This window comes from Rhinatrema bivittatum, chromosome 1 (genome assembly GCF_901001135.1).
Source record: "Rhinatrema bivittatum chromosome 1, aRhiBiv1.1, whole genome shotgun sequence".
Taxonomy (NCBI): Eukaryota; Metazoa; Chordata; class Amphibia; order Gymnophiona; family Rhinatrematidae; genus Rhinatrema; species Rhinatrema bivittatum.
In genome coordinates, this window is record NC_042615.1 from 583,232,503 (window position 1) to 583,376,681 (window position 144,179).

The 144,179-nt window shown below is 45.1% G+C and overlaps 1 protein-coding gene and 1 long non-coding RNA gene across 4 annotated transcripts; one reads left to right on the forward strand and one right to left on the reverse strand.

Annotated features, from left to right (window-relative positions):
- The first annotated feature begins 3,028 nt into the window (after positions 1 to 3,028).
- Positions 3,029 to 37,630, forward strand: LOC115100253. The gene is made up of 3 exons (XR_003859011.1): positions 3,029 to 3,146; positions 7,575 to 7,741; positions 37,520 to 37,630. It is a non-coding gene; the product is annotated as an uncharacterized LOC115100253 (long non-coding RNA).
- LOC115100241 (gastrula zinc finger protein XlCGF57.1-like) lies at positions 35,990 to 84,565 on the reverse strand. Of its 3 annotated transcripts, none has more exons than XR_003859005.1 (7): positions 84,457 to 84,565; positions 69,465 to 69,531; positions 68,527 to 68,640; positions 67,733 to 67,831; positions 52,950 to 53,025; positions 52,372 to 52,493; positions 51,761 to 51,909 (listed from the first exon to the last, which is right to left on the reverse strand). XR_003859005.1 is itself a non-coding variant. In XM_029618606.1 (5 exons), the coding sequence occupies exons 1-5, from the start codon at positions 84,457 to 84,459 to the stop codon at positions 36,270 to 36,272; spliced, it is 1,653 nt and encodes a 550-aa protein (XP_029474466.1). In that variant the 5' UTR covers positions 84,460 to 84,565; the 3' UTR covers positions 35,990 to 36,269. The 3 variants fall into 3 exon arrangements, 1 of the variants encoding a protein (XP_029474466.1); XR_003859008.1 differs by having other exon boundaries at positions 52,950 to 53,028; XM_029618606.1 differs by lacking the exons at positions 51,761 to 51,909; positions 52,372 to 52,493; positions 52,950 to 53,025 and adding an exon at positions 35,990 to 37,639.
- Between the last annotated feature and the right edge of the window lie 59,614 nt (positions 84,566 to 144,179).

A 144,179-nucleotide genomic window follows, 5' to 3' on the forward strand; every position in this document is an offset into this window, starting at 1 on the left:
AATTAAGAAAAATAGGGAGGCATGGGACAGATCCCCAGCAGCATTCACTTGACAATGGAGACAGGTGTGTTTGCTGGGTACCACCTTCATATGACAAGGCTGTTGCAGGAGGATGATGCGCGATGCTTCATTGATGCCATGCTTTGGGCAAATATGTGACATCTAAGAAGGAGGGGGAGTTGTGGGCGGGGAGGGGAGATACCTTTGGGTGATGCAACTGAGAGGTTAGCTTAATAAGACAAGGCCCGGCTTTTAAATATCAGGGTTTTCTATGAGGATACCCCTCTTTTCAGTCAGCCAGCCAGCATTCAGCAAAGTTACCTTCCCCCCCCCCCCCCCCCCCCCCCCCCGATGTACGTTACCAGAAGATCTTGGTGAGCGTGGCAGTCGAACTTGCTCTTTAGGGAGCGTCGAATGCTATCAGCATGGAATGGAAGCAGGCAAGTTGGGGAGACCTGAAAGACGTCGAGAGCACACAATTAGAGTCGGTGCCCTTGGGTCATAGAATGACAACCACCGCAGCCAGTAAGCGCGCAGAGAACATGGAGAAGTCGGCCCCATCACACAGCCTGTGATCAGGTGCCAAATACATCAAGTGGGCATAGGGCGAAGGAGATGCGAGAGCCGGAACGCACAAAAAGAAAGACAAGAGGGCCCAGGTGCAACTGCCCACATTACAACTGACCAGAGGGAGTGAGAACATGATGTTCGGGGGGGGGGGGGGGAAGCAGAAGTATCATGGGGATCCAGGGATTGCACAGCAGTTGCAGAAGGGGGTCAAAAACTCTGTGCACACCGAACATTGACACATACAGGTCACCCAGGACACAGTGACTGATTTAGGGGCCTACACATGTGCACACAAAATATGATCGCACGAATATCCCGCTGGCTGATTCTGGGGCTTTCCCACCGAATTACACTGAACCCCAGCAAATGCACCTTTCCCGGCCAAGGGGGCTGACTCAGCTGGTTACTCTGAGAACTATGGGCATTACCACTGTGGGTGGGGAAGGAAGCCAGTATGCCATTCCAGGGAGTCTAGTGAGCTCCCAGCCTTGGATGGTCACTGAGCATGCCCATACACACAATGAAGTTCCACACAGGCAGCTGGGGCCTGAGCGCAAGTATTCAGAGCAGTGGCATACCAGTGGTGTCGGTGGCAAACCCACTACAATGGAGCCCTACACCACACTCTAGCTACTGTGTAGTATATATCCATATCCTCCACAGCACTGGTAGGGGCAATGGTCTCTGACAGCACTGGGATCACGCACCAGTAGCACATAAGGTACCTCTCAAGGGACCGGGATGACAGCACGATCTTGTCTGGAAGACCCAGACCTTCAGTTGGCTCAACAGCACGATTCAAGGATTCCGGAGCTGTCACAGACCAGCGGGTCTACTGCATGTTTCTGGGGAAACAGTGCAGCCAAGTGCCGAAGCGGAACCAATTATAGCCCCTTGTGAAGCACCAAGGCTAAAGGGGGATGAAAGATCGGAGTACCAGAGTGCTAAGCAGCGTATAGACCAACAGCGATGAACAGGGGAGTGGCACAGCCTCAAGGGGTGAGTTATCAACTAGCAATTGTAACAATGCCAATTCTTTCAAGGCAATCCACAGGCATGAAGGTGGAAAAAAAAAAGAGAAAGGCGACATGTAAGCCTTGGTCAGACTCAAGCTTCAAAAGCTCTTCCAATTCATCTGATTCGGAGAGCTCTTCAAATGCTAGCCCAAGAAGGCCTTCAAAGGATACAGCAGAGGTGTCCCGGGGACCGCCAATGCCGACTACTCTATCACAACTGTGGGAAAGTGTTCCTAAAGCCCTTCGAAAAAAGATTAAGAAAAGAACTTGCTTAGACAAATTCAGAATTATGGAAGTGAGGAGAAAAAGAGGTGAGAAAAAGAAGAGGAAAGGTGAGGAAGTACTAGGCTTCGATAAAAAGTTCCATAGAAATGTAACTAATTGGACAAGATCATTTATGGGAATGATATGCGTTACCGGACGGGCCAAGTCCACACAATATAGCCCTATATTGTGCTATGCTGAGAACATTCTCAAAGCATACCAGGAATATGAGGGATGGGCATGTTTAACTATGATAAGTGCTTTCAGGACAAAATGGAAGAAAATTGTTTTATGTTCTAGGGTACTCAAGATATAGGGCTGTGGCTAAACAGATGATGAGCAGGTTAGCAGGCGCATGTGCTAGGACCTGTTCTTTGCAAAGACCTGTGTATCAGCGAGCACAAGCCACTACGGCATTTGTCAATAACACATGCTGGCAATACAACAAATCATCTTGTAGCTTTCAGGCAGGTCAACTAGCTGGACAAGTCTTTTTCTCAAAGGCACAGGATGGGGCGATTCGCCCAAGTAATTTATTATTAAAAAGATGCTGAGTGGATGGGCAAAAAACTTAGGCCCATTAAAGACTCAAGACATCCCATCACACACAAGCTTGTGGCATGTTCTACCTTTAATATGTGGCTCTGAGTTCGAGACCAGCTTATTTTGCTTAGCATGTTCCTTGACCTTTTCGGAGCATTGTGGGTGAGCAAAAGCAGACCACAATGGCCTGCTCAAGGAAAATGTTGAGATGAAAGGGGAGGTAGCATGGTTGCTAATCCATAGGTCTAAAACAGACCAGTTAGGGAAGGGGCAAAGCTTTCTTTTAGAGCTATTGATTCTCTGATGACCTGCCCCCATTAAGAATTTATTTGTCAAAGAGACCTGTAGGGGGTACACATTTGTTAGTGCATGAGGATAGGGTACCCCTTACCAGATATCAGTTCACTGTGATCTTCAAAGTTAGTCCAGGCAAGCTGTGGCTTGACAGGTCTAAATTCGGAACTCATTCCATTAGGATAGGGGCAACTGCTAGTGAGCTCAAGCAGGGTTAATCACCAATACCATCCAACAGATAGAGAGATGGAGATCATCAGCAGTGAGATCAGAGTTAACCAGTTCTTTTAGCTGCTAAAATTTTGTGCTTTCCTTTAGGTCTGCTCCATGGACGAAAGATGGTCTGGATTGTGGGGCACTCCATTCATTGGACAGGCAGGAGGGCGCAAGAGCAACCTTATGAACAGCATCTAGGACTGGCTGCAAGAGGGATACAAGTGACATGGATCGGAAAGAGAGGTTTGTGTTGGAAGAAGCTTCTTCCCATGCTACGACACAGAGCAGCTATAGTGGCCAAGCCCAATGCATAGATCATTCACCATGGAAGCAATGACTTAGGGAAGCTTTCAGCCAGGTAGCTGATTCAGATGTTGAAAAGTGTCCTTATTTGGCAGCATCCGCATATTTTGGTTAGATTATACCATGCATCGAATGGGGTGATTCGAAATTGGGGTCCAGAGGGTGTAAAAAAGTTAATCACCAGCTGGGAATATGGGTGACAAGATTAGGATGGAGCCACATTAGACACAGCTGGGCGGATGCCGGGTGCGAGGGTTTCTATAGGCATGCACTTATTTGAAAACGGGTAGGTCATATTTAACAATGCTTTTTAGGAGGCATTGGAGAATATATTTTGTGAGTAGAAGTCATGGCTATAACAAGATTCATTGGGTTGGTGGGGGGGAGGGGTTATGAAGCAAGTGTTTTTACTGATCAATACTAATGGTGGGATACCTGGGCCGATGGTAAGAGTTATGATGGGTTGACAGGGGCTGTAGGGGCATCCTGTCAGCTTGTGGTCCTTTATGGCCAGTGGAAAACTGGTCACATTGTATAAATGACCAGGGGCCGGAGAGCCAAACTAAACCTAGGCTGAGGCACCCTTGCTTGGAAATATGCCGGGGGACTGAGAATCATGTCTGGCTGGTCCAAGGCAGACAGGGATTGGGGCAGTCATGATATCCATGACTGGGGTTGAATGGCTCAGGCATAGGAAGGAATATGCAATAATGTTTAGTATAATAAAGCTGTGGCCATGTTTATCCAAAAAAGGCATTTTATATTCTTATTTAGTGTGGTGTTTGCTTGGGATGGGCTGCATGGATGGCGTCTTCATGGCTGCCTGTTAGTGTCAGGGTCTGGGCTGAGTGCATGAAAGCTGTAAATAATCCAATGCTGTGCGCCTGTCCCCCCATCCTTCTTCTGGTACATGCAAGAGCCACTTGGGGAGATGGATGTACTTTCCTTTTGGGCAGGCCCCCTCCCACAGGACAGGGCTTTTGGCCAGGCCCCGGGCTCACCTAGGAAAAGAGTAGGGGACAGGATGGATGAGATGTCAATGCAGGACAAAGAAAAGGCTGGGAATTGCTGCAGCTTCCGAAGTCCCTCCTCTCCTCTTGAGTAACAGTAACTTGCAGGATTTTCAAATGAATGGCAAAAGCAAATAAATGAATCATAGAGATTTAGCAGCAGTTTATAGGGCCAAGGGATATCCTGGGCAACATACCATATGGATTATTGTGCTACTCATAGAGCCGAATGTTAGTTAATATTATTTCTACTATTTGTAACATTGTTAGACCTGTTGAATGTCAGTTTATGTTATTATGCAATATGTATGCTCATTATACCTTCATTTATCGCAGATTTAAAGATTGGAATGGGATACCTAAGCCGATGGTAATAGTTATGATGGGTCAATGGGGCTGCAGGGGCATTTTGTCAACTTGTGGTCCTTTATGGGTGGTGGAAGACCGGTCGCATTTGTAACAACGTGCAGGAGCCAGAGGGCCAAAATTAGCCTAGGCTGAGGTATCCTTGTTTGGAAACATGGCGAGGGCTGGAGGATCATTGTCTTGCTGGTCCAAGATGGACAGGGATTTGGGCGATCACGATGGCCACAAATGGGGTTGAATGGCTTAGGTATAGGAGGTAATATGCAATGTTTAGTATAATAAAGCTGCAGCCATGTTTATCCAAAAAAGGCATTCTGTATTCTTATTTGGCATGGTGTTTGCTGGAGTTTGTTTGTTTGTTTGTTTATTTATTTATTTATTTAACAGCTTTTAATATACTGGTGTTCGTGCAAGCACATCACGCCGGTTTACAATAAACTTGAGAAAGGAGGAAATTACAAAAAACAGGGAGTGGGGGAGTGGAGCAGGAGCGAAAAAGGGGGGGGGAGAGAGGTAAAGGAGGAAATACAGCAGCTGAGAAAGGTACAAGGAACGTATCAGTATTTACAAGAGAGGTTGCTTAACGAGGTTAGAACATGGTTGATTATTACAGCAGTTAATGAAGGATAAATAGATTATATAATGATATATATGAAAGCTTAATTACTGCAGTTATGGTGGATTATATTGATAACTTATTAAACAATTAAACACATATATATAAAATATTAGCTTATTTACAGCAGTTACAGCAGGTAATAACGGTATCTTGATTTAGACATAAAGGTTGTGAGTTTTAACTGGAGATACAGTGGAGCACGGTAGATAGGTGGCGATGAGGTGAGAGGTGGGCGGTGGGTATAGGGAAGGGTGAGGGGAGGGAGGGTGTGGGGGGTGAGAGGGGGGTATGGGTGGGTTGAGGGGTGAGACTCGGGTGGTTTCAGGGTGGTGAGACTGGGGAGAGACAGGGGGGAGCGACTAGGGGGGTTTCAGGGGGGTAGACTACGAGGGGCTGGAATAGTGGTAAGCCTGTCTGAAGAGCCAGGTCTTAATGCCTTTTTTGAAGATGGTTAGGGAGGGTTCAAGACGGAGGTGTGTGGGGAGGGAGTTCCAGAGGGTGGGGCCTACGATGGTGAAGGCTCTTTCTCTGGTGGTGGATAGGCGGGCAGTTTTGAGGGGGGGGGTGTGAAGGGTGCCTGTGGAGGTGGATCTAGTCTGGCGGGTTGAGAGGTGGAAGTGGGGCATTTCTTTAAGCCAGGGGGAGTTGTTTTTGTAGAGGGTGTTGTGAAGAATAGTAAGGGTTTTGTATTGGGAGCGGAACTGGATGGGCAGCCAATGTAGGTCTACTAGGATGGGTGTGATATGCTCTCTTTTACGTGTGTTAGTAAGGATTCGAGCCATGGCGTTTTGAAGAGTTTGAAGGGGTTTGATGGTGGAGAATGGGAGGCCTAGTAGGAGGGTGTTGCGGTAGTCTACTTTGGAGAAAATGGTGGACTGTAGGACTAATCTGAAGTCTTGAGTGTGGAGTAAGGGCTTGAGTTTTTTGAGGATCTGGAGTTTGTAGAAACCTGCTTTGAGGAGGGACTTGATGTGTGGCTTGAAATTCAGGTGTTGGTCAAGGGTGACTCCCAGGTCTCTTACGGAGGGGGGTAGTGTGGGGGAGATGTAGGGGTGCGGTGGTGTGGTGGAGGAATCGTGTTCAGGTTGCTTGGATATAAAGAGTAGTTCGGTTTTGGTTGTGTTGAGAGCAAGGTGCAGGTCGGTTAGTAGGGAGTTGATGGAGACTAGGCAAGATTCCCAGAAAAGGATGGTTTCATCCTTTTGTTGGCCTGAATGAATAGTGTCATCATGGCTGCCTATGTTATGGGGCCTTGAGGGGATGGAGTTAGATTTTAAACCTTAAATAGACTCTGCAGAACAGACTAATCAAACCTACTGTTGCATCAGGAGTCTATCTGAACAGTAATGGATGTGAGTACATGGACTGACTTCCACCCTGCAGGTTTGCAAATCTCCTCCATGGAGGCTGATCTCAGGTCCACCACTGACACTGCTATGGTCCTAACACTTTGAGCCTTAACATGCCCATTCAGCGTCAGACCTTTCTGGGCATAACGAAAAAAGATGCAATCTGTTAGCCCGTTAAGAGTGTGCTTGCCAAAGCAATCACAGGTTTCTTGGAGGTCAAAAGAAACAAAAAGCTTTTGGTCTGCTCCAGCTAGAAGGCTAAGGCTCTCCTGCAATACAGACTGTACAAGGCTTTGCGCTCATGTGGCTTAGGGAAAAATATTGGCGAAATGACTGACTGGATAAGGTGGAAGCCCACTACCTTAAGCAGGAATTTCAGATGTGTGCATAGAATCAGCCTACTGCTAAAAAGCATGCAAACAAGAAAGCATAACGATTAGGCATAAAGAAAAACGATTAGGCTCCATGGAAAAACTAGAACTGAAGGGCCCCTGCATGATATCTGTGAGAGAGGACAAAATGCACATGTTCAGCAGAGCATGCCAAAAGCTTCTCGAAGTTTTGTAGTAACCTTCGCTGGCCAGGTTCCATCAGAAGATGTCACCCAACTGTGAGGACTTAACATCCTATTTAGAAACATACTTTACCAATGCCCACTCCACTTGCAAAAAAATCAAAGGACCCTTGGGAAAAGAATCATCACAACTCTATTGTGTTCAGATCAGATTTACACAACCCTCCCAATGGAAATGCCCCCTCAATCCCACAGAGTCCAATTGTCACAAATGTGAACTCAGTTAAACTCACTTGAGAGAAAGGGGGGGGGGGGGGACCCTCCAGGAGCCCATGGTGGTTTCAGAAGCCTCAAGCAACCTTCTAGATCTTAATTTCAACAAACAAAAATAGAGAACATTGGATCTTCACTCATTTTGGGGCCAGTTATGCTTGAGACAGATTGGTAGATAATGAGTGCCTATCAAGATACCAGGAAGTTGAATTTAATCCAAGCCCCATTTCTCAATAGTTTGGAGATTGATATGGCTAAAGCAGGATGATCCTTGGATTATCTGGAAGGAACAGATCAATTATTTCTCAAGAAAACCATCTACCAAACTGAACAGTCAGAGACCTGGGCATGAGAACTGCACCATTACAGGAGATGGTCAGAGAAAAGTACCAGACATGAATAAGGTAATTCAAGATTTATTTTTTTTTAATGTAGCAGATGAACTCGCTGTTTAAGTCATAGGATTGCGACCAGGTGATGAAGGTCCATTTGGAAGAATTTACACCTTGTCAGAACCAGAAATATAAATACTGTTTGAACACCTTAAGAAAAATATGGGAAAGGGGTTCATCACATCAACATCACCAGAAGGTGTGTCTATTCTTTTTGTGCCAAAAAGAATAGACACACCTGCTGGTGCCAAAAAGAATGGATCATTCCACCCGTGTGTAGATTATCATGCATGGAATTTGGTGACTATTCAAAACTGTTTCCCCTTAACCAACTAATTAGTTGAGTGTTTAAGCACAGCTAAAATCTTCACAAAGTTTGATTCATGATGGGCACATAATTTGCTACAAATTAGGGAAGGAGACAATTGAAAAACATCATTTCAAATCCATTATGGATACTCGAAAATATAGTAATGCCCCAGCTACTTTCCAAAATGTCCTTAATAACATATCAGACAGGTGTTTGTCATCATCTACCTCGATGATAATTTTTCTGGAGAACTATCAAACATGAGGACAATGTAAGAGAAGTATTGAAGAGACTTAAGGAACACAAATTGTTTACCAATCCTGAAAAAAAACCAATTCCGACTGTGAAAAAAATTTGAATTTTTTGGGTTATGTTATTTCACTGAAGGGGGTTGGAGATGGATCCCAGAAAGATATTGGCAGTCTCTGAATGGCCAATCCCTTGAAATATTAATGTTCCCTAGGCTTCAAAAATATTTAAAGGAGGTTTATAAAAGGCTTTTCAAAGGCTGCAACACCAATGACTACCCTGCTAAAGAAGAACGTGCTTTTCATTTGGACAAGGGAGCCCTAGGAAGCATCTACTACTTACAATTTTAGAGGTGAAGCTTCAAAACATGCATGTGCAAAAAATAACGCATAGTTGTGTAAAATTGCATATACGTGAATATATGGTATCAGAGAAGCCATTATTTCCAGTCGGGACAGACGGACATAATTTCCACAAAATGATCTTGTGACATTGTGTCAAGCTTCTAGCTGCAGATATTCAAGCTTTTAGCTGCAGAAGCCACAAATGATTAATAGACCGGACGGTTCTTTAGTGGGAAGAACACGTCGACAGGCTTTCTGATGCGGCATTTTCAAATATAGATTTTGTTTCTGGACACCAGTTCAATATATTTATGGTTTATGGTTCACTAGTTCAATATATTTATAATTTAATGGTAGAGCTATTGTTGAATAATTGAGTAGAGGTTTCCTTTTTGCTTTTTTTCATTATAAAAACTGCAACATACGCATGCACGTCAGGGATTGTGAGTAAATTTGCAGCTGTAAAAAAAAAAAGAAAAGAAAAGAAAAAGGGGGCAGGCTAGGGCTGTTCCGGAGAAGGACCAACATTTACAGGCATAAATTGCTATTTTACAGCCTGCCAAAGTGACACGTAAATCTTTTATTTGTGCATATTTACCCCTGCTCAATATCTGGTGTAAGTGATCGTAAATATCTTAAAAGTGAAACAATGATTGGGTGGGAGATGTGGGTGAAACGGGGGGACTTCAGGCTGAAGAGCCAGGAGGTTCTTCATGAGATGCAGATGGACTGGGTGAACTGGTAGACTAAATTGGTAAACTGGTTAGTTCACTGCCGCATTCATGTTATAAAATCCCCAACTTACACATGTAAAATCTAACTTAGGTGGCGTAAATGTATCTAAATAATGCAAACAAAATCTATGTAAGTATCCCTTTAAAGTTCAAGTACAAATATGCAGGTTTAATATTTACGCATTCTTATCCAGCTTAAATTTCAAATTTCTAACTAAGTAGCACATTTGCCACTTCTTAGACGGACTAATTTGAAGTTCTCCGGATAAATAGTGCATTTTTCAGACTTATCGGGCTATCTTACCTACCCGAATAAGTCACATGCTAATTAGATAGACAAATAGTGCTGTTCAGACTTCTCCAGTTAAGTGCCACTACTTAGCCGTATAAATCGGAACTTATCCAGATAAGTGCTACTACTTTTCCTGACAAGTTCGAACTCGCATGCTTATAGTTTTTACATATATAAGCATGTATGTGCAATTATGTACTCATATTTTATAATCTGCGTGTATCATTTACATGCAGGTTATAAAACACAGTAGTAAATATAGTGCACCTGAGCAGTTTTGAAAGTTATCCTCCCTGATTATATTTTTATGTCTGCCTAGTTTCCGATTGGTCTTGTTCATGTTTTATTTTAAGAATGATTATTGTGGTGTAGTTATTAGCTGGGAATTGATATGTGATACTCCAGCCCTGATTCACATCCAGATTCAAGGTAGAAGGCCATCATAGAGACAGATGTGTGCAGTGCTATCCCAGCCAAAACCTCTAGAAGAGCAGAAGAATCGCTGCTTTTTTCTCTGAAAAATTTACTGTAGTCAAAAGAAATAACTGGGATAAGGATTTCCTGGCAGCAAAAGGAAGGATCTGAGAAGTAGCATCACATATCGGAAGGCGTTCACATACCAGTCTTGGTTGTGACCAATTAAAAAAAAAAACAGGAATATTTGAAAAAGGCCAGACATTTGAATGTGAAGCAGTCCCTGTTCCCCTCCTGATTCCACCAGGTAAACAATGCAAAAGTGGACGCTTTATCAAGAAGAAATGACAAAAATGTGAAAAACAGGAAGAGCCAGCCTATATACTATGGCCAGAAAATTTTGCAATGCCTATGTAGCATAAGACCTGATCATTTTGTTCAAGTGGGAGTCCTGAGAGGAGAGAATCACCTTGCTGGTGGCTGAAGAGAATAAGTACTACTTTGGGAAAGTTTTAGAACTTAAAAGTTTGGGGGAGAACTAATAATTGGGGTTTAGTTTTTTACTGTGTTAGTCAGACTTTTGTGTGTTTGTTTTTCCCTCCCTCCCACTCCTAGCTCATCCTTAGATTTATAGGCAGGAGACATTTTCAATTTAAAAAAATAATAATCAGTCTTTTAATTTAAACTCAGGATTGCCCCAGGCCTTACCAAGAGTTTAATCATCCAATTTCAGATCAATACCAGATAAATAGTGAATACACCAGGAACTAAACAAAATTAAGATGAAGGCAGCAGTCCAGCAGCAAGAGGCAGGGCCTTCCAGTCTTTTCAGTTTTTTGCATCGAGTGTCACATGTATGATTTTTTACCCGCCGGTGAGAGGTTGTACGTGTGCACCTGGTGCAAAGAACTCCTGGCTCTCAAACGAATCCGATCTCTGGAAGCTAGAGTGGCAGACCTGGAGGAGCTGAGGCATACAGAGAGGTATATAGATGAGTCCTTCAGGGATATAGTAGCCAAATCCCAATTCCAGTCTGGCAGCCCTGGTGCTGTCTTGGAGGAAGAAGGTCTCCTGGTCAGAAAGCATCAACCTGGTGCAGCAAAAAATGATCCTATAGCAAGGACCTGCTTTCCAAGTGTTGTATTGTCCTCTCAAACAGTGGATGTGTCTCCCAGGGCTACTGTCCAGGAGGGAAGGGTTAGGTCGGCCATCATAGCTGGTGATTCAATTATTAGGAATGTAGATAGTTGGGTGGCTGGTGGGCTTGAGGATCGCCTGGTAACATGCCTACCTGGTGCGAAGGTGGCGGACCTCAGGCGGCACCCAGATAAGATTTTAGACAGTGCTAGGGAGGAGCCAGCTGTCATGGTACGTGGGAACCAATGACATAGGAAAATGTGGGAGGGAGGTTCTGGAAGCCAAATTTAGGTTCTTAGGTAGAAAGCTGAAATCCAGAATCTCTAGTGTAGCATTCTCTGAAATGCTCCCTGTTCCACGCGCAGGTCACCAGAGGCAGGGAGAACTCCAGAGTCTCAATGCGTGGATGAGACGATGGTGCAAGGAAGAGGGATTCAGTTTTGTAAGGAACTGGGGAACCTTTTGGGGAAGGGGGAATCTTTTCCGAAGGGATGGGCTCCACCTTAACCAGGGTGGAACCAGGCTGCTGATGCTAATCTTCAAAAAGGAGATAGAGCAGCTTTTAAACTAAAACAAAGGGGGAAACCAACAGTCGCTCAGCAATGCATGGTTCGGAGGGAAATATCTTCGAAGGATATTAATGAAGCACTTGAATTAGGGCATCCTAACAGAGAGGTTCCAATAATAATAAATGTAGTACATGTGCCTATAAGTAAAGAATCACCTGAGCTAAAAGATTCAAAATTATCCCTAACAGAAAAGCAGAATGTTAATACAAACAAAAATACACTTTGAAATGTCTGTATGCTAATGCCAGAAGTCTAAGAAGTAAGATGGGAGAGTTAGAGTGTATAGCAGTGAATGATGACATAGACTTAATTGGCATCTCGGAGACATGTGGAAGGAGGATAACCAATGGGACAGTGCTATACCTGGGTACAAATTATATCGCAATGATAGAGAGGAGTAACTTGTTGGCGGGGGTGGACATTTATTTCTGGGAAGACATAGATTCCAACAGGATGAAAATCCTGCAAGAGACTAAATGTCCAATTGAATCTCCATAGGTAGAAATCCCTTGTGTGTTGGGGAAGAGTATAGCGATAAGTGTATACTACCATCCACCTGGCCAAAATGACGAGACAGACAGTGAAATGGTAAGAGAAATTAGGAAAGCTAATCAAATTGGTAGTGCAGTAATAATGGGAGATTTCAATTACCCCAATATTGACTGGGTAAATGTAACATCAGGAAATACTAGAGAGATAAAGTTCCTGGAAGGAATAAATGACAATTTTATGGAGCAACTGGTTCAGGAACCGAAAAGAAAGTGCTATGACCATCTGTCGCAGACGGCTGCGACCGCTATTACTCACTTCGTGCCTCACTGCCCTCTCTCCTATGGGAAGACTTGTGGCTGTGGCTAGCTGCCTCTGACCTTCTGGGCTCCATTTCAGGACTCTCCAGGGTGGCGAGGATGCCGCTGAGCTCCATGTTTCTCCCGGGCCGTCATGGAGCACGCAAGGAGCCAGGGCAGGAACCTCAGGGGCACCCCCCTTGATGACATCACTAGCCCTGGACTCTTAAGCACCATCGGGGCCTGACTCTAATCAACTTGGCAACAAGTTTCCTCCTTGCTGAATCCTGCTGCTCTCACTACGGACGTTGGTTCCTGCTTCCTGCGGCGTGAGACACTCTCGGGTACCCGCTCATCGGGGGCCCTGCTCCAGTCTCTGGCTATCCGCTCCTCGGGGGCAGCTTCAGGAACTACTCTGCTCGTGAGCCTCCACTTCGGTGTACCCTGCTCCGCAGACTATTGCAGAACTACTCTACTCATGAGCCTCTACTTCAGTGTACCCTGCTTCGCGGACCATTACCAAACTACGCTGCCTGTGAGTCTCCACTACGGTGTACCCCGCTCTCCAGACCATTGCCATGCTACTCTACTTCATGGAAAACCAGTGCTGGTGTACCCTGCTCCGTGGGACACTGCCATCACTAGGGACCAGCCACGCCTCCCGTTCCTCGGGTCTGCGCTTATGAACTGTGACTGCTTGGCGCTCTCTCACTCCTCGGGCTGACACCTTGTTTCTGCTACTACATCTTGCTCCCTGCTCCTCAGGGTAGCATTCTGCCTACACTCCGAGACTGTGCCACACTTCCCCGCTCCTCGGGGTAGTGTTCCCTTGTATTGCCAGAGACCCCGGGGTTCCCCGTGTCTCGGGTAACCTATGTCATTCCTCCTGTGCAGACTCTCACTCTGTGGCTCTGCCCCCGGGGTTACCCTCTCTGCACTCCCCACTCCTCGGGGCTTGTTCAGCACTCCACCACCAGGGGGATCTCTTCTGGCTCCTTTCTCCTACTCTCTTCCTACTCGCTGGGTTGTGCAACCTATAGCTCTGACCTCGCCTCCCAACGGTGATGTTCTACGGGGCTCCTCCCCATGGGCGGTACCACCTCTCACTTCAGGCCAAGGGCCCACTAACTTACGAAACCGAACAGAAAGGAATTTTAGATCTAATTCCCAGTGAAGCGCAGGATTTAGTGAGAGAGGTAATGGTAGTGGGACCACTTGGCAATAATGATCATAATATGATCAAATTTGAATTATTGACTGGCAGGGAAACAGTAAATAAATTCATGGCTCTAGCACTAAACTTTCAAAAGGGAAACTTTGATAAAATGAGAAAAAAACCTGAAAGGTGCAACTAAAAAGGTTAAGAGTGTGCAACAGGCAAGGACATTGTTAAAAAATACCATCTTAGAAGCACAGTCCAAATGTATTCCATGCATTGAGAAAGGTGGAAGGAAGGCCAACCAATTGCCAGCATGGTTAAAAAGTGAGTGTCAGAGGATATTTTATCCTAAAGATCTTCATTCAAAAATTGGAAGAAGGATCCATCAAAGAAAATAAGATAAAGCATAAGCATTGGCAAGTTAAATGATGTCATAAAACAGGCTAAGAGAGAATTTGAAAAGAAGTTGGCTGTAAAGGCAAAAACTCATAATAAAATTTTTTTAAAATATATCCAAAGCAGAAAGCCTGCAAGGGAGTCGGCTGGACTGTTAGATGACAGAGGGGTTAAAGGGACACTTAGGGAAGATAAGGCCATCACAGAAAGACTAAACATTCTTTGCTTGTGTATTTACTGAAGAGGATGTTGGGGAGAAACCTGTTCCAGAGACAGTTTTCAAGGGTGACGATTCAGATGAACTGAATCAAATCACGGTGAGCCTGGAATATATAGTAGGCCAGATTGACAAACTAAACAGTAGTAAATCACCTGGACTGAATGGTATATACCCCAGGGTTCTGAAAGAACTGAAAAATGAAATTTCAGACCAATTACAATTAATCAGTAACCTATCATTAAAATCATCCATTGTACCTGAAGACTGCAAGGTGGCCAATGTAACCCTGATATTTAAAAATGACTTCAGGGGTGATCTGGGAAACTATAGACCAGTGAGCCTGACTTCAGTGCCAGGAAAAATCATGGAAATTGTTATAAAGAATAAAATCACAGAACATTTAGATAGAGATGTTTTAATGGGACAGAGCCAGCATGGATTTACCCAAGGGAAGTCTTGCCTCACAAATCTCCTACATTTCTTTGAAGGGATGAACCAGGAGATGTGCTGTATTTGGATTTTCAGAATGCGTTTGACAAAGTCCCTTATGAGAGGCTTCTAATAAAACTAAAAAGTGATGAGATAGGAGGCAATGTCTTTTGTGGATTACAAACTGGTTAAAAAGACTGAAAACAGAGTAGGATTAAATGGTCCGTTTTCACAGTGGAAAAAGGTTAACAGTGGAGTGTCTCATGGATCTGTACTTTGAACTTTTTAATATATTTATAAATGTGTTATGCCTGTCAGTTGCAGATCTGCAAGCGAGAGTGCTCACCTCCTACACTGCCTTCCTGTCCTCCCCGGGGCTGCTCGCTGCAAGGGCTTTCTGCAACGCCACGTTCCGCGGGACTCTCCTCGGCGGCATGGACGCTGCTGCTCCCTGTGCCGACGCTGGGACCTCCTAGGTGCGCGTGTCACAGGCCCCGCCTATGAAGCCTCTTCGGCGGGAACCTCGGGGGCATCCTATTGTGATGACATCATCGGCCTTCCCTTTTTAAGTGCCGCCGTCACCCCATGACATATTATTGATCCCACAAGGGTCATTCTGTCTGCCACCTTTCCTGTGCCTCCGGGTAAGACAGTGGTTCCTTGCCCGCTGCGGCCGAAGGTTCTACGATGGGCCCACGACTCATTGACCTCAGGGCATCCAGGTCAGTCCAGGACTCTCTCCAGCTTGCAGCGCTACTACTGGTGGCCCACCATGCGATAGGACCAAGAGTCCATCAACCCACAGATCATAGCAGATTGCCATGGACCTGGCAGAGGTATCAGCTCTCCAGGCCATTCCTGACCTGGTACAATGGATCAGTGAACAACAGAAATTCTTGGAATCCCTGGCCACTGCCACAGACAACCTGAGCTCTCATTTAGACGCCACCATGAACGCCACTACCACGTCTATTAATGTCTCTACCTCTTCACCGGCTCCTCGGCTGACTGTGCCGTTGCCGGCACCTCCACGCTTCTCAGGAAATCCTCTCATGTGTCGAGGCTTCCTGAATCTCTGCCACATGCATTTCTGCTTGCAGCCTGCATACATTCTGACCCTCCTGGATGGCAAGGCTCTGGCATGGGCTTCACCTCTCTGGGAACAAGCAGATCCTATTCTTCGGGATTTCCAGGGTTCCTCGCCCTGTTTCGGTCCATCTTTGAAGACCCCGACCAGCGTGCCATCTCTGGGGCAACACTGCTCCACCTTCAACAGGGCTCCTGCCCTTTTATTGACTATGTCACAGAATTTCAAACTCTCGCATCGGAGTTGCATTTGGACTCCGACTGTCTGCACTCCATCTTCTTGGAAGGGTTAAGCCCTCGCATAAAGGACGAATTGGCTGCTCGAGAGCTGCCCACCTCCTTGGACTCCCTCATCGACCTTACTGGGTGCATCGACCGTTGATTACAAGAACATTCTCATGAGTCCAGAGCATCCTGGAAACCAGCTCCCGGACCACCTCGAGCTCATCGTTCCTCCTCCCTGAGACCGACCAGTCTACCTATCTCCACAAAGGAGGAACCCATGCAAATGGGTAGGAGTAGGTTCTCTCCCAAGGAACATGATCGTCAACAGTAGTCTGGCCTTTGCTTGTACTGTGGCCAGTCCTGGCATGCCATTGCCTCGTGTCCCGTCTGTCCAGGAAACTGCCGGGCCTAGGTTCTGTTGGAGGACTTCTCCTAGGCTTGACTTCACCGTCTCCTCCGCTGACTGTTCCCGTGTCCATCCGGATGAACAATCAGGAATTTCACACCTTAGCCCTGGTAGACTCCAGGGCTGGAGGGAATTTCATCCTGAAACAACCCACCGAGCATTTGCGTATCCCCACTATCTGCTCTCCGGTTCCTCTATCACTCTCGTCCATCCACGGGGAACCTCTGCCTGGTGAGGTCACCCATACTACTGCACCCATTCAGCTACGCACTGGAAACCTACATGTGGAAACCATCTCATTCCACATCTTGGATAAGGCCATCCACCCGGTTGTTCTGGGGTTACTCTGGCTTCAGCAGCACACCCCACAGTTTGACTGGACTACCCTACAGCTTTCCCAGTGGGGCCTGGCCTGTCACCAGAACTGTTTGGAGCTCGTCACGCCTTTGCCCTGCATGACAACTGTACCCGCTCTGCCCAACCTACCACTGCAGTGCGCATCCTTTGCTAACGTTTTCTCAAAGAAAGCTGCAGATACCTTACCACCTCATCATTCCTACTACCGTGCAATTAACCTACTGCCCAATACTGATCCTCCACGGGGTAGGACCTATCCTCTCTCTCAGACAGAGATCCAAGCCACGTCAGAATACATTCAGGAAAATCTGGCTAAGGGCTTCATCCGGCCCTCCAAGTCTCTGGCTGGGGCAGGGTTCTTCTTTGTAGGAAAGAAAGAAGGCTCACTGCGCCCCTGCATAGACTACCAAGGACTAAATGAGATTACTGTCAAGGATCACTACCCGCTGCCACTCATCTCGGAACTTTTTGATAGGTTTCAAGGGGCCAAGATCTTTTCTAAATTGGACCTCCGTGGTGCGTATAATTTTGTCCGGATCCGGAAGGGCGACGAGTGGAAAACTGCCTTTAACACACGTGACGGCCACATTGAATATTTGGTAATGCCGTTCGGCTTGTGCAACGTACCCGCGGTGTTTCAAAACCTGATGAAAAAAGTGTTCAGAGACATGTTGTACCGGTGTGTAGTCATATACCTTGACGACATCTTAGTCTCTCAAGACGTCCACAGTCATCGTCAAGATGTCTCCCAAGTTCTACATAGCCTACGAGACCATCAACTCTTCGCCAAGCTCGAGAAGTGCTTTTTCGAGCAAGAGTCTGTTTGTTTTTTGAGATACGTGGTGTCCAGTCAGGGTTTTAGGATGGATCCCCAGAAACTGCATCCGTGATTGGCCACAGCCCACAGGCCTCAAAGCCCTCCAGAGATTCCTTGGCTTGGCCAATTACTACTGCTTATTTATCCACCATTATTCCATCCTGACTGCCCCACTCACAGCTATGACTCGCAAGGGTACCAACCCCTCTCAATGGTCACCGGAAGCCATGACCACCTTCAAGGATCTTAAGTCGGCCTTCTTGAAAGAACCATGTCTCCGACAGCCGGACCCCACATGTCCGTTCGTGGTGGAAGTCGATGCCTCCAACATCGGAGTTGGGGCTGTGCTGAGTCAGTTCTCCACCAACCAGAAGCTCCACCCCTGCTCATTCTTTTCTCAATGCTTTATACCTGCCGAGCGAAACTACGGCATCGGGGATAAAGAACTGTTGGCCATCAAATTGGCGTTTGAAGAATGGCGGTCTTGGCTTGAGGGGGCACACCATCAGATTACGGTATACACAGACCATAAGAATCTCCAATATCTGCACCAGGCCCAGCGTCTGAACAGCCGCCAGGCTAACTGGTCTCTCTTCTTTACGAGGTTCAACTTTGTTCTACAATACCACCCTGGTGATAAGAATGGTCGCGCTGATGCCCTCTCTCAATCGTTTGTAACTGAGGATCTGCCGGATACCCCATGACAATTTAGTGATCCCGCAAGGGTCATTCTGTCTGCCACCTTTCCTGTGCCTCCGGGTAAGACAGTGGTTCCTTTCCCGCTGCGGCCAAAGGTTCTACGATGGGCCCACGACTCATTGACCTCAGGGCATCCAGGTCAGTCCAGGACTCTCTCCACCTTGCAGCGCTACTACTAGTGGCCCACCATGCGAAAGGACACCCAAGCATATGTTGAGGCCTGCCCTACGTGCGCCCAGCAACTCCCAGTTCCCAGTGAACCCTGGACCCATGTAGCCACCAATTTTTTCGTGGATCTGCCCATCTCCAACGGAAATAATACCATTTGGGTCATGACCGCTTCTCTAAGATGGCACGTTTCGTGGCTCTACCTGGCCTTCCTACGGCACCACAATTGGCCAAATTGTTTTTTAAACACGTGTTTCAGCTCCATGGCCTACCCAGACATAATATCTCGGCCCGTGGGGTTCAATTTACTGCTCGCTTTTGGAAATTACTGTGTAAAAGGTTTGACATCTCATTGGATTTTACCTCGGCTTATCCCCCTCAAGCCAACGGGCAAACCGAGAGGACTAACAGAATCCTTAAGCAGTTCTTGCGAGCCCACGTGAGCCTGCGGCAAGATAATTGGGTCAGTCTGTTGCCCTGGGTGGAGTTCGCGCTGAATTCCCACATATCCTCCTCCACGGGATCGTTGCTTTCCAAATAGTCTCTGGACGCCAACCTTTGCCACCACTTCCACTCCCACTGTCCATTGCTTCTCCGGCAGCGCAGGCAACTGCCTAGGAACTACATCAACTATGGCAAAGTACTCAACGATTGCTTGAGAAGACTGCCCAAAGATCAAAGAAGGCTTTTGATGCTCATCACCGTGCTGCACCCCAGTTTCAACCTGGAGATAAGGTATGGTTCAGCACTAAGTTCATCTGCCTCAAGCTGCCTTCAGCTCGGTTTGCCCCCAGATACATTGGACCATTTCCAGTGTTACGTTGCCTGGGTTCTGTTACATATCGGTTCCAACTGCCTCCATCACTCAGGATTCACAACTCATTCCACGTCTCTCTACTCAAGCCGCTAATTCTCTCAGGGTTCTCCAAAAAGCCATCTGACCCAGTTCCGCTGTCTTTGGAAGCTGACATCACCTACCATATCCGGGAGGTCTTGGATATCTGGAAGCATGGGAGAAAATGGGAATACCTCCTGTCATGGGAAGGGTTTGGTCCTGAGGAGAACAGCTGGGAACCCATGGCTAACATCTTGGACAAGGACCTTCTGCGACAGTTCCATGTTGACCATCCTCATAAGCCCAGACCCCCAAGGAGGGTACTGTTACGCCTGTCTGTCGCAGATGGCTGCGACCGTGAGTGCTCACCTCCTACACTGCCTTCCTGCCCTCCCCAGGGCTGCTCGCTGCAAGGGCTTGTCTGCAACGCCGCGTTCCACGGGACTCTCCTCAGTGGTATGGATGCTGCTGCTCCCTGCTCCGACACTGGGCCTTCCTAGGTGCGTGTGCGTCACAGGCCCCACCTTTGAAGCCTCTTTAACAGGAACCTTGGGGGTGTCCCGCTGTGATGATGTCATCGGCCTTCCCTTTTTAAGCGCCGCCGTTGCTCCCAGGAAACTGACTTGGCAACAAGTTCCATCCTTGGACTCAACTACTGCGGATACTCCAGTCGTTGTCTGCTGCCTTCCTTGGACCCTGTCTGGCACCCGCTCCTCAGGGGTCAGTGTGCGCTACCTGTGAACTTGCTCCCCTGGCCTATCCCCCTCCTCGGGCTGGCCCCGCGCCTCTTGGGCTCCATCCTGCCTGGCTCCAGCTACTTGAGTCTCCTCTGGATTTGCAGTTCCATGAGTCCCGCATCGGGCCTCCTCGCTCCTCGGGGCTGTGCCCGCATCCATGTTATAGACTGGCAGTGCTTGCCCGCTCTTCAGGTTGTGCTCAACCTAGTCCTGCCCCGCTTTTCAGGGTTGGATCCCTGTTTGTACCAGCTTGTCTCCTGTCCCGATCCTCGGGTCAGCTCCAGCTTTCTCTCTGGCTACACCTCCGCTCTCCGGAGTTCTACCATCTTCAGCTGCCTGGGCCAGGACTGGACTACCTCACCCCGTGGGTGGCCTACGTTCCTAGTCTCTTCCTCCACGCTGCAGCTGCGCCCCCTTGGGGCCAACCTTCCAGAACCTCCTACAGCATACCACCATGCGGGGGTTAGCAAAGGGACTTTGGGACCTCTCCATCACTTGCCAAGAGCTTCCTGTTGTGCCAGTATCCCGCCTCCTGACGGCGCGGACCTGTGGGGCTCCTCCCCACAACTCATGCCTCGGGCCAAGGGTCCACCAACCCACAGATCATAACAAAATGATCTGGAAAGGGGTACAAGTGAAGTGATCAAATTTGCAGATGACACACTATTATGCAGGTGTTATGTTTTAACTTGGTTTGTGGGTCCTTGGGTCGTGGAGAGAACTGACTCCACCCACAGGGAGGAGCCCTGTGGGGACTCTCCACGACAGGTGAGGTCTCAGTAGTGATGGACACAGGAGTCAGAGAATATTTATTATACAGCAAAGAGAAACCCCGAGGAGCAGGTTGTAAACTCAGTTCTAGAATTAGAAGACCTGGGATGGATTCTCCGGTAGTGGTCCGCACAGCGGGGTAACCTGGGGAATCCTTGCTTCTTGAGAATCTTGTGCATGGTAGCTCCAGTAGTGTGGAGTAGGCCGGAGGCAGATGTGAGTAACTGATACAAGACAGCATAAATCCGATAATGATCCGCAAGGCGGTGTATCCTGGAAAGTACTTGCTTTAGATATAGCTTGTGCGTTGTGGCTCTAGTAGTGGTCCGCAGCACGGGGTAAGCCAGAGGTAGGTGTTGACAATTGGCACAAGACAGCATGGATCTGGTAGTGGTCTGCAGAGCAGGGTAACCTGAGGATCCCACACAGCACGATAGATGAGGTAACGAAGAGTAGGTCTTGTACTCACAATGCAGTAGAGAATACGTAGTAGCAGCAGCGGAGATCCAATGGAGGAGAACTCACTTAGCTGAAGAAGGTGAGACAGGGAGGACAGGCTCTCCGAGGAGCGGATAGCCCTGCATGCAGCAAGGCCCCAGAGGAGCGGGTACCTGAGTCACTCAGCCAGAAACGCCGGTACAGCGATGCGAAGCGTCTCAGAGAATTTGTAGGTAGGAAAGTCCAGTTAGCTTAAATACACGTAGGCAGTGATGTTATGCGGAGGGGACGCCCCCGAGGTTCCCGCCATGACGTGCACAAGAAGGAGGCAGGCACACGTTCCCTAGGTCACGCTGGGTTCAAGATGGTGACTGGGATCACCCTCACCATCCAACCAAGGAGGTCAGCATGCAGAGGCAGAGACGGCCATCTTGCCCAGAATCGAGGCTTCCGGGCAAAATGAGGCAAGCAGCAAAGGTCGCAGCTGTCTGCGACCGACGGGCGCCAGAGCAGGTTAGTTAAATCTCAAGTGGATTGTGATAAACTGCAGGAGGACCTTGTGAGGCTGGTTCTTTTTATCCAATTATTGTTCTTTTTATCCAATTATTATCCAATATCTCCCAGTTAAACCCCCCTGTTCAATGTAATTTCCTTTCCTTTCTCAGTTAATTGTGAACCGACATGATGTGTCCTACGAATGCCGGTATATAAAAATGTTAAATAAATAAATAAATAAATAAATAAATAAATAAGATTGGGCATTCAAATGGCAGATGAAATTTAATGTGGACAAGTGCAAGGTGATGCATATAGGGAATAATAACCCTTACTATAGTTACACGATGTTAGGCTCCATACTAGGAAAGATTATACATTCCTGAAGGATTACTGAGGGTACAAGTTGTAAATGCACACCATGATAATCAATGGGCTGGACATTTTAGGATTAAAAAAATAATAGAATTAATCAAAAGATACTTCTGGTGGCCCAGAATGCTCAGGAATATGTTAAGTCCTGTGAAGCAAATGCAAAAGTAAAAACATCTATACTGATGCCAGAGGGTCCATGGGAAATACTATCAATGTATTTCACAGTGGAGGTACTGCCATTTCAAGGGAAATCTATTATTTATTTATTTATTTATTTATTTATTTATTTAACATTTTTCTATACCGAACTTCATGACAAGCGTCATATCAGGCCGGTTTACATCAAACTTAGGGGTTAACTTAGCAAAAAAACCATATAACAAGAAGGCTGAAGCGCAGGTACAAATAACAGGGAAAAAAAACTTGGAGGCTAGAATAGCCAGGAAATAAAGGACAGAAAAAACTGGAGAATGAACAAGGATGAATATGCAGTTACTGGTACTACTATAATATTAGTAGTGGTGGGCAACTTCTTGTAGATGGCAAGTGTTATTCCCACCAATGGTCTCCCCATTGCAAAAATGGGGAGACCATTGGGAATTGTTTATGGATGAATTTGTCAGACTGAATGGGCTCCTGCTGCAGATAATCTCAGATAATTGTAATTAAATCTGTATCAAAAATGTGGATGAAGATAATGCAAAGATTAGACATCCAGATTCACTTATCCTCAGCATACCCCATACTAGACAAAGAGTCATACTGAAAGAGTAAATCAAATCATATTACAGCATCTGTAATCTACGCTATTATACAGAAAACCCCTTTCTTTGTAACTATGGATTCAATTCTTGGTTGCAGACTTTAGATTTGAGAGACCAAAGATTGGGGAAAAAAAACATTGATGATGATTAGCTCCAACAAGCATTAACAGAATAAAATGAAACAAACTACTGCGCAGATAAAGCTTAGACTAGTGATTACTCCTATTTATTTGTTTATAGACCGCACTATCAAAATTCCTAGGCAGTTTACAATAAAAACATCCATAATTAAATATAAAAACAAAATTATACAAATACAATAATACAAATTCATAAGTTGCAATAAAACATTAAAACATTGCAAACCACAAAACAAATAAATACATAATGTAGCCACCTAAAAACAAAGGTTATAGATCAGGTGTAGGTAACCAAACACTTAAAGACTTTGAGGCCCTCAGCCAAAGTGGAAGAAAAAGGTTTATTGGACCCTTTTCAATCATGAAACAAATTAAGCCAGTAGCATTTAAAATAGTTACCTCCAGCATACCAGATATAACCAGTATTTCATACTTCATTGTTCACACAAGCATTGCTTGTCACTTTGTCTCTCGTGCTTGCTGAGCTTCCTAACTCTTGTTGTTTCCTGCAATATCAGGATGTTATCGACGGTGAATTCTGCCTAACTGACCCACCCCTTGATGATATTTCCAGCTGATCTCAGATAAGCAGACTCGACGACAGACCTATTTCACGCTACTCTATTTTTAAGTTTTCACCAATATCGTGCTTTGTTGCTCTGGTTTGTTTTAATAGCGTCATTAAGTGATGTTTCAGTATTGGAGTGATAAATATTTATGTGTTTTTAGATACTAGTGAACATGCCCTCATCCCAGTGATTCTGGGTCAAGGCTGCCATGCTCATAGAAACATAGAAATATGATGACAGAAAGAGACTATACAATCTGTCTAGTCTGCCCATCCACACAACTGCTCATTTTTAAACAATTTCACATAAACCTATGGAGGTCAGGTTCTCTGAGCTAGCTATCTGTGAAAGGATCTCTTTTGATAAGTTCTCCAAGATATTCTGCATTCATTCTTACTAATCTGATTTTGTGTTTTGCCTTATAAATGCTCACCCCATTCATAACAAAATACCTATTGTCTATAACTTACTTATTGATCTGTCTATTGATATTACAAAGCCAAAGATTAAGGATACTGATGTAATTTTAAATTGGATATGCCCCTTGCACTGAGAGCTGAATATTAAGCAAGGAAGGGTTTGAATAAATGGAGGCATGTTAATTATTTTAAATTATTTTATTCCCCTATGTCATTATGAATTAGCTGAAGTTAGTGGTTGCAAAAAGATATCTTAACTCTCAGAAGTGGGGATTTATTTTAGTGTACCATCTTCCTCTCTCAACTAATATAAATTCTTTAGAACTGGTTGACATTTTTTCTCTTTTACCCATTGATTTTGAGAAGACTTTAATTTACATTTTAATAGCCCTCTCTCTTCTCAGATGGAGATAATTTATATCATTATATCTGCTTTGGGCTACCACCAGATAGTTAATTTGCAACCCATGACGCAAATCATACACTTGGCAATCTTTATAAGTGAACATTTTTTTAAGAATGGATATATTGATAATCCTACTGCTACAATTGCTCCTTTTTCAGATCTTTTGTTAATCTCCTGTAATTGTCACTGTCACAAATTTCAATTTGAATTACCTTTCCCTCTTTGAGGCCAAATTGTTAATTTATTGAGAAATTAAATTTTGTTAAAGATGACCAGACTTCAACTACAGTAGAGAATTTAGTACTGATTGGGAACTCAGAAATTATAATTAAGGATACTGATGTAATTTTAAACTGGATATGCCCCTTGCACTGAGAGCTGAATTATAAATTGCAAAATTATAAAGCAGACTACACTGCCCTTGATGACATCATACATATCCATTGTTCTCTTCGCACAACAAGAACAACTAGTAAACTTCAACTAGTGATTCCATCACTTCCACATGCCAAACTGTCTTCCACCAGAAACAAAGCCATCTCCATCATTGGCCCAAAGTTATGGAATTCATTACCTCAGTACCTAACCGTTCAAGAAAACCTAAAATCTTTTAAAAAAGACTTAAAAGCCTGGCTACTCAGCCAATCTCTTAATGACAGCACGCACAATGATCTTAAAACATAATACCATAGCCTTCTAACATTCATTCTCCCCCTATGACAATCTCTCCTGCTTCCAAACTACACATGTCTCCTTTTTATGTTTTGAATCAGATATTTCAGTGTACCTATCCTTTGGTATATCTTGTTTTGTTTATACTAATATTATATGCCAGTTCTCAGTTTATTGTTAAAATTTAAATTTTAAATTTTTTAATGTAACAGGTTGTTATAAATGTAAACCGGAGTGAAGGCAACTCTGCTATACCTCGGTATATTAAAAAAAAAAAAAAAAAAAAAAAAACTAAATAAATAAATAAATAAATAAAATGTAAAAATCCTTGGACATAGTTGTTCCTTTGAGGTTTATGGGACATAAGGCCAACTGGTTGCCACCAGTGGTCTTCCACAGAAATCCAGAACATAAAAACAAAAACTGCATGCCACTGAATGTAAACGGCGGAAGACCATCCTTCCCAAGTGAAAAATTTCTATTTCAATATGATAACATAATATAGGATTGCCATTGCCAAAACATAAAAGCAGTATGATACTAAAATTCAAACTGCTCTTAATCTCAGGTCCTATTTGTCACAGTAAAAGACTTGCTATCTTCTTTAAAATCCACCTCTTCCACTGAGGTGGTAAGAACATAAGAACATAAGAAAATGCCATACTGGGTCAGACCAAGGGTCCATCAAGCCCAGCATCCTGTTTCCAACAGTGGCCAATCCAGGCCATAAGAACCTGGCAAGTACCCAAAAACAAAGTCTATTCCATGTAACCATTGCTAATGGCAGTGGCTATTCTCTAAGTGAACTTATTAGCAGGTAATGGACTTCTTCTCCAAGAACTTATCCAATCCTTTTTTAAACACAGCTATACTAACTGCACTAACCACATTCTCTGGCAACAAATTCCAGAGTTTAATTGTGCGTTGTGTAAAAAAGAACTTTCTCCGATTAGTTTTAAATGTGCCCCATGCTAACTTCATGGAGTGCCCCCTAGTCTTTCTACTATCTGAAAGAGTAAATAACCGATTCACATCTACCCGTTCTAGATCTCTCATGATTTTAAACACCTCTATCATATCCCCCCTCAGTCGTCTCTTCTCCAAGCTGAAAAGTCCTAACCTCTTTAGTCTTTCCTCATAGGGGAGTTGTTCCATTCCCCTTATTATTTTGGTAGCCCTTCTCTGTACCTTCTCCATCGCAATTATATCTTTTTTGAGATGCGGCGACCAGAATTGTACACAGTATTCAAGGTCGGTCTCACCATGGAGCGATACAGAGGCATTATGACATTTTCCATTTTATTCACCATTCCTTTTCTACTAATTCCCAACATTCTGTTTGCTTTTTTGACTGCCGCAGCACACTGTACCGACGATTTCAATGTGTTATCCACTATGGCACCTAGATCTCTTTCTTGGGTTGTAGCACCTAATATGGAACCCAACATTGTGTAATTATAGCATGGGTTATTTTTCCCTATATGCATCACCTTGCACTTATCCACATTAAATTTCATCTGCCATTTGGATGCCCAATTTTCCAGTCTCACAAGGTCTTCCTGCAATTTATCACAATCTGCTTGTGATTTAACCACTCTGAACAATTTTGTGTCATCTGCAAATTTGATTATCTCACTCGTCATATTTCTTTCCAGATCATTTATAAATATATTGAACAGTAAGGGTCCCAATACAGATCCCTGAGGCACTCCACTGTAAGGAGTGTAAGGAAATGGTTAATTTCTTTGTCTCTAATGTAGTTAAACTGCATGCTGTGCTGAATCAATAAGTGTCATCTGAGTTATCTTCCTCTGTTAATCCCGTGATGACACTTTAGGAAAAAATTTGATACCATCACTAAGAGAGAAACCCCTCAGTGTATTATCCTCAATGAAAAACTCATTATCCTATCTTGATCCAACATTTAGCTATATAGTGAAAATAGCTAAAGATGTGCTGGGTGATTTTTTGAATGATATTGTTAATGCCTTGCTTCAAGGTCATTTTCCATCAGCTTTAAAAGGAGTAATTGTATGCCCAGTTTGAGAATCTGTGAGTAGTGCTCTCCTCCTGCTGGCATGGGCACTTGCTGGGCCATGTTCCCTGCTGCTCAGTACTCTAGGCCCCATGGCCTGGAGGTCTTGCTGGCAGCCATATTCCTGCACTACCACAGTTTAAAAAACCTGCCTCACACAGATTACTGAGGCTCAGCTTAGAGTACTTCCATGTTCCTTGTCATGTCCTCTATTACTCTAGGCAAACCTTTATGTGTTCCTAGCCTGATACTAGTCCATGTTTGTGGCCTTCTTATGCTTGTCTGTTCCTGCTCTTTTCTTGTACTTTGTTCTTGTTTAGTCTTGTATTGGCCTTACATTTTGGCTTTCTGGTTCTGTTTCTTTGTTTTGTCTTGCTTGATCTTGTGCCTTGTCGAGGCCCTAGTCTGTGGTCCTCTGGTTTCAGTTCGTGTATACTGTTCTTATGTCTGGTCTGCCCTATGACTTGTGGTGCATTCCCTGTCCTGTGTTTGCTTTGTGGGCACCCTTCTGTTCCCTGTTTTGTTCCTGCAGTCCAATCCTGCGGTTGTGGGTGTCCCCCACTACCTGTCCGAGTGCACCTCCTATTTAAGTCCTACCAGCCACCAGAACCTGAGGGCTCAACACAAGGGGGAGGTGGCCAGATCAGGCAGAAGATCCTTGTCCAGTCCAGTTTTTGCTCTGCTCCACATAGCTGCACTGGAGTTCAGCCTACTCTAGTTCCAGGAGTATACCTACTGGCAGTTGCCGCCATGACATCAAGCTGAGGCACAATACTCTGTGTGAGACAGGTTTTTAGACTGTGCAGGAACACAACTGTGTGGAGGACTGAGCAGCAGAGAACAAGGCCCAATGAGTGCCCCTGCTGGCAAGAGAGGAGCACTCAATCCTCACACCTAGTACTGAAAAAAAGGCAAATATGAACGTTAGGAACTTTGCCAATTATCATCCATTTTCTAATTTAAAATTTTTATGTAAAATTATTGAATAAGTTATGCAGATTCAGCTCCATGACTTCTTAGACAAACACGACCTTAATGAAATCTAATATGGACTCAGAAAAAAAATCATAATTCAAAAACATTGTTTGTTACTGATTTTCTTTATGCCTAAATACAGGAAATGTGTTTATGATGTTTTTTAATATTTCCTCATTTTTCAACACCTTTTTCCATTCAATTTTGCTTAGGCATAAGTCTTGGTGTAACTATCCTTGACTGGTTTGATCTTTTCTGGTAGGACAGATGATGCAAGTTAGATCAAGTATGTTCTTTTCTTCCTGGAACTCTTACTATCAGGAATACCTCAGCGTGCTGCCATCTTGTTCAATATATATTCACAGCCTATTGGGAAAGTAACTGATAACTACGATATTTGACATTGTATCTAAGGGGATGACAAACTGTTCTAATGTTGGTCTAATACCAATTTATCCTAATTTACAGTTGGTAGGGAAGCAGTTAAGAGATGTCTGCAAATGGTTTAATTTTAAGTCAGTCAGCTCCAAATTCTGCTTTTGCTGATACAATCTAAACAGGTCCTATTTCAATCTGAGTTTTGACTGACACAAAGTTATCTATCAAATCTCAGTATCCTCCTTCTTTAAACTGAGGATAATTAAAAAACTCAATCCATTATTGCCTGAGAATGATTTTCAATCAGTTGTACAGATGATTGTACTGACTCGTGTAGATTATATTCTGTCTTGTAACTCTTTATCTTGGTCTTCCATCTTATTTACTGCTTATGCTGCAACTTATTCATAATGCAATTTATTGATGGCTGCCAGCAATGCAAGCATATCACTCCCATCTTGAAGAACTTACATTGGCTGCCTGTGCAATGGCAGATTAAGTTTAAAATGTTAAAATGTTAAAATGTAATAGAAAGTAATGTTTTACTTTCTATTACAATGTAACCTCTCTAAGTTTTGTTATATGTAAACCGATGTGATGACTTTAGTTGAATGTCGGTATATAAAAAAACAAATAAATAAATATGCCACTCTGGTTTAAGACAGCAATATGTTCCTCAATGAGCTCTGTGCTCTGCTAACTAGACCTTATTGACAGTAAATTTGGAGAAGACTGTGCATCTTTTTCAAGACCTGTTCAATAATTTTTTTACGATGGAACTATTTTATGGAATGAAATCCACTTGGAATTACGTTTTGAAGAATGTTATTTGACCTGTTGCGGGTCCCGCGACTGGGCTCTTACCTTCCTCGGGCCTCTCGGCATGCCGCAGCATTCCCCGACGCTCCCCGGGCCTTGGCAGACCTTCTCTGTGGCGGCGTCCCTACGAGGGAGACGCCACCGTGATCTCTCTCTGACTCCGCCATTTAGGCGCACGCGCAAAGGGCTCAGATTTAAAGGGACAATGGTGGGAAACTTCGGCTGGCCCCCTGGATGATATCAGACGCCGGCAGGGTATTTTAACCCAGCTGCTGCTTCAGATCTTTGCCTTGGAACAAGATTCACTCCCTGGAGTCGTCAAGTTGCAGTTCCTGATCCAGCCTTGTTCCTGATCCTCTCGGCTTGTCTTCCTGGTTCCTGACTTCGGTACGTCTTTTGGAGTTCCTGTCTGCTGCCAGCCCCAACCCTCAGACCGTCCTTACGTTCTGCTTCTCATCCTCCGCTGTGACTTCCGGATTTCACCTTGGATTTTCCTCTCCGGGAGACTGCACCTAAGTCCAATGGCTCGGGTCCCCAAGGGCTCCTCCCGGGGGGACCTCGGGCTTCCAGTGGTGAAGCTCCTGGTTGGTCTCCTGACTCCGTTCCACCTCCCGGCCAAGACATCTTCTGTGGACTTCTTCTCAGCGTTCCTTCAACATCTGCTGGCCGGCCCAAGGGTCCATTAACCATAACAGTTTGCAAGGCCATGGACCCGGCAGATATTTCCGGACTACAGGCCATTCCTGGAATGGCACAACGGCTACAGCAGCAGCAGCACTGTCTGGATGTTCTGGCAGCCACCGTCGAGCAACTTGCTAATCGCTGGGACTCTAATCCACCGGAGGAACCCCCGGTTCCTGTTCCTGGTCTGGCTGCTTCCACGCAATTGCCGGCTCCACCCTGATTCTCTGGTGATGCCAAGCACTGCCGAGGTTTCCTAAACCAATGTTATTTAAGGTTCTCCCTTCTTCCGACTCAGTTCCCGTCTGACTCAGTGAAAATTGCTTACATCCTGTCGCTACTGGATGGGAAAGCTCTGACCTGGGCTTCGCCCTTGTGGAAGCATAATGATCCCATGCTGAGTAATCTCCAGCAATTTGTGCACAACTTCAAGCAAGTGTTTGACGAGCCAGCACACCACTCCACTGCACCACGGAACTCCTACAGCTGCGCCAGGGCTCTCGGTCACTAGCAGATTATGCCATCAAGTTCTGCACTCCAGCTACAGAGTTGGGATGGCGAGAGGACAGTTTACACGGCATTTTCCTGGAGGGATTGTCCGCTCGCATAAAGGATGAACTGGCAGCCAGAGATCTTCCAGATGATCTCAACAACCTGATTGATCTAGCAGGTAGAATTGATCGCCGGCTTCAACAGAGGGCTCGTGAGGTTTGACCGCCCCGGAGGCATGTCTCTCTGGCCCCGCTTTCTCCAGGCCTCTGATGTCTCCACAACCTCAATCAAACCCTCATACTGATTCTCCTACAGATGAACCCATACAGCTGGGACGTAGCTCCTTGACTCTGGAGGAAAGGAGACAACGTCGAACACTGGGCCTCTGCCTGTACTGTGGCGGCACGGGCCACTTCTTGGCCCAGTGTAGAGAGCATTCGGAAAACTCAAAAGCCTAGGTATCATAGGGGAGCTGTCCCTAGGCTGCATCAACCCTGCTCCTCAATGTACGGTCCCAGTAACCCTTGAGTATCCCGGAGGGACTTTCTCCGCTCTCGCATTTATTGACTCAGGAGTGGGAGGGAACTTTATCCTGTCCGACTTGGTACAACAGCTACAGATTCCGGTTCTTCCTCGTAACCCACCATTGCAGATTACTTTCATTCATGGCACACTGCTTCCGGGGTGTGTTTCTGCCTCAACCACACCAGTGACCCTCCGAACAGGAGTCCTTCATATGGAGAAGATCTCCTTCCTAGTCTTGGAAAAAGCCGTCCACCCCATCGTGTTGGGGTTACTTTGGCTCCAGAAACACTCTCCTGTTATCTATTGGGGCACCCTACAAGTGGCAGCCTGGAGTTTGAATTGTTTCTCGTCCTGCTTGCCGACGTTGCCTTGGCCCTGTGTGGCATTAATGACCACCTCGCTTGCACTACCTTCCCAGTATGCAGAATTTGCAGACGTGTTTTCCAGAGAAAAGGCTGAACTTCTACCACAGCACCGACCGTTCGAGAGTGTTATTGATTTATTGCCTGGTACAACACCGCCCAGGGGGCAGGTTTATCCTCTATCTCTTCCTGAGACACAAGCCATATTGAAATACATCAAGGAAAACCTAGCCATGGATTCATCCATCCCTCCAAGTCTCCAGCTGGAGCAGGCTTCTTCTTTGTAGGGAAGAAGGACGGGTCCCTCAGGCCCTGCACCTGACTATAGAAGACTTAATGCTATCACACAACGGGATCGATACCCGTTACCACTCATTCCTGAACTACTCGACAGGCTACAGGGGGCTAAGGTTTTCACTAAGCTTGATCTTTGTGGAGCTTATAATCGTGTGTGAATCCGCCCCGGGGACGAATGGAAGACCGCCTTCAACACCCAGGACGGACACTACGAATACCTTGTTATGCCCTTCGGTCTAATGCCCCAGCGGTCTTCCAAAACTTGATGAATGAGGTACTCTGGGAAATGCTACACTCATCTGTCATTGTTTACCTACATGATGTCTTGATTTACTCTAAAGATGTGACTACTCATCGTCAGCAAGTGAGACGGGTCTTACAGATCTTGAGAGACAACCGTCTCTTTGTGAAATTGGAGAAATGCTTGTTTGAGCAGGAATCCCTTCCATTCCTGGGCTATATTGTGTCATCTACTGGATTCCATATGGACCCAGACAAAGTGTCCGCCATTAAGGAATGGCCTCGGCCCATTGGAATTAAAGCTCTCCGTTTTCTTGGGTTTGTGAACTTTTATAGGCAGTTTATACCTCACTACTCTCAAAACGTTGTACCCCTCTCAGCTCTCACTAAGAAAGGAACTGACGCCAAAGAATGGTCCTTGGCTGCTTGCCTTGCTTTTGAAGACTTGAAGAAGGCCTTTGTGTTGGACACTTGTTTACATCACCCAGACCCTCGATAACCTTTCGTGGTGGAGGTGGATGCATCTGATATTGCCATAGGCGTAGTTCTCAGCCAAGTTTCCAGCAAAGGGAAGTTACTTCTCTCGAAGATTTTCTGCAGCAGAAAGGAACTATGGTATTGGGGACAAGTATCTTCTAACTATCAAGTTGGCCTTTGAAGAATGGTGGCAGTGGTTGGAGGGAGCTCAACACCCCATTGTAGTATATACTGATCACAAAAATTTGGAATTCTTATGCCGAGCTCAACGTCTGAACCCTAGGCAAGCCCGCTGGTCACTATTCTTCAGCCATTTCCACTTCTCACTGCGCTATACACCAGCAACTAAGAATATACCTGCCGACGCATTATCACGTACCACAGAGCCTGAAGAGTTGGGTAATCCACATCGGTACATCCTAGACCCAGTAAAGGTTAGTGTGGCGAACAGTCATAGCCCCAGTAGGCAAAACTGTGGTTCCAAAGCGTCTAAGGAGGGAAGTTTTTTCATGGGCACATGACTCTCTCACAGCCGGACATCCTGGTAGAGTAAGAACTTTAGAACTCCTTTCCCGGTACTACTGGTGGCCTCGCATGGGACAAGACGTCCGGATATATGTAAGCTCCTGTCCGACTTGTGCCAAACAGAAGCCACTACCAGGTCGTCCCTGGGGACTTCTGTAACCGCTGCCAATTCCCGTGGAACCATGGACACATTTATCCATGGATTTTGTAGTCGACCTTTCACTATCTGAAGGGAAAATGGTCATTTGGGTCACTGTGGATAGATTTTCCAAAATCACTCATTTTGTCCCGCTATCCAAGCTTCCTTCTGTGCCGGAGTTGGCCCAACTCTTTACGCAACATATCTTTCGAGCTCATGGACTTCCCCTTCATATCATTTCTGACAGAGGTCCATAGTTTACAGCAAGATACTGGAAGGCTCTGTGCAAGAAATTTGGGTTCCGCTTGGATTTCACCTCCACGTTCCACCCTCAGAGTAATGGACAAGCAGAGCGTACCAATCGCTCCTTAAAAACATTCCTTCGAGCTTTTGTAGCAGAGAGACAAGACAATTGGGTGTCTTTGTTACCGTGGTCCGAATTTTCATACAATAATCACACCCATTCTGCCACAGGGAGATCCCCCTTCCAGCTTGTTTATGGGAGACAACCCAAGTCACCTCTGCCACTTCCATTAGTTGTACCATCTCCGGTAGCCCAGATGTCGGCCCAACAGCTCCATGCCCTCTGGAACACAATTCAAGTGAGAATACAGCACACGGCTGCTACAGCTAAAAGATTTGCCGACCAACATCGATGCCTGACCCCGGTGTTTCTGCCAGGAGACAAGGTTTGGCTCAGCACAAAGAATATTCACCTTTGCCTACCTTCAAAGTGCCTGGCACCTAAGTTCTTTGGGCCATTCAGAGTTGCTGAGAGAGTGGGTACAGTGTCCTATCACGTCTCCCAAATACATTGAGAATTCATAACGTATTCCACGTCTCTCTGCTCAAACCTGTGATCCTCTCCAGGTTCCATTGGAAGCCACCTGAGTCACTTGACATAGCTGCAGCAGCGGATACCATTTACCAAGTACGCGAGGTACTGGATTGTCTGCTTCCATCACCGCAGGTGGGAGTATTTACTGTCTTGGGAAGGATGTGGTCCTGAGGATAATATGTGGGAACCAGCCAGCCACATATTGGACAAATCTCTCCTGCACCAGTTTCATCTGGATCATCCTGGTAAACCCGGAGGTGATGTAAGAGGGGGGGATACTGTTGCGATCCCGGTCACGGGTCCCAGGACCAGGCTCTTACCTTCCTTGGGCCTCTCGGCATGCCGCAGCATTCCCTGATGCTCCCAGGGCCTTGGCAGGCCTTCTCTGCGGCGGCGGCCCCACGAGGGAGACGCCGCCAAGCTCTCTCTCTGACCCTGCCCCTTAGGCGCGTGCACAAGGGGCTCAGAATTAAAGGGACAATGGCGGGAAACTTCAGCTGGCCCACTGGATGACATCAGACGCCGGCAGGGTATTTAAACCCAGCTGCTGCTTCAGATCTTTGCCTTGCAACGAGGTTCACTCCCTGGAATCGTCAAGTTGCAGTTCCTGATCCAGCCTTGTTCCTGATCCTCTCGGCTTGTCTTCCTGGTTCCTGACTTTGGTACATCTTTTGGAGTTCCTGTCTGCTGCCAGCCCTGACCCTCAGACTGTCCTTACGTTCTGCTTCTCGGCCTCCACTGTGACTTCCGGATTTCACATTGGACTGGGTTTTCGTAAAGATATTAGTATCGAAACAGGCTCTATTGGCCTTAGTCTAAGTTGGGTTGAACATTGATAAAGGTAGAGGTGTAATTTTGGTTTCAATTGACTTGAGTTCAGTGTTTGACACTGCTAACCATGATTTGCTTTTATCCCGCTTAAAGGAATTGGGAAGTACTGGTTCTGTTTTGAAATGGTTTAGATAATTTTTGAAAAACCATTCTTTTCAAGGGATTGGGAGAATAACTAACATCTTGTCACAAAAAAATATAAGTTGTGGAGTTCCTCAGGGGTCTATTCTCTCTCCATCGCTTTTTAATCTTATTTTAGTACCTTTACTTAATTCAAGTTTTAGCAACTTTCAACTCAGATTCTGGTTCAGATATGATGGGATTGGCTATTTTATCACGGCATCCTATTGGTTGTCTGATCACATTCTGGTTAATCCACACAAATTAGAAGCCACTTGGTTTGGGAGGTAGAAATCTAATATTAAATTGACTTCCTGTATGAAAGATGCTAACATTCCTTTAGTAGAGGTGATTACACTTTTGGATATGAATTTAGATAATGCTCTCTCCATGTCGAAGCAAGGGTCCTCCAAGGCGCCACTTATGTAAATCTGATTTAGAAATGTTTTCTTGTGTTCTGTTTTGTCACAGATTGATTACTGTAACTGGTTATATATGGATATCACAGAAGTAAATTTGAGACTAATTCAGTTACTTCAAAACACAGTGGCATGAATTATTTTTAGAATATCCAAATTTGATCATGTCTCTCCATTATTGCAAAAACTTCATTGACTGCTGATTCAACACAGGATTGTTTTAAAACTACTTTACGTATAAGATTTCATCTAAGGGAAAATCAGATTATTTGGCCAACCTTTTTCTGCCCTATAAACGTATATGAATTTTGAGATCTTCTCAACAGGAAATCTTAAATACTAAACAAACTACTTATCAATATCGGGCTCCTTTGATTTAGAATTTGCTACCATTAAACATTCAGAGTTATTTTATGAAATATTGAAAACTGGTGAAATCCTGGCTATTTTCACAGGTTTTTGACTGATTTTAGTATTCTCTTGAGATTTTAAAGTGCATTTGCTGTTTTCAGAAACATTTATATTAAAAATGATGGTTTTTATTTTAAATATGTATTTCAAAAATTCATTTGTATTTGTGTTTCATAAATTTTATTGTACACCGTTTTGAAAATTGATAGAGAAAAATAAAAAATAAAATAAAAAATAAAATTACCAAATCCATAGCCCAAGAGTACTCAGGGGATTTGTTGCCAAGCAAAAAAAAAAAAAAAGCAGTGTTGAAAGGGAATCTCCCTGAAATATTCCTTCCTGGATTTTGATATTGAGAATAATATATTGTCCATCTTCATAATTTACATGGAATATAGTGTGCTACATTTTCACGGTAAATTTGATTTACTCAATCATCCAGGATTCACTCAAGGCAATTTATTATCCAAGAGTCTGGGATACTATCAAAAGCTTTTTTATATTCTATTCATTTATACTGAACTTTTGACCTGTCTTACAGCCGGTCATGGCAGGTTTATTTAGCATCAGCTTGTCCTTGGCTCTCACCTGAGTGACTTCTCTGGTGTCTTAAAAGATGTGAACTAGAAACAAAGGTTATCCCACATGCAAGACAGAAATATGGTTTGTCTCCCTTATGTAATCTCTGATGTGTCGACAGAGCTGATAAGTCAATATAGCTTTTCTGACACTCGCTACACTTGTATGGCCGCTCGCCAGTATGGATTCTCTTATGAACATTAAGAACTGACTTTATAGCAAAGCTTTTCTCACATTCAGTACAACTATATGGTTTCTCTCCTGTGTGGATTCTCTTATGCACTCGAATATCTGTTTTATCACTGTAGCTTTTCTCACATTCAGTACACTTATACGGCTTTTCCCCAGTGTGGGTTCTTGTATGATCAATAAGACTTCTCTTCATGTGGAAGCTCTTCTCACATTCAGTGCATTTATATGGTCTCTCTCCTGTGTGGGTTCTTAGATGACACTTGAGCTTGTAATTTGAATAATAGCACTTTTCACATTCAGTACACCTAAAAAGTTTCTCTTTCAAGCGGAGACTGTGGCTACCCATGTGACTTATCATACGTGAGTGATTTCTAAAACCTTTCCCACATTCAGTGCATTTAAATTGTTTTGATAAGTGACATTTCTTATGAACTGAAAGATGCGAATTAGATTTGAAGCTTTTGTCACAGTCTGTACATTTGTATGGCCTCTCTCCTGTGTGACACCTTTTATGGACTTTAAGGTGTTCACTTTTTATGAAGCTTTTCTCACATTCAGTGCATTTAAAAGGTCTCTGCCCGGTATGGATTCTTATATGTGTTTGCAGAGCCCTGTTTACACGGAAGGTTCTCTCACATTCTGTACATTTAAATGGCTTCTCTCCTGTGTGAATTCTCTTATGAGCTTCAAAAGCTGATCTGAGATAGAAGCCTGTCCCACACTCAGAACATTTATATCGGCTCTCTCCTTCATGAGCCTTCATATGATGTTCCAGATTTGTCTTCCTATGAAAGCTTTTCTTATTTTCAGGATCTGTACATGGTTTTTCTTTTATGTGACTGTTCTTATGTTTTGTAAGTTGTGCTTTCACACTGAAGCTCATTTTACATTCAGCACATGAGTATGGTCTTTTCTTTGCCTGAGCTCTGGTTTGGACGATAGTATTCATTGGTTTACTGAAGCTCTTTTCAGGATCTGTAGATTTGTAGAATCTGGTCTTCACAGAGTTTCTCTGACTTCTTCTCTTTGTCTTAGACTGGATTTGTCTGGCATTCTTCTGGTTAGAAGACAGAACATCATTCTCCTGCAGTTCCAGTGTTTCATGAGATGATATGGATTGTACCTCTCCCCCTTCTCTGTTGTGTGGCCCACCAACTGCCAAATTAAAGCAAGAATTCAATGAATGTGTTTGAAAACATACTTAAGATGCAAAACAAGATATTTAGTGTGAATGTTTAGTTGCTGTGGCAATAGCAACCTACTATATTTTGTAGTTGATTTAGTCCAATATCTTGCTTCACACAGTGGTACATAGTTACTCAACTGAATAAAGAAGATAAACTTTAGTCTTCTTCCTAGTGTCCCAAATAGCCACTGTGACCAAAATCCTACTCACAAATTTCTCAAGAGATGATGCCTCCCTACCTTCCCTGCTTTTCAAACACCCCAGATCCCTTACCAGCTCCTTCCTTTCTCCACATATTGTAGAAGTATTTTTCCACCTTGCATTCTTAAAATTTTCTTATTCCGATGCCCCTTGGAAAAATCAGTATGTTACCAATTTTCTTTCCACATAAATCCCAAATAAACATTGTGCAAAGCAGGCATCCCAATACTAAACTATGCTTCTGATCAAATACATCTAAAAGGGAACATCCCCTTCTGACAGTCTCTCCCACAGAAAATCTTTTTCCCTACTCTATGATCCTTTACCACCCTTCTTATAGTTTTCTTAATATCTCCCTCATGCAGATGCCACTTGGAAACATTTCCTTTCCCCTAAAGTCATGAAGTTGTGCAGTGGAATCATTTTGGGGAAGGAGGGTGTGGCTCTAGCTTCTGGCTCTTATACTTTGAGCTCACTGTGGTCCATTTGCTCTTTACCCTGGGTATCCTCTGTTGCAGTATGGACTTGATGGCCCCTTGTGGAGAGTAGGTTATTTGAATCCTAATTGCTTCAGCTTTGCACTGTGGGCCAGAAAGGCAGCAAGTACAGAGAGAATAATATGGCAGACTTCAGAAGGTCTCCCTGGAGACTGCTGACCCACAACCCTTGCATTATAACACTACTGGCATGCCTGTTATTCATTACCCTGCTCTGCCATGAATAAATGCAGCTGCTTTCCAACTTAAATTTTATTATCTATGTGAATACTTTTGTAATTCATCTCAAACTGTTAATTTGTGATGAGTGTGAATAAGGAAGGCCAATACATGCTTAATAAATGCTAAATGCTGAGTATTAACTGTTAATCTCTAAATGCTGAGTATTAACTGTTAATCTCTAAAAAGCAAAGATGAATGCATTCACTGATCCCTAAGATTTGAGCAGCCTGCTTAGAAATGCACATCTATCACATTGGTTACTGACTTCCTCCCAGGTGTATAACATCACAATTGCATCACCCACACCACCAACTGGAGAGGCAGAGACTAAAGGGCCTTGTATTCTTTATTTGCCATTATAGCCTCCATTTCTATCAGTTAGTTAATCACTTCAACCACACCCTCTAATGCAGCGGTTCTCAACTTGTGGGTCGCGACCCCGGCGGGGGTCGAACGACCAAAACGCAGGGGTCGCCTAAAGCAGGTCCCCAACCACCGGTCCGCGGACCAGTACCAGGCCGTGGGGTTTTTTGCCGGGCCGCGGCTGCTGCGGGGGAGGCGGGGCGAAGCTGGCGACCTGCCTTCTCCAACCCCAAAAGGGAAGAGACATGACCCAAAAAGCTAGCGCGTTGCAGTGACGTATGTTGCTGGAGCCGCGCAGGCAGGAAGGAGGTGTATCAGCCACTGCAGGTGCTCCTCCTACTTCCTTCCTGCCCGCCCTGCCCCGGAAGACAAATGTTGCCGGAGTCGCACGGGGAGGAAGGAGGAGGCGCGTCAGCCGCGTGGGTAGAAGAGGCGCTTCAGCCGCGTGCAGAAGAGGAGCAGCGGGGCCGGGAAGACTAGGGCCACTGCAGAGCCCATCCTGTGGCAACCCGTAAAGAAGAGGCCCAGAGGTGAGAGAGAGCTGTGTGCGAGTATGAGATGAGTTGAGAGACTGTGTGTGTTTGCAGAGACAGCATGTGAGAGCCTCTGTGTGTGTGAAAGAGACAGCATGTAAGAGTGAGAGCCTGTGCTTGAGCAAGGCAGCATGTGGGGGTGTGAGAGAGCCTGTGTGTGAGACTCAGACAGCCTGTGCCAGTGAGAGCCTGTGTATATGTGTGTGTGAGAGAGAAATGCATGTGAGAATGAGAACCTGACTGTGTGTTTGAGGGAAGAAGACAGGTGGAGAGAAAAGAAATAGAAAAAAAGGCAATATAAAAGGAAATGGCAAAAAATTAGAAAGGGAAGCAGATGTAAAAAAAAAAAAATTTACTTTTTACTGATTGGCACATGTAATCTTTGGGAATGTGCAAGAGTAGCACTTTCTCTATGGCGGATCTCACAATGTACGAGATCAACATGGAGGAAGTGGAAACCCACGGGGCCTGCACAGAGGAGGCAGCAGAATGGGCTTCAGTGCCAATAGCAGCAATCAGTGCCTCCCCAATAGCCACGTGGCAGCAGTGGCAGTAATTAGATTAATTGTTTGACTCAGCTGGAGGTGACAAAGTATGAAGTGGGATGTGAAATCAGCTTGATCTGGTGGAGAATTAGGATTGCTGTTACACATGAACTGTATTTGGCAAACATTAAATTAAAGGGAGCCAGGATAATCAATTGAAGCCTGCAGCTGAGGACTGATTCATTATGACTCATGTAGAAATTAGTGCATTTTCCAGATTAGTCTGCATAACACAATTCTCAACATTCAGCATTATTTCTGCTGCATAGAGTTTTATCTGAGAGGCTCTGAGGTTGTGAGGGAGCCAGTAAGAGTGAGAGCATGAGTGTGTATGAGAAAATCCAGGGGAGTAAGAGTGTGTGTGAGTGGGGCTGGGGGGGGGGGGGGGGAGAGAGTGTCTTACACCCTGAGAGTGTATCAGTGTCTGTGAGAGTGAGAGGTTATGGTGGGTATAAGAGCATGAATGTGTATGTATGTGACAGTGTATGTGTGAGAGAGAATGGACATGTGAGTGTATGTGTGAGAGAGAGAGGATAACCTCCTAATCCTCGACAATATCAGGGTGACTGGAAATCAAGAGCTCCCATGTATGGACAGCAGGGGCTTTTTAAAATCCTTATTAGTTTTAATTATTGTGTGTTATTTGATATATGTGCTGTTTTGAAATATTATTGGTGTTTGGGAAATTATAAAAATGTATATGATTTTAATTAATAGAAATTCTATTTATCAGTAATTTTAAAATATTCTTTTATTAGTATGGTTTTAATATTATAACTGATGCTTTATGTTTCTTAATTTTATTGTTTTATGAGGAATGGTGGTTCTGTTTATAAATGTCATAATAAATAAGTATGCACTAAAATCCAACCCCATCCATAACCCCGCCCCCATATGACCAAAGCCCCACCCTCACCCCAACATGAGGAACTGTATTTCGGGGTCACGGCATTAGAAAGGTTGAGAACCACTGCTCTAATGAATCCTGACTGAACCTTTGACTCTGTGACCTTGGTATTGATCCCTTAATCCACTTTCACAAAAAAAAAAAAAAATCAACAAAAACTTTATTGATAATTCGATCAGACCCCGGTAGGCCACTACCAGACACATAGTGAATTCACTAATACATTTAACGGACGTTAGACACATTCCTACTCCCATAGCAACCTAAAACCTAATTAGGAACTGATCAAAATTGAGATGAAGGCAGCAGTCCAGCAGCAAGAGGGGGGCTTCCCAGTCTTTTGCATCGAGTGACACATGTATGATTTTTTACCCACCGGTGAGTAGTTGTACATGTGCATGCGATGCACCAGCCAGATCCGGCCAATCAGACAGCAGCAGAGGGAAGTTTAAAAAATCATCTCCCTCCGGCGCTGCGTCTGACTGCCTGCCTGCTGCCCATACTCACCTGAGGCTCTTCGGAGGGGAGGCCTGCGCGATCGGCGCCCAGACCCGTCGGGGTAAGGCCTGTTAAATTCCCTTCCCCCGGCGGGCCCGATCGCCGACCATGCTGTAAGAGCAGCGAACCCACGGCGCTAAGACCCGCCCACCAGCCAGATCCGGCCAATCAGACAGCAGCAGAGGGAAGTTTAAAAAATCATCTCACTCCGGCGTCTCACGCCGGCGTCTCGCGCCGAAGGAGCGCGACAAAGGGGCCTGCCCCTTTGTCTCGCCCCTTCGTATAGCCCTGAGGAAGCCCCACGCCATTACCAAAGAAAATTGAAGGATATCTCCACTCCAGCTCAAAACGCTGACACTACCGCGTCTACTACCGTTTGTGCATCAAGGAAGGGAGGCCTGCGCGATCGGCGCCCGGACCTGTAGGGGTAAGGCCTCAAGGTTTCATCCCTTCCCCTCGGCAGGCCTTAGTTCCGATCCCACAAGCAGCGGCACAATAGACCCGCCCACCAGCTCAAGCAATCAATCAGCGAGGGAGAGGGACATTTAAACAAACCTGAGCTCGGGCGCCGCTCCTCGTCAAAAGGGCGCAAAAAAGTGGTTTGCTCCTCAGTGGGCCCCTTTGTGCAGTCCCTGAGCAGCCCCCTTCCGACTCCACACGCCCGCGACTCAAACAACCATTTTCAATCAAGTAATTCATCGGAAAGCGAGGCCTGAAACAACAACCACCCAGGACCCTTAACCAAGTCTCATCTCATCTCTGCTCTCACAACAAGTCCTGAGTAACACAAATATGTTGACCCAGCATATTCCCATCAGATATCACCGCCACCTCTTCAACATGCTTCCAGCTCAATCCCCTCCAGCAAGAACTCCTAAATCTCTCATCCCTATCTTGATCACTCCCCTGACTCAGCTCCTAGGTCTAACACTTCTCTTAGTGACCCTATTCAATTCTCAATCCCTGACAAAAAAAACTCATATCCTCAACGACTATCTCTTAGACTGTAACCCTGACGTCTGCGCCATTACAGAAACCTGGCTAAAAAACTCGGATATAGCGCTAATCAATCAATTACCTACCCACAAATACGATTTTTTCTCTATACACAGACACAAAAAACGAGGGGGCGGCCTATTACTAGCCTCCAAGAAAGAACTCAGACTAACATCTCATACAATCAAGACAGAATCCAAACTAGAACTAGGTTTATTCAAATCTAATCATCTGCAAGTCTTACTAGTTTATGCCCCCCCCAGGAGTATTGGAAGGAGACGCCTCCCCCCTTATTGAATCCATCGTTAAACATATCAATACTGACTCTCCTACCATAATCTTGGGAGACTTTAACATACACTTTGAAGCCTCTCACCATGCACCCAATTGTGAAGCCCTACTCACCGCCCTCAATGCAATGGGATTCACCCAGATCGTGAACGGACCCACACATAAAGCAGGTCATACCTTGGACCTTATCTTTATCAACTCTAATTTCTCCATCACCAAGGATCCGGCTTGTACCCCCATCCCCTGGTCAGACCACTATCTGATAACAACCACCCTCACTTCAAATAAACAGACACCCACCACCCAACACCTCTCCTCCATTCACTTCAGGAAATCATGTGCTTCCGAGACACTCAATGAACAGCTCACTAAGGATCTCAAAAATATAGATCTATCCAACCCCAACACAGCGGTGCTCTCCTGGCACAAGATCACAGAAGATGTAGCAAATAAGCTCTGCCCATCTATCTCAAAAAGAATTAACCCCTCAAAAAAAGGAAATCAACCTTGGTTCACCTATGAACTCAAACAGATAAAACAAGAACTAAGTCACAAAGAAAACAAATGGCGTAAAGCCCCTTCCCCCTCCACGCTTTCATCATACAGAGGAACCTTACATTATTACAGGTCATCAATTTTAAAATCAAAAAAAGTTTTTTACGCCAATAAAATCCATGATCTCCAATATGATGCGAAGGCTCTCTTCTCATATGTGTCTCAAATCACAAAGTCTCTTCCACCACCGATCCCAGACGAACAAGCTCAATCCAAGGCAAACGAACTAGCCATATTCTTTCAGCAGAAGATATCAAACACAATCTCCCTCCTCCCACCCAATACCAACACCCCAGCTTCATTTACCAATACCCACATGCTTAAGGGAGCCAAATTAGAAAACTTCGAATTAACTTCATCTAAAGAGATCGAATCCATTCTAAAGAAACAGAAACCATCCAGCCATCCAACAGACAACCTACCAACCAAGCTACTCCTACTCATACCAAACACTATCTCCGGACCACTGGCCAACATTATAAACTGCTGCTTAACCCAAGGACTGTACCCAAACCACCTAAAAAACGCCTCTCTCAAACCCCTTCTTAAGAAACACAACTTAGACCCTAGTGAACCAGCAAATTTCCGCCCTATATCGAATCTTCCATTCTTAGCCAAACTCACAGAAAAGGTGGTTAACACCCAGCTATCAGAATATTTAAAGATTACAATATACTATATCCTTCACAGTATGGTTTCCGCAAATCACGCAGCACAGAAACCTTGCTCATCTCCCTAACTGACCATATTATTATGGGACTAGACAAAGGACATTCTTTTCTTCTAATCCTTTTAGACATATCAGCGGCGTTCGATACCGTCAACCACGCCATCCTCCTGAATCGTCTATTAGACATAGGGATCTCAGGACAAATCTACAACTGGTTCAAGTCTTTCCTTAGCGATAGAAGCTTCAAGGTCAGAATAAATAATAAAGAATCACCACCAACAAATTCATCACTAGGAGTCCCTCAAGGATCCTCCCTGTCCCCCACCCTTTTTAATATCTACCTCCTCCCCCTGTGCCAACTGTTAACAAGTCTCAACCTTATTCACTACATTTATGCAGATGATGTGCAGATCTTGATCCCCATAACGGAATCCATTGCCAAATCACTCTCGATCTGGAACAACTGCCTACATTCTATCACTAATCTCCTCAACAGTTTAAATTTGGTCCTCAATGCTAAAAAGACCGAACTTCTCCTCATTTCCGCCACCCAAGACAACTACCAGTCACAGGCCCAACATAACCACGCCCTCTCTCATACTCAAGTTAGAGACCTTGGGGTTATACTTGATAACCGTCTTAACCTAAAGAGTATGATTAACACTATAACCAAAGACTGCTTCTTCAGATTACAGGTATTAAAAAGACTCAAACCTCTTTTATATTTCCACGACTTTAGGACAGTACTTCAATCATTAATTTTTGCCAAAATAGACTACTGCAGCGCGCTCTTCACAGGATTACCCAGCTCATCCATCAGGCCACTCCAGATGATACAGAATGCTGCAGCTAGAATCCTGACAAGCACCAACCGGAGTGATCATATTACACCCATCCTCCGTAATCTACACTGGTTACCAGTCAACTATAGAGTCCTTCATAAATCTTTAACATTAATACACAAATTCATCTATAATCTCCTTTATCTCGACCTTGAAATTCCATTAAAACTCCATACTTCTAACAGACCAATGAGAGAAATATCCAAAGGAACGCTACAAGCCCCTCCAAACAAAGCCACGCGACTCATCACATCTAGGGACCGAGCATTTTCGACAGCAGGCCCAGCCATCTGGAACAACCTCCCTGCAGAACTTAGGCTGGAACCTTGCCTGCTAACTTTTAAGAAAAAACTCAAAACGTGGCTGTTCCGCCAAGCCTTCCCAGAACCCTGGGATACACATTAGGCGTGATCTACTCATGATTAATGGATCCTCCCCTCCTCTGAATACCTGGATAGCATGGATACCGTCTCTAACATACGAACTATCTCTAGTCTGGACTACCTCTAGTCCGGAATTTGTTTCTCTCCCTTCAACTTAACTTTATATTTTTCTTCTAGCTTCCAAGTTCACAGTCCTCGTTTTAATGTAACTTTGTTTTTTTCCTTTATCTAGTTATTTTACCCCTGTTCGATGTAAACCGTCCTGATATGGTTTTTAACCATGAAGGTCGGTATAGAAAAATGTTAAATAAATAAATAAATAGCAACCTAAAACTTAATTAGGAACTGATCAAAATTGAGATGAAGGCAGCAGTCCAGCAGCAAGAGGGGGGCTTCCCAGTCTTTTGCATCGAGTGTCACATGTATGATTTTTTACCCACCGGTGAGTAGTTGTACATGTGCATGCGATGCAAAGAGCTCCTGGCTCTCAGAGAATGAGTCCGATCTCTGGAGGCTAGAGTGGCAGACCTGGAGGAGCTGAGGCAGACAGAGAGGTATATAGATGAGACCTTCAGGGACATAGTAGTCAAGTCCAACTTCAGACTGGCAGCCTTGGTGCTGCCTTGGAGGAAGAAGGTCTCATGATGGGAGAGCACCAACCAGGTGCAGCAGGAAAGGATCCTGTAGCAAGGACCTGCTCTCCAGGTGATGCATTGTCCTTTCGCACTGAGGATATCTCCCCAAGGCCTACTGCCCAGGAGGGAAGGGTTAGGTCGGCCGTCATAGTTGGTGATTCGATTATTAGGAATGTAGATAGCTGAGTGGCTGGTGGGCGTGAGGATCGCCTGGTAACATGCCTACCTGGTGCGAAGGTGGCGGACCTCACGCGTCACCTAGATAGGATTTTAGACAGTGCCTGGGAGGAGCCGGCTGTCGTGGTACATGTGGGCACCAACGACATAGGAAAATGTGGGAGGGAGGTTCTGGAAACCAAATTTAGGCTCTTAGGTAGAAAGCTTAAATCCAGAACCTCCAGGGTAGCATTCTCTGAAATGCTCCCTGTTCCACGCGCAGGTCACCAGAGGCAGGCAGAGCTCCGGCGTCTCAATGCGAGGATGAGACGGTGGTGCAAGGAAGAGGGATTCAGTTTTGTTAGGAACTGGGGAACCTTTTGGGGAAGGGGGAGTCTCTTCCAAAGGGATGGGCTCCACCTTAACCAGGGTGGAACCAGACTGCTGGCGCTAACCTTTAAAAAGGAGATAGAGCAGCTTTTAAACTAGAACAAAGGGGAAAGCCGACAGTCGCTCAGCAGCGCATGGTTCGGAGAGACGCATCTTTAAAGGATACTAATGATGCATTAGAATTAGGGCATCCCGACAGTGAGGTTCCAATAATTAGAAAAGTAGTCCAAGTGCTTGTAAATAAAAACTCACCTGAGCTAAAATATTCTAACTTATCCCTATCAATTAAAAAGCAGAATGAAAATACAAACAAAAAACAAACTTTGAAATGTTTGTATGCTAATGCCAGAAGTCTAAGAATTAAGATGGGAGAATTAGAATGTATAGCAGTGAATGATGACATAGACTTAATTGGCATCTCAGAGACATGGTGGAAAGAGGATAACCAATGGGACAGTGCTATACCGGGGTACAAATTATATTGCACAGAGAGGAGCACTCGGGAGGAGGTGTGGCGCTTTATGTCTGGGATGGCATAGAGTCCAACAGGATAAACATCCTGCATGAGACTAAATACAAAATTGAATCTTTATGGGTAGAAATCCCTTGTGTGTCGGGGAAAACTATAGTGATAGGGGTATACTACCGTCCACCTGGTCAAGATGGTGAGACGGACAGTGAAATGCTAAGAGAAACTAGCCCTATTCATCCAAAGTAAAATCACCAATCTCTTAACCCTCTTGCCACCCAGTCCCACCCCTCTGACTAGCTCCTACCAACTACTCAACAAAAGAATCTCACTGGATGCGTTTGAACCTACCTCCGCCTTAGAGATCCAATCCCTGTTAAAGAAAATGAAACCGTCCTCCCATCCCTTCGACCTAATACCGTCAAAACTACTTCTACTAATACCAGAAACTATCTCCAAACCACTAGCGGACATTGTAAATTGTTCCTTAACACAAGGAATCTTCCCTAACGCCCTAAAAACTGCCTCTCTGAAACCACTACTAAAGCAGCCAGACTTGGATCCCAAGAATCCAAACAACTTCCGCCCAATCTCCAACCTGCCTTTTGTAGCAAAGATTTTGGAAAAACTGGTCAATTCACAACTCTCTAACTACCTCGAAGATCACGAAACCACACAATACGGGTTTCGCAAGGCTTTAAGCACTGAAACCCTACTCCTATCGCTAACAGACCACCTCATCATGGGCTTGGACAAAGGACAATCTTTCCTAACTAATTCTACTGGACCTGTCGGCAGCTTTCGATACTGTCAACCATGCCACCCTCCTCAACCGTCTCTCGGACATTGGAATAACAAGCTCGGCTCACACATGGTTCAAAACATTCCTTAGTAACAGAGGTTACAAAGTTAAAATCAATAATAATGAATCCCCCCGCTACAATTCCTCACAAGGAGTCCCTCAAGGCTCCTCACTATCCCCAACGCTATTCAACATATACCTTCTTCCCCTATGCCAACTGTTAACTAACCTACAACTAAAACATTTCTTATACGCTGACGACGTTCAAATTCTGATACGCATCAAAGAATCTATCACAAAAACTCTTAAACACTGGGAATACTGCCTCCAAGAGATCAACAGACTCCTCGCAAACCTAAATCTGATTCTAAACTCGGCGAAAATGGAATTCCTCCTCATCACACCCAAAAACAGCAACTCCCCACAAACTGCTCCAATGACACCATTGTTACACAAGCAAGAGACCTAGGGGTAGTAATGGACAAACATTTGAATCTAAAAACATTTATCAACAATACAACCAAGAACTGCTTCTACAAGCTGCAGGTAATCAAAAGAATGAAACCACTCCTACACTTTCAGGACTTCAGAACAGTCCTACAATCCGTAATATTCTCCAAGATAGATTATTGCAACTCTATCTTACTAGGCCTCCCATCCTCTTCCATTAAACCACTTCAGATGCTCCAGAATGTGGCAGCCAGAATCCTGACAAATTCCAGAAGAAGAGACCACATCTCTCCCATTCTAATAAATCTACACTGGCTGCCAATACACTACAGAATCCTACACAAGTCCTTCACCATCATCCATAAATCCATCCACTCCCTAGCCCCTCTCAACCTCCAAATCCCCCTCAGACTACACACATCATCCAGACCCATCAGAGAAGCCTACAAAGGATCACTGACTGTTCCCCCAATTAAATCTACTCACCATATTACACTCAGAGACCGGGCCTTCTCTACAGCGGGCCCCGCTCTTTGGAATACCTTACCACCTGATCTCAGACTTGAACCTTGCCTATTAACATTCAGAAAAAGGCTTAAGACTTGGCTATTTAAACAAGCCTTTCCCGACACTAATATCCAAGGAGAGATCCTACAGCAATCAAGCACTCCAGAGTCTATTATCCATTGAGAGACCTTACTGCACAATGTAAATAATATCCATAAAGAGACATTACTGCACAATGTAAATAATCTACCTCTGTAAAGATTTATATTTATTCTTGTCTATTCTTTTCTTCCTCCCCCAGTTTCAACAACCTTGTTATATTGTAACTTTTTGCTTCCTCTGCACTGGTTAAAAAGAACAAAGTTATTGCACCCCCCTGTTATTTGTAAACCGGCATGATATGATTGTATCATGAATGCCGGTATAGAAAAGCTTTAAATAAATAAATAATAAAATAAATAAATTAGGGAAGCTAACCAAATTGGTAGTGCGGAAATAATGGGAGACTTCAATTACCCCAATATTGACTGGGTAAACAGTGTGCAAATCCAAGGCTCTCATGCTAAACTTTCAAAAGGGAAACTTTGATAAAATGAGAAAAATTGTTAGAAAAAAACTGAAAGGAGCAGCTACAAAAGTAAAAAATGCCCAAGAGGCGTGGTCATTGTTAAAAAATCCCATTCTAGAAGCACAGTCCAGATGTATTTCACACATTAAGAAAGGTGGAAAGAAGGCAAAACGATTACCGGCATGGTTAAAAGGGGAGGTGAAAGAAGCTATTTTAGCCAAAAGATCTTCATTCAAAAATTGGAAGAAGGATCCAACAGAAGAAAATAGGATAAAGCATAAACGTTGGCAAGTTAAATGTAAGACATTGATAAGACAGGCTAAGAGAGAATTTGAAAAGAAGTTGGCTGTAGAGGCAAAAACTCACAGTAAAAACTTTTTAAAATATATCCGAAGCAGAAAACCTGTGAGGGAGTCAGTTGGACCGTTAGATGATCGAGGGGTTAAAGGGGCACTTACAGAAGATAAGGCCATCGCGGAAAGATTAAATGATTTCTTTGCTTCGGTGTTTACTGAAGAGGATGTTGGAGAGGTACCTGTAATGGAGAAGGTTTTCATGGGTAATGATTCAGATGGACTGAATCAAATCACGGTGAATCTAGAAGATGTGGTAGGCCTGATTGACAAACTGAAGAGTAGTAAATCACCCGGACTGGATGGTATACACCCCAGAGTTCTGAAGGAACTAAAAAATGAAATTTCAGACCTATTAGTAAAAATTTGTAACTTATCATTAAAATCATCCATTGTACCTGAAGACTGGAGGATAGCAAATGTAACCCCAATATTTAAAAAGGGCTCCAGGGGCGATCCAGGAAACTACAGACCGGTTAGCCTGACTTCAGTGCCAGGAAAAATAGTGGAAAGTGTTCTAAACATCAAAATCACAGAACATATAGAAAGACATGGTTTAATGGAACAAAGTCAGCATGGCTTTACCCAGGGCAAGTCTTGCCTCACAAATCTGCTTCACTTTTTTGAAGGAGTTAATAAACATGTGGATAAAGGTGAACCGGTAGATATAGTATACTTGGATTTTCAGAAGGCGTTTGACAAAGTTCCTCATGAGAGGCTTCTAGGAAAAGTAAAATGTCATGGGAGAGGTGGCGATGTCCTTTCGTGGATTGCAAACTGGTTAAAAGACAGGAAACAAAGAGTAGGATTAAATGGACAATTTTCTCAGTGGAAGGGAGTGGACAGTGGAGTGCCTCAGGGATCTGTATTGGGACCCTTACTTTTCAATATATTTATAAATGATCTGGAAAGAAATACGACGAGTGAGATAATCAAATTTGCAGATGACACAAAATTGTTCAGAGTAGTTAAATCACAAGCAGATTGTGATAAATTGCAGGAAGACCTTGTGAGACTGGAAAATTGGGCATCCAAATGGCAGATGAAATTTAATGTGGATAAGTGCAAGGTGATGCATATAGGCACCACACATTTCAGCTGAATAATATTATTAGTTTTAGCATTCCTTTGTATCATGTCTTTCTTGCTTTCTGTTTTAAACACTTTTTCCTACTCACACAGATGCTTAGCACCTTCTGCTAGTCATATAAATCAATACTCCCACTATACACAGAAAACTGAGGAATGGACTAAAAAAAAAAAAACAGGGACCCTTGGCTTGGCTAACTAGGGGTTCTTTTGATCCCATTATAATTACGGAAGTTATGTATAATTTATCTCTTTATGATGAAAAAGGCAAATATTCTATAACTAAGGGTATATTACAGATATTTTTGGATAAAACTATGAAATGTCAGTATAAAATCCAGTTGAAATCACTGCAACGAAAAATACAGAAAATCCATGCAGAGGAATCCTGTCCCTGCTGGAACTATCACCCCCTCCACCTTCTCCTACTTCCTCATCACCACCTGAGCAAGAGCTCTTTCCTATCCCTCCTCCCTTGCCCTTAGAGCCGTTTAGAGAACCTAACCACCCAACAGAAGCTAACATAGAATTGTTTCATTACAGTTGTTTTTTTTTTTTTTTTAAACTTTTTATTGTTTTATACCTTGACTGCTAATGTGTAATCAATCTCTGCCATAAGTCCACCTCTAAATTAATTGCTCCCGCAGTGATCACTACCCACTGCCTGAGGTAACCCTGGATATTCCCCTGCAGATATCTATCCCACTGATTTAAACTGCCCTCCCACTTCCCCCTTAAAACAGATAGGATATGCTACAAATAGGCCTCAAATAGACAAAAGGCCTCAAATTATACCCAGCTGCCTCCCCTCCCTAGGATGGGTAAGACCCCCAGCCTACCTATAGCTCCGTGAGTCAGGCACGTCTGGGACCAAACTAAGCCATGGGCAGAACGCCAGAGATTTTGGAGCTTATTATGATATGTTGTCATACAATATGATGAAAAGGGGGCCCTCAGGAGATCAGGTCTATGAAGGGTATGCTAGAGAGCGGTGAGGAAGCAATGAAACACCTTCAGGCATGCCACAGATAAGTCATTATGCTTGTTTTTCTAAGTTTTTTGATCATTTATAATTAGTTTTATAATTACTCATAAGTATCCTTTTTTTCTGTTTAGTATTATGCATAACGGAAAGGATGTGTGGGAAACAATGTACAGTGGTCAATACTTCTTAGCAGCAAGACTTTTAATTATGAATACAGTCACAAAAGTGATAAGGTTTATAACTGAACAATCAAATATAGTGTGAGAACAAGGACCACGACACGGCTGTGTTTCGCATCAGGGCTGCTCAGGGGGACCAGGCCTTCCATATATCTATAAATCAAAAAAGTAAACAAGATATTGAGGAGATAGGCGAACACATAAATGCAAAAAGATTACTTGACAACTGAACAAGGAGGATAACCAGGAAAGAACATGCATATAAAATTGAAACAACAAAACAGGTAAACCCTTAAGGACTGGAGCATCTCAGTGCAGGGTACTGTGGACTGACTGTATGCAATCTAAACAGATCAAACAAAGAAAGGAGGTAAGGATAAAGTTCAAAACTGCAAAAATAAACAAATTGGTTATAAACCAATATAGGCAGAAATCAGTAAAAAAAAAAAAAACTTACTGGAGTGATCAACAGGAATTTATGGCGTGGGGGCCAAAATATACTGAAAAGGGACATGCACAGGGCTGTTAAAGTCAAAAAAAACCAAAACAATGAAAAAAACAAAAATAGAAGTTAAAGAAATAAAGATATACTAATAAATGGTTTCAAAAGGATACCTGAGATCCGATTCGCATAGCAGGGAGAGCTTCTACATTGGGTAGACCGTGGCGCGATTAAAGATCCTTTGCCACGCGTCGGTGAGGGAAGGCCACCCGCGGTATGGTACAAGTAACTAAACCTAGAAAAATTAACAAAAGAATGGATTTTAATTCAAAATAAAGGTGGAACTAAATATAGGGGTTAACAATGGTAAAATCCTGTAAATAATGTTTATAAAAACTGTAATGCGTCGGCTTGAACGCCAGTCCCAGAGAAGATATTCAGAAGATTCTGCAAGAGACTGAAAAGCCTCCGTGTATATTAGCGTAAAGAGACAGCGGTAAGAGACCTGTAAATGGAAACTGTAGTACGTCGACTCAAACGCCAACCCCAGACAAGGATTCAGAAAATTGTACAAGCAATAAAATAATATATATTCACGGTAGCGTGAAGAAAGGGGAGGGGAGGGGGGGAAAAAGAAGAAGGGAAGGCAGACCTTGACAAGAGCAAAAATGTGGAAAGTGCATGGAATCCCGTTCGATACGGGGAAAATGGGAGCGTAACAAGGAGAAAGGCTCAGGGATCCAAAAATTACCTTTAAAACATCTGGCAGTTGTATATTGAAAATGTTGATCCAGACCCGAGCAAAAGCGAGCTCTTGGTAATCTTATCTGCTGGACAGAAAAATGGAAAACAGACAAGAATCAAGAAAGTGATCACGAGAACCAAAAAAGCCAGAAAACTAACCGTTCAAAGAGAAAAACCTTTCGGGACTCAGTACAGAAAATGCTGAATGGCGGTGTAGCAAACAAGGCTGTACAGTTCGACCCTAAAGTAAGCAGAGAAACTCATGCCAAAAAGTGATCATGTGACTGTGACTCTACCAATGGAAGGCCATGTACGGAGGAGAATAACAGGGGAGCCGGGAAAGAAACCAGGGGAGGGAGGGGGCAAAAAAGAGGAAGGGGGGAGCCCAAACCGTCAGGGAGGAGATGGGGGGAATGGCAAAAAAAAAATAGACAAAAATGTATATATTGGGGTGAGGAGAATTAAGCTAGAGAAAAGCTAGAAAAAAAGATGATCACGCAATCTCACGGTTAAGGCCCAAGGGCGTCAGAGAGTTGAACTCAAAGATCCAGCGTTGTTCCATGCGTGTGAGCGCTAGTGACACATTGCCACCACGTGTGGCTACAAGGGGTTGTTCAAGAGCAAAAAATGTAAGGTCTGCAATGACATGATTGTGGGATTGCCAATGGTCAACCAATGGCGCTTCCGAGCGGCCTGGCTTTAGGCATGATCGGTGTTCGATAATTCTTGCCCTTAACTGGCGAGTAGTTTTGCCCATGTAAATCAGAGGGCATGGGCACAAAATGGCGTAGATCACATCACTTGAAGCACATGTGGTGAGGTGTTTAAGGATGTATTGCTTCGAGGAGACAGGGTGTGAAAACCCTGCGCTGAGACACTCCAGTCCTTAAGGTTGACTACCCCTCTGGCTTTGTCTGTTTTGTTTTTCCTTTTCTCTCTTTTCCCCCCCTTTGCAATGTAACCACCCACCTGTCCTTAATTAACTGAATTATTTGTTTACCTACTTTATTGTTTCAATTTTATATGCATGTTCTTTCCTGGTCATCCTCCTCGTTCCGTTGTCAAGTAATCTTTTTGCATTTATGTGTTCGCCTACCTGCTCAATATCTTGTTCACTTTTTTGATTTATAGATATATGGAAGGCCTGGTCCCCCTGACGCAAAACACGGCCGTGTCGGGGTCCTTGTTCTCACACTATGTTTGATTGTTCAGTTATAAACGTGTACCACTTTTTTTCACTGTATTCACAATTAAAAATCTTGCTGCTAATAAGTACTGACCAGTGTACATTGTTTGCCACACATCTTTCTGTTGTGCTTCCTCTATTTGTGTTAGCTGTTTACTCCGCCCTCGTGTGCTTTCGCCTAGTATTATGCATAGACATAATGCTAGACAGACACTGCATGAAAATAATGAGCTAGAAAACTGCTAGTATAAAATGGGAAATTATTGTGCTATACTGAAAGTATACCAAGGCCAATGCTAACATTCCAGCCTAGCTGCAAACTCATCTTACACACTGATAGTATTTGCATAGTAAATAATGAATTTACATATAGTCACTTAGAATAATTCTTTTCTCATTATAGCCAGTCATAGAATTATTTTGCCAATTGTGTATCTAAATTATTGGTGCTACCCTTATATAAATCCTGGTATCAGTGAATGATCTTTGAGAGAACCAATCCTGCTCCACTGCATGGTAATCTGCTGTACTCTCCATAATGAATAGGTTATTACATTTTTGGTTTTCATTAAAAAGGATTTTTCTCCTCAAGCTGCTGGGTCTAAGCATTTATTCAGTCCACAACAGTTGTGTCCAAGTTTTCTGGAAGCAGATATGGCTCCTTCATTGTTACACAGTTGGAGCTGGCTCAAAATTTCAGTGAAGAGAAATACGACAAAAGCTGGTTGCTTGGTAAGTCAAACCAGAGCACGAGCTAAAATGGCAAAGTGTAAGCTCTTTGGGGTGGGTACCAAGAGCGGAATAGTACAGGCTTTCTGGAACAATATATGGTACCAAAGAGAATACTATTCTGCTACATGTGTAAGCTCTCTGGGATGGGGGCCAAAAGCATTCGCAGAAAATTTCAAATGTAAGTTCTCTGGGTGGGTACTTTAAAGCAGAATAGTGCACACTTTCTGGTGCATGGTGCCAAAAGCATGAACTATTCCGCTACACAATCAAATATTAGCTGTCTGGAGTGGATGCATGAAAGCACTCTGAGATGAGTACCAAAAATGTTGGCTAAACTTATGGAACAGGTATTAACAGGTCAACAGCATGATTTATTTGATGCCTTGCACACAGCAATTTAAGGATTGTTCTACTTTCAAATTCTTGCAGGAGATGCTGGTTATGGCTGTAAGGCATGGCTGATGGCTGCTCATAACCCTGTTTGCATCGTGTACAGTGGCAGAAATCCACTATAATGAGGCACATACGAGAACCAAGGCGGTCATAGAACTTACATTTGGCCTTTTGAAAAGCCAGTTCCGCAGCCTTGTCTGCTCTGGAGAAGCACTGCAAAGAAAGTGGCAGACATTGTCATGGTGTGCAGTATCTACTAGATAAACGAAGCTTGACCGACGTGCCGCAAATGCGCGGCAGAGTGCAACTCTACCGCACATGCGCAGGCAGCACGTTGGTCAGAGCTTGCCTGTAACAAAAATGGCGCGGCAAGGAACAGTAGCAGTAGCGGCAGCGGTGAGGAGCAGTAGCGGCGGCGCACGCGAGGGAGGGACCTCCCCCGGAGATCTTCCATCTCCGCCATCCGAAGGGGTTGTGAATGAGCTGAGAGAGGGGGAGTGACTGAGGGGAGGGAGGAGGGAGGAGAGAGTGAGGGGAGGGAGGGAAGAATGAGGGGTAAGGAAATGGACTGAAAATAAAAAGTTAATGTAGCCCGTTGTTACGGGCTTAACGGCTAGTGCTCCATAACATCACCCTCTGGGATGGCATTCCTCTGGACATGGATCAGGACCCTGGGGCCACAGGCGAATATGTTCGCACCTGCCATGGACAGAGATAGCATGGCAAGAGGGAATGAGCTCTGCTGCAAGATCATAGCGGACTATTTTGAAGGTACATTTTTACACAAGTTTTCAGGGGGGGGGGGGCGGGTAGGGGCAAGTTGACAGGGGTGAGGCTGATTGTATGGAAGAAATTCTAACTCCAACATTTGTCTCTTCTCAGAGCAGTGCAAACCCCAAGGAAGATGAATGCCAGGAGAGATACACACTTGGCCATCTACCATTTTTTTTCAATATGTTATGGTGCAACTCCATTTTTGGATAGGCTCTGAATCATTGGGCCTGTGTGGAAATCCCTGACCCAAGAAGGCATGGCCTATGATGCCCCTGGCATGCCCTGCATCATTGGACCAGAGTTTTCCACACCATAGATTTTGTTTCAGAGCTGCTAATGTTGTCCTGCTATAGCATCCCCAGGACCAGCTCCTTCACCAGCATCGGCTGCACATCACATGGTGGGCCACCTCCTGTCTGGCACTTGAACCTCTCGATGGCCTTGACAGCACCTCTGATGTCCCGCCATCAATGCTTCAGTGCGTCCACTGTCCTGGTTGTCACTGACTGGCTGCTACCATGTTTGGTGATGCTCTCCCAAATCTTCTTGAGTTTCAAGGATGTATTCTGCCCAAACAGCGTACTGTACCTCTCGCAGACCCACCACACCAGAAGATCCTTCTCTTCCTTTGTGAAGCACACATCATGCTGACACTGCTTCTCCTCCCGCTGCTGGTTGCTGATTCTTACCTGCTTGTCACTCCTTGATAATCTCAGGGGTGGGTACTACCTCCTTGAGCACTATTCCCACTACCTACTCCCCTTCCCTTCCCCCTTACCCCTTCACTCACTTTCTTCTCCTCCTTCAACTGCCCTTGCTAGCTCATGCATGCTACTCCCCTTCCCTCTCCCCTTCCTGGTTATACTCCACTGACTCATGCACTACATTCCTCCTGGCCTCTCTGTCATCACTTGTCTGCCTGTCACGCTCATCCGTTTCCCTACTGTCACACCCTCTGTCACCCTATTTTCTCTACAGCCAAGAACAACCACTCTGCTCTTTCAGGAACCTAAACACAAAAGTGGACAGACAGTCACAGACCAACAAGCAGATGTACTCAGAAGATTCATTCAAGAACACAGAAAAAAGACTAAAGGATAGGAACATAAGAACATGCCATACTGGGACAGACCAAGGGTCCATCAAGCCCAGCATCCTGTTTACAACAGTGGCCAATCCAGGCCATAAGAACCTGGCAAGTACCCAAAAACTAAGTTTATTCCACATTACTGTTGCTAGTAATAGCAGTGGCTATTTTCTAAGTCAACTTAATTAATAACAGGTAATGGACTTCTCATCCAAGAACTTATCCAATCCTTTTTTAAACACAGCTACACTAACTGCACTAACCACATCCTCTGGCAACAAATTCCAAAATTTAATTGTGCGTTGAGTGAAAAATAACTTTCTCCGATTAGTTTTAAATGTGCCACATGCTAACTTCAAGGAGTGCCCCCTAGTCTTTCTATTTTCTGAAAGAGTAAATAACCGATTCACATCTACCTGTTCTAGACCTTTCATGATTTTAAACACCTCTATCATATCACCCCTCAGCTGTCTCTTCTCTAAGCAAGGGAAAAGCAAGCAGCACAAAAGATACCACTCAACAATCACAAAGCACCAAGAACAACCACCAACTCCAACACCAAGATAACCTCCAGCACCTAGTCCAGAACTCACCTAACACCACCCAACACTGACAAAATGGCCTTGGAAAAGGCTGCCGTTTATTTCGATGCAAGGAGGACTGTCCCAGAAAAGACTGACATCTGTACACCACTAATCACACCACAGGTCAGCCCAGGTTACTTCTCTCAACCAATAGGGGACACTGCAACATTTATCCAACTAATGCCGATTTTTACCACAGGTATGTGCATGTCAGTTTTAATGTCATTTTTGGCAGAATCTTTGGGCTTATTGTGGATTTTTAATGCCAGTTTGATTTGCATATTAATTCGTTTATAGCATCAAGTGGGGCCACAGTTTTTTAATGCATGCGTTATTAAAAATCAGTGCTAAGGTTCTTTGGGATCTTGTGATATGGTGAACCGAGGAGGACGTGTCTCTCTTGGCTCGGGGTGCCACGGTTCCTGTAATCACCCGCAATCCAGCTGAAATAGGGCTTTTCTGCTGCCTGACATTTCTCTCTTCAATCTCGCTTATGTTGATCATACCTTTCATGCAGAAATTGCCTACTGTGATGCTGCCTAGGCAAGTAAGAAGGAAAGAGATAAGCCGTGGGGAACGGAAAGTAAGATGGCGTTTGGATAAGATCTCATTGAGAGCCGACCACACATAGAAATGACGGTGTTCATTGCGGCTCTCAATGACAAACTCAGTGGCATTTCGGCACAGATTTCAGACTTAAAATCTGCCCTATCGGAATTCCACCTACAGATAGAACAGGTCGAAGGCCGCACCTCCAATGTTGGAGGCATTCTGTCAATTACAGCTCTAGAAAGAACTGTTAAGAACACAGAAAAACACGACCTTGAAAACCGTAGTTCAGAAGGTCTAGCTTGCATTTTATTGGCCTTCCTGAATCCCTTGAGGAGAAAGGTCTGCAAGCTTTATTTTTGGATTGGATTCCAGAGGCCTTAGACTAACCGGACTTGAAAGGTTTTCTGGAGATCGAACGCATGCACCAGCTGGGTGCAAAGAAAGCAACGGATTCGAGACTCAGAGTGGCAATTGCAAAAGTTATGAACTTTGTGTATAAGCTGCGCATTTTACAGGCCTATCAATGACACCCGGATCTTATGTTCCAAGAGAAGAAGATATGGATAGCCCAAGACTACTTGGTCCGAGTATCGGCAATGCAACAGGAGTTTTTCCCTATCTGCGCTACCTTGATCCAAAAACAGATATGCTTCAGCCTGCAATTCCCGGCTAGGTTACGAGTTTGGCACGAGGGGAAATCTATGGTTTACGAGTCAGAGTCAGCGAAAAAGTTCCTGGAAGACCTGGCTAAATGACTGTCTCCGTTTTGGCCGCAGGTCCTTTGTTACTTTCATTTATTTATTTATTTGTTTTGAACTGTGAGAGCCAGCAATAGCAGCAAGAGCTTACTTGTGCGCCTTACATGGTTACTTTCTAACGGGGAAGTCCTCTTGTTTTCACCTCATGTTAGTGCCATCGACTTTGCCCGAGCGATGTGCCGGTCTGAGTTTCTAAACATAGTCTGAAGCCTTCTCAGTTTCTAAGATGGTCTTCTGCTCTAAACATTTTTGTTCTATGGGTTTTGATAGTTCACAGATACCTATATATTTTGCACTCTGTCCAGTACGGTAACTGGGTGTGCTTATGAAACCTACGAACCTAATTTTTATATATGTATTACTTTCTACTACTGGCCCCGATTGTTCATTTCTCCGTATCGATAGGGATACAGTCTTTGCCCTATGGCACAATTTGACTTTTTCTACAACTGTGGGGGTTGTGGGAATGTGGCCCCTGTTCACACATATAGTGATCCTGTTTGCTGTTGTTTCCAGAAGTTTATGGGGTTGCATAGGTATGGGGAGGGGGAGCAAGACATTAGGGGGTTGGAGATCCAGGGTGCCAGTTTGGGGAGCTGGGGAGACATTTTGCTACAATTCTCAGGACTCTTTTTTTTCTCATTTGGAATCCTATCTGGGGCATTTGGTGTTTAGGCAGATTTTGGTCCCTGCATGTTATTGCCTTACACAAGCACCTTTTTTTACTGGTGGTGGGAGCATACTGTTTTGTTTTCAATGGAGGGGTTGGCTGGCAGCCTTCCACTATTTTCGAGGTAGTCTCTCTACTGTTTAATTACTTTTCCTGCTCTAAATGGGGGTAAAGTATGAATAGTCTCATGGAATGGAAACAGATTAGGTTCCCCTATTAAAAGAAAAAAAGCCTTCCAATCTTTGAAGAGAGCTCAAGTCTGCCTTCAGGAAATGCACCTTAATGATGTGAAGAGTTAAAAACTTAGAAGGGAATGGGCAATAGCTTGCTACTACGCTCCAGCAAAAGGGGAAAAAAAAAGGTGGAGTAGCAATTTTGGTAAATAAAAATACTACATTCCAAATATTGAAAAAAGTTCAGGACCCAGATGGTTGCTATCTTTTTGTCATTTGTAAACCTGGAAGGCAATCTCATCACCATCTGCAATGTGTATGCGCCCAATGCATATGATCACTTGTGTTTTTATTAATTTGATAATCCAAGTGATGACTCACTTTACTACTAGTGGGTGATTATAATTGTATACATAATGCTAAGTTGGATAAATGTATTACTCCTCAGGGTTTCAGGGTGAGTGCGGATAGGGGCATGGCTTTTTTTATGTCACCATTTGCAATTGCTCGATGTCTGGCGGACAGTAAACCCGGAAGTCAAAGAATACACACGTGTATCTCGTGTTCACATGATGCTATCCAGAACTGATTATATTTTGATTTCACAAGATTTATTTGCTAAGGTAGATGTGGCAGCAATAGGCCCTATTGCAGTAACTGATCACGCCCTGATTTGGGCAGATTTTTGGTTCTCTAGTGACAGAAATACCTTCAGACCGTGGCGCTTCCCGGGTCACTTAGTAGATGATAGGGAATTTAAATTATTTTTGGTTCAAAAGTGGAAGGAGTTTCAGATAAATGATTCAGAACACAGACATATCCCCTACATTGTTTAGGGAGACATGTAAGGTGGTACTTCATGGGAAAATCACTGCCTATAGGATTAAGAAAAATAGGCAACTAATGGCACGATCCTTTCTTTGGAAAACCAACTTTGACAGGCAAAGCAGAAGTTGGATACCCACCTCACCAGTCGAATAAGGACCTCTATCAAATAACCAACAATAGTTTACATTCTTATTTGCATCTTAGAGCCCAAACATCTTTGAGGTGCTCTGAGCCAACAACTTAACTTGGTTAAGTTGTTGGCTAGATTGTTAAAAATTTGGAAGGGGAAAACAATCGAGGGTCTTCGTCGGGATAACGATCAAATGGCTAAGGGGGGGGTTAAGGAAATCACTGAGGTTTTGCGGAAATTCTGAGATGTTATACTCAGAGGATAGAGAAGGGGGTGCAAGAGATGAAGATAGCTTTTTCCAAGGCTTTCATCTCCCTCAACTATTGGAATCACAACTTGACTATATCAATAGCTCTAATTCTAGCTCTGAAGTAATGAAAGTGACACGGGTCAGTAAGCCTTATAAGACTCCAGGCCCAGATGGGTACATGGCAAACCTTTACAAGTTTTGGTTAAAAGACAGGTAACAGAGAGTAGGATTCAATGGTCTGTTTTCACAGTGGAAAAAGGTAAACAGTGGAGTGCTATCGTCATTGCATTGTCGAGAATACTTGCACCGACTTGTCCCAAACGAGCGGAAGAAACACCAAGGCCTTGCGCACCGCCCTGGTTCCCATTCGCTTGCCTCAAATCACAGCCGCAGCGAAGTTTGCCACACTGCACAGGAGCCAGCATGTCAGGGCGGTCGGGCCTGTACACGTGGTCAGACCTAAAAATAAACAGAGACTCCGCGATCGCTCCTCAGCCCTACACAGAGCCTCCACTGATGCCAATCTCCCTGCTTCAAGCCTCTCTTCTTTTTTTTTTTAAACTAAATTAAAAGACAGGCCACAACTAAAAGAGGGAAAGAACTACTCCCCTGCTTCTGGAGACAGAAGGCTGAGGAGACAGGCCCACAGAGGGAGAGAGGGCCCAGAGGGGGAGAGGGATCCAGGACCCCAAGCAATCTACCCCTCCCTGTCAAGAAGGGCAGAGTCCAGACAGGGATTAACAAACACTCCCCCCCCCCCCCTCCACCTGAGGGATGGCCCACAAAGGAACCTAACACCTCAGGGGAGCCAAACTCTCTTCTTATTTTATCTTTTTTCTTCAAACTCCAGGCAGCAGATTTGCACCTCTACCATCTGCTGGAGACAGAGAAATACTGAGGGACTGCAGGTGGCACTCTTGGTTATGTAGTAGTGCCTCAATGTTTTGTTCTCTGCCTCCCATCTGCTGGTAGGGATGCATAAACCCACTCATCTGGACTGATCCGGGGTACGAACAGGAATCATTATTAAGGCACAAATGATTAGAAACACCTGAAGGTCAAGGGAGAACAGGCCACTGTCCTCATGGGAACAAGGATAATGGTCCTGTCACATCTACTTCACCAGTTTCTTTCAATGTGTGCAGACCTTCAGGCACAGAAACAAAGGGCTTTATAGGTCCTAGTGAGTAGTAGCAGTGGATGGCCTGGAATAGTGCAGGTTATACCAGGCCAATGGCTAATACATTGATGACATCATCAATGTAGCCATTACATTGATGATGTCATCTGGTGGCACTGAATGGACCTCTTTCTCTAAGTAGAGCTCTTGCTCTACTGAGCATGTGCAGGAATTCCCGCTCAGGTGTTGCCCCGTGAACCCCCTCAAGTCTTTTTTTCATTCGAGCAACAGAGCAACGTGAAACTCAGTCTAGAGGGTGACTACTAAAATGGTCAGTAGTCTTCGTTCTAAAGCATATGGGGATAGACAAAGATCTGTACACCGTGGAGGAAAGGAGAGATATGATACAATCAAATATGTCAAATGTTTCCATTCACAGGAGGTGAGCCTCTTTCAATGGAAAGGTAAAACAAGGTGTCATGTGATGAGGCTGAAAGGGGGGTAGACTCAGGAGTAATCTATCTTAGGAAATATTTCTTTACAGAGAGGTTAGTGGATGTGTGCAACAGCCTCTCCATGGAAGTGGTGAAGACAAAAACAGTATCTGAATGCAAGAAAGCATAGGATAAATACAGGGGATCTCTAAGGAAGTGATGGGAATTATACTGCTAAATTAATTGGATGGATGGGCAAACTAGATGGGCCATACAATCTTTTTCTGCAGTCATGTTTCTGTTTCTTAACTGTGACCCTGATATTTAAAAGCTACTTAGCCGGATCAGTAGGACTTAGTAGTGGCTGCTGAATATCAGACTATGTTCAGCGGTCACCACTTATCCGGCTAAGCAGATAGCCGGATAACTTGGGGATAGGGAATGAGCAGATGGGGGTGGCACTACTTATCCGGCTAACTTAACCAGATATTGCCAATATTCAGACTTATCCGGTTAAATTAAGGTTAAGTTAACCGGATAAGTTAGACCTGCCACAGTGCAGCAAATACATGGACATTCAGCGCATAACTGACTAGCCCATGTAAGTAAGCAAGATAAATCTTATCTGGCTAAATAGTTTAGCTTTCAATATCTACTCCTATATTTTTTTCTATCTAAAAAGTTGCCTTGCTGCTTCAGCAGTCCCCTAAACAGCACTTTTCAGTGTTATGTTCTTTAAAAAAAAAAAGAAGAAGAGAAGAGAGACAGATTTTCTTCCTCATAATATTAGGAAAGAAGAAAGCCTCAGTAGGTGCATTTGTGGCAGAAAAATGTTCATTACAGATGGACAAGATCTTTGTTACATTTGCCTGAGTCCTAACCATAATCAAGATGGATGTCTCCGCGTACACAAAAAGTATGGCCCTATAAAACAGAGGAAATGTGAAAGGCTCAGAGAAAGCACACAGTCAGTCCTCCTCCCGAAGAGCAGCTTTGTCTGTCTCACCAAGAAGGGAGCTAAACAGGAGCTCCTCCCAAATATCTTCTCCCATCGGCAGAGTAGGCCGAATCCTTCAGGTCAAGTAAACACAGCCAGCATGTGTCGAAGAAAAGGAGACACCGCTCTGCGGAACACTGCATCAAAGAAGCACCGAGTGTACCGGCACTGTCGATGCATGGAGCACCACAGACGCATAGCGCTGCATCAGCACCACCAGCGCCATCAATACATAAGTCGTCTACATATCATTCCTCGACACCTTTACAGTTAGAAGCATCGATGCATCGGTCTGCAACTCTCCCTACACAATTGTACGTGGGCCATATGTGCTTATGATATCTCTCCCTCTACCAGTCACCAGAAGAGTCTCGCCAAGAAAATTATTAGGCCAAGTATTGCATCTAGAAAACACCAGATCCCATCTGCTTTCTAGTGCCTCTAATTTCTAACTGACCGCCATCTCAAATTTTACAGAGTCCAGAAGACATTCAAGTCCTAGTCTCAGAAGACGATGTTCCACCACCCATGCCAGGTCAGAGATCATGTCAGCCACTTGACCAAGTAATAGAGTTTTTGAAGGATTTCTTTACCTCTTTGGTGGCTAAAATGAGGGTACTATCCAACCTCTCCTATCCAGGATTTTAACTTTACTCCCATAAGAGGGAGCCCCATTTTCTCCAGTTCACATTTCTATGCCATTAGAACCCCTGCAAGGAAGTTCTCTCGCTGCAGACTCTAGCCCCTCAGAGGAAGTGCACCTGGCCCCTCTGAAGCAACCAAATATCCCTTGGTCACCCTCTTCATCACTAGATACCTGGATTAGTATTCCCTCACCTCTCGGATACCATCCAAACCACCCCCTCCCCCTGCCACTCCAGAACTTCTGGAACACTCATCGCCCCCGGAAAATCTTTCCTACTCAAAATATTTGGACAAACTGGGAAAAGCCCTTGCAGTAAAAATGTGCATAAGGACCAAGATCCTCACATAAATGTTATGTGTCTTTTCCAAATTCTGGAAACACCAGCAGCTCTTCCGATCCATCAAATACTAGAAGAATTACAAACAAGAATGTGGGAAAATCCAGTTACCTGCATCCCAGGGGACAAAAATCTCTAGGGTTTGGAGTTGTGGAACTACCTTATCAATCTGTAGTGGCAGAACTGGCTTTAAAGAAAGTGGAGAAAACTAGGATATACTCAAATACTTTGCCAGGGAAGGATCCCTGGTTCCTAGACAATTTTGGAAAAAGCTGTTTCAAAACTCTATGCTAACTGCAAGGACTTCAGAGCATGCCAAAAGGCCTGGTTCAGTGCCAGTAGCCTTCAATCAATGTCCATGTAAAGTAGGATGTGCCTTGCCTCACTGACAACCTCTTAAGAGAAAAGCTCAGGGAAACAGTGGCGCAAATTACGGAACAACATATAGCAGTCCAGTCCCTCTCTGCAGGACCAGAACCACCACCTTCCTTCCAAAGGTGTCCTTACTACTCTTATAAAAGGCCTTACTTTCAGAGATGCCCCTTCCAGCAGTTCCATTACCGGATGCTGCCTCTACTTCCACAGCACCAGCAACTTCCAACTCGCCCCAGACAACATGACCACCCTCAGCCAAAAGCCACGCAACAAGTTCAGCCCAAACCTGGACAGAGTTTTGATCACCTTCCAAACTCAGCAACCAGCCACTCCTGTAGGAGGGAGAATCTAGCACTATCTAGAGGAGTGGCGCAAGATCACAAACGATCCTGGATTCTCAGAATCATGGAGTCTGGATATTGATTGCATATCTTCCGGCTTCCCATACTTTCGCATCATTCAGACTTCAGTACGGCTCCCTCTCACTCAATGCAATTCCTTGATCAGCAGGCAATAGAACCAATTCCTACATGTAGTTTTTTCACAATAGGGCTGTGCGCCACATCCACTTAAAATTCCTACCAAAAGTAGTATCAGCTCTCCATATTAATCAAGCCATCATACTCCCTACATTCTTTCTAAGGCCATATGCACATGGAGGTGATACAATCTAAGCTGAGGAGGGTTTTAAGAGGGCCTTGGCTTGCTAAATAAGAAGAACTCAGCCACATTGTGAAGCTTCACAGGTCTTTTTCTCTTATGATCCTAACAGACTAGGCATAGCAGTGGCAAAACAAACATCGTCCAATTGGCTAGCAGACTGTATTGCACATTGCTATACCCTAGAAGATTATGGGTTCTGTCAAGGATTACCAGGTGAGAGCCATGGCTGAATTAGTAGCTCATCTGCAAAGCTGCAACTTGGTCATCAGTACAAACATTTATGTCTCATTGCTGTCTGGACAATTTATCAAAGGATGATAAATTTGGACAAGCAGTTTTGCGTAGCCTGTTCACTCAGTAGTCTGCTCTCTACAACTGTCCAAGTTGTTTTTCAGTAATCTCTCTGCTGCAACTCTTAGCTTGGGGCTCCCCACAGATCATGATTAATTAAGTCCTACTTGTTGACAGAAAAAGCAAGTTTGCTGGTCATTGTTGCTGCCAGATGTGAGTTAGCAATATTGTGGAAATCTGCCTCTATACCCCCAGAGAATAAAGTGCGAACAAGATTGTGCAAGTTATGGAGAATTTACATGGGGATATCAGCGTCACATACGTCGCACTCGAAACACAAGGAGATATGGCAACCTTTCGGGAAATGGTTGGAGAGATGACTTTATTTATCTATATTTTTCTCTAACCAAACGACCTTTTGTTGTTTAAGTGAATATGTTCTACTGGGGGATTTTCTGAAACCATTACATGTACTTTTATATACCAAATGTTTCACCTCTCAATAAGAATGTTACATCTTTATACCATGAGCACATATGATCCTGCTGTAATTCAACACTGTATTATGCTATTTTTGTATTGGTGGGGGAGAGGGATGGAGATGCGACAGGAATTAATAACAACTTATAATGACTTATCTTGTTTATTAATGTAGACATGACATACAGATTGTTTGATCTCTTTTATTCACTGTTCTACTGTTTATATGCATAATCAAACTGATGGATGATGTTATATATTTGAAAATCCAATAAAATATAAAGAAAAAAAAAAGAAAAAGCAAGTTTGCTTACCATAAACAGTGTTTTCTGCAGAAGGCAGGATGAATTAGCCATGGAATGTCCGCCCTCCTCCCTGAAGAATCAACTACCTAGCTAGATTTAGCTTTCAAATTGACTGAGGGGGCTAATGAGGCAATGCCCAAGTGGGAATTCCCACACATGCTCAACAGAGTAAAGCTCTACTACAGGGCTTCCCAAACCCATCCTGGGGACCCTGCAGCCAATCAGGTTTTAGTATATCCACAATGAATGTGAGAAATTTGCATAAAACACTCAATATAGGAAAATTTATCTCTTGCATATTCATTGTGGATATCCTGAAAACCCAGCTGGCTATGGGGACCCCAGGATAGGTTTGGGAAGCCCTGCTCTACTAGCTTAGAGAGAGAAGTCCATTCAATGCCACTGGCTGACATCAACGTCATGGCTAATTCATCCTATCTATGGAAAACACTATTTATGGTAAGCAAATCCACAATGAATCTGTATGAGGTAGATTTGCATGCACTGTCTCCACTGCATACCAATTTATGGTATGCATTTTCATCACAGATATCCTAAAAAACAGACTGGATGAAGGCAAATTTGGGAACCATTAGTGGCGTGCCTCAAGATTCAATGGTGGGCATCTTCTTTATCTATTTACAAAAACTCTCTTAGACAAGAGTGACAGCAATACAACCCTGTATGTTTGTAGGCCACACCTGCAATATGGGGTACAGGTCTGGCCCTACACCGACAGAAGGATCGAAAAGAAGGGAAACCCAATTAAAAAGGTTAGGTGGTAAATAGGATGCCCATGAGGATGAGCTGATTAGTCAAGGCCATTTCTCTAGAAAAAAAGAATATTGAAAGGGTAGGATTAAACTGTACAAATACATTATAAGAATCTTAGGTCCTTTCCAGCTCTGTCATTCCATGATTCTGTTTATTCCTAGACTGGTGCACATTTATCTCATTGGAGGAATGGCTCAGTTCCCCTGTCCCGTTAAATAAATTCCAAAACCTCTTAGGGTAGCCTCACATACCTGCTGTAAGCTTCGCAGCACTTTCTCCTTTCTGAGTGGCGAGATTTGACTCTTCTTTTTTAATGCGTAATGAAAAGACAGATGTAACGATGGGAAGATCTGGCATTATGAAAGAGAAAGGTATTATTCAGGGAAATGCTGGCCCAAAATTTGCTCCTAAAGCACTAGAAAGCAGAAAATAGCCTTCTCATTGCTACAGCTTTTAACACATCCCTCTGGGCAGTCCAGTAACTTATTACTCCCCCACTGCTTTGATGTATGAGGCTAAAGGCCAGTTATGAATCACACAGGTGCAGCGTTTGTGATGGGATATAGCAGCTCATACTGAGGATAGTGCAGATTAATGCTATGTCAGTAAGGATAGGGGCTCTGGGTCAAAGACAGCACAGACTAATGTTGCATCAGTGATAGGAGGTACAGGATCTGTACCGAGACCAGTGCAGGCAGATGCAGTGTCTGTGATGGGATACAGGGGCTCTGTACTGAAGGCAGTGCAGATTAAAAGTTATGTCATGATAGGGGGCTCAACTAGGGAGGACAAAGCAGGCCAACACTCGTCAGTAATGAGAGATTCAGGCTCTGTATTAAGGACAGCACAGAATGATTAGTTTCAGCGCCCCCTAAACCCACCCACTGCATGCAAAAGGATTCCTCCGTTTTTCTAACCCTTCTGCTTTGGTTAGTAGAAAGATTCTGATGGATTACCAAATTATAAACACATCTCCTATTGTTGGATTAACAGCTCAGCTGTCCAGTCCCAGAAAATTCCAAACCCTTGAGCAGGTGTCACTCACTTGCTGTGGACTTATTGGCATTTTCTTCTATCCCAGAGACAGGGTAACTGGTGAATTGTGGCTCCTTCTCTTCTTTAATGTTTAGTGAAAACACAGATGTGATAATCGGAAGGGCTGGCATCAACAGAAAGGAACATTACAAAAGATATGAAGACACTGAAAATCTATTAGCAAATATATTTCATAGCCACACTTCCTCCCACCTGCTACATGGGGTGGATGCTTTTATTCCTTGGGAGAGAATATGGTCCTGTCTCAGCTTCAAGGAAATCCTCACTCTCAAGACTGCATGCTCAGGAGGGTAAGAGACATGCACTGGATTGAATCGGGTTTCACCCTTCCCTGCTACCTAATCACATCTTTCTTTAAGAGCTGTCAGAGTTCCCTGTGATCACACTAAACTAGCTTGACTGTTGCATTAGTCCACTTGAATGGATATTTCCTATCATATTACGAGCCATAAACTTAAAACTGCCTGTCAGCTTCTCCTCACCCATCAAAGCCCCTCACCTCTTCCCCTTCATCCTATCACTGGAATGCCTTTTATGATTCACGTATGGCAGCCACACTGCTTTATATCTCTAGATAATGTCATTTTTTGCTCATCTGAATTCTGACCTGAAGAAAGGGGGTATTAGTTCTCAAAAACTAGTTCAGAAATGTATTGCATTAGGTGATTCCTTTTTTACTGGACTTTATTTTTTTGTTAACCTTTTATTTCTGTGATCAGAATTATCTTTATGCTGCTGTATAAACTGATGGCATGATTGTAGTAATGTACAGAGAGCCTGGGGGAAGGGCTTAGATCTATGAACAGGAACACATCTTCTGCACTTCAGGTTTAAGGATTAGCTCACATTTCTGTTTACGTGTGTTTTGTTTTGGGTTTTTGTTTTTTTTTTGGGGGGGGGGGGGAGGAGTACACAGCTTTTACTCACATACGGAGGGCTTAGTCTCCCACTCTTTTCCTTCCAAGGTTGTAACATCACTGCAAGGAGCTGATGCCTGAAACGATAAGTCAATTTTCTCCAGCATTGTTTGTTTATTTTAAAACATTTGTCCCCTGCCCTTCCTACATTCAGGGCAGGGTACAATGGATACATATATAATTGTTAATACATAAATAAAGCATACATAAAAGAGTAATCAAAACTTGAAATCATGATAAAATACATAAATAAAAACAAATATCGACCAAATCATCAAAGCTTCATTTCATTTTACAGGGGCTTTCCAACCCTGTCTTGGTGACACCAGTCAGGTGGGATTTTTTTTTTTTTTTTATTTAATTAAATTATTTTTTTTAAGAGCATCCACAATGAAAATACATAACAAACTTGCATATACTGGTCTCCAATGTTGTAAAGTTTCCACATGCATAGTCATGGTGGATATTGTAAAATTCCAAAAGGCTGTAATCTTACCATGACAAGTGTGGGAAGCCCTGCACTATAATCTCTCTGTTATACCATTACTTAAGACATCTGGAAGCTTGGCTTGGATAGAAATTACAATGATACAGCCAGAGAGGTCGATGTAATAAAATAGGATTAAAAAATGTCTGCTAAAATTTAGTGCATTTTTTTTTTTTTTACTCATGAGATAAATGTTGCATCCGTCGGTCTCAGACCGCTTCAACCTTTGTTCCTCACCTTTCTCTCTGCTCTCCCCGCTAGCCTTGGGAAGATGGCTGCCGCCGCGTCTGCATGCCACTCTCTCCGGCATCCCCGGAACAGCAATGGCAAAGCCTCTTGCCATGTTTCTCCTAAGGGCCTCCTCGGGTGTGCACGAGCACGCCACCCACGTCTTTATCCACGTCATGGCTGAAACCTCGGGGGTGTCCCCCTCGAGTGACATCACGCCATCCGGGTATTTAGCCTGCCCTTGTTTGCTAGCTATTCGAGTTAGCACGGATCGTGAATGGATGGAAAGCCTCCAGTCTGAGCTACTCTGCCGCTTCCTTGCTGCCGCTGGAAGCTCTCTCTGCCCTTCGGGGTATTTCTCTAAACTGGGTACCCGCTCCTCGGGGGCCCTTTGCTTTCTTTCAGGTGCCTATCTGGGATCAGGTACTCGCTCCTCAAGGGCCTGCTCTCCCTGGCTCGGTGCCTGTATTCAAGTACTTCTGCCTGCTGGGATCTCCACCTATTACAGCTACCAACTTAATGAGTAATCTAACATTCTCAGTCTGTCTCATCTACAGCTCTGCTGCACTGGGAACCTGCATCTGGATCTCCCTATACTATCTCTGTGAGACGGATCTCCTCTGCTGAGGGTCCCTGGACTGCTATCTCTGGATCACCTCACTACTACCACCTCTGGTGGTATACCGCAGCTGTATAATAAAAGACAAATCTCTGTTTGCATGTCTCAAGTCTAGCCTAGTACTGTGGTTCCTCACGGGGCTCCTCCCCATGGGCGTGGTCATCTCCACAGTACCCAAGAATCCACCCAAACACCTCAAAACCATAACAAAACAAAAACAAGTTAACTCCCAATACAGTAAGCAAATGGTATGCAAAAGCAATGAAGAAATTACTTACATGATAATTTCATTTTCCTTAGTGTAGACAGATGGACTCAGGACCAATGGGTTTATGCTCCCCTGACAGCAGATGGAGACAGAGTCAAGTTTCAAAGCTGACGTCACCCTAGATACATCCCTGCAGTGCCCTCAGCCCTTCAGTATTCTCTTCAAATGCCACTGTGGACATACTATCGAGAAAACTTGATTAAAAATGGATAACCCTAACTGCACTCAACCAAACAAACACTGAACCCCAGTAAGATTATAGATGCCCTGATCTAGAGACTGGATGACGGTTTACCCATAATCTCTTGGAATCAATATCCACTCTGCGGGCGAATCCTTGGCACAGTTCTTGGGCAGCCATGGGCAGGATGCTGAGTCCATCTGTCTACACAAAGGAAAACAAAATTATCAGGTAAGTAATTTCTCCATTTCCTAGCATGTATCCAGGACGACTCAGAACCAATGGGATGTACCAAAGCTACTCCCAATCGGGGTGGGAGGATGCCTGAGGTCCAGTTAACACTGCCCTTGCAAAGGCTGCGTCCTCCCAGGCCTGAACGTTCAGGCAACAGAACCTGGAGAAGGTGTGCAAGAAAGACCACATTGCCATTCAGCATTTGTCGCCGGGAGACAGCAGTCTAGCTTCTGCCCATGAGACTGCCTGAGCCCTAGTGGAATGAGCTTTACCCTAAAGGGGTAAGGGCTTTCCTGCCTCCACATAGGCTCCTGTGATTACCTCCTTAATACAGCGAGCTATGGTAGCCCGCGAAGCTGGTTCACCCTGCTTCCTTCCACCGTGAAGGACAAACAGGCGATTCGTCTTTCAGACCAGTTCTTAAACTTCCAGATACCGCACCAAAAGCCTACTGACATTCAAATGGTGGAGGTGGCGGTATTCTTCCACATCCTTGTGCTTATCTAGGGATGGCAACGAAATGGACTGATTCAAATGAAACTCCGGAGACTACCTTGGGCAAGAAGGATGGAATAGTACGAAGCTGTCATGCTCATGGAGTCATCCGGAGGAACGGTTCCCAACACGACAATGCCTGTAGTTCAGAGATGTGACGTGCCAAGCATATAGCCACCAGGAATACTGTTTTCAGGGTTAATAAATGCATGGAAAGACTGCACAGCAGCCGAAAGGAGGGCCCTGCCAAAATACTAGATTAAGATTCCACAAGAGAACCGGCCACTGTAGGGGTGACCGGAGGTGCTTCACCTCTTTCAGAAAATGGGCCATGTCCGGATAAGCCGACTGGTGGGTTCCATTCACCTCGCCCCTGAAACAGGAGAGAGCTGCTACCTGGCCCTTCAAGGAGGTAAGGGTCAAACCTTTATTCAAGCCATCCTTCAAAAATTCCAGAATTAGGGGGATTTTGACCGCATTCCTCACACTATTTATTTATTTACATACTTTTAATATACCGAAGTTCAGGACAAAAAGTCTTATCACATCGGTTTACATCAAACTTAACCTGGGAAAGTTACAATTAACAAGACGAGTAATCAAGATAATCAAGATTAGTTACAAATAACTGGTGGAGTAATCAAAAATAACTTCAGTAACCTAGAATAAAGGTAATTAGAGCTTAGCTCCGAACTTTACTTAGCTTAGTTTTCTCAGGAAGGACCAGGGCTGTCAGGGTGGGAGCTGGGTGGGGGGGGGGGGAGAGAGGGTATGCATAGGAGTAGTGGAGGTGCTTGGGGCCTAATTACAGCAAAGATTAAATCGTAATAGTAGCATATTAACAGCCTGATAACAGCATGTTACTGAACAGATGACAGAATCGAGGGTCGGTATTGTGCCGCCTCGGATTAAGGAAAGGCTTGTTTGAAAAGCCAAGTTTTCAGATTCTTCCTAAATGTAAGCGTGCATTGTTCCTGACGTAATTCTGTGGGTAATGTGTTCCAATGAAATGGTCCAGCAGTAGAGAAGGCGCGTTTCATTATGGAGAGGTGGAGCGTGGACGGTGGGGGGGGGGAAAGCTTGGAGGGTACCTTTATAGACCTCTCTGGTTGGTCTCATGGAGGAGTGTATGTGGAGCGGGATTGTTAACTGGAGTGAAGAATGATTGTGGATGGTCTTGTGGATGATGGTCAGGGACTTATAAAGGATTCTGAAGTTAATGGGAAGCCAATGTAGATTCTTGAGATTAGGCGTGATATGTTCTCTTCGACTGGAATTGGTTAGTATCATTGCGGCTGCATTCTGGAGCATCTGCAAAGGTTTGGTAGAAGTTGCAGGGAGGCCAAGGAGAAGTGAGTTGCAGTAGTCTGTTTTTGAGAATAGGGTTGCTTGTAGAACTGTGCGGAAATCGTGAAAGTGCAGGAGTGGTCTTAGCCTTTTCAGGATATGTAATTTATAGAAGCATTCCTTTGTGGTATTGTTAATGAATTTCTTAAAGTTCAGTCGGTTGTCTAATATAGTGCCAAGATCTCTCACTTGGGTTGTAGAGGCTGAGGTTGTTAGGGTGGGAGTTATGGTCGTTGGGGGAGATGAGGAGGAGTTCAGTTTTGTTGGTGTTTAGGACTAGGTTGAGGATAGAGAGGAGCAGGTTGATGGAGTGTAGGCAGAATTTGAGGGGTTTTGAGAAGGATTCTGTTATGGGGATGAATATCTGCACATCGTCGGCGTAAATGACGTGTGTTAGTTTCAGATTTGTGAGGAGCTGGCAGAGAGGTAGAAAGTATATGTTAAAGAGGGTGGGAGAGAGGGACGATCCTTGAGGCACTCCATGTGAAGAACTAAAGGGATGGGATTCAAAGTTGCTTACTTTGACCTTGTAGTTTCTATTGCTAAGGAAGGACTTGAACCAGTTGAGGACTGTACCCGAGATGCTAATGTCAGCAAGGCGGTTAATGAGAATGGAATGATTCACCGTGTCAAACGCAGCTGAAATATCCAGTAGTGCCAGTAGGTATGACTGACCTTTATCTAAGCCCATGAGGATATTGTCTGTGAGAGAGATAAGGAGGGATTCTGTGTTTAAGGATTTCCAGAATCCGAACTGAGATGGGTAGAGAATCTTCTGATTATCTAGATAGTCAGAGAGTTGGGAGTTGACCAATTTCTCCATTAGTTTGGCGATAAACGGAAGGTTAGCTATGGGGCAGATGTTCGCTGGGTTTCTTTAGAAGTGATTTAAGAGAGGCGAGTTTCAGAGGGTCAGGTACTGATCCTTATGTTAGGGAGCAATTTATGATTTCCGCTAGAGGTTTGGAGATAGTGCTTGGGATGGTGAGTAGATGTTTAGTAGGGATGTGGTCTGAGGGTGCGAGGAGAGTTTCATTTTCTTGAGGATAGATTCAATTTCTAGGGATGATGTAAGTTCGAAGGTATCGAAGTTTGCATTTAGGCTATTGGGGGATGTGTAGGGGGGAGGAGGTAGGGTATTTGAGAGTATGAGAGGAGCTAGGAGATTTTTCTCTCAAAGAAACTTGCCAGTTCGTTAGACTTAGACACTAGGCCTCAAATACTCTCCTAACCCTCATATACGTTAGGGACATAGAGAACTTCCATGCGTGGAGTAAGGTGGCAAATACTGCCGCTAAAGATCCTCACTTCATCAGGTGAGCCCTCTCAAGGTCCAGACTGTAAGACAGAATCGAGTCTGATCCTCTTGAAAGACCGGTCCCTGCTGTAGCAGGTCTCTGTGCGGTGGGAGGTACAGAGGGGTCTCCACCAGGATTCTCCGCATGTCCACATACCAGGTGGCTAGGCCAAAGGGCAGTGCCCGGAACTGATAATTGCGACCCAGTACTGCAAAGCATAGGAAACGTTGATGTTCTTGCCGGATTGGAACATGTAGGTAGGCCTCAGATAGGTCTAGGTAGGTTAAGAACTCTCCTGATTGTATGGCCATTACCACGGAGCATAGGATATCCATGCAGAAATAAATCACTTGTAGATGTTGGTTGACACTCTTGAGGTCCAGGATGGGGCGAAAGGAACCCTCCTTCTTGAGTACGATGAAATAGAAGGAATAACGACCCATATTTTCCTGGGGTGCAGTTACTGGGATTATAGCCCTCATCCTGAGGAACCTTAACAGGGTAGTCTCCACTGCCTGCTTCTTGTGCTAGGAGTGGCAATGAGATATCATTAACATGTCCCAAGGAGTGCTGCGAAATTCTAGCGCATATCCTTCTCGTATGACCTCCAGTACCCATTTGTCTGAAGTGATCTCGACCCACTGTTGGTAGAAGAGGAACAGTCGACCCCCTATCTCCTTCCGAGGGTGGGTCAGCAAAACGTCATTGGGGGATTCGGAACAAACCTGAATCCGAGCCTGACCCTCTCTTGGGATGCAGACTCTGAAAGGACTGAAACCTTCCAAAGGACAGAGACCTCTGAAATGTCGTGTTTCTGTAGGGGCAAAAGCATTGGGAGCCCTTTGATCGACCCCTCATGGGCAAGGGGCACTGTAACTGCTTTCTCTTATCTTCTGGTAGCCAGGGTACTGGAGATTCGCCCCCATTTACCGGCCAGCTTTTCCAATTTACTTCCGAAGAAAAGTGATCCTTTAAAGGGCATCTTTGTGAGATTTGCCTTGGAGTTTGCATCTGCTGACCAATTCCACAGCCATAGCTGTCTTATGGCCGCCACCACTGAGACTACTCCTCTAGCCAAGGTACGGACTAGAGTGAAGCCCGCGTCAGCTAATAAGTAGAATTTCTTCTTCCAAAAGGTACAGCATGTCCACATCTGTGGAGATGGAGAAAAACTGAAGGGGTGCAGGGGTGTATCTAGGGTGACATCAGCTTTGAAACCTGACTCCGACTCCATCTGCTGCAGGGGAGCATAAACCCATTGGTCCTGAGTCCATCTGGCTACATACAAGGAAACAGGCATTTAAAAGAATGAACTAAGATAAAAGATGCACTAAATCCTGAGTAAAAACATGTGCTAAACTTAGCACACGTTTTTACATTGGCTAGGTTAGCTAAAACCTTTAGTAAAGTTAAAACTAACTTTATTACCATTTTTACTTTCAAAATACCGGAGGCTCCTTTGTTCAGCCCAGGATTCCCGAGCCAGAGACCCTCCAGTGAGAAGGACTCTGCCCCAGGACCAGACAGCCCCTAACTCACCCACTACTTATACTCCCCATCCTCCCACTGGGATAGGTGTGGATGTTCAGGGGATAGGTGGGTAGAGGGCTCTTTGTTTCCTGGGCAAAGTCACCTCTGACTCGGGGGTCCTAGGGTAGAGGTTCTCTGTATTGGGGCCCCTATATTCAAACAACACAAAACCCTGAACATACCTACACTCAGCATCTATGTAACAATCTTATTGCATCCTACCACCACTCAAATAGCTACAACCCAGGCCATGAAATGGTGACAATGCAAAATTGTAACGTGCTCTAGAACACCTAGCTACCTCCTATATTGAGGGGTGAAGATCAGAAAACAGAACAGTGCTTAGACTGATTTTGTTTAGGCTTGGACATTTAATTCCTGGGTCGGGCATTGAATAAAAGTTAACTCATTTCTGGGGCTAGTGTTAGTCTACAGATCTTTGCCAGCATGGTCCCAGACATGAGCTTACTGGATACATTGATCCACCTGGGAGACCAAAAACTCCAGGTCCAAGACTACATTTGCACATCACCATAGGCTTTAACAGTAGCCCCAGAAAAGGAAAATTGGTTCTTACCTGCTAATGTTTGTTACTGTAGTACCACAGATCAGTCCAGACAGCTGGGTTTTGCCTCCCTTCCAGCAAATGGAGACAGAAAAACTTAGAGAGTGCCCCCTCTTAAGCCTATGTGCTGCCTGCGTCTCTTCAGTATTGAAATATCAAAACAGAGGAAAATAGAACATGGAGCAGTCTAATAATAAGTTGCAATGGACCAGAAGAAAACCTCTGTAACTATGTACAATTAAAAGAACACCTATGTGGAAAAAGATGAAGGAGAAACCTATACCCTTCTATAGTCGGCAAAGTACCTGCTGAAAACAAAAACTGGAATATGAAAGCAGTTCAAGTGGACTCTCCAGAGCTAAAATCCCGGGCGGGCGTCTGGACTGATCCATGGTACTACAGGAAAGAAAATTAGCAGGTAAGAACCAATTTTCCTTTCCCTGTACGTACCCGGATCAGTCCAGACAGCTGGGATGTACCAAAGTTTCCCTAACGCGGGTGGGACCTAGACAAAGATTTCCAGGTGGCTGCTCTGCAAATCTATTGAGAAAGCAATTGACATTCCGCCCACGAAGTGGCCTGAGACGTAATCAAATGCGCCATGATGCGCTCGGGAACAGGACAACCACGACATATATAAGCAGAAGCGATAGTCTCTTTCAACCAACTGGCTATAGTTGCCTTTGACACCATGTGCCCTTTCTTAGCACCACTCCACAAAACAAACAGATGATCCGACAATAGGTTCGGATTAGTGATCTCTAAATAGTGCAATAGGGTCCTCTTGACATCCAAACATCTGAATTCCTTGGCATGGGGCGGAGTACTATCAACGTCAGGAAAAGCCGAGAGCTCCACCGACTGGTTTACATGAAAAGCAGAGACCACATTGGGCAGAAAGGAGGGCACTGTCCTTAGGGATACCCCTGAAGCAAAGATATGTAGAAAAGATTCCCTGCACGAAAGGGCTTGAAGTTCGGAGACTCTCCGAGCTGAACAGATCGCCAACAAAAACACCATTTTCAGAGTCAAATCCTTCAGGGTGGACTTCCGGAGAGGCTCAAAGGGAGTGTCACAGAGGACCTTGAGGACCAAGTTCAGATTCCAAGACGGACACAACGGCCGGACCGGAGGATTTAAATGTTTCGCTCCCCTCAGAAACCGAACCACATCCGGATGCGCTGCCAAATTTGCCCCAAGGAGCTTACCTCTCAAACAGCCGAGTGCCTCAACCTGAACCCGTAGCGAATTCATCAACAGTCCTTTGCTAAGGCCGTGAGAATCTGTGCCACCGAGGCCTGCCGAGGGAAAGTGCCATGATCGCGACACCACAATTCGAAGACCTTCCAGACGCGAACATAAGTCATAGAAGTTGAGGTCTTCTGAGACCTCAGCAATGTGGCTATCACGATATCTGAATATCCACGTTTCCTTAGGCATCTCCTTTCAAAAGCCAGGCCGCTAGACAAAAGCAATCCGCCTGGTTGAAAAAATATAGGACCCTGACGAAGTAAGTTTGGAAGATGGCTCAGTCGAAGATGTCCGTCCACTGCGATGTTGACCAGGTCTGCGAACCAGGGTTGTCGGGGCCACTCCGGGACCACGTGAATTATTCGTCCTGGATGAATCTCTATGTGCCGCAGAATCTTGCCTCTGAGAGGTCAAGGAGGAAACACATAAAGCAACACGTCTCACGGCCACAGGAGAACCAGCGCATTGACTCCTTCCGCTCCATGTTCTCGCCTGCGGCTGAAGAAACGGGGTGCCTTGGCATTCAGCCGTGTTGCCATCAGGTCAAGACGGGGAACTCCCCATCGGAGGGATATGAGGGACATCGCCTGCTGGGACAGCTCCCATTCCCTGGGATCCAGGGTTTGGTGGCTGAGAAAGTCCACCTGCACATTGTCAACCCCCACAATGTGAGATGCCGTTAGCAGGGCTAGGTGCTTTTCGGCCCAGGCCATCAGACGTTGAGCTTCGAGAGCCATCACTTGGCTCTTGATTCCCGACTGATGTATGCCACCGTTGTCGCATTGTTCGAGAGGACTCTCACAGCCCTGCTGCGCAGGAGTGGGAGGAAATGCTGCAACGCCAGCCATATGGCCCTGGTCTCCAGACGATTGATGGATCACTGTGCCTCCGTCGCCGATCAGTGACCTTGGGCTGACTGAGATTGACAGACTGCTCCCCAACCAGAGAGGCTGGCATCCGTGGTGACTGACCCACTGAGGGATCACGAGATCCACCCCTCGCGTCAGATACTTCAGAACCAGCCACCAGCCAAGACTGGATCTGGTGTCCTGAGTCTGTGAGTGGCAAGGGAAAGTGGAAATTCTATGACATTGGATCCCAGTGGGAGAGAAGCGCCGCTTGTAATGGTCTCATATGCGCAAAGGCCCACAGACCCAACTTCAGAGTAGACACCATGGAGCCAAGGACCTGCAAATAATTCCAGGCTCTGGGCTCCCTGAGACTCAAGAGACAACGCATCTGCCGCTGCAGCTTGTCTATGCGTTTGGTCATAAGGAAAACCTTGCCTGCTCGAGTATTGAAGTCCAGAGTCTGTGAGGGGACCAGGTGACTCTTGGCATGGTTGACGATCCATCCCTGGGATATCAGTCAGTGCAGGACTTTCTGCACCGACTGCTTGCAGAGATCCTCTGACTTCACTTGAATGAGCCAATCGTCCAGGTAAGGATGCACCAACACCAACACCCCTTCTCTGCGGAGCGCCACTGCCACTACCACCACGACCTTGGTGAAAGTTCACGGTGCCGTCGCCAGACCAAATGGCAGGGCACAAAACTGAAAATGTCCTCCGAAAATCACAAAGCGAAGAAACTTCTGATGTTCCCTGTGCATTCCAATATGCAAGTACGCTTCCGTCAGATCCAACGAGGCCAGGAACTCGCTGCTGCGAACCGCCACTATGACTGAGCGGAGAGTTTCCATCCTGAAACGAGGCATCTTGAGAGCCTTGTTCACACCCTTGAGGTCCAGGATAGGCCGGAAGGAACCTTCTTTCTTCGGCACCACAAAGTAGATGGAATAGCGCCCCGCTCCCCATTCGTCCTGGTGAACAGGAACAATGGCCCCGAGAGATTGCAGCCTGTCGAGGGTCTGACATACAATTCTCCTCTTTGCCTGTGAGCCGCAGGGGGAAACCATGAAGAGGTCTCGGATAGGATGAGCAAATTCTAAAGCGTAGCCGAGTTCGACGATATTTAGGACCCACCGGTCCAAGGTGATCTTGACCCATTTCTTGATAAAAAGGGACAGCCATCCTCCTATGGCAGAGATAGAGGAATGGGTGGCCGGATCTCATTGTGGAGGCTTGGCGCCAAGGGAACCCTCTCAACCCGCTCGATGGCCACGAAAGGAATGAGCCCAGGGCTGCAAGCGCCCCACTGCTGGGCGACCTGCTGGAGCAGGAGTCCTGTTTTGGCAGAAACGTCTGTCCCCGAAAGTGAGCGTGTTTTGGCAAGAAGCCCCAGGTGCTCTTGGGCCTATCCTCGGGAAGCTTATGGACCTTGTTGTCGCCCAATGACTATCAGCTGCTCCAATTCTTCCCCAAACAGGAACTTGCCCTTGAAAGGCAGGGCGCTGAGCTAAGACTTCGAAGAGACGTCGGCCACCCAATTGCGCAACCATAGGAGCCGTCGAGTAGAGACCGCAGAAGCCATGGTTCTGGAGGACGTACGGAGCAAGTCGTATAAGGCATCTGCCCCATAAGCCACTGCTGCCTCCAGGCACTCTGCTTGTGCCGCCTCCAGAGGAGGAAGATCCTGTGTGCTCAACAATTGCTGCACCCACCTGAGGCTCACGCGGAGCATATAGCTACTGCAGACGGCGGCCCTGATGCCAAGGGCCGAGACCTAAAAAATTCTCTTCAGGAAGACCTCAAGTTTGCAGTCTTGAAGGTCTTTCAGCGCCGCGGCCCCAGCCACTGGGAAATGGTTCGCTTTGTGATGGCCAAAACTGTGGCATCTATCTTAGGTACCTTCAGAGGTTCCACTACATCCTCCAGCAGAGGATATAGCTTGTCCATGGCTCGACCCACTCTGAGACCCTCATCAGGAGCATCCCATTCCCAGGCCATAAGCTGTTGAAGCATCTGATGAAGCGGAAAAGTCCTGGCTAGACCCCACAAGCCCACTAGAACTAGATCAACCGTGTCTTGGAGTGAATCCGCCTGGGGTAGAGACAGGCCAAGCTCCTCAAGAACTTAGGGAATGAGGGGTTCCAGCTCCTCCCTCTGAAACAGATGGACTACTTTAGGGTCATCCCTATCAAAAACCAGAGGTTTCTCTGTGTCGTCGTCCAGATCAGCACCTGAAGGCTCCTGACGCCTAGGGACTTTACTGGGAGGGCCCACCGAGGCACCCTGGGAAGAGAAGGGTTCCAGCTGGGACAAACTTGCCAAAAAGGCTATGTGCATTAAAAGCACAAAGACTGAAGTGAAGGAGGGTGGGACTGGCCCCCTCCCCCACCAAAAAGTCAGAAAAATCATCCCCTGGGTCACCCAGACTCACTGCAGCGGGAGAAAGCAGCGGTGGGAGATCCCCTCCCCCAACCGCTCGACTCTGAGCATCAGCAAAAGTTTTTAAGATGGCCGCCGTTCCTGCGCTGATAGGGAACAGACGGCCTGAAGCTGCTGTGAGGCGGGACGCTTAGCCACTTCGTGGGCCCTGCCTGAGCTTCCTCTCGCTGCTCCCAATGAGCTCTCCCCACCGGGGAGGCATTGGGAACAAAATCCATCACGGGAGAGCCGTGTGGCTGACTCCCCGCAGGCCGAGTGGCATGGCTGCCACAAAAAAAAAAGATAGTCGGACAGGTGCCCTAAGAAAGAAAACCCCTCCAGACCCAGTTGCATGCCTCGAGACACTGATCTGCCGCCGGTACAGCCTGGCCGGAAAATCCCCTTCTGCTCTCATTTGATTTTTTTTTTTTTTTTAAAAGGCACAGTACATTGAGAAGGGTAGGCTGCTCCAGGTACCCAAAAAGAGGGTATGGGGTGTGGAGGGGTGGGGAGGGACCAGACCACTGGTATCACACCAGGTGCCTCACCAAACCAGGGAGCGCAACGGACTTCCCAGCCCAGCTCCCACAGCCCCTACTACCTGGGAAGATAGTCCCACTGGAACCTAACAACCCCCTGGGAGGAAAGCTGTTCCTTCTGTCCAGCGAACTAAGACTGTTCCACTTCCTTTTTTTTTTTTTGAAACCCCAAATGGGTCAGGACCACAGGTTTTGCACCACCTCCATCTGCTGGAGACAGAGAAATACTGAAGAGACACAGGCAGCATATAGGCTTATGAGGGGTCACCCTCGAAGTTTTTCTCCGTCTCCATCTGCTGGAAGGGAGGCAAAACCCAGCTGTCTGGACTGATCCGGGTACATACAGGGAACTTCAGTTAGCTTTACTCCACCTCTGACCCAGAAAATTAACATTTCCAGCATCAACACACACATGAGTTAAGCATTCAGGGCTTTAAAACACCTTCCTACATTGAGGAGTAACAGCTAATCCCTTTATTTAAATGGGATTTGCATGGAGAAGTGCTAATTTTAGTGCACATTTAGTGCAATAATCCAGAGGTGGCCAACTCCAGTCCTCAACAGCCACAAACCAGCCAGATTTTCAGGATAGCCACAATGACTATGCATGAGATAGATTTGCATGCACTGCTTCAATTGTATGCAAATCTCTCTCATGCCTATGCATTGTGGCTATCTTGAAAACCTGGCCTGTTTGTGGCTCTTGAGGATCGGAGTTGGCCACTCCTGCATTAATCATATTTTGTGTGTGGAAAGCTTGCTTTTTGTGTACAAAACATGTTTTCTATGCATAAAATACCAAATATAGGTCCTGGCACCAGAAATCCAGCTTCCGCTTGTAGATGAACATTAGCCCTGGAAACGTTACTCCACCTCATACTAGGAGTTGTTTCCAGTGCTAAGAAAACATGAGGTAAGTCAGCACACCTCTCTGTGTTGGCAGGTAAACATGATTTCTGCATTCAAAGCATGTTTTCTGTACACAAAATATGAGTTGTGCACACAAAAGTTGTTGTCAGCACAGAAAGCATTATTTTGTGCACATAAAGGTGCGCAAACTTTACTGCTGATACAAGGAATTTTGCACACAAAAAATATGCAGACAAGAATGCACATTTAAATTAGCCTCCTCACATAGAAATTCTATGCTAATGATGGCATTAGCTATTTGCACACATAAAATATGTTTTATGTACAGAAAGCATTTTTTGTGCACAGAAATCATACTTCAGATGCAGAAAATATGATTTAGACCAGTGGTTCTCAACCCTGTCCTGGGGATCCCCCCAGCCAGTCGGGTTTTCAGGATATCCACAATGAATATGCATGAGAGAAAATTTGCATACACCGCCTCCATAACATGCAAATTTTCTCTCGTGCATATTCATTGTGGATATCCTGAAAACCCGACTGGCTGGGGGGGTTCCCAGGACAGGGTTGAGAACCACTGATTTAGACAAATAAACCATGATTTCTGCACACAAAAAATGTTATGTACATAAATCTTGTTTTGCTGTGCCCTAAGCTTTTTCTCTGTGCACATTTTTATGTTTGTGTGCATTTTTTTTTAAACTCCTGAGGCACGAGTATACTATTAGCTTACAACCATCAGGAGATAAAAATAAAATTAACTTGTGTATTAAACTGTGCACTGCTGTAACAGTTTTTGCATCAGCCCCTTTGAAAGCTAAAAACCTTATTAAATCGTAAGTAAAGTTTAACTCGCAGAAAGTGTGCTCGGCTTAGCACACCTTATTACATTGACCTCAAAGTCTGGCAAATCCTCAGAGAGCACAAAGCAGTATGACTCCCAGATGGTAACTCCATTAACTCCAATTCATTGAGATATATAAGGCCAGTCCTGGTTTTCTTACAAACTCGGGGCCAGAAGTACTCAGGATTTTTCCCATTTTATATCTATGGGAAAAAATGCTTAGTATATAGGTCCCTCAATGTTTATCTTAAAAAGGGAAATCAGCTTATTCCTTATTTTATATTGAATAGCATCCAAAAAGGATTTCATGATTTTCTTCTGAATTTCCCTAGTTTTTCAGTCTTATTTTGACAGCTCCTAAGGTAGTGCTTGGCTCTATTTGAAGGAAAACCTCTGGTGTGTCAGAGTACTGTGGGTAACTGGTTCACTCAGAAGACACGGACATCCCTGGTATTTTGACCTCCCTTCCCTTTCTAAAACCTTACACAATTCAATTTTATAAACTAAAGCATGTGCACGAATGCAATCGCTAGTGGAGCTGGCAGACAAAGCCATCAAAGATAAAAAATAAAACAATTTTATAATACCCCCCATCTGTGATTAGTGCAGTGAGAACCGGTCTCCAATGCTCCCAACATCTCTTCTGCTGGTGCTGTCCTGAGCTCCAGGGTCGTCAGGTTCGGAGACTGCCAATCTGCCAGGACTTTAATCTGACAAACGTGGAGCTCAAGCAGCACCGGAGCCGGGAGAAAAGCTAAAGTACAAACTGGTGTGATTCAGGGAGAAAGCGTTAAAGCCAAGAAGAAAAAAAGAGGGGGGAGAGAGAACGTTGTGGGGAGGAGACGATGTAGTGGAGAGGAAGGTAAATAGGAGGCTGGAGGAGCAGATAAGGAGACTGATATGCATAGCGGGAGACAAAGGAAATGACTGGAAAAGAGAGGGGAGAAATGGAAAAACTGCAGATAAAAGACAACTTACCATGCCTCCCTCTCTATAGTAATGAGGAAAACACTGCCCTTCTATCCCTCTCTATTATGCTTGGAGGACTCTGCCCTGCTGCTCTCTCCTCTATGGTGACGAGGGAAGACAATCTGCCCTGCTTTCCCTCTCTCTATTGTACTTGGAGGATTCTATCCTGCTATCTCCTCTATGGTGAGCAGGGAAGATTCTCTCTATTGTGTTGGAGAACTGTACCCTGCTGTCTTTTCTATGGTTATGGCTCGGATTATGTTTCTGCTATTTCCTCCTCCATGGTGATTGGGAGGATATTATCCTGGTGCTCTGCTGTTTTGTCAACGTGCATGTTAAAAAAGAGAAAATAAGAGTTTCTTGTCATAGCTAAAGATACAAATGCAATCCAGTTAAGTCCGAGCTGACTCTCCCTCTCAGAAAACTACCTTCACTCCAGTAAGCACAGGGATGGAGGAGAGGGGCAGAAAGCAGCAGTTTTCTCTACCTACAATGGTTTTGACCTCACTGGAGAGCAAGTGAACAGGCGTGGATTTTTCCTGCGTTACTGGGTGGATGCTGTGTGAAGATCCTATTTGAGCTACGTGCTTAGCCTCAAAAACGCATTTTTCTTTATGTTATAGTTATAATTTTGATTTATTTCACCTCAGCCTGTTCAGAAGTACCAGTCCTCGGTTTATTTCTTCTTTTTCAGGATTTGCCTTCCCCTGTATACTAGAAGCTGCCTCTCCGCCCCCCTATTCTCTTTCTCACCCTTTTTGTCTTTCCCCTCAAACACATGGATGGAACAGATCCTTTATTTGGCACCCATGGACACATAGAAGGAAAAATAGAGATGGACCCTTTATGCACATCTAGTCTCTATACAACTCCTCCCTACTGTAAGGACGAATAGCTTTCTCCTGGGGGAATTCTGCACAAAAAATGTAAAGTTCTGCACACAAAACTTTAAAATTCTGAACACAAAAACTTATCATTCTGCAAAATTCTGCATACTTTATATTGGTCAAAATAAAACAATATATATGACAGTCTTTAAGTAATAAATTTAAAATGTAATACAGAAAAAAGTTATCACTTAAAGATGCAGAATTTTAAATAGTTTGAGCAGAAACTCCCTAGAAGTTCACTGAAAGTGTGTCCCTTCCCCTCTCCCTACTTCCCTGGCCACTTTGCTCTCTCAGGCCCCAACTCCTCCACCTGCCAGTATCTCTCCCCTCCCCCTCTATCCTCAACCCCTTCCACTAACAGAGTTTGACCCCTCTCTCAGTACTGGCCCTCACACAGGCTCCTTCTGTCCCTCTCTCTCTCACACACACACACAGGCTCCCTCTCTCTAGTGCACATACACACCCCCTCATACAGGCTGTCTCTCTCTTTCGCACACACCCATCTCCTCATACAGGCTTCCCTCTCTTGCACACACACATCCCCTCATACAGGGTCCCTCTCTCTTGCATACACACATCTCATACTGGGTCCCTCTCTCTCGCGCACACACATCCCCTCCTGCAGGCTCCCCCTCTCGCGCACACATCCCCTCATGCAGGCTCCCTCTCTCGCGCGCACACATCCCCTCATGCAGGCGCCCTCTCTCATGCACACACACATCCCCTCATACAGGGTCCCTCTCTCTTGCATACACACACACATCTCATACAGGGTCCCTCTCTATCTTGCATACACACACACACACAGGCTCCCTCTCTCACACATATACCCTCACACAGGCTACCTGTGTGTCTCTCTCACACACAAACAATCCCTTCATACAGGCTCCCTCTCTCACAAACAAACAAGCACACTCACATATACACACAATCCCTTTTTCATACACACCAGCTCCCAATCTCTCACACATCCAGACCCTCCTTCACAATCTCCTCACATAAGCTCCCTCTCTCTGGCACCCACATTCACACACCCTCACACATGCTCTCTTTCACCACCACTCCCCCAGGCTTGCAGTCTTAAACACACACACACCTCTGCACAGACTCGCACTGGGGCCTTCATCTTTGCCGTGAGCCTGCTCACGGGAAGCCAGGGCCTTCACCTTTGATGCAAGTGGGACGAGAGTGGCACACCAGAGCCTTCACCTTCGCAGCAAGCAGGACAAGCTCCCAGCACACTGAGGCCTCCTCCATCTTTGCCAAATTCTGCACAGAAAATGGCAATTCTGCGCTCCGCAGTAGCGCAGAATTCCCCCAGGACTAATAGCTCTTATACTCTGCTTTTTTTTTTGTTTTTAATTAAGCCCTGTTTCTGGCCTTAATTCCCAGCATCAATAATTATACAGTCTCAACATCCAATAAATACACAGCAGAGAAATTGTGGTTTCAGCTTCTTTACTGCTGGTTTGGTTAGAAAAGATGATTGGATAATATTACAGCATAGCTTCGCTTTCTTCATCAAAGTCAATAAATAATAAACAGCAGATAAATAGAATAAACTTGTGAAGATTTCTTCGTTTCCTCCCCACACAAGGCAAGCAGGGGAGATGCAGTCATGCAGACGTTAGACAGGTTAGTTCAGCTGCAAGCCATATCTTGGTACCGCCTGGTCAGAAAGGCACAGGGGTATACTCCATTTATTTCCTAGTACCAAAGAAAGAAGGAAGTTTTCAGCCAGTGTTGGACCTAAAGCAAGTAAACAGGGCCTTGGTAGTTCCCCATTTCCGCATGGAATCACTGGCTACAGTAAATGCGGCCGTGAGGACAGGGGAATTCCTGGCAGCATTAGATCTGTCAGAAGCATATTTTCATATTCCCGTCAGGAGAGATTTCCAGCATTACTTACGCTTTGAGATAGCCGGTCAGCATTACCAGTTCAGGACATTCCCTTTGGATTGGCCACAGCACCAAAAACCTTTACAAAGGTGATGGTAGTAGTGGCGGCTTCTTAAGGAAGGAAGGGGTCACAGTGCACCCTTACCTGGACGACTGGCTAATAAGTGCAGACTCCCTGCAGGAAGGCCGACAGACAACAGACAGAACAATTCATGTCCTGGAGAAATTGAGCTGGATGGTAAAATGGCGCGGGCCATCCATTGCTCCTACCATGTGACGGGCCGGCCAGTGGCACCGATAGCCCCTGTCACATGGTAAGGGCAAAGGGCCATCGGCGCCAGTTTGATTAGTGGCAGCCAATGGCCCGAGAGCAGGAGATCACTCCCGGGACCCCCGCTGGACCACCAGGTAGTTTAGAAAAGTTTTGGGGGGTCGGGAGGGTGGGGGATTCTAAATAATGAGATTTAAAGGGTCGGGGTGGGGGTTTTTTCCGGCTCGGGACAGTCGTAAAAAAAAGCGGTCCCGCCGCAAATGAAGATTTCCCGCGGTTCTAGTACGAACATGATTCCGGAACCGATTCACATCCCTAGTCCTTTATGGGTTTTGTGAAGTGAGGTGGTAGTTGAGGAGCTTAATCTGAGTTGCATTTTTCAGGCCCAGTCAGGGGAATCAGGTTAACCCAGCCTGTTGAACGTGACCAGAGTTGGATTTCCATTCCCAGCCTACTCATAGCTAGTGTGGATATCCCTCTGGGTATATTTTTTGGTAGGAGGCTTGGTGAGATCCTGTGCACCACCTGTACTCAGGGATCGAGTTACACTGTTTTGGGAACTACACAGGTGAGGGAAGGCCTGTCCTTCTACACCTCAACGGGGATGGAGGAGATGTTGACCCAGTGCCAGGACCTCAGGTGGTAATTTGATTTACAAAGGAAAAGTCTTTGTTTTGAGGCTCAGGAGGAAGTGTTTGGCTGCCCCTTCCTACCTGAAGGGAGCATCAGGTGTTGCTATTCCAGAGGGATTCCTCTCATAAGAGTCCCAGGTACAAGGAAACAAAACCAACGCAACTTATCAAAACCATCAGTAAGAACTTACCTTGACATCCAGTCAGGGTCTTCACTTCTGGGGAGAGAGAGGGACTTGTAAACTCTCGGTGCCAATATTGTTTTGTCCATTTTTATCCAAGGTCAGAGGGAGCTCCCTGCCTCACATCCAAAGCGGGTGTCTTTCCCACCCAGGGCCTTCGCTTTTCCACTGCATGTAAAGTGGAGATACCGTGGGTCCCTGTGAGGGATACTTCTGCACAGATTGAGATAAAGAACTGTAAACTGGATAGCTTAACTGTGAAGCTTTCGCACTCACAAAGCGGGGAGTAGCTGGCTTATTACGGCGGTTACTACCCCAAACCAAATGTGCCTGATACTTCGCTTTCGATGCATATCCAGCATGGCTCTCTGCTTCATGGCATGGGAGAGGCTGATACATCAAGCATTTCCAGCATAGCTCTCTGCTTCAACAGCAGGGGAATAAGAAAAGCTGAGGCTTCACGCATATCCAGAATAGCTTCAACTGCAGGGGAGAAGAAAAAAAAAAAAAAAGGATTCGCACTCACAGAGCAGGGAGTAGCTGGCTTGTTACGGCAGTTACTACCCTAAACCAAAAGGGCCTGATACTTCACTTTCAATGCATAACCAGCATGGCTCTCTGCTTCAACGGCAGGAGAGAAGAAAAACAACCAATAGGGGCTGTATGACATAGTCTGGGTAAAGGGAATAAACATGGGTGTAGCTTGCTTATTGCAGCAGTTACTACCCCTACTACCCCTAACTAATCAAGCTAGGTATTTCACTTGGATGCAGCTCCATCACTGCTCTCTACATCAATGGTGGGGGTGGAAGGGAAATAGAACCAAGAGTTAAGAGAAAATGATAAGTATGAGAGAAAAAAATGTGTGAAGCTTGCTGGGCAGACTAGATGGGCCATTTGGTCTTCTTCTGCCGTCATTTCTATGTTTCTATGTTTCTATGTAAGCTGAGAACTGAATCATTTGTGCCATATCCAACTGCTTATCTGCCAGTAAATTTTATTTTGGACATCGCCACAGAGTCTAGAGTGGTTTGTTCGGGCATAGATAGCCCAAAGTGGAGCTCTACTATTGTGCTCTCCTCTCCCAGGGATATACAGATCCGCAAAACACCCTTAGCACTCGGGACCCTGAAAGGAAACTTTCCCCCCACCCAATAAAGAACTCCCGCCTTGGAGAAGAAAAGAGACAATGTCCAACTAGCTAGGATTCCTGCCCCAAAGAAACAATACCAATTCTTTTATGGTCCCACCCATGCAGGACAGGCACATATGGGACATCAGCTTCAAGCGGAAAACATATCAGTTGAACCCAAATGGGAAAATTTAAGCAAGAAGCAGGAAAGGTGGAATTAAACGTACGCACTGCCAACATACTAGATAGCTCAAAACAGCTAATGAAAAAAATATTCTTCCTTTGCAGCAGGTCACTGTCACTGTGTCTGCTCATTAGGAGAGATAGCACAATCAGGTCATCCTTACCCCACATCCAGCCTCGAATACATGGACACCCCAATCCACTGCAACAAGGGGGAGGTGGGCTCTCACAGAGAAATCTCAAAAGTTGGCTTAAGAGTCCAATCTTCAAGGGTGGGTAGATGAGTCAACGGGAGGCCGACCCCTAATTGGAAATTCCTTACTCCTTTCCCATTAATTGGAAGGAAAAATTAGAAGACAGGAGGCAGAGAGTTCCTACTCCAACACAAATCTAAATTAAAATCCACAAGGATTTTATACATATATTATAAGTTCTAAGTGAGGGCAAAAGGGAAGAGCTGAAAAGAAAAGCTGTGGACAGAATTTCTCTTCAAAAGAAAATTACAAATAAGAAATTACAGTGAAACAACTTAAAAACTGCAAGAGCTGAACCAAGGAGAGAGTCCCCAGGAATAGAAGGTCACAGGAACAGAAGAAAGTGGGGGTCATTTTCAAAGGAGTTACGCATGTAAATGTGACATACTAACGTAGCAATTTTCAAAAGCTATTTACTCGAGTAAAGTGCACTTACTTGAGTAAATCCTATGGACAATTCAATGGCATATATTGTAGCAATTTTGAAAAGCCCACTTACTTGAGTAAAGTGTATTTACTCGAGCAAAAACCAGTTTTGCTCGAGTAAATGCTTTTGAAAATCTGGCCCAGTGTGTACAAATGTTTAGGTGGGACCTTAACTCTATTCCTCCATAGTTATTGTGAAATAGATTGACCCATGGTTCCAGATTATTGTATTTTAGTATTTATCAATGTACCAATTTTAGGGTTAAATTATTATGTACTGTGTTTTATTGATGTATTGTTATGATGTATTTGATTACTGCATTTAACTCTTTGATGATTACTGCTTTACTTGAGCAGTATAAATCTAAATCAAACCATGGATTAATCAAAAAAATATATATCACATCACAAGATGACAAAAATTACCATCACCAAAGAAAACTTTTTTTTTTTTTTAATTATTTTTGGTGCTCATAAATGCTGCTCCTGTCTTCCAACGATCTTTCACTCATGTCACTTCATTTTTGTAATGGAAGTCTACTGGCGGTAATAACTTGCTACATTTTGGTAGTTGTCATCCTGGTATGTTCAAGCGGAATCTTCCTGTAACCCCATCCTCGGGCACAGATTGCTACTCGAAGGGGCCATAAAAGAATTTGTTTTAGGCTCTCTGTATGCCATGCCAAGGGTTGCCCCCTTTCTAGAAATCTTGTCACCATCATGTGAACTGTGGAACACAGATGACAAAGGCAAATAAATTGGCTCACTGGTATGTGATGGGCCCTTTGGTTGTGTCACCATTAAGCCCTGGGTATGCCTATATAAGAACATAAGAAAATGCCATACTGGGTCAGACCAAGGGTCCATCAAGCCCAGCATCCTGTTTCCAACAGTGGCCAATCCAGGCCATAAGAACCTGGCAAGTACCCAAAAACTAAGTCTATTCCATGTTACCATTGCTAATGGCAGTGGCAATTCTCTAAGTGAACTTAATAGCAGGTAATGGACTTCTCCTCCAAGAACTTATACAATCCTTTTTTAAACACAGCTATACTAACTGCACTAACCACATCCTCTGACAACAAATTCCAGACTTTAATTGTGCGTTGAGTAAAAAAGAACTTTCTCCGATTAGTTTTAAATGTGCCACATGCTAACTTCATAGAGTGCCCCCTAGTCTTTCTATTATCCGAAAGAGTAAATAACCGATTCACATCTACCCATTCTAGACCTCTCATGATTTTAAACATCTCTATCATATCCCCCCTCAGCCATCTCTTCTCCAAGCTGAAAAGTCCTAACCTCTTTAGTCTTTCCTCATAGGGGAGCTGTTCCATTCCCCTTATCATTTTGGTAGCAGTCTCGTGGAAGTTGGAAATAGGGGAGGTTCCATTCAAATGCAGCCCCTTCCTTTGAGGGTGCTTGTAAGAGTGAGCTCTGGGGAGCAGTGCAGCTTTAAATTGAAGTTAGGAGGTAATGTGGAGCTTTTTCTGAGTTGGCTTTTCCAGGTCCGCTCAGAAGAGCCAGGCAAACCCTGCTTGGGGATCCTGATCAGGGTCAGGAGGGTTTCCCTTTTCCAGAACACTCCCTGGCTGGTTGGGATTTTCCCTCCGGGTTGTTTTCAGGTTTTAATAATTTTTGTGATAGGAGCCTTGTGAGACATCTGGGCCTCTTCTGGGCATGGGACACGGGAAACCCGTGTTTAGGGAGCCCAGGGTTAGGGAAGACCTGCCCTAGAGATAGTGACCCACCGCAAGGAACAACTCCGGTGTTAATACCAGCTTTTGGGCTAAAAGACATGTTGTTAGAATATCTGGGAGGAAGATTTTGGCTGCGCCTTCTTCCTACCCTGGTAAAGGAACATCGAAAGCTGCGGGCTCCAGGATCCCTTCCCAATTTGGGATGTGTGAAAGGAGTGCGATCGAGAAGGACTGAGGAAAACTGTGAGTAAAACTAAATTTGAGTTACATCAGAGGATTCCCACTCAAAGTCTTTCCCCGGAGAAGAATGATAATTGGGAATACTGTGCAAAGACTTAAGGGGCCGATGTAATAAAGTGCGCTGAAGCTGCTACGGGTTTGTATTCGTGTTTTCCTGCACAAAGCCCTACAAGGGGATGTAATAAGGGTTTTGTGCGCGGGGGAAAAAAGCGTGTACGAACGTGCTCACAGACCTGCGGTTTTGCCTGTACGAATGCATGCTAACGGCATGCAAAGGAGGAGCTGTGCTAATGCTAGTGCGGGTTTTTTACCGCCATGGTCAGGGCACGAGTTAAGTGTCAGCGCCGACTCGGGGGAACCTATGTCGGCGTCTGAGCATCCTGAAAACCACCTAGCTGAGCGCTTATCTCGGTATCCGAGTGGCCAGCTTAGCATGACGTCTGAGGTAGGCGCTTCCCTGGGTGGACAGATACACGGCCAAAAGAGCGGCAAGATTGTTCTGAATTATCCCCCATGAAAATATTTGCCTTATTTTCTGCAGCACAGTTAATTTGAAATATTAAAAATACTTTCCAGGGCCATACTTCCACTTAGTAGGGAGACCCGTTCGCTTGCTCGCTTTTATCTGTGGATTATCGGCGCGGGTTTTGAGCGGAGATGCGGCCGCTTATTACATAGGCCCTTACCACGCTTAGGTACGCGCATTTTTCCGTACGTGCGCGGATTTCCGCGCGCAGGTCATTTGCATAATTAAATTTTTTTTTTTTTTTACATCCCGCGGAAGCGGCAGCTTCAGCCGCGCGCGGTGATCAAAACCCGCGCACGTAACGACCGCCTGTTTTGCCCCGGGTCTTATTACATCGGCCCCTATCTATAGATTCTTGGCCAGTTGGAAGGGGGGCGGGTTCTGTGCCAACAAGGATATCTCTGCCCACTCGGGAACCTCATTAATTCAAGCCCTGAATGGTGAGTGTTTCCCTTGCCCCTGGACCAAAGTAAAGAGAGCCTTGCACAGATAGAAAGAGAAAGAACTGTAACAGTCACCTGGGGAAACTAAAGGAATTGAGTTGAACTTGGGCCATTTTTCACCTGATTACCCATCGGTAAAGACTGATTTTTGGACCCTCATCCCGAGTCTCCTGGGTATTATTCCCGGTGCTCGTAGCATCCAGAGCGTGGGCACAGTTGTATCTCTCCCAAGGAATACAAATAAGAGTCATTGCCACAGTGGGCCCTGAAAGCACGGTAAATCTTTCCTCCCATCTACGATGGATCCGGCCCTGGGAGTAAGAGAGATTGTGAGAGTTAAGCTGGTGAGTGGTTCCAGCCCCAGTGACAAAGAGGGCATTACAGTCAGACCACTTTTCTTTTTTGCATCAAAAACCAACAGTAGATGGGCGGGATCATGTCACTTGTGTATTACCTTATTCCCCCCTTTTGGCCACAAGTGAGGAAAGTTATTTACAAACATTGGACCATGCTGGGAATTCATCCTGTGTTGGATCCGATCCAGCAAGTGGCTGTTACCCATGGAAAGAATATTAGGGACTTGATCATATCTACAGATCTATGATTCCAATCAGAAAACCCTTCCAAAAGGCAAAAAAAAGCACTGGGAACCCATATGGCATTAGGCTATTGTAAAGCCTAATGCCATATGGGTTTCTTGAATTAAGAGAGGGGGGTGGTCCAAATGGGAGCCCGATTTTTTTTTAAAGTTTCCCTGTAAATGTCTCATAAAATTCCGAGATTTATCTTATGCTTTCTTCCTACCACAGCAGTTAAAAAAAATGTTGAATGATAGAATTGATGCCTTGCCAGAGGATGTCTCAGAAGTAGCACTTGTGTAAACCTCACTTAAGGGTAAAATTGTTCAATATAATGTAATATTATCTGTCTCCAATCTAATGCTTTCTGATTGTTTGAGGTGGTAAATAATAATATTAATTTCCTAATATAAGACGTCTCCTGTGAGGATCTCCTGGGTTTATTGAGGGCTAAATAATAGTGAGACAGTAGTATCTTATTTCTTATTATGTTATGTGGTTGATATAATTGAACTGTATATCACTAATTTTCTTTGAATGTTTACAAACTTTGTAACATTTGAAAAATTTAATAAAGAGAAAATTAAAAAAAAAAAAAGATTTGGATAAGTTCTTGGAGGAGAAGTCCATTAACTGCTATTAATCAAGTTTACTTAGGGAATAGCCACTGCTATTAATTGCATCAGTAGCATGGGATCTTCTTAATGTTTGGGTACTTGCCAGGTTCTTGTGGCCTGGTTTTTGGCCTCTGTTGGAAACAGGATGCTGGGCTTGATGGACCCTTGGTCTGACCCAGCATGTCAGTGTTTTTGGGTTTCTTTTCCCTCTATTACATGCTGGTGAAAGAAGAGAATATTTCTACCCTCTACAGGGGAGGAGTTTTGGAGACTGATTCAGTGAGAGAGAAAAGTGCTAGAAGTGTTTGCACCATGGATAAGGAGACAGTGATTTTGGAGTTATGATTTTTCTTTTGTTTATGACTTTTGCAATATTGAGCTGGATTTAGTAAATCATTTTCATTGAACACCATCATTGCTTCCTTGCTGTGACTTTGGGTGCTTGCCCTGCCACATGTACCTTTCTACAGTGAGTATTTTGTTTAGTGAGTGCTTTGAAAACACCCTCCACGCCAGTGATCCCTGGCATCCCAGGAGCTACTGGAGCAGTTTGATGGCAGAGACAATCAGAGGTCCGGGGTGTTGATAGCATCCTGGAAACCTCGTGGCCACAAAACAAAGAGGGGATTACATTTGTATTTTGTGTAGTACAGGAGAAAATGCATTTCTATTTATTTTTCTCCAATATTGCATTGCATACAGAGTCTGATTTCTTGGTTATTCCAGTTCAGTTTTTGACTGTCATATTTCTTTGCCTAGTTTGTGGTCATTTAGTCCGTGTTATGCACATATTTATTTATTTAAATATTTTATATACCGTCGTTCCATGTGTAGATCACAACGGTTTCCAAAGTGACATGTTGAGCGTCCCATTCCGCGCTCGGCCCGCGTCCAGGCCTGCTCACCTCACGACCCAGGACCTCCACGGGTCCTGGGTCGTCCTCCCCAGCTGCAGCAGCACAGTCAGGCCCCGGCGTCCCACGGCGGCGGTCGCTGGGCCTTCCACCTCCAGCCAGGCCTCAAGGCGGGGTTCAGCATCCTCCGTGGCATTGGCCCCGCCCCTAGGTGCGCGCGGACCGCCCAGTCCCTTAAAGGGCCAGGGGCGGATCCCAGCTCCGCGGTGCGCCCTGAGTGAACGCTGCTTAAAAGGAAGTGCTTGTCTGCACTTCCTTGCCTTGGCAATTGGGTCGATCACGCTGTGATATCAAGTTTGCCTCTACGTTTCCAGTCTTTGTTCCAGTCCCATTCCAGTCCTGTTCCAGCGCCCTTCTGTTCCAGCGTCTCCCCAGGTAGTACCTCTCGGACTGTCTTCCCGGTACTGACCTCCGCCTGTTCTTGACTACGTTGATCGCCGCCTGGAACCGACCTCTGCCTGAACACTGACCATGTCTGCACGCTGCCTGGAACCGACCTCTGCCTGACCATTGACGTCTGACTGCTGCCTGGAACCTGACCTCTGCTTTGCCTGACTACCCACGGACTGATCACTGGAACTTGACCTCTGCTTTGGCTGACTACCCACGGACTGACCACTGGTATTGACCCCTGCTTTGGCTGACTACGCTATCTTGACTCTGGCTCTGATTCTTGCCATACATTCAGAGACTCTCTTTTGGCCTTCTTTTTTACCCCAGACTCATAGCCTGAACATCGACCACGCACCCTTGATCTTGGTGGGCACACCCCTGAACTTTCTCTCAAAGAGATCCTGCGAGGCCCACCTAAGACCAGGCAGCCTGGGTAACCGAGGGCTCAACCCAAGGGAACCCCGGGTTGCTAGTGGTGAAGCTCCAGCTACCCTCTGTCTCCTCCTGTGCTCCGCCTCCTGGTGGCAGGCGCTCTCTGGGTCCGACCAGGGAGCCTACCAATCCTGCACTAGGCCAAGGGTCCACCTCCCGGCACAGCATTTCGGAATCGGGGAGGTGGTTAACAAGAAATTGTAAATAAAATAACTATTAGTGCATACTGGTAATCAGTGTGGCTTTGTGCTGGGGTCACTCTTTGATTTGTGTTTAAGCTTCTCAGGAAAGCCAAAATTCATTTAAACCAAAGGTTATTTTCACCTAAGCAGAACCGCAATCCAAGGTGGGAAGCTAACGACTCAAACCGTACGGTGGATCATTTTCCTATGCTTTTCATTTCTTGTTCACCAGCTGAGAGCAAGAGAACCGCACTGCACCCTGAGAACAAATAAGAGGCAGCGCACCACACTCACCTTCAGTCAGGGTTCTGACTGGCCAGCACATGTTGAAGGCCAATAAACTGAAAATGTAGAAATTCCTGTAAAATAAATGAATTGCCGAAGATCAGGTGGCAACATTGCTCTCTCTTTAATTGCGTATATATGATTGTAAACCAAAGCACTGCGATAAAATCTGATTGAAGAAATAAAAATACTGAAGGAACCATTTTCGTTTTAAGCCTGTCGGGTCCTTTCTTCTTGAGTGGAGATAGCACTAAACTACAAAAGTCACTCCCTCTTTGCAATTTTGTGTCCTAGTGCAGGGATCCTCGACTCAGCTTTTCAAGGGCTGCACACAGGTTTGGGTTTTCGGAGTGTCCCTTCGTAATAGCATTTTGTATAAGTAGGTCCATGCCGAGCAACAGAATCTGACAATTAAAAGTCCCTTGAGTTCCCCTGGAAGATCCATCCCAGAAACTTGTATCCAGGAACTCACTGAGAAGAGACCTAACCAGTTGCCTAAAATGAGCTGTGGGAAGAAGTAGGAAGTTTCAAATATCCCATCATATATGTACCGTAGCATGCATGCCAGATTATAAAATTGCATATTTGGGCATTTCAATCCTCTCCTTTCCACAGATTCCATTAAGGTCTTCAAAGGAATCCGTGCTCTTTTCCCTTTCCAGATAAATAACCGAGAGGCCCTGTGGATCTCCAGGAGATCTTGCTTATGCAACCAGATAGGTAGCATCTGTAAGACATACAGCCATTTAGGTACTTCCATCATTTTCACAGTTGTATTCTACCAGAGATAGAAAGTTGAAGATTTTGCCATCTTTGGAGAGAAGTCCTCAAGGTTTTTAATAAAGGTTGCACACTTAGCCCATATATTCTATGGATATCCCTCAGAATCCTGATCCCCAGATACTTCATATCTCCAACTACCCATTTTAATGGAAAATCTCCCACCCATGAATCCTTCAAGGTGCCAGAAATATTCAGGACTTCCAACTTGTCCCTATTCATTTTCAAGCCTGTGAATGTCCCAAATTGAGTTTCAATCTGAAGGACCCTTTCCAGAGACTCTCTTGGGGAATTGAGGAAGACTAGGACATCATCGGCAAAGGACGCCATTTTAAAAGCATGTCTTCCCACTCCAAACCCTTTTATTGTATCCTCCGTATTGATTTTTCTCAACAGTGGGTCTATGGATAAGATATACAATAATGGGAATAAGGGGTAACCTTGGTGAACTCCTCTTTGCAAAGTGAACTTGTACCAATTAGCGATAATACTGGAACAGTGAGAGTGATATAACAGATGGACATAGTGTAGGAAGGGGTCTTTGAAACCAAAATGCTCTAACATTGAGAATAAGTATGGCCAAGAGACCCTATCAAAGGCTTTTTCGGAATCAAACCCTATAGCCACTGTTGGTATATGTCTGAGTTGACATAAGGACATTGCCGTTATTAATTTAATTATGTGGATGCTGACTGCTCTACCCTTTACAAAGCCTACCTGGAAATTGGAAATAATTAAGGGCATAATTTGACTAAGGTGACCAGCGAGCACTTTGGTTAAAATTTTTAAATTACAGTTTAAAAGCACTATGGGACGATACAAGGCGGGAGATAACGGGTTCTTCCCTGGTTTAGCGTGAACTCGCTGCATACTGCAGGGTAAAGTTCAATTGCTTTTTCGCTAGGTCAGAGCAGATCGGGTTGAATTCTTTGTGCTAAAACACCAATTTATAGGAGTAATCCTGAAAGATTCATACCACTCCACCTTTATAAGCCAGATCCCGGGGTTTGTGGTAAGAAATAAGAAGCGGCTGCTTGTGGGACCAATTTAAGATTTTTGCAATAATGATGCGAGGCCGTGTTTCCCCTTCCTAGTGCCTAGCCGGTGTGCTCTTTCCACTTGCAGTGCTCCAGTGAGCTCCGAGAGGAGAGGGCTTCCTCTCCTCTCAGAGCCGTTTCTCTAAGAATCAGGTTAGGTTCCATTCTTAAACACTTTCTGGAAATCCAATTAATCGAATATTATTGCACCTCAAATGATTTTCTAAATCTTCTATCTTCTCCTCTTGCTTCTCCACCATCTTGTCAGCGAAATGACTTTCCTTGTCAGGGCATTCGAGTCATCTTCAAAAACAGACAGCCTTCCTTCCACCATATCTAGTCTGGGCCCTATCGCAGTAAGTGTATTTTGTAGTTCCGCTACCTGCTCTGATAGAGACATGAAACAGCTGTCCAGCACAGCAACAACTGCAGCTGTGGTGTCTGTGATAGAAGTGCTGTTTGGTGAAGGGGAAGGCAGAGCATCTGTAACACCAGCCATCTTGTCCACGCCACTCGTTGGCTTGTCTTTCTCCTTTCTCCCTCCTTTTAAGGGCATCATCCACGGGGATTTATGCATTTACTTATCTATCGACATATGCTGGTTGCCCATGTAAAAATTGCTGAGTAGGAGGCAGAAATGTCAAAGATAACTTGTAGATAGCAAGGGATGGTATACAGATCCAGCTCAGACACATTTGTTCTGACTCGTCGCATCACATGACCTCCCAAGCTCCTCATTTTATTCACAAGCCTTCTATGCGGGGATCATATTAAAAGCTTTGCTGAAATCCAAGTAGATCACGTCAAGCACCCTTCCTCGATCCAATTCTCTAAAGAATCAATCAATCAAATTTGCCTGACAGGACCTTCCCCTGGTGAATCCATGCTGACTTGGGTCCAGCAATCCTCCTGTTGTAGATAGTTCACTTTCTTTCCTTCAACAGAATCTCCATTAATTTTCCCACCACTGAGGTGAGGCTAACCGGCCTGTAGTTTCCAGCCTCCTCTCTGCTCCCACTCTTGTGAAGCAGAACCACCACCGCTCTTTCTCCAATATCTCGGCACCACTCCCATTTCCAGGGATCTATTAAACAGGTCATGCAGCGGTCCCGTCAGCACATCTCTGAGCTCCCTCAGTATCCTGGGATGAACCTCATCAGGCCCCATGGCTTTGTCCAGTTTTAGTTTTCCTAGCTCTTCCCATACATTCTCTTCTGTAAACAGCGTTTCGTCTACTCCACCCCCCATCCATAGTCTCGCTAACTAGCGACGGTCCTTCTCCAGGATCTTCTTTAGTGAACACCAAACTGAAGTATTTGTTTAATATTTCCGACATTTCTTTGTCTCTCTCCACACATTGATCCTTTTCACCTTTCAGTTTCACTGTACTACGTCAGACCTTTCTTCTTTCTCTGATATATCTGAAGAATGTTTTGTCACCTCACTTTACCTCTTTGGCAATCCTTTCTTCCACCTGACATTTTGCTTTCTTGATTACTTTCTTCATTTCCCTCAGTTTCACCAGATATTCTTCCCTGTAATCCTTTTTTTGGGATTCTTTATATTTCTTGAACACTCTTCTTTTTGCTTTTATTTTTTCAGCCACCTCCTTTGAGAAACAGATCAATTTCTTATTTCTCTTACTTTTGTTTACTTTTCTAACATATAGATTTGTTGCCTTTGCAATTGCTCCTTTTAGTTTGGCTCACTGTTGTTCCACCTCTCTCATTTTCTCCCAGTCTTCTAGTTCTACCTCCAGGTACATTACCATTTCGACAAAGTCTGTATTTTGGAAACTCAAAACTCTTATGTAGCCTAAAAATGTTCACTCAGGCTAGAAATGTCTGTGCCAACAATACACCAGTCACTAGGGGGGCAACTGTCAAAGCCAATTCTGCGGATAAAAAATAGTTTAACCCATGGATATGTTTCCTTCAAAACTGCCTACCCTCAATGCAGGCAAAATTACTTCCATTGTTCTACAATGCAAGTGAGAGCGTGAGCTACGCAACAGCATGCATAGTTTTATATCATCAAAACTATATGCAGTTTCCAATGGAAAAACTGCTTGCAGAGAAAAACAGGTGCAGATCTTTGTGGTAATTTTTCCAGGAGCAAGAATCGAAGTAAGACTTAGCTCCGCAGTTTAGTTTTGATATTTGGTGCAAAGCAGCAAGTCCTTTAAATGAAAGTACCTGCAAAGTTTGCACCAAAGCAGGCAGTTGGATTATTGCCCACTAAACCAAGACAAAAAAACAAGGTAGGACAAGTTAGATGTTTTTGAATCCCTGCTTGCTTTTTCCTCAAAAAAAACTTTCAGAGCTTGTGTTCAGCCACTAGGTGGTGCAATAGTAAAGCTCAGCCTCCATCAGGAAGTGAAAAAACACAAAACATCAGCGTGCAGTACATTCTTTATGATCATGAAAGACCAAGTAAGTAATATGATGTAAGCAATAACTGTATTAGATACTGCAGAATATAAGAACAAATAAATTAAATAAAAATACCAATCCTATAATATTTGTCTCTCTGTTTCTAGACTTGTGTTTATCTTATGTTTGTAACTGCAATATTTGGTTTATTCTTCTTCCCTTTATATCAGGCCGATGCAATAAGAGGTGCGGAAGAGCCGGCTCTCCGAGTTGAGCGCCCGTTCTCCTGATGCGCCCATGCACCTCTCCTGGGCACGTGATTTTGTATTCAAATTAGGCCGCGCATTAATAAGGAGGCAGTGGCTGTCAGTGGGTCCAGCAACCAACGCTTAATTTTACCAGCGTCGGTTTTCAAACCTGGTGACAGCAACGGGTTCGGAAAACAGACGCCGTCAAAACTGAGTGTCCGTTTTCAATCCCGCCGACCGGTGGGCAGATTTTTTTTTTTTGGTATGTTTTGTTTTTTTTTTGGTGCCTCTGACTTAATATCACTATGATATTAAGTCGGAGGGTGTATAGAAAAGCAGTTTTCTGTACACTTTTCCCGGTGCTTTCAAGTTAATGCCTGCCAATTTCTGAGAGTAAAATGTGCAGCTTGGCCACACATTTTGGGGAAGATTTTAAAAACTTGCGTGCGCGTGTCCATGTGTGCATGCTACCTGGCGCACACGGACACACGATTTTATAACATGCGCGTGCCGGTGCGCGCATGTTATAAAATCAGAGGTCGGCGTGCGCAAGTGGGTGCTCGTTCAACTTGCACCCGCCTATGCCCGCGGTCTTCCGCGGTTCAATCCCAGGCCACTGCAAATTAGGAGCGGCCTGGGAGGGAACTTCCCTACCCCCTATACTAACCTTCCTACCCCTTCCCACCCCCTAGCCCTATCCTAACACCCCCCCCCCCCCCAAATCCTTGTCTTAACATTTGCTCCTGCTTCGGGGCAGGAGCAAATTGCGCGCGCCAGCACCCTGCCAGCATGCGATCCCCCAGCACAGTGGCAAATGGCCGCTGTGCTGGGCGCCTCTAGTCACGCCACACCCCACACTGCCCCCTTCCCGAGGCCCCGGGACTTACACGCGTCCCGGGGATTTACGCGCGTAAGGTTTTGAAAATATATCCCTTTACTTTCAGTATTCGGGAGAAATAACTAATAGGCTCATCAACATGCATTTGCATGTGATGAGCACTATTAGTTTTGGGGGGGGGGGGGGGGTTGGCCGCGCATTTTCCATGCGCTATTACCCCTTACAGTATAAGGGGTAATAATAGTGTGTCTAAAACGCGTGGCAAAATGGGGGCTAAACTGTGTGCTCGGCCGAGCGCGCCGTTCTTTATCGGCCTGTAAGTTTGTTTGCTCATAAGATAACTTTGCATGTACTTAAACAATTTCATAAATAAAGAATTAAACAAAAAATACAAAAAACATCTGTACTGCATGGTGGCACACCAGCATTTCAAATTTAGAAAAGATGTCTGCCGTGCACCACCAAGCACCCAATTTGGTTTTTTTTGGCATTGGGAAAATGGGAAGTGTTTACACATGGAACACTCCAGGCCCCTCCAACCCCCTTCCCCTAAAAAGGTGCCAGGACTGGCAACCACCACAGCCCCCATCTGAGGGGATCCTGGCTAGTAAAAGGGGCAGGAGGGATGCCCACTCGCCTCCTGGCCTTCCGACATCCCTTACAAATGACACTGGTCTCGGGGCTCGAGGGAAATGGGCATCCCTTCTGCCCCTTTTACTAACCAGGGCTCCCTCGGATGGGGTAATTGGGGGCTTGTGGTGGTTCCTGGCCTGGCACCCTTTTTGGTGGGGGGGGGGGGGGAGGGGTGGGAGGAGTCTGGAGAAGACCCTGTTCCTTTTCTGTTTGTTTCTGGGGTGGGATTAGTGCACCACCAACTTCAGCAGTCACCTTATGCCCCTGATTGTAAGTATGATTCATGTCTGCTACAGGAGGCTGACATAAGAAATAGGTTTCTTCTGGAAGGAAACCTGATTCTGTTCAATAACACACATTGCCATTCCTGAGCCCCTGACAGCATGAACATGGCCACCTATCAGTTGATGCTGAACATCAGAGTTCTGAAGAAACTCAAATATGAAATTGCAGACCTGTTACTCAAGGCCAGAGCAAGGGTATTAGGCAGACTTGGCGAAACCTACAGCTTGCTGACTCCCTCCCTATGCACAATTAAAAATTATGCATTTATGATAATATATTTTGCATAAACAAGAACATTTAAAGTACAGTCACTTACATGTATATTATATTTACATGCAGTGCTGTAAAACCCTGCAAAAAAAAAAGTAAAAAAGAACCTTGAAATTGGGATTAGGTCTATTGTAATGTGTGTTGGGTATGGCCCTCAAAAAGCCACAAATAAAATAAATTACAATATAGTAAATCTCCCATATCAAACTGCAATAACGCAAGCACTTAAACATTAACAACCCTACTTATGAAAAGGCAACACTGCCAATTCGCCTACTATTAGGAAAAAAGAAAAAACCAAGCTGCTATAGACCCCTACACAGAACTTACACACTAATAGAATATGTCAACTTGGTCACACATGCAAAATACAAATAGACCCTCACCAAATGCAAAATAAAGTAATACTACAAACGTGCAGACAAAAACTGAATTATAAACTGCAACAAGCCAGATTATGTATGCAGTGCAACAATGGAAAAACAGAAGCATTACAATTCCTTATAAACATCAAACAATTAAATCAGGAAATATATATCACCAATAAAAGTAAAACTATACTAATAAAAAATATATTTCAAAACAGCTGCCAAAAAGAACAACATCCAATTATTTAAAACTCATAAATTTTCCAAAGACTTATGAAAGATTTCAGACACAACCACCCAATACTTAAAATTTCAAAAGATCCCAGGTATGCACAGCAGGGGATTAAAAAAATCCTTTTAATTTCCAGATGCCCTGAGATTGTCGTGAATTAGCAAAGGAAAGGAGAGGGAATGTTGCTCATTATCTTTCTCCTCTCTCTCAAACTTGTACACATGCTCAATCACAGAACATGTTCTCATACACACAGATACAGACATGCTCTCACACACATAGACATACTCTCTCAAACATACACAGACATGCACACACACATACACACAGACACGCACATATGCTCTCTCACAGACATGCTCTCTCACACACAGACACAGACATGCTCTATCACACGCATACACACATTCATAGAAATGCTCTCAGACAGACACACAGACATTCTCTAACTTGCACAGACACACACACATACAGAAATGCTCTCATAGACAGACACACACACTGTCATGCTCTAACACACAAATAGACATGATCTGACAGACACACATATACAAACATGCTCTCCCAGTCAGACATACATACAAAGAAATGCTCTCATAGACAGACCCACACACAGACCTCTATCACACAGACACTGAAGGCTCTAACACACATACAGATACAGGCATGTTCTCACAGACACACAGAAATGCTCTGATAGACTCGCAAACATGCTCTAACACAGAGACACAGGTTTGATTTGGCCTCTGTTGGAAACAGGATGCTGGGCTTGATGGATCCTTGGTCTGACCCAGCATGGCAATTTCTTATGTTCTTATACTCTCACACAGAGACATACTTTCATAGACACACACATACTGTTTCATTGTGATTCAAATATGATAATTCAGGGTTCAAGAGGGAGATCTTTTTATATTGCTCTTCCACACCAGCTTACACGCACTCAAGCCATCAGTTTATCTCTTATCTCCATTATTCTATTTAACGCACAATCACTCCAAAAGAAAACCCATCTACTACATGATATTCTCACAGATTCTAAACCAGAAATATGTGCTGTCACGGAAACCTGGTTTAAACAACATGACACGCCCCTCATCAACCAGCTACCCTTAGAAACCTACGATGTTTTCTCTATCCCTCGGAAAAAGAAAAGAGGTGGTGGCATACTCTTGGCTGTAAAAAAGGAGTTTCAACTACTACCCCAGAATTGTGATATTCCAAACCAGTACGAAATCGGCTTTTTCAAATCTAAGTCGCTCCAACTATGTCTCATTTATACGCCCCCAGGCCTACTGGAGAAAGATTCATCTCCTCTTATCGAATTTTTTGCAAATTCTCTATCCCCTGACATACCCACAATTCTCCTAGGGGATTTTAACTTACACGTGGACACCTCCCCGCAATCTCCAGCATGCGAAGCATTCCTTTCCTCTCTTGAAGCAATGGGTTTCCAACAAATCGTGAACGCTCCTACACATAAAGCTGGCCACACACTTGATCTGATCTTTGTCAACTCCCCCATCAACATAAACAATCCCCCTACATGCAACACAGTACCTTGGTCTGACCACTCCCTGATTCAGACTAAACTCTCTCTCCCGCAAATGTCCCCCATCACACCCCAGCAGCCCTTTTCTTTTAAATTTCGCAAACCATGCGATATAGATACCATCTCACAAGCATGCGCTGACATAGACAACCAAATTGACGCCTCATCCCCAGACAATGCCTTCTCTACCTGGATCAATCTCACCCTCAACATTGCTGACAAACATTGCCCTCTTATAACGAAAACTATTAACCCAAACCGTAGAAACAGAAAACCCTGGTATACGCCTGATCTTAGGAATCTGAAAATCCAACTCAGAACAGCTGAGAGGTCATGGCGCAAATATCAATCCCCTGCAACCAAAACTTTATACTACCAGCGAATGCACGAATATAGAAACTCCATCCTCCAGGCTAAACGTAGTTACTATGCTAAAAAAATACATGGTATGCAATACAACCCTAAGGCCCTTTTCACCATGGTGGCGGACCTCACTTCTCCTGCCCCCACGCAAATATCAGCCAATCCCTCTAAAAACCGCTCCAATGAATTAGCTCAATTTTTCAAAAACAAGGTCTCCTCCATCACTGCACAATTCTCACATAATAACGTCAATATCTATCTGCCCACCATCAACTCTCCAGTCTCCCTCTCGTCTTTTGACTCTTCATCCTCTCTCGAAGTACAAAACATCCTTAAAAAATTAAAACCATCATCTCATCCTTCCGAAACTATCCCCACTAAACTCCTGCTAGCTATCCCCGAGGTGATTGCCAAACCCCTCTCAAATATCCTTAACTGTTCCCTAGAGCATGGCACAGTCCCCAATGTTCTTAAACAAGCAGTAGTGAAACCACTACTCAAAAAACCTAATCTTGACCCCGACACTTTATCTAATTACAGACCTGTCTCTAACTTACCCCTCCTAGCTAAAGTTCTTGAAAAAATTGTCAACTCACGGCTCTCAGATCACCTGGAGCAAAACAAGATTCTCCCATCCACACAACACGGTTTCAGAAAGCAATTAAGTACTGAAACCCTGCTACTCTCTCTACATGATACCCTCATCAGAGGTACAGACTCAGGTTCTTCTTATCTGATTGCCATGCTTGACATCTCAGCGGCATTCGACACAGTCAATCATGATGTCCTCCTTAACATCCTCAGGAGCATCGGGATCACTGGCAATGCCCTTTCCTGGATACGATCGTATCTCCAGGATCGCCTTTTCACAGTATTAGTTGATAACAATGAATCTGACCCCATCAGTCTTCCCCAAGGTGTGCCCCAAGGTTCTTCACTCTCCTCCACCCTCTTTAATATATACATGCTCCCCCTTACCACCCTCCTCACTAACCTCCACATCAAGCATTTTATTTATGCGGACGATGTGCAACTTATTTTCCCATTCTCTGACTCTCTCCTTACTGCCCTTCGCAACTGGGAATCCTGTCTCTCAGCCATCAACAAATTACTAAATGACATGCAACTAGCGCTAAACCCCAGCAAGACTGAACTTTTAATTATATCTAACAGGCCACCGCTCCCAGACATCCCACCTGCATACTCTTCCACAACTTTCCCATCACACGTTCGCAACCTTGGTGTTTTCATTGATAACCATCTTACATTCAAACCTTTCATTAAATCTATCATTAAGGAATGCTTCTTTAAGCTCCAAACCATAAAAAACTCAAACCACTGCTACACTTTTCTGATTTCCGCACTGTACTACAGTCTATCATTTTATCTAAGGTAGACTATTGTAATGCACTTTTTCTAGGCATCCCCGCTACCCATATCAAACCCCTACAACTACTACAAAACGCTGCCGCCAGGATACTATCAAACACGAAAAAAAGAGATCACATCACCCCCACACTCATCGAACTTCATTGGCTCCCTATACACTCTCGAATTCTCTATAAAGCCTGTTCCATCATCCACAAAAGTCTGTTGAACTCTAACCTGAATTGGATTAACCCCCCACTCCTCCCCCGCACCTCGAACAGACCCACACGTACTGCCCTCCAAGGAACCCTACGTGCACAACCTATCAAATCTTTCAAATTATCGTCCACTATAAACAGAGCTTTCTCCCTAGCCGGCCCCTCTATATGGAACTCCCTGCCTCCTGATATACGCCTGGAATCATACACACCCACTTTCAAAAAAAAACTGAAAACATGGCTCTTCCAGCAAGCTTACCACACATCACCTCCCATTACATAATCCTTACTGATTAAATAAGTGATTCTCCTAGAATCTGATACGCGACTTATGATTTATTTCTCGGATTACGTTGTATGCCTATCGATTTTGTACTTTGACTCGGCTATTTATGTACTTATCTTTTGTATATAGTTTTGGTGATATGTATATAGTGATTTTGCTGTTCTCAATTTTATGTAAGGGCCCTGCCCAAAAGTTAACCTGTTTGCAATGTTATATGTAAGGGTTCTGCCCAATGGTTCCTGTTTAACTGTAAACCGATACGATGTGTGAACGGTTATCGGTATAAAAAAGACATTAAATAAATAAATAAATAAATAATATGAATGATACTCCCACAAGCATTCACTAGTTAATCAAAAAATAACATCAAAACTAATTTTCACTAGGTAGCTATTAGCTCTATAATGGAGCTATACAGATACCTATTTCTTCTTTGTTTATGGCTCCCCGTCGGGGAATCGAACCCCGGTCTCCTGCGTGACAAGCAGGGATACTCACCACAATGTTCTCATAGACAAAATACACACATACATACATGCTCTACATGCACACACAGACATATACAGACATGCCCTACCACACACACTGTGTGTGGTAGGGCATGTCTGTATATAGTTTCTGTTATAGTTCAATCCCATAGCATATCCCCATAGCATTTACTCATTGATGTTTGTATTTCTTGTAAGGGCTCCTCCCAAATATTATTTATATGTTGCCTAGTTTACTATGTTATCTGTTATTTGTAAGGGCTCCGCCCAATGGTTTTTTGTTCACTGTAAACCGATGCGATGTGCGAACGGTCATCGGTATAAAAGAAACGTTACAGACCACATACAGAAATGCTCTTATAGGCACACACACAGACATGCTCTCACAGACACATACAGACATGCTCTAAAATGCACACATAGACAGGCTCTGACACACACACACACACACAGATACACTCTCTCACTTCCAACCTTCCCCCCATAAGAAGCACAGCGGTAGCCTCCTCCTTTTCCACTGCAGACGGGACTCATCTTTCTTGAGGCCATGGAGGTTGATGCTGGTCTGCTTCCTGCACCTGCAGGGAAGGAGGGGGATCGCTGTTTCTGCTGCTCCTATGATTGAACGCCACGCGGGCTGGGACCGATGCTGCCGCTTCCTGCAACAGCCTGGGGTACATGCCGTTTTTCTCCTGCTTCTGGCCACGACTGCATGGCCTCTCCTTCTTTCCGCCTCCATGGACCCACCACCTCCCACGTTGTGCAGTTTAGAGGTAAAAGAACCCATGCCATCGCCATCCCCAGACTGCTGGCACTCCAGGAGATCGCCGAGTCCGTGTAGTGCTTCCACCAGCCCTGCTGCTACTGTTGATCTGTAACCTATCAATAAAGTTCTGCCACTGTATCTAAGGGCTGTGAGATAACCAATATAACAGCAAATTTTTCAAGGTTCCCAAGGTGATTCAGGAAACTACAGACCACTGAGCCTGATATCGGTACCAAGTAACATGATGGAAGCTATTGTTAAGAACAGAGTTTTTGGACATATGAATAAACATGGTTTAATGGAGAAAAGCCAGCATGGATTTCGTAAAGGGAAGTCATGCCTTCCTATGTATTTGTACAGCGCTGTGTACATCAAGAAGTGCTGTAGAAGTGATGAGTTTTAGTATATAGTGCCTTAATATCTATTAGAATGCTTTGAAGGTTTAAATATTCATGTGGAAAAGGGCAGGATGGTCGATATCTTATATCTGTATTTTCAGAAAACATTTGATAATGTCCCTCATGAGCAACTCTTGAGGAAATTAAGAAGTCATGGAAGAGGAAGCAAAGTCCTGTTGTGGATAGGTAATTAAGGGATAAGAAACAGAGAGTAGGACTAAATGATCAGTTTTCCCAATAGAGAGAGATAAGTAGGGGAGTGCCCCAGGGATCTGTACTGGAATCAGTCTGTCTAATGATCTGGAAAGGGAGCAATTAGTGAGGTGATAACATTTGCAGATGATATAAAATTATTCAAAATAAATAAAACACAGGCAAAATGAGGAGTTGAAGGGGGTCCTTGTCAGACCAAGCAGACAAAATTGAATGTGGATAATTGAAAAGTGATGCACAAAGTCATCCTAACTGCATGGGCAGAGTGCTGGTTTTTACATTAGGAGTTACCACTCAGGAAAAAGATCTTGGAGTCATTTTGGATAATAAATTGAAACTCTCAGCACAGTGTGCAGCAGCAGTCAAAACAAGTAGGAACTTAGGAATTATTTGGAAAGGAATAGAGAATAAAACTGAGACTAAGATCTGATAAAGATCCATGATGCAAAATGTCTGCAGTTCTGGTTGCCCCATCTCAAAAAAGATACAGCAAACCTGGAAAAGGTACAACAAGGGCAAAAAAACTGGATGAATCAGCTCCCGTATAAAAAAAGACTAAACAGGTTAGGGCTGTTCAGCTTGGAGAAGAAGCGACAGAGGGGATATGATAAAGATCTATAAAGTGATGATTGGGGTGTAACAGGTTAATAGGATAATGGTTATTTAAATAGTAATAGGACTAAAGGGACGCTCCTTGAAACTAACAGCAGATTTAAAACAAATGTAAGAAAGTATTTTTTCAGCCCGTGCCCAATAAGACTTGAATTTGTTGCCAGAGGATGTCAGTAGTATAGCTGGGTTTACAAAAGGACACGTCAAAAGCGTACTTACACAAGTAAAGTCATTTACACATGTACAATCTAGTTTTACGCATGTAAATGCTTTTGAAAATCAGGGCCTAAATTCCAATAAAGTTTGTTTAATCTGAATCAACAGAGGTGGTTGAGAGTATATCTGCTGAAAGCTTCTTTCCTTAGAAGCAATATTCAGTTTGACCACCAGGTGTCGCTTTTGTCCATGTGTTTTTTTTTTTTTTACCAGATATGACTTTCAGGCAAATGCAGAGTACAAGGCCTGTAAGACAGTTTAGTGGCACAATTTCAAAACAGCACATTTTATGCCTGCAGATTTAATTTCTTACAACTTCTGGAAAGAAAAGGAATTCCACTAAAAAGAATCCTGCAAGCAAAACCTTGCTAAAAAAAATTGCTGGAAATAAAAGCAACAAGAAACTAAATACCGTACTTGGGCAAACTACGAGCTTCTGCAAAATTGTGCAAGTAAACTGACTTTCTGTCCTTTCACTTTTATTGCTCTACTTTTATCCTAAAATTTAAATCTGGTCCCCAGGACTGAACGTTAGGATTCATATTGAATAGATTCTTCCAGAAGATTTCATTTTTAAATTTTTTTTATTTATATTCCGCCTTTTGTGCTTGGTCAGTTACTTCAAAGCGTATTACAATGCAGTTTCTGTAGGCATTTCCCTCTCCCCAGAGGGCTTACAATCTAAGGTCCTCCTTTACTAATCTGCAATATTTTTTCTGGAGAGGACAATAATGTGCGGTACTCGATACCGGAACTTAGTAAACCCCACAGTATTTGTCTTGGAGGTAAAATACCATGGCTCAGCTGTCTCTGAAAATGTTGCATGATGGTGGCCTCCAACTGTGGGGCAACCATGCCTTAAAGGGGCCAGTTGGCCCCGAGTTACACCCGTTCCCTAAAGTGTTGATAAGATCCTGAGGTCTCCATAGACTCCTGTCCCACCCCACCTACTGCCCCTGGAGGTGGCCGAAGTTGACAAAAATTGTTTTCAATTGTTGAACCCCTGGGCACAGACCACATCCCCAATCCTTCCCCTTTGACAAAAAATATCCTGCCCCCCTCTGGGGCCCATGCTTTACAGGAGGCATGCATGATTGCATGTGCATACCTGGGAACTCTCCGGATCTGGCCCGGAGACTCCGGAATTCTAAAAGAATTACCGGGTCTCCGGGCCAATACTGGAAATCTCCGGGTGATGCAGCAGAACCAACCCGCTTGGACCCGGAAAGAAGAAAGGAACGTCATTGGTCTTGCGCGGCTGAAAAAGAAGGAACTCGACAGTGATTTCTACCATTTCTGGACCTTTTTAACTCTTAACTTTGCTTCCTCGTGACACCACCTGCTCCTGCACAGCCTGTTTCCTATATCCAGCCACTTGCCCGCCCCATCCTGTTTGCCTTGGCCAATCAACATTGAGATTTCCTGCCCGTGCATCAAACGAGGAGTAAGAAACAGGCAGCATCCATTTCCGCAGCACAGGAGAAGGAAGAGGCTGCTGCTGATCCAGGAGCCTAAGTTAGAGTCTGCTGTTGCTAGTGTGTTTTGAAAGGGGGGGAGAGAGAATATGAATAAGCATGCCTGTGAGAGTGAGTGTGTATTTGTGTAGGAAGAAGAGAGCAAGAGTATATGAGGGTGAATAGGAGAGAGCTGAGTGCAAGTGAGCATGGGTGTGAAAGTGAGTGGGCATGTGTGTATGGGAGAGGGAGAAACGTGAGTGTGTGTGTTGGTGGGAAAATGGCAGAAGTAAAGGTTAAATGGACACGTAAGAATGTGAGAGAATGAGCAGTGAAAGGAATTGTGAACATGTAAGAGTATTTATGAGAGCAAATTTGTGAGCATCCGGTCCCACTGTGCAGTTGCTTGCCCCCCCCCCCCCCCCCCCCCCCCCGCTATTCCATGGTAATCTCAGGGTGACTGGAAGTCAAAAGTTCCCAGTTATGTGCATATGTTCTCAGAAAGGAGCTCCTACATGTTTAAGAGCCACGACTGTGAGGTGCTGAAAGCAGAGCCCAGGTGTTGACCTGGATCTGAGCATGAGGCAGTGGTGACTTTTCCATGGCACCACTGATCAGGTTTGATGGCACACAGGTTGGGGAAATTCTGCCCTAGTGTAATCTATAGCAGATGAGTGAGTGCATGCATCTTTAAATTACGGTATGTGCATGGGTTAAGAGGTTAAGAGTATGTGCATGGATTAAGAGTAGAGAGACTTCCAGACCCAGCATGAGGAATTTCATCCAGTCTCCTAATCTGGGCCTGCCTCCAATCCCCTAGGAAGATAATGCAATTACAGCTTGCAGAATCTCCACCATTCCGGGAACTATGCCTTAGTTTATCACCTAAGAACTGTAACTATTTTTTCTGCTGTTCCTGAAGGAGGGTCAAGATCCCCAAGCTTACAGGTTCAGGCACTTACGGAAATCCCTGGGTAAGAGGGGTAAAAACACATCAGCCCATGGAGGTAGGGAATTTACCCAGTACTGTTGAATAGGGATGTGCAGCAGGGACAGATTCTTCCCATTCAGGATTCGGATTCGTAGGGGCCCAAATCCGTTGCATCCATTCTCGGGGGCCCCCAATCCGTTCATATGTCAAAAATACATTCGTTCCCCCCCAAAAAACCCCATCCCAACCCTTTAAAGTTATTTCTCTACAAACCCCCACCCTCCTGACCCCCCCAAGACTTGCCAAAAGTACCTGGTGGTCCATCGGGGTTCCTGGAGCAATCTCCTGCACGCGAGCTGTTGGCTGCCAGTATTCAAAATGGCGCCGATAGCCCCTGTGACATAGTAATCATGTATGCAGGCAAATCGAGATATAAAGAATTACGTTATTGAGGATTAGAGATTGTAGAACAAGTTGAAAGTCTTGTACTTCAAGCAAGGGTTTCAATTTTTTTTAGTAGATGGAGCTTGTAGAAACAAGATTTCAGAACCATAGAAATGATTTGAATCAAGAGTGATTCCCAGGTTTTTAGCTTTACTAGTTATGGGAGCGGTATGGTATTGAACAAAAGAGAAGCAGGGAAATCATATAATGGGGGTCTAAGTCCTGTAAGCAAAATTATTTCTGCTTTTGAGACATAAGAACATAAGAAATTGCCATGCTGGGTCAGACCAAGGGTCCATCAAGCCCAGCAGCCTGTTTCCAACAGAGGCCAAACCAGGCCACAAGAACCTGGCAACCAACCAAACTCTAAGAAGATCCCATGCTACTGATGCAATTAATAGCAGTGGCCACTCCCTAAGTAAACCCGACCAACAGCCGTCAATGGACTTCTCCTCCAAGAACCTATCCAAAGCCCTTTTGAACCCAGCTACACTAATTGCACTAACCAATTTGTTATGGGTTAACCAGCATTGAACTAAATTCAGATAGGGAGATCAAGGCTAAAGTGTTTGACCAGGATGTATTGTAGGGGATATAGAATTGTATGTCGGCATAAATATTAAAATTTATGCCTACACATAAGAATATTTGACAAAGGGGGGGGGGGGCAAGGTAAATATTAAAAAGTGTAGCAAACAATGCTAATCCCTGAGGCACACTTGAGGAAAATGGACATCAGTCAGAAAAAGTAGAGCCAATTCTCACCTGTTGAGTTCGATCTGTATCAAAAAAAACAATTGAAGACTGTACCACCGATACGTATAGATTTCAGATGTTCAAGAAGGACTGAATGTTCAATGGTGTCAAAAGCAGCAGTAATATCGAGAAGAACCATAATATAATCAGTGTTTGAATCCAGGGCCAGTGTAAGGGGATTAGGCACCCTAGGCACCTTCTGCCTTGCGCCCCCCCCCTTGTCACGCCATCTCCACCTGGTCACACCACCCCCATTAGGCGGTGTGAGCCACGTGGTGGCGCGAGTGGCAGCGCCGCAGAGGTAAAGAGGAGTGGAGATTCCTGAATCTCTACTCCTCTTTAACGTTGCCACTCGCAGCCCCACATGACTCGCACCCCATAATGGTCTGCACCCTAGGCCTAGGCCTAGTTTGCCTAGTGCTTCCGCTGGCCCAAAACCTCGAATTATAGTATCAAAGTGTAATGCTTGTCGAAAGAGTGGACCCTTAGTGCTGTGGTGTGGTTGGCGCTGCCTAGCGAGCAAGCCCACTAAGCCCACACCGACAGCTGGTGGGAGTGCCCAGCTGGAGCTTTACCTATACCAGCTGCCTCCCCCTCAGGTTGAGCCCTTGGGTTCTGGTGGCTGGCAAGTCTTAGGTGAGGGCAGCCCAAGGGCGAGAGACCAAGACTGAACATGGGTCGGGGCAGGCGGCAGACAGCAGAGATGGTTGACATTCCAGAGGTCGAGGCAGGCAGCAGGCGGCAAGTATGGAGAACAGGCCAAAAGTCAGGGCAGGTGACAGACAGTGCAGGGTCAGGTCCAGGCAGTGATTAACAAAGGTCTGAATCCAGACCAGGGTCAGTATCCAGAAGGTCAAGCCGAAGGGGACAGGAAAGAAGACAGATGAAACAAGACAGGGCACAAGGAGGCAAGGGGAACAAGGCACAGACAAGGCAAGAGAAACAAGGCAAGAATAGACAAGGCAAAAACAGGCAAGGCAGGAACAGATAGGCAAAACAAACTAGTAACACGCATTGGGACCCAAAGCATACCAGGGGACCTGTTACTGAGGCAAAGTGAGCTGTCAGGAAAACCCTTATATAGGGCAATGCTGGTGATGAAATCAGTGGGCGCTGTGGCTCATCTCCGCCGCGGGCCCTTTAATTAGGCAGACGTCAGGCACACGCATGCCTAGGGGCAGCCAGGCGCGGCAGTGATGGCAGCATGCCACAAGGCATGGCGGCATCTCGCCGAGAGGTTTGGCGGCGTCCCTCTGCTGGGGGGAAGGAAGGTAGTCTGTCGGCATTGGAGGTGAGAGTAGCAGCTCGCAGGGATATCCTGCGAGCCCCCAGACGTAACACAAAGGTAGATAATAAAAGGATCTCGGTGCTAAAATGTTTTCCTGAAGCCATGCTGGTTAAGGATTACAAATGGAGTTATCTTCTACAAAATCAGATATCTGTCGAAAGACAACAGATTCAATAATCTTAGTTGGAGATTGGAGAGATGATATAGGTCCTAAGATAGATAAATCAGACTGAACATATTTTTCTTTTTTGAACTAGTGTAACTGAGGCTTGCTTTAAGGAGGTAGGCATAACTCCTGACATTAAAGAAAGATTAACAATTTCAGCAAAGTTTTTTTTTTTAATTATATCTTTAGATATTTTAAATATAGATGTCGGACAAGGGTTTAACGGGCTTGATGAATTATTCATTGACTCAAAATTAGATGTATTGTATCTGTGTATACAGGAGAAAAAGAGTTCCCAAATCTGGTTAGGATTGGAAGATAGAGGAATTATAGGGTAAGATAAATGTGAAAAGGTATCCCTAATTAGTGAGGTTTTTTCCATGAAATAAGCCATTATCTTATTACAATGTTTAACTGTGGTCTGAGGAGCTGTAATTATTTTTTCAGAAGTTAATGATTTGATAACATTAAACAATGTGGAGCAATTATTGCCAACAGCTTAAATTTTAATTGAATAAAAATGCTTTTTGGCAAGATCGATTTGCTTCCTGTAAGAATTTAGAGAGCCTAAGTAGGCATGGTTCCACTGAAGTACAGAATTATTACGCCAATGGCGCTCAAGTTGTCTCAGTTTTTGCTTCATCTTTTTTAACTGAAGGAAGTACCAAGGAACATTGTGCTTACGGTATTTGAGAAGAGTTTGGTCTGTGTTTGAGTTCTTGTCTTCGTGGTTAGTCCTCCCCTCATCTGTCTCCAGTGCTCGTCCTGCTCCTGTGATCTCTCTGTTCACAGCCTGCCTGCCCTGACAGCAGCTCGACACCGAGTCCACTCTCTTCTAATGCTGGCCTGCAGTGCCTCTTATGTAACGGATCATCACCACCACAGAGGCCCGTGTCTAAGTTCAGCCGGCCCCGGCACCCAAGGGCTCAACCTAAGGAGAACGTGGGCTGGTATTGGTGAAGCTCCAGTTGGGCCTCTGCCTCAGCCAGCTCCACCTGCATTGGGGGTGGGGGGGGGACGACACACACGGACCTGCAGGGCTGTGGTGCCACATGTGAGAGGTTGTTTGGGAAGGACACAGAATTGTGGTATTGAGATGACCGGGTCCGTATCTCATCCCCCACTTAAGCTGTGAACCAGAAGATAAATCATATTAGTAAATATAATTTCTCATGTGGTACTCCCCATCCCAAGCATAGGGGTAATTCAAGTCGGGAGACCCAGCATATGCAAATTCATCTCCTGAATATTAATTGTGGCTATCCTGAAAACCTGACTAGCTGTGGAGCCCCTAGGAGGTTTGGGAAGTCCTGCGTTGGCTTTCTTACACAATAAATTGCCTTAGAAATGACCTAGCTTGCACCTCCATTTTTGGAAGTGTAGCAGTAAGGATCTGCCAGTAGAGAAAATGAAGGCAGACAGCAGATGGAGGAGGAGCTGAGTTCTATCTAGCCTGTCCTGAAAGAGCATGGCTGAGTTTTGCACTCTCTCAGTTAAGAGAGAGCAAAGACCCATTCAAGGAAAAAATGGAAGTTCCCCTGAAACAGCACAGAGAGGAGGTCAGATTTTGAGCTCCTGAGGAGAAAGGGAGGCTCAACCTGATTTTTGCCCTAGGTTTAGAAGATGATCTTAAAAAAGTGCCAATCCCTAGAGCAGGGGTTGTCAACCCAGTCCTTGGTACACACTGAGCCAGTCTGGTTTTTCAGGATGTCCACAATGAATATGCATGAGAGAGATTTGCATACAAAAGGAGGTAGTGCATGCAAACCTCTCACATGCAATATTTATTGCAGACACCTTGAAAACCAGACTGGCTGGGTGTATCCAATGGCCTAGGGTAAGAATCTCTGCCCTAAAGAAAAGGGATTTGGAGAAAACTGTAAGGAGCCTACAACTAAAACAAAGAGAGGAAAGATCCAGTTTGTGAAGGAGAGAGGAAGAGAGATGAGCTGTGCAGTATTGTTTGCAGAAGTCTCCTGCTGTGAGGACTGCCACTGTATCAAGTAAGAGACTTATCACGTCCAGCTCAGGATCAGCAAAAGGTGGTACGCTAAAAGAAGTTACAGAAAAGTAGAAATCTTATTAGACAAAAGGAATGACTTTCTTTTTGAAGTAATTTTCCTGCATGTTGAAAGCTGTCCTGAAAACAGGCGATCGGAAGAAGTAAATATTTTTCCTTGCCACTTTCATTGAGTAGAAGAGACTTTGTTTTGGAGAGCTACATAATTATGCACTCTGCTGTGCTTGTGCAAGTGGGGCTGCATTGCAATTCACCAGGGGACCCTGGGGATTTTATTCTCTTCCCTCACTCCCTCCAACGACAAGAGCCCTGGTTATTCCTTTTGTGTAACAAGGCCCCCTGCAGGTTAAAAAAATAAATAAATAAACAGAGGATAATCTGAATGGAGGGAAAGAATTAGAAGATGACAAGGAAAGGGATAGACCCTGCCAATAATCCACTACCAAGGTTCGGCTGTCCCTCAAATTGCTCAAGGATTTCATGAGCAAAGCTTGGTTGATAATGAAGTCTCCGGAGCCAGCCTCTAGTGATGGAGTATTTTAATGAAATCTTAAATGTCCTATTGCTCTGCACTCAAATGATACATTCATGTTAATAAACTGCGTCACACACCCCCCCTCTGAAGACATCTTCTTCAACAGCTCCTTGCTGCTTGAGTTCAGCAATGCTGTTGATTCATCAGAGTAAACGTGTGCTGAATATATTTCCACCATACAATGGCTTTTTTTTTTACATTAGATTCATCATTTTTTCTCTCTCTCTCTCTCTCGTTCATTCATTTCAAGATCTCACAATAATTTAGTTGGAACGTTAGACAACAACGAGAGAGCAGCGTAATAAAACTACAATTTTTTAATTTTGGTCTGAGTGACATCATTAATGACATCCACGATGACTTAACGCGCCCCAACACCGAAAGGCAGCGGCAGTTTTTCCACTTAAATGTTACCCCTTCATTATGCCTCTTCCGTGAGCCTGCAACGGATGTGCACCAAGTTGAAAGTAAAAACGCACGATGTGAGGCTGGAGGGGGTTTAGACTCAGAAGTAACGCGGGGAGGGGTTTCTTCACAGAAAGCAGGAACAGTCTCCCAGTGATGGAGCTAGGGATAAAACCAGCACCAGAATTAAAAAAAAAAAAAAATATATATATATATAAGACAAAGATGGGGGAGACCTTAGTTGAGAGGAAGCAAGGGGGTTTGGCTCTCTGGCATTCACTCTCAGCCCTCCAGGCTGCCAACCCCTGAGCCAAGAGGAAAGGGTCCCATGAGGGTCCCGTGGCCGGTTCTGAACGTCTTTCTCACTTCAACCCAGTCCAGTAGAACAGAAGTCAGGGTTCTTTTCCAAGGCTCCAGGTGGTGGTGGGGTGACTCTCAAATTTACTGTTCTGAGGAGATATCCATTCAATTTCAGCATTAAGGGATGTGAGTGCCAACAAAATACACAGGAGGCTCAGGGTGAGTGTCTACATTCTTTACTGTAGGAATTCTTAATTGGCAAAATGGCACAGTTCACATCAGTTCTTGGCACAACAGTGGAAGTCACAGATTTTATCTATGAAAGTGTCTCTCAATACTTGAGCCAGGAAAAACACTCACCCTCCAGGGCTTGGGAAAAAAAAAACCCAAACCTTCCCGGGTGGACAAGAGATATCCTAGGTGAGCAGAAAAATCTCCTTCCAAATTACTGATGGAAAAATATAAGGGTGAGGTTTTTGCACAGTCTCGCAAAGTCACAGTTTTTTGCAAAGTCTCTCCCAGGGTGAAGACTCTGGATGAGGGGTCCTCAGATGTATCAAAAGGTTTTACTCACAGTTCTCCTTTTCAGATGATAAATAGGGTCTGATAGCAAGAAATACAGCAGGTTTCTCAGATGTCCCCTCTCCAGGGTAGGAAAGGTGGCCACAAACTTCCTCCCTAGTAACTCAAAGGTAAAAATCTTCACAAAAATGGAAAAATCAAGAATCCTCCTGCAGCAAGTTACCCCTGACCCAACCTATGGTTTGTGGGATGGAGAGCAGCAGAATCTTCCCTTCCTCCTGGTCTAACCTAGCCAGAAATTCCCTGAAATCCTCCAGCCTGGGATAGCAGGGCTGCCAGTCACAGGAAGGAAACCTCAAGAGTAAAAGTCCTTAACAAAAGACAGGAACCTGCACCAGACAGTACTGGTGCCCTTCCTACTCCAGGTGGTGTTCTGGGCTGCGAGGCCTAGCACAAAGAGCAGGGGAGCAAAATGTTTAACGCTGGAAAAACATTCCTACTCCTCTGACTGAAATGCCAGACTCAGGTATGCTGCTGGCTGCTTTTATAACCCCAGGGTGCTGGCCATTCAAGCAACCTCACTGGAAGAGCTATTCCAAAATGGTGTATCCCTCCCTCAGTTACCTAAACTCCACTCTCTAGCTCAAAAGCACATAGAACTAGGGCTATACTTACAGTGAATCCCAAAGATTATTGAGACAGATATGCATGAGCTTGCTTCCACTGTATGCAAATCTATCTCTTGCATATTTATTAGGGATAGCTTAAAAAATGGACTTATTGGTGACTCCTTGAGGGCTGGAAGTGAATACCACTGGTTTAGCCAAAGATTACATGTATCTATGACAGGGGTAAGTATGTAAATATATCTCATTCATAATCCTTGTGGATGCCCTTAAAACCTGACCTGGCCCTGCAGGATCAGAGTTGCCTGTGATTATGGAAAAAGGACAGACTAGATGGGCATAGCAGACTCTTTATCATCTGTCATATTGCACATTTCGGTGCTCTTTCAGTGTGCTCATTGTGACAGTAGGCATAACTGACCTTTGTGTCCATTCCATCAAGCAAGCATTTGAAAATATGCACTGAAACAAAAGAAGCCGGCATTTCAAGGAACTTAACACCAACTGGACAGTGGCACAGGTGGAAGTATGGAGAAAAGTGAAACGGGGATTCCTTTCACCCAAAACAGAGAAAGATGCCTGGCTGCGTCTTAAAATCCTCAGTAATAGAAAAGGCTCTCTGCCAGAACTCAGCACGTTTTATCCTCCTGCATGCCCCTGCACGACTGTTTGGGAAGAGGAACATGAAATAAATGGCTGAACTAGACTGAATTTGTGATTTGTGAACTTGTATCAGAGCCAAAATGACTCATTCTAGCTCAGTCAAAAAGTGCAAGGTCCATTTTGTGTAGTATATTTAGGGTCAGAATAAAGCTTCAGGCAAAATTAGGGCCAAAGAATGTAAAATGCCTGCCATCATGTTACAAGCCCTGCCTGTGGCCGTCCCACGCGCGCGCGGGCCTGCTCACCTTCATGGTTCCATAGCGGGTTCCGGGACGACCTCCCTCGCAGTAGTTGCCAGTCCTGCCAGGCCCCGGCATCCCGCGGCGCGGTCGCCGGGCCTTCCACTGTGCGCCAGGCTTCACTCCGAGGCTCGGCGACCTCGGCCATGTTAGCCACGCCCATACGTGCGCGCTCGTGGACTGCCCGGACTCATGTAGGGCCAAGGGCGGGTCCTAGCTCTGCGGCGCACCCTGATTGATCCCTTGATATAAGGAAATTCCTGTCTCTGCTTCCTTGCCTTGGCAATGGGGTCGGTTTGTTCTAAGATTGCCTCTGCGCTTGTACCTGTTCCTGCTCTTGCCTGTTCCTAGTCTCGTTCAAGGATCCTTCTGTTCCAGTTCTGTTCCTGACTTGTTCCTGCATCCTAGTCCTTGTGTCCTGCTTGTTCCTGTGTTCATCTGTCTGTCTACCCAGGTAGTACCCTCAGACTGTCTTATTGGTACTGACCTCAGCTTGCTCCTGACCTGCCTGCCTGCTGCCTGCTTCAAGACTCCAGCCTGCCTTTGACCTTGTCTGACCTCCAGTACCTGACCCCTGCTTTGCTAACCATTCCTTGGACTGACCTCTGGACATTGACCTTTGCCTGCCTGACCTTGTCTCCAGATTCTGGCTCTGTTCCTCGCCTTGTCATCACCAACTCTGTTCTGGTTCTCCCTGTTCCAACCTGCAGCCACCTTTGAACCCAATCACGCTCCCCTTGTCTCCGTGGGCACACCGGACTTTCACTCTCTCAGGAGACCCTGCGAGGTCCACCTAAGTCCAAGCGGCCCGGGTCCCTACAGGCTCCTCCCGGGGGGACCTCGGGCTTCCAGTGGCGAAGCTCTTCACAGCCTCTGTCTCCTCCAGTGCTCCGCCCCCTGGGGGCACTTACCTCCTCTTCCCTTTCAGGAGGCGTTCCACCTCTGCCCCAGGACAAGGGTCCACCCCCTGAGGACAGCAGATCAGTTTGCTTGTCCAGTATTGAAGTAGTGCGTCTTTTGCCCAATTATTTAATTTGCTGCAAATTTAAGAAGGGGACAAGGAAATTCTGAAAGCAAAGATTTTCCGCAGAATGTACTGTGGGATTCTTGCCTGAATGAGAATCAAGCTAAACTTTCACAGTTTAAAATGAATTCCCTGGATAAAGGATATGCTATTTCAAAATTATGCAAGCCTATTCCTTGTGGACATCTTGAAAACCCAACTGGCTGTGAGTTACTGGGCCAGGTTTGGGAAGCCCTGGAATAGTTTGTCCCTAACGACGAAGGGTCTGGTGTCAAGTTTTTTAAATGTGGCAGCTAGCTGATATCATCAATGACATCACCTGTCTACAGAATGCTGAGACACGAGTGACATTATCTTACCTTTTATTGCGTTATTATATTGCCACTGTTTTACACGCTGTACTGATCTCATGCCCGAGACTGTGGAAGTTCTCCTTTAAGCTACTGGGGGATTTCATTTATGAGCAGCAGCACAGGAGGGGAAGTGAATCACCAGTCATCATGTGAACTGACACTTGGAAATACGGGAGTGCTTCCTCCCGAATATCACAGAGCTGCAATCTGGTATTTCAGGCAGACAAGCTTTTAGGTGAAAGGTTACCAATGAGACTATTACTCATACAGTACAACAAGGGCTGCTGGTTTCCTTCACAATGAGCTTGAAAGGCACACATGCAATCCTTGCACTCTTTCCTGACTGTTCAAGGGCAGGCCTGTGCTGCTGCCTGACCCAGCTAGCAGACTATCGACGAGAGACTGGACCAAACACACAATCCTGTGGAAAAAAAAAAAAGCTACTCTACACATAATGGAAGGAGTAGCTGCTAAAAGTGCATGTGCCATTATTCTGGCGGGCCTTCATCGATGTTCTGTGCTTCTCCTTGTGTTTTCCCAGCACACAGAGCGGGGTTTAGTCCAAAGGACAGACAGCAGTCCAAGCACACTGTGTGAGAAAAAATAAATCTGTTTCACCACTCGAGACTAATGATATATAATAGCCTTCTTCAGCTTCTCTTGATGAAAAGCTGGGAAAGTACACTGTAGGAATACAAAAAGGGACAAAAGGAGAGGTTAATGTCTTTGCTAATTAGCAACAGAATGTTTTTGCTAGCATGTTTGGTCACATCAGCGAGGAGAATCATCTGTACCCAAAATGTTACCAGGCTTCATTTTTACTAGGCCAAAGATTTCCTGGAAGATTGAGTTGAGGAGGGGGGAGGGAGATACCAAGAGTGGAGGCTTATTGTGGTTTTCAGTGGTTACGTGTCACAAGCAAGTACTCCGAGTTCCTCAGTGACCCTACAGCTGAGTGACCACGTCTTATGAGCGGCAGACATCTTGGCCTTCACCTGGTCTTTGCAAGCAGGGCTGGCTCTAGAGCAGTTGGCGTCCCTCTCCAGCCGAGCCTCACCCATGATGCATTTTTATATAAAGTATACATATGTTCCAGCTTATGTAGCCCCTGCTACTATGTTGTGCCCTTTTTCCAGCATTTGAAGGGATTTGTATTTTGGGGGCACTCGCCTTGCTTTTACCCCCACCTTTTTTGGGATGTATCTCGGAGATATACATTTCCCCCAGAGCACGTGCAAAGAGTCTTTTCCTTCCTGGGATTGATCAAAGAGGCCTTTTTGCTCTTCAGTAGATTGACTAAGGTGTTGAAGAGTGAAGATATTGAGAAGAAAAGTGTTGGGGATATTTTTGACCGGTATTCTGTTAGGAGGTCTACTTCCCCTCTCTCTAGCAGTACGGGATTTTGGCTCTAGATTTTTGCTTGCAACTAGGATACAGCAAAGCAGAGACTTGGGAGGTTGGCTGCTTTTTCCCACGATCAGACATAGTGGGCCAAAGCTGCTGGTTTTTGTGAGAAGCTCCGAAGGATTTTTGAGACCAGTTTTGCAGTAAGGTCATTTTCCCCTTGCAGTTTTGCAATTTTCCCCTTGCTATGGATATTGGAGGTTGGCTGTTATTACCTACAGCCAGTCAACAGGACGTTGAAATATTTCGTGAAATATTTTTGAGACATCTATTTTTGGAAGATCTGAGGTTTTGTATTGTTCCCAGTTTATGAAAGTTAATGAGGACAGTCATTCCACCTTCCGTGGGGAAGGGATAATGGAGACTGTGGAGACTGGGTCAGTTAGAGGAAGGAGAGTGGATAACAAGGGCACCATATACAACGAAACCATTGCTTTTCCGGTTATGATTTTTATCTTGCTGTTTATGATTTCTTGGATCATCCTTTTTAAGTTAAAGTAAGGATTTTTCAGTTTAAGTCCACCATTGGACTCCATGCTTCATTTAATGGTGTCTTTGACCTTTCTACTGCCAGCCACCATGAGTACTCGCTGATCCAAAGTATGTGTGTGAATTTCTGGACTGAGCTGTGTTGCCCACAACTGCACGAGAGACCCCCCGGAGATGTAAACCTCCCTCTTCTCCGGATGGACCCAATGGCTGAAGTGTAAAAGTCTGAGAGAGTGAGTTATCCGGAAAAAGAAGAGGAAGTTCCTGGAAACTGTGTAGCCACTCAGATTTAGCACACAAGCATTCTGGGGATCCTGTTCCATTTATAATAATGGTGAGCAGAATACAGTTTTTCAGTGGATGCTTTCATTACACTGTAGAATGTTCTGGTCCTCACCATTCACCAGCACAGACTAATGGCAGCACCAGTGGTGATTTTTTTCCCCAGGTCTCACCAGGTTGCTGACCTGGAACCTTTTTTTTGTCTTGTTTCTATTTTCCCCATTGCAACTGGAGTAGAAGGTGGAGGCTGTTGCTAGTCCCAACCTGTATCCTTTTTTTATTTTTTTTGTAAGCAAATTACAACAGGACAGCACCCACATGAAGATCGGTGCCTCGGACTCCACTGCAAATAATGAAATCTGCCAGGCCGAGGAATGGAAGCCCCCATCCTGTCCCATTCATTTCCTCCCATGGTGCTCCCCTCAGCGCTCACCTGCAGCCGCTGGTGGCTTGGGTCATAGGAAGAGGCCGGTGCCTGCCGGCTCCGAGGTCCACAGGCAGGTAGGCAGAGGATGCCGCAGAGCCCCAGCAAGGCCTGGGTCTCTCTGGAGATGAACTGTCCCTGCACTGCCCGCCTAGTCAGCCCGGTTCTGCCCCTCCCTGATTCTGTGCTCTCGGATCTCTCTTTTACTGATCTGCTCTGAATTTTGCTCCACCCCCAGCTGACCCCGGTCACCACTTATCCTGGCCCTGGTTGAGTGAGACATAATGAAGCAGCTTCATGTACCAACATTCAAAGCATGTGTCAGCTTGCATATGGCTGGGGGGGGGGGTTGAGAGGGAAGGGAGTGGGCCATAATGCAGGGGTTCTCTAGCATGACCTGCCGGTCAAAGATCATAGTAATTGAAAAGTGAGTCCTAGAGCAAGGCTTGCGCCTGCCATGTGTGAAGCCCAGAGAGAAGGATCTTCACGCTGTGCACTGGGCCATTTTTTAATATTTTTTTTGTTTTGTTTAAATGGCACCCCCTCGTTGCATGGCTCTTGAATTCACCCTACCTAAAGGCTGGCACTGTTTGCAAGCAAACATTGACACTGTAGGAGGATAATAGTAGTATAATGGGTGTGCGATGTGAGCATAGGTGCACTGGGTACCAAAGATAAGTTTATTAAGGGAAATGATTTTATTTGAAGATTTTTTTTCTATTGGCTGTTCCTGTAAATTCTAATGCATATACCTTGATGCAGATGTTATGATGGAAATGCTTGTATTGGGAATTTCAGGAGTAAATTTTGCATTTTGGTGAGTTTGGTGGAGTACAGTGAGGAGCCTTCATGAGTTAGTAGTGAAACAAAACTTTAAACCTTCTTCGATCTCTGTGAATCTTCTTGAGATGATAACTTCCCAATACTCCTGATTCATAGCAGCAGCATCATGGGTTTCCCCTTTTTATGATCACCTTTCTCAGATCAGCTGTTAGAAAGAGGAGGATACCAGCTAAGATACACTTTGCAAGCAAGCACATAATTAAAGTAGGATCTCAGCAAAGCCAATGAATGTTAGTGTGGCTACAGGTGTACAGAGCTAATATTATATATATATATATATATATACGGCCAACTTCTTTTCAAATTTTCTCTTAGCCTGTCTTATCAATGTCTTACATTTAACTTGCCAACGCTTATGCATTATCCTATTTTCTTCTGTTGGATCCTTCTTCCAGTTTTTGAATGAAGATCTTTTGGCTAAAATAGCTTCTTTCACCTCACCTTTTAACCATGCCGGTAACCGTTTTGCCTGCTTTCCACCTTTCTTAATGTGTGGAATACATCTGGATTGTGCTTCTAGGATGGTATTTTTTTTAACAATGACCACGCCTCTTGCACACTTTTTACTTTTGTAGCTGCTCCTTTCAGTTTTTTTCTATTTTTCTCATTTTATCAAAGTTTCCCTTTATAAAGTTTAGCACTAGAGCCGTGGATATGCTTACTGTCCCCCTTCCAGTCATTAATTCAAATTTGATCATATTATGATCACTATTGCCAAGAAGAACTTCTGAGACTTCGTGTCCATTTTGAACTGGCAAATACTCCTATGCTGATATTATCTAGATGCCCCTGAGGAAGCTTGTTATGCGAAACACCGGCCGTGTAGGGCTGTGTTTATACCGTGCATTGAGAGTTTGCTTTTCAACTTTTCTTCTTCACATTGTCAATGGAGTTGAGTGTCTATTTAAGACTGTTTTTGAAAGTCGTTCTGACTGATTTTTGATTTTTATGATATAATCAAAAATTTCTAAAATTCAAAAAAAAATGTTTTAATTAATAAAATTAGGTTTTTCAGTGATGGTGAATGATTAGAGGTCCTGGTTGGATTTTGGGTTGAAATCACAACGTCTGGCTTGATGACACCGTCACTCAGGCTATAATTTAAATCTTATTCGGTTACCCTTGTTATTGACAGGTAATTGAAGTCTCCCATTATTACCGCACTACCAATTTGGTTAGCTTCCCTAATTTCTCTTAGCATTTTAGTACATTTTATGCATGCAAATACTTGCAAAGCAGCTAATTTCAGTAGGGAAAGTTTTTAGGACCAAATATCATACTATGCGATTATTGCATAATAAACACTGTGGCTTAGTAAATGTACCCGTAAGTTTGTACTTAAGACAATGGTGTGTGAAGTGACTTGCCCAAGGTTCTCAGCCTGTTACTCAAACCATTAGGGTATTTCTAGTGGTGCTTCATTAGGCTGCTCCTCCCTAGTGAAGTACTACTAGGTAGCATCATTTAGTGGAATGCAGTCATATTGGTAGACGGGCTCTCATGTCCCTCCTGCCGGTAAAGATTAGGACTCTGGAATAGAGGAGGGGTCCAGTGAGCCTTGATAGGAGAGGAGGGTCTTGTGAATTACTTTTAGGTTGGGGGGATTAGACCACGAAGTGAAGAAGAGGGTATATCAGAGCTTGATATTTGAAGGATCGGACCTCGAAGAAGGTTTGATATTGAGGGGGATCTGATCTTCTGCTGGAGGAAGAGTTTAGTATGGCCTTAATGGGAGAGCTGGAAGGGATGAAATCTCTCATGCTAACCAGCATTTTCACTTTGGGCCAATTAGCATGAGTGGTTTTAAGATACAGACAATTTTACACCTTAGTGTTCATACTAAATAGTTAACATCTGCTTCAAATCAGGTGTTAAGTTTTAGGCCTTTGTAGGAACTCACAAAATAGCATGTGGGGGGTAGGGGCTGGAGCAGGAAGCAGAGGGATGTTCTCTGTTGCCTGAGATTCAGATGCTGGCCAATTGGGGATAGAGCCCTGAGTACTCATGCAATGGCCCTCACTGCTATGCAATGCCCAAGGTAGCTTCTTCTTTTGTCCACAGTTGAAAATGGACCTAATAATACTCCTAGGCTCAGGCCTATATAGCATAATAAGAAATCTGGGCCTGCTTTCAACCCAGCACTTCTAGGCAACTGCCTACTCTGCCTAGTGAGAAACCCAGATATCTTAAGAAGGAGAGAGAAAAGTCAAGATACGAAAAGGGGATACAATTTATAGTGCAGTAATGTATAGGGCTCTTATCAAAAGTCTGTCGTGATTATTATAATTCTCTATTAGCTATGGTGCAAGACTGGGAAACTGGACATCTGAATGGCAGAAATATAAGGTGGACAAGTGGAAAGTGATGTACATAGGGAAAAATAATCCAAACTATAGGTATGTGATGGACCCTACAGTCATGTCAGCATTAAGACCTGGTTGAGTCCGTGGTTCAGTTGGAAAGAGAGAGAGAAAGAGAGAGAGAAAGAGAATAGGTTAGCGTGAAGGGCAGATCCATTCAAATACAGCCCTTCCTTCTGCAGGGTCTGAATGGCCAGCCCACTTGAAACAATATATAACAGAGCCTTTGCTATAGCTTAAGAGGCAGTCCATTTAGGTTAGCACAGAGTGCAGAAGTGTCAGGAGTGAACTTATGTTGTTTTACAGGCCCAGTCAGTAAAGGCAGGCTAACCCAGGCTGTTGGTCCTCCTGACCAAGATCAGGAGGGATTTCCTCTTCACAACCTGTCTGGTTGAGTTCACTCTGGGTCTAAGTTAGGGGAATTTGATATTTCTATTTAGGAGCCTCACTGGACACCTGGGCCTGTCTTACACATAGGGACTGGGGAACCCTGCGTGTGAACCGCCCAGGGAGAGGGAAGATACACCCCTGACATGGTGGTGACCTGCTGAGAGGAGGGGTCTCGCTGTTAAGTTTCTGTTTCTTTTGGGGGAAGAATATTTTTGTAAGAAGATCCAGGAGCAAGGTTTGTGGCTGCCCCTTCCTTCCCGCTAGAAGCAAGAGAACTGCTTGTTTCAAAGAGGGTCCTTTCCATCGAGGATCCAGAGGGAGTACTAAAGAGAGATTGTACTGTGTAAGATCAAGGAGATCCTGAAGATCCGCTAACCGTGAGTAAAGGAAACAACATCACTGGGGACGCCCATCTGGCGTTCACCACCCTGGGGAGAGAAAGAGAGGATTTTCTCTCTGGGCCATAGACTTATCAGCTTGGAAGGGGTTTGACCATCCTAAGGACCCTGCCCTTTACCTTATTCTAAGAGCGTAGATATTTTCCCTGTCCTGATATAAGTGAGTCCTGCACAGACGGAGGGAAGAGGCTGTAAAGGCACTGAAGAGAGATTTCTGTGCTGCTGCAGTTTGAGTTCTGTGACATTCACCATCAGTGCTTAGCAGTAAAGATTTTTTATTTTGGACACTAAGTGGCTCCAGAGTATTTATTTCTGCACTCACTGCACCCACATCAAGGACCAACATCCTCCCCAGGGGAAGTGCAAGGGAAACGTGTAAAGAAACCACCCCTGGCACCTCAGGACCTGAGAGGCCTCCTTTCTTTCCCCTTCCAGAGAATCCACCCCTTGGGAAGTAGAGGAGGCACACGAGCTGGTCGGGGTTCCTGCCCCAAGGAGTGTAAATAACTTCATGGCCTCACCTGTGCTAGAGGTGACAGGTACATAATGCTGGGGTCCTTATCAGTGTCGCCTCCCAGGAAAAAGATCTTGGAGTCATTTTGGAAAATACACTGAAATCCTCAGCTCAGTGCGTGACAGTGGTCAAAAAAGCAAACAATGCTAGGAATTGTTCAAGGTGGAATGGAGAAGAAAACTGTGAGTATCACATTGCCCTTGTATTGATCCAAGGTGCGACTGCACCTTGACTATTTCTGGTGCCCCCCATTTCGAGAAAGACATAGTGGAGCTAGAAAACGTGCAGAGGAGGGCAACAAAAATGATAAATGGGATGAAACCAATCCCCTGTGAAGAGAGGCTAAAGCTCTTCAGCTTGGAAAAGAGACAACTGACAGGGGATATGACAGAGGTTTACAAAATTATGATTAGGGTAGAACAAGTAAATAGAAAATGGTTATTTATCCTTCCAGAAAGTACTGGAACTTGGGGCTACTCCGTGAAATCAGCATGTAGCAGTTTGTAGAAAGTACAAACCACAACTAAGCTGTGGAATTTGTTGCCAGAGGATGCGATCCAGCCATCTAGCATAGCGGGGTTTAAAAGAAGTTTGGACAAGGTCACGGAGGATTTGTCCGTTACAATTATTAGCCAGGAGGACTCGGGGAAACCCACTACTTATCCCTGGGAGTCAGCAACAAGGAATGGATCTGCTCTTTGAAATCTACCGGGTATTTCTTAATGATCCAGGTTGGCCACTGTCAAAGACAGGATGCCGGGCTTGGCGGATCCTTGGCTTACCTAGCATGGAACAGCTTATGTTCTTTTGATTTAATCATAGCAGTGTTATACTTTTTCCCCTTGCTCTTAGCAGTGCTCTCATTTTTCCTTTGTTCTTAGCTTTATTATAATATTTGCCCTTGCTCTTTGGGGTGTTATAATTTTCATTGCACGGGACACATTCCGAGGGTCTCCCATTTCTGCTGAATGCCCAATGTATCCTCCAAGGAGTGACCAGGTGTGTGCAAATTTGTTTTCCGTGTGAGCAACAATTTTTTTTAAAACAATTTTTGAGCACCAGTACTAGTTTTTCAATTCTGTATACTGCACAAGGAAAAATTTAGGTGAGTGATCATGTGAACGACCTGTGAACGGCATTCCAAATGTATGAGCAATTGCTCATGCGCTCAGCTTAGATGGAACTATGGTGCCAGTGGGCTGGGCATTCTTTGGAGTTGTGCGAATTTGTTTTGAAGTTGTCTGATAAATATGTGTGAACAGCATTTTTTCCCTTGCAAATTCTTGCAGTATGGCACTGACCTGGCCTAGGGAGCACCGAGTTTTATCTTTCAATAGGTGAGGAATCCTGATATTCTAGTTTCTGTCTCGCTTTATTTCAAGGCTTGCCTTATCTGAACATTTAGAAAGTAAAAGATACTAAAGATAGGCCCATTTTAGTGGACTGCCCTGTCAGGGATTGTATCCTGAGAGCCACATGACAGCTGGTGATGAAATAAATATTGCATTGCATGCAACATGGTAATGGGGATTTCCCACAGAGACTTCCTGCCTGAGCAAAGTGCTAGGAGGGGATAACACCTGACAGTGAGATCTTATCGCAATCTCAATGTCATGTCCCTTAAATCGGGGCACAGTTGCATAATCCTCTACCTTCTGATCACATGTTTCATACTCAAAGGTTCTTTAGAATCTTCTTGCCTACAAGGACAAAAGGGATTTCTTTAATATTGAAAATATAATTTTTTAAACAGCGTGAAATTGTAACGTTTGCAGTATTGAGCATTAGAAATTCATGGTAGTTTTGTTTTGTTAATTATTGCTCCATGGATAAGAGTTCTTTAATAACCGAAGCTCTGTTTACTCAGCAAATTAAATATGGCACAGCATTTTTTGCATGATTAGCGACGCTAACCTGGAGCCCCTGGCAACTTCAGCTCTCCTCCCTCCCCTTTATACTTTGTCCTGTGTGAAAAAGAATTGGTGCTTTTATTCTTCTCAAGAGTAAAAAAGAGTTTATGCAAATCTCTTGTATAAACCACAGTCCATGACTAGGCAGCAAGGATATGTGCTAAAGAGACCTGGGCTGCCAGTGAGAAACAGAGAGCCCAGTGTTATAAGATGTGGGTTAAAACTGTGCAGTAAAACTCGGTGGGACTGACTAGAAAATGGGTGCAGAAACCCAAGTTAAAATGTGTGCTCAACACGGGCTGATCACACATCTTACTTAACTGAGGGGGACTCTCTCAGGCGTGATGTATGCGAACAAAACTCTTTTGTGCCTATAAAAGACCTTTATGTGCACAAAATGCTGTCAGCACAGAAAGCATTTTTTTGTGCACATGAAACATGCGGATGCTCAGAAAACATGCTTTGTGTGTGCAAAGCATGTTTTCTACGCATAAATCCTGATTACAGCCCCTAGTGTTGGAATGTCATCTTCTGCCCATATACCGACACAAGCGCTGGAAACTTTTTTAGGCGCACTGTTAACCCGTGATTGGACACGCGTTTTCGACGTGCTAGTTTTACCCCTTATTCAGTAAGGGGTAATAGCGTGTCGAAAACGCGAATCCAACCCCCCCCCCCCCCCAAACCTAATAGGGCCATCAACATGCAAATGCATGTTGATGGCCCTATTAGGTATTCCCGCGTGATTCAGAAAGCAAAATGTGCAGCCAAGCCGCACATTTTACTTTCAGAAATTAGTGCCTACCCAAAGGTAGGCGTTAATTTCTCCGGGCACGGGAAAGTGCACAGAAAAGCAGTAAAAACTGCTTTTCTGTGCACCCTCTGACTTAATATCATGGCGATATTAAGTCGGAGGTCCCGAAAGTAAAAAAAGTTTGAAATCGGCCCACGGGTTGAAAACCGAATGCTCAATTTTGCTGGCTTCTGCTTTCCGAACCCGTGGCTGTCAGCGGGTTTGAGAACCGACGCCAGCAAAAATTGAGCGTTGGCTGTCAAACTTGCTGACAGCCACCGCTCCTGTATTCAAATGAGGGCCGTGAATACAGAATCGCGCGCACAGGAGAGTGGCCTGTGTGCGCGCCGGGAGAGCGGGCATTCGCCTGCTCTCCCGCAGACTTTACTGTATCGGCCTGTTAATGAGCAGGACAGCTCTTCTTTACTCTGCTCTGTCCCCTCCAGCCTCATCCCCTGACCCTCCCTTGCCCCGGCGGGGGGGGGGGGGGGGGGGGGGGAGCAAGTGTAGAAGACACTTGCCCTTTAACATGTGCTGTGTACACTGAAAGGCCTGAAGGATCTCAGTTAACACAGGCTCTGTGTTTTTTGCAGGCTGGTTCTTGAGGTGGGGCTTGAGGGGACAGGAAAGGGAAGGAGGTGTTTATCATGATTGTTGAGTTTAAACCTCTATAGTCCTGAATCCCAAGTCTATTAAGTACTTAGCAATGACTCTGGCAACTGGCAGCGTCCTCTCCCCCTCCTGATGTGGATTGTGGAGGGGCCAAAGCCTGTGCTACCCTCCACTCCCTCTCTTCTTACATAGCCCACTGGCCACCCTCACTGGTCCCCATTTCCCCTGCATGGTTCAAAGCAGAAGTCGGGCCCCAGATGGCAGAGGAGGAGGAAGACACAGCCCGAGGTGTGTTGTTGCAATGAGATCCCCCTACCGAGGGATCTCATTGCAACAACTGTGCTGTGAATTGAAAGGGAGACATAAAACAGGTGGGGGAGGGGGGAATCCCTGGGGTAGTTGTGACTGAAGGCTCATGGTTTTGCAATCCGACAGAGACTGGTTCCATCCGAGCTGGAAGGTCAAAAGAGCTGAAGGAAACTACTATACAAAAATATAATTATAATAGTAAATTTAGCATCACAATTAACCTCCGATTGTACGGTGTTAGTTGTAACGCACTGGCACACATAGGAACACAACACATAGGGGCCGATGCAATGCAGTGCGCTCACACGAGCACACAGTTTAACCCGCTGTCGGACGCGGGTTAAATAAGTGCTAATCCACCCCCTAATGCAATAGGGGGAATAGCGCCTATTTAACGCGCGTCGGACGCGGAGTGAATGCGATAGCGCTCATCACATGCAACTGCATGTGAATGAGGCTATTACTCATTCACTCTGCATTCAAAAAAAATAAATGTGAATCTCAGACGCACATTTATCGCTCAGATATTAACGCTTGCCTGGAGCAGGCGATGATAGCTGGGCGCTCATAGAAGAAGTACAGAAAAGCAGAAAAAACTGCTTTTCGGTACTTCTTCAATGAAAACCGAGGTTTTCATAACTGGCCGTCTGCTGAGGTTTTTTTGGTTTTTTTTTTGAAGAAGAACCGAAAAGCAGTTTTTTCTGCTTTTCTGTACTTCTTCTACGAGCGCTCAGCGACCCTAGCGCCTCCTTGCTAGCGCGACCCCCTTGTGGGCGCCATGCACGCGCTAAGAAAGCGGGCGCTGAAAAGTCAGTGCCCGTTTTCCGAAAAATGTATTGCATCGGCCCCATAGTATTTCAGCTGGCAAGTATATCCTTACCCTCTACACGTTCTCCCCTGCCCCCCCCCGCCCCACACCTCCACCCCCACTACACACCCCCACACATTTGTTTATTGCAAGGATTTGTCAGCAGCCAGTAGCTAGCGGTGCTCTGATAAGCCTTTCCTGTCAGTTTGTAGATCCAAGCAATTTTATTATTTATTTGATGAATGTTATAACTTTCAGGTACTTCACAGCGGATTACTGTAGGTGTTTACCTATTCCCAGAGTGTTTACAATCTTCGGGTCTGCTTTACTATGGCTTTTCTCCCATTCTGTGTCTGTGGGAACAATGCTTAGGGAGAATCAGGCCCTAAATTTTTAGCTGAGGCAATGAAGGGTGAAGTGACCTGTCCAACGTCACAAGGAGTGGCAGCGGTATTTGAACTCTGGTTTCTCTGGTTCGCAGACTGCAGCTCTAACCAATCTTGCTTGTGGGATATTATAGAGGTGTTTAAAATCATGAGAGGTCTAGAACGGGGTCAATGTGAATCGGTTATTTACTCTTTCGGATAATAGAAAGACTAGGGGGCACTCCATGAAGTTAGCATGGGGCACATTTAAAACTAATCGGAGAAAGTTCTTCTTCACTCAACACACAATTAAACTCTGGAATTTGTTGCCAGAGGATGTGGTTAGTGCAGTTAGTGTAGCTGTGTTTAAAAAAAGGATTGGATAAGTTCTTGGAGGAGAAGTCCATTACCTGCTATTAATTAAGCTGACTTAGAAAATAGCCACCGCTATTACTAGCAACAGTAACGCGGAATAGACTTAGTTTTTGGGTGCTTGCCAGGTTCTTATGGCCTGGATTGACCACTGTTGGAAACAGGATGCTGGGCTTGAAGGACCCTTGGTCTGACCCAGTATGGCATGTTCTTATGCCTGTATCGTTTATTTTGGTTTTTATTGGGTCAGGGAAAGGGATCTCAATTATCAGCACAGGGAGGAGATCTCTGGGAACAGAGAACTAGAGAGTGAGAGGACCAGGAATGGGTTGAGGAGAAGGAGGAAAGAATGAGAATGGGAGATGGGGAAGATAGAGGATGGAGAAGAAGCGAAAGGGAGAAGGCAGTAAGAAAAGGATCAGAGAAAGAAGAAACTGGGATCTGGAGCTGGGGGCTGGAATGCTTTCCAGGAACCTGGGAGAAGGAAGAGAGGATCCAAGTTCTAGGGGTTAGAATCTGAGATCGTGTGTGTGTGTGTGTGGGGGGGGGGGGGGAGTAATTGTAGTGAGTAAGAAAGAGTCTCTATGTGTGCTCCAGTCCTGCTCCCACTCGCATCCCCATTCCTGTTCTAACCTCCCCCTCTGGAATCCTGCACTCACAGGCTAAATAAAACTTACTGTGTTTGAGTGGAGAGGTGCAGTCACTAAGGCGTGCCCTTTAAATGAGGAAAGCTCTCCATTTAGAAGTCTGTGTGCTAAAGGGCATTCATGATAACACCTACATTTAACGTTAGTTAATGTGTGTTAACATGGACATTACTTAATGCCCAAGTACCACATGCATTATTTGTATGCACGTTAATGTTTCCACAAGGTAATGTAATGTGCAAGCAAATGACTCCCCTTCCCCTAAAATAAAAATGTATGCTAGTGACCTTGTTAGTGTTATAGTTTCGGCTGTTCTGCAGCCTCCCCTCCACCAGGTGACCCCAGTGAGCATACTCCTACAGGCTGGCCAAGCTCCTCCTTCCTGCTTTCATCCAGGCCCGGCACCACTAGGTGTGCAAACCGTGCAATTGCACAGGGTGGCACACCCGGTGGAGCGGCGTTGGGAGCATGGAGAAGCCCATGCTGCCGCCGGTGGACCTGAGTGAGTGAGAGCATGTATGCTTTTGTGTGGAAGAGTGAGAGTGAGAGACAGCATGTATGTTTGTGTGTGGAAAAGTGAGAGAGAGCATGTGTGTGTGGAAAAGTGAGAGCGCATGTGTGTAGGAGAATGAGAGAGCATGTGTGTATGTATGTGGGGGAGTGAGTAAAAGCATGTGTGTGTATGAGAGGGAGCATTTGTATGCACAACTACCCCTGTTACTCTCTGTTTGATAATCCATGACAATTTCAGGGCATCTGGAAATCAAAAGTTCCCAGGTATGGAGAGCGTGAATTGTTAAAATCATTTTTAGTTTTATTTTTCAGGTGTTATTTGCTGTGCCTGCTGTTTTGAAATATTTTATTGGTGTTCAGGATATTTTAAAAAACTTGAATATGAGTTTTTAATTATTTTATCTTTTATTCATCAATGTTTAAATAATATTATTAGTGTATTTTTAGTATTATGATTATTTTATTTCTTGATTTTATTGTTTGAAGTTTGAAGAATGGTGATGGTTCTGTTTTTTCATGTTAGCTTCGTGGACCCTTGGGCCGATCGGAACCGTAGGATGGTATGCTGTTTGGGTTCGCCGCTGAGGTCCCGACCGGGAGGCGGCAGAGACAGACTCGTAGATGGCCGGAGGAAGAAGCACGGGGCCCTATGCGACCAAGGGCTCAGGAGAGGAATGAGGTGAAAGTCAGACTGGCCTGGCGGTAAGAGATCTTCGCCCTGGAAGCCGGTACTCCCCCGAGAGGAGCTCGTAAGAGTCCGGCCGCTGGGACTTAGGAGATTCACCCTGGAAGCCGGTGTCCCCCCAGGAGGAGCCCGTAGGGACCCGGCCACTGGGACTTAGGAGGGTCCTCGGAGATGGAGTCCGTGGGTCGTACCTTACCAGGCCAGAGTCAGGCGCCAGAGAATCACCGTCAGCCAATCCGAGTCAGGAACCAGGGGATCACCGTCAGCCAATCTGAGTCAGGAACCAGAGAATCACCGTCAGACAATCCGAGTCAGGAACCAGAGAATCACCGTCAGACAATCCGAGTCAGGAACCAGGGGATCACCGTCAGACAATCCGAATCAGGAGCCAGAGAATCACCGTCAGACAATCCGAGTCAGGAACCAGAGAATCACCGTCAGACAATCCGAGTCAGGAACCAGAGAATCACCGTCAGCCAATCCGAGTCAGGAACCAGGGGATCACCGTCAGCCAATCTGAGTCAGGAACCAGAGAATCACCGTCAGACAATCCGAGTCAGGAACCAGAGAAGCAAAAGAGGAAACAGGAACTCTGCAACTGGAACAGGAACAACCTGGGAACCTCGTTGCAAGGCAGAGAGATCCTGGACTGCAGGGCTTAAGTAGCCCTGCAGCGTGTGACGTCATCCAGGGGAGGATCCGGACTTTCCCGCGCTGGTCCCTTTAAATGAAGGGCAGGAACGCGCGCGTCTAGGGGGGCGGAGCCAGCCGCGGGGGAACGCCGGCGAAGAGGAGGAAGCCGGAGTGTGGTGCCCGAGGGCCCTGCAGGCCCGAGTGAGGTCGGCACACGACGGGGACGCTGCGCCCGAGGTCCCCGCAGCCCGAGGAGAGGGCAGCCCGAGGCGGAACTGTGGCAGGGTGAGCGCCGGTCCCGGGGCCGTCCCGGGACCGCAACATTTCATTGTTGCACTGCATAGAGTCTGGCTTCTTCTGATTTCCAGTTCAGTTTTTGTCTGCACGTTTGTATTTCTACTTTATGGTTGCTTTATTCTGTATTTTGGTGAGGGTCTGTTTACGTTCTGCATGTGTGATTGAGGTGAGACATTTTTCTAGTAGGAAGTGTATTAGTGTATTTGGGCTTTCAGAGGGTCAAGCCCACACCCAACACACATCACAATAGGCCTAATTCTATATGCGTTCCAAAAGTCTTTTTTGCAGGGATTTCTAGTTGGCATAACAAGAGTGCATGTAAATATAATGTAAGTATTTTTACCTCTGAATACTGTATTTTAATACTTTTCGTGTAAAATATAAATGCATAGCTCTTAACTGTGTGTGTGGAATGGGGCGGGAGGTGTTTTACAAGGCCATAAGGTTTGCCTAGGGCACCTAATACCCTTGGCACCAGCCATGTATTCGGGGGGGCGAGGGGGTGGTGGAGATGGTGACAGTTTTTAAAGTTTGTATCACTGAAGGGAGCCGGATGTTTTTTTGGTGGGTCTGGGACAGAGAATGAATGAAGGGGGGGGGGGGGGGAGAATCGCTCCCGGGGCCCACTGGACCACCAGGTAATTTTAAAACATTTTGGGGGGGGGTCGGGAGGGTGGTGGAGGCTAAGGGAGCGGTTTTAAAGGGTTGGAGTGGGTTTTTTGTTTATCGGATCGGGCGCAGCTGATAAAAAAAACAAAACAATCGGGCTGGATGAAACAAAATGCACGATTTGAATCGGAACCGGAACCAAACCGATTCTGGTTCCGATTCACATCTCTACTCCCTATCCCCTCCTGCCAGATCCATTTCATATTCTCCCCAAGCCCTTCCCACCAGTCTCTCTCTCCCTCTTACAAGCCCCAAAGCTGCCAACCCATCAGGCTCTCCCACCCAGCCCCTCTCCTGCTCCCTCCGCCAGTCTCTCTTTCATTCAGTCTCTTCCTAGCAATCAACTTTGTACTTTGTACCTTCAAGCCTACAAGCAAATTTTGAAAAGGACACTCCCCATGGTGTACCCCCTTGGAACATTCAAGGGCCGAGGCACTGCAAATACTTTAAACCCGCAGATTTTAGATGCAGGGATTTCATTATGATCCCAGATAGTGGTCTGTCTTTCCCACCTCCTTCTTTGATCCCTGGCAGCTGTCAGTCCCCACCGTCTTCATGATCCCTGGGGGGTCACCTCTATTTCTTGGCTCTTATGATATGTGGATCCCAATAGAATAGAGTAACAATCTTACCTTCAATCTGAAGGATGAACGGAACCTGAAGGGTAGCGTCAGGGTTTGACACCTGAGCAATCCTTGATCCTGCAAGGGTTTCAAAAGATCAACCGACCCGCGTCCAGTCAGAGATCGGGGTAGGCAGTAGATAAACCAAATCCAGAGTCCAAGCAGGGGTCGAGGCAGGCAGCAGACAAACCAATCCAAGTCCAGGAAGAGGTAGAGGCAAACACAAAGAGATGCATAGCAAAGCACCAGCAAAAGCAAGCCTGTTGCTGAAGCAGGAAAAATGCTGTAGATGCGGTGATTAAATCTCCAAGTTCCCGCTCTCAACGCGGGAACTTCCAGGAAGGATGCCCAACGCGCCGAGGGGGAGGAGCCACGATGGAGCGCGCATTCCGCTGTGCTGCCATCAGAGGAAGCCTCTGCTGATGACGGCCATTGCCGTGCCGCGGGTCCACCGGACAGGGACAAGTTCCGGCGTTTTTAACACTGGCCTTCCCCCATGACCTCCTTCACAAGTGCCTTCCCACCTGCCATCTCCCCCTGTGGTTCCCTTCACTGGTCTTCTCCCCTTGTGGCCTCTTTCTGAATCCCTTCCCTCCTTCCCTGCTTCCTCCCACCCTTGACCCCTTCCCGAGTGCCTTTCCTCATGCCATCTCCCTGCAGCCTCTTCTGGTCCTCTCTCTCCTAGCTTTCCCACTTGACTCCTTCCTTAGTGTTTTCTTTCCTTTTCTGCTTCCACCAACCCATGGCTTCTCCTCGAGTGCATTCCCTTCTACCATCTTCCCTCATAGCACCTTTCCCTCCTGCCCTCTTCCCGTTCCTGAGGACCTTCGCTCCTGCTCTGCTTCCCCTCACCCTTGATCCCTTTCTGAGTGCCTTACATGCTTCCCTTTCTCCCTTGTGTTCTCTTCTCCTGACCTCTCCCTCCTGACCCCTTCCTGGGTGCCTTCTGTCCTGCTCTCGTCACTTCTCATGGCCCCTTTCCAAGTTCACAAACTTCTGCACGTCTTCCTGAGTGCTGCCTTCCCCATGATCTCCTTCCCACGTTCCTTCCCTCCTGTCTTGCTTCTCACCACCCTTAGCACCTCCCTGAGTGCTCTCCTATCCACCTCTCCCATGGCTCCCTCCTAAGTGCTGAACCCCCATGTTTTTTTCCTGCCCTCTACTCCCATTGGCATCTTCCTTGATCCTTCCTGGGTTATTGTTTTACTCCCAATATTCCCGTGTGCAGACTCCCAAATGGTGCTTTCCTTCTGCTCTTTTTCCCCTTCCCCTATAGCCATACCACTCCCTCGGTGTCAGGCCAGCAAGGCAGCTAGATATTCAGTATTATCTGCAAATGCTCCTCAAGGTTGTCACCTTGCTTGCTTCCTCATCCTCTGGTCATGTGTAGCTTATTTGGATGCTGAAGGCAGCACGCGTCCCCCTCCTCCTCCTCTTTGTATGACTTCAAGCTCCTGGAGATGGCGATCAGTGGCACTGTTCCCTGCCTCCTCTCTGTTCAGGCTCCTCATGGTGGCAATCAGCCCCGCTCTTCCCCTCCTCCATTCCATGCTGGTTTGGGCTCCTCATGTCAGCAATCAACCCCGCTCTTGTCTTCTTCCTCTCTGCATGGGTTTGTGATCTTCCTTTTCTCTTGGCATGGGCAGAATGGGATCAGGGACTGAGATCTGCCAGCAGCAGCCTTAGAGCAGAGCTCCTCAGAGGCAAGATCAGCCTGCTGTCTTTCTCAGCAGCTGCACTTTTGATTGTCTCACTTCCTTCCAGTGGACCCCTTGTGATAGCTTTGCAGATCCCTAGAGTTTCACGGACCCTAGGATGAGAACCGCTGCCTTAGTGAATCAGGCCCGGAGTTTGTAAAACTGGGTCTCTGCTCTATTCTTAGACACAGTGCAACTGCAATAATAACAACATAGACCCCTACCTATGTAACAAGAAGCAGATTCACTATTATTAGATCATTAGTTATCTCACCCCCAGCTCTTCCTGCTGCATTTCAATATAGCATCCTCAGAGATTGTTACGGAAATAGGATTTCCATAACAGCACTTGGAGGAGAAAGCTGCATGTAACAATTATGCCAGAAATAGACTAATTGTATTTCATGTCTTTGAAGGAAATCAGGGATGAATGAAGAGCTGAATGGATCCTGCATTTAGCGCTCTGATCCAGGAAAGGCTGCTTGAAACCAGGGTCACGTCCATGTCTGCATCACATGGACCATTCTGCATTTCTTTAACTGCCCTAGCTGCTGAAGTCTATATACTGGCTACCAGGTCTAATATGAGCAGACATTGTTTCACTAAATACAAACTACTTTTTGTGTTATGTCTGACAGCTGTTTTCTAATACAAATATAATAGACTGTGCATTGGGAAAAAATGTTTTATATAGAGATATCTCTCTCTCTCTATATATATATATATATAAACATTTTCTCCCTATGCACAATCCATTATTATATACTGTATATAATATCAAAAATTGCCCAGTGTTGCTTAGGTTCTCTGGTCCATAACAGTTATAAATTTTAAAATCGAACAAAAGTGAAAAAGATAAATATTGTTTTATTTTGTAAAGTAATTAACAACAAGCATAAAGAAATTTTGAGAACCTCTTCATAAACTACATTGACAGTATATTATCCATCTCTCGGTGCCCATCTCTAGAGAGAACTAAATAGTGATTGTTACAGAAGGTTAAAAAGCACTCTTTCCCGTACAGATCCTTGGGGCACAGCTAAGCTGCTGAATATCCTCGTATTTGGTGCTATTTAGCCAGATAAGTTATATCCGACTGAGTTAAATCTGCTCTACGGCAGGTCTATCTTATCCGTTTAATTTAACCAATAAGTCAGAATATTGGCATTTATCCAGCTAAGTTATCCAGATAATTAGTACAACTCCAATCCACCTACTGCCCAACCACTAGATATCCAGCCAATTAGCCCGATAAGTGGCTTATTCAGCTAAGTTGCAAGCCGGATATAATTGCGGATATCACTTAGCCGGATAAGTAGCATTGCATTTTGGGCTCTCAGTCTTTCCACAGAGCACTTTCCATTGTTTACCACACCACCTTGTGGCCACAGATATGACAATGTGGTCAACACGAGCCTTTTATATACAGGGCCGGTGCTAGTTTTTTTTCTGCCCTGTGTGAAAAATGATTGGCTGCTCCCCCCCCCCCCCCCCCCCGATTCATTCAGTGTCTGTCCCGGGCCCATCAGATAAAGCCCAGCTCCATCCTGCAATCTGTATTTTTTTAAAACTGACAAGCCCCCACCCCAGAACCCATGGATAGGGAAGGGTATTAGGTACCCTAGGCAAACCTTACAGCCTTACACACGCGCCTGTGCTCTGCATATGTGACCGAGGTGAGGTATTTTCTAGCAGGTAATTTCTGTGTAAGGATCTATCGCAGCCTGGTTTCCTAATAAGGGTTTTATTGGTGTTCTGGGGCCTCATGTAATATGTGCAGTGTTGCCTTTTCATAGATAAGGATGTTAGGGTTGTTTTGGTATGGGAGGTTTACTATATTGTAATGGTAATTCAGCTTGCAGTATGGAACTGGGCTTTATTTGATAGGCCTGGGACAGACACTTAATGAATCGGGGGGGACAGCACAGTAATTTTTCGCACAGGGCAGCAAAAACGTTAGCACCAGCCCTGCTCATGGACCCTCTAGGGCTGAAGACTGAGAGGAAGGAGGTTCTGAGGTGGTGTTTTAGTGGTCCTCACGGCTGACGAGTGGTAGCTTTTGAGAGGTTGGGATGTTTGACCAGTTCCTATGGGAGGGCTCTCCCCCTCTTATATGTAAGGCTGGAGCTCCAGCAAATTTAACCTGCAACCAGAGTACCCTGTGGTCAGATATATCCGGATTTTGAAGACCAGTTGTGTACCATTTTGACTACAGAAGGGGTTTTTTTTCTCTCTTTCTCTCTCTCTGTTACATGCTGGTGAAAGAAGATTATCCTACCCTCTGTGGGGAAGGAGTACTGAACACTGATTCAGTGAGAGGAAAAAGAGCTAGAAGAGATTGCACCACGGATAAAGAGACTGTGGCTTTTGTAGTTAAGATTTTTCTGTTGTTGTTTACGATTTTTGCAATATTGGCCTGGATCTTGTTTTTTAAGTTAAAGTAAATTTGTTTCATTGAATACCATCATTGTCTCCTGCCCTGCCAAGTGAATCCTGGCTACAGTGAGTACTTTGGTCAATGACAGAGAAGTGGACGAAACTACATGACTGCTCTGAAAGCACCCACCATTGCACTAGGCTCCACCCCACTGGTGATCCCCGGCATCCCAGGAGCTACTGGAGCAGTTTGATGGCAGAGAGAATCAAATGTCCAGGGCATTCCTGGGAACTGTGTAGACCCTGAATTTGCTCCCTAAACCAAGAGGAGGTTACACAGATATATATAGATATACAGTACACACACACACACACACACACACACCTCCTCCCCAACACGAACACACATTCTCTCCATAATCATTACACCTCACATACAGTGCTGCCCACACTCCTCCACCACACGTACATTCACCTGTCAAACAGACTCCCCCATACACTCCACTGCACATCTACCAACATAAAGTCCTCCTCATACGAGTGCTCCTTGCACATTCATACACTCACGCACACACACACACACACACCCACCCCCTCAGTGCAGTGCAAGGATGTCCAGCCTTCCTAGGCCATGATGTCACCTTGTCACCTGACTCTCGTTCCCCCCCCCCCCCCCTCTCTGGACTTCTTAAACCCCCTTCCATGCACCCCAAAGGCAGCAGACAGACAGCCCCCACCCAGACATCCTCCCCTCCCCAGGCCAAGCTGGCAGGAGGAGAGTTTCTTACCTCTGAACGGCACCATAAAACAGTGCATCAAACTTTGAACCACCCTTTGCATTCCATGTGAAGGGAGCTCCCTTTTCTGCCTAGAATTCGGCCTCTGAACCCTGAAGGTGTTTTTATCCAGTACTAATCTCCAGCAGATCCCACTGTTTGGAACTCAGTGAGCAGCTACCTAACCTAGCAGCCTTGGAATTTGGAAGACGTTACCCAGTCTGGATCAGCTTCAAGCCTTCAGTCGCATACCGTTTCAGGGAGTTATGGCTGGAAGCGACAAACTAGGACCCTCCCTGACTCTGACCCCAAATGCTTTGTGCCTCAGTGCCTCCCTGACCCAGCTCACCATGAAACTGGGCCAAATTCAGTCAAGGTTGTTCTATTCTTTGACCTGTTTTCAGTGACTCATGACAGTAAGACAAGGATAACTGGAAGGTGGGGCTGCAGAGACATTTCACTGACTTGACAGCAGCGTTCAGTGAGTGTGCGGGATATTGCTCAGGCGATATCCCACGGCATAGGGTGAAGGTTCACAAGCTCCTCAGGATGGTTGCGCAAGGCATTGAGCAGAGAAGCGGAGGAACTCATGAGGGGTGGGAGGATGGTGTCACTAAATGTGGCTGGAGTCTCTCATCCAAGTACCGTGTAAGAGATTATTTTTCTTACGTGTCCTAGCAGGAGAGAGATGCATCTAGTACTATAGGAAAAAGTTTCTGGGGGGGTTTTTTTTGCTTGTTTTTTTTTAAGGTCGTCCTGATCAATCCGCTCAGAAAAACAGAGAAGCATTTCACTTTTGATGTTCTCTTAATGAGAAGACAAGGCGGGGGCCAGCGCTCCCATGCAGAGAGACCAGGGTTTTATTCCCAGTTCGGCCAGGGCTGGGAATGCTGTGGAGGTAGCACTCACAGTCCCGGTCATTGCATAACAGAGGCCCCCACAGGCCAACTCTAGAGGCCATGACCGCAGGGGTCCGGCAGCAATGCTGGTGCATGGTCCCCCAGCAAAGGCTGTCGCTGCAATCTGACTGTAGCAAGTCGGAGGGGGATCATCAGGTGGTTGTGAATGAAGGCTCCATGGAGCCAGGATCTCTGC

Excerpts from the sequence above, each read along its gene's own strand:
- LOC115100241 (XM_029618606.1), bottom strand. Across the intron at positions 68,641-69,464 it reads GGAGACTAAGCCCTCCGTAT|CCCTTCCGATTATCACATCT; the intron begins GTGAGTAAAAGC and ends TGTTGATGCCAG. Across the intron at positions 37,640-67,732 it reads TGCTGCGAAGCTTACAGCAG|TTGGTGGGCCACACAACAGA; the intron begins GTATGTGAGGCT and ends TTAATTTGGCAG.